Source organism: Brachionichthys hirsutus, chromosome 17, assembly GCF_040956055.1.
Source record: "Brachionichthys hirsutus isolate HB-005 chromosome 17, CSIRO-AGI_Bhir_v1, whole genome shotgun sequence".
In the NCBI taxonomy this organism is placed as follows: domain Eukaryota; kingdom Metazoa; phylum Chordata; class Actinopteri; order Lophiiformes; family Brachionichthyidae; genus Brachionichthys; species Brachionichthys hirsutus.
Window position 1 is genome coordinate 10,702,517 of NC_090913.1, and position 144,179 is coordinate 10,846,695.

The window sequence follows — 144,179 nt, forward strand, 5'->3', positions numbered from 1 at the left end:
AACTCATCTTTATAGCCAACATTCAGGTTTGAATTGTGGCTATGACCTTACCAAACTCATGTTAGATAGAAGGTAAAACTAAAAATGAATGATGCACATTTCTGATTAATAAATGCATGTGTCGGCGGTTTCATTTAGTCCGCTGGGTGATCTATTAGAATGCCGAGCTCACAATAGATTTTTTTTTTTTTTTTTGCGAAGGAGCTGTTCCAATTTTCCAACTTCCAAATCGGTCGTTGTCAGAAACGAGGGAGCAACAGGTGCAAATCTTGCTCAACAAGTGGATTGAGAGCTCAGTGCTGCGATCAGCCTTGATTACCTCCCATAAGCCCTGATCTTCATTAGCAAATCCCCAAACCAGGAGAAGCCAAGGGGATTTCTCGCCCTCCGGTTTGGGTTAAAGATAACCGCGATCATCGCTGGATGGGTTTCCTCGTGTGCGATCGTGTGTGATCGATTCTGCTCATTAGAGCGCAGCTGATCAATAGCAATATGCGATCGCTTTGCTGTGTCTTATTTATTTACTTATTTATTTGGAGCTTAAAGTTATGCACAAGCCTGGACAAGAGGAGACCAATCAATCAATCAATCAATCAATCAATCAATCTCAATCAATCCAATGTGTGACTGGTGCCAAACGGAACGGGCAGCGTGCACGTAGATCCATGTGGAGTCACACAACTGTACGGGGACAAATCTGTTGTGTTGCCTTCATCTAAAGTAATTTCTATTTCACTTTTTACATTTGTCAGCGGTTTTGCTGGAGCCAAGCTCGCAGGTGACTCCAGGTCGGGAAGAGTCTCGGTCGGAATGCGGGACGGATCAAGAGAACAATGGAACAGCGGGAACAAAGTAGCTAAAATTACAGGTTCCAGAATGTCGTATCTGATTGGCGCACGGCTGCGAACAAAAAGGCTCTGCGGCAGCAGCATCTGTGAAGGTTTAGAGATAGAAGGCATCGATTGATCCAGGCTTGTGCTTATAAAATTGTGAGAACGCGTGCTCGTGTGTGTTCTCACATAGTTTAGTTTCCATGCTATCTTGCATCCAAGGTTTCCGGGAGACACCCTGTCCTCAAGAAAGCCCCGCTCATTCCAATAACAAGCCTCAGATAAAAAAAAAGAAAAGCCAAGATTAAGGAAGGAGAGGCAACAGTGAACGCTCGCTCCTCTGATAATTGAGGTCTAATCTATACAATGCAGGTGTGCAGACCAGCCAAACACTTTCTCAAAGATTTATTCCCAGCACTCGTTCTCGTGTCAATAGAACCACGGACACGCACCGGAACACGGCAGCGCACGCGGTGATTAGGTCCAATCGCGGAATCAAGGCTCTAGATTTGGGTTCTCTGAATTTATGATTCTGAGAAAAGGCTCGAATGGCGCCACTGCAGAAGGAAAAAGGTGACGATTAAATCACGGTTGCCATGAACGCTCGATGAAAATGTGTCAGACAGAAATGAGTAAACTTCGGTGGTGTGTTTTAATGCACCTTTTTTAAGATGCACACTGCTGTCCATCAACTTTTGTTAACGGAATGTTTTATTGCATCAAACCTTTCACTGTTGTGATCACAGAGCCTCGTACATTCCGGAGCTGCCTTTGAAGTCCGTGGGGAGTTTTTCCATCCTCACAACTTGGTTTCTGGCTGGAATATGTCTTCTTCATGGACTCGCATTGACATTTAATTGAAAACAATTAAATGAAGTTAGCAGAGCCGCTCCAACCTTTAATATTTCTTTGTTTTCTTTGGTGTGTCTGCCACCGCTTCGACACAACCGTCGATTTAATTTCACGTTTTCGCTGCTGCGAGTAACTCCATCTCTCCCACTCATCACATTTCGGAACAATACTATATATTGCTTTTTTTTTCTATTTTATTTTTATTACTTTTGTTGACAGGGACAATTCAGTGATCAACAAAGGCCTGAATCAATAAAGCACTGTTTTTTTTAGGAGTGTGTGGGCCTGTGCTATCTCAGCGCAACGGTTCACCGCTTAATACATAACGGGGAGGGCCAAGAAAACTGAATGGAGTACAGTCTGTCAGCGAGTGGCAGCAAGCACCTTCTGCCAGACTGACCCAACGGGGGGGGGGGGGGGAATCATCCTATTGGTCGAAAGCCACGCTGCTACTTTTATTTTATCATTTGACTCATTTGCAACAGAAGAAAATATAAGCAAGCAGGATAAAAGGCATTATTATTTCTATGTCTAACATATCCATATGCTGCAACCCCGGTGGGGTGGGGTGGGGGGGGGGGTAGATCCGAGCTTTAGACAGATGCTTTTTTTTCCTTTACACCCCTACAAGTCAGCAGTTCCCTCTCCGTCCTTCTACACAAATGGTTCTCTGTAAAGCACATTCTTGTGTTCCGGCTCAGCAGGATAAGCTATAAAGCGGCAGTTCATTTGCCCCTTTGGCAGATGGAGTTGCTAGATGGCTGCTGCTCTTTCCGCGCTTTAGGGTTTTTGGCCGTGGCGCGGTGAACGCAGCATCCTGCTATTCAGCCTCCTCCTCCTTCTCCTCCTCCTCCTCAGCACCGGCAGCCGGCTCTCTGCTGGCAAAATCCCATCCAGCTTCTCTTTCTCCACACGGGAAGGAGGCATCTGCCAAATGGACCGTATAGAATGTGTTTGATAAATCACAAAACAGCTTCAACCCCTAGAAAGCTTGCCTGAAGCCGATTACATACGTGTGAACAAAATGGCATTATCCAAAGAAAAAACAGCATCAGTAGTCGATGCGTTTTCTCATGCTTGATCCGGATTAAAGCGGGATGATTCCTCATTAAATTACAGACATGTATAACGAACATAAAACCCGTAGGTAGCTTTAATAATAACACTTTGGGTAAGGTGAGGTTATGTTTTTGACAGCAGGATTATGGAAAAACTGCTGGATGGATCAACTCTGAGTCACTTTGACTTTCCATTGTTGGCGTATAAAGATACCAAAACAAGTTAGAACCGTTTGGTGATGATCCAAATCACAGTGTGGACGGTGTAAATCCAGTTAGGAAGGGAATGAGCTGCTTTGAGGAGGTCTGGGCTCTCTGAGTTCTTTTTTAGTTCAATATTTAAACTTTATATCGGAAGTATAGACAGAAGTTATATCTTAGATCTATCATTGACTAGAAAGGTAATAAAAATGACTAACAGGTCATTCCTTTATTCTCAGAGTAAAACTATAACCACATTCCAACTCTGTGTCACTTCAGGAAACTGAGTGTAACTTAAATTTAAAAAAAGGAAAACACTCGACACTGGTAAGGAGGAGTAGCCACTGAAAACACGGATGCACAGTTTACCTTGAATTGCCCCTGACTGGGAATTCAATTAAACAAAGAGCGTAAAAATGATTATTTGAGTGCCGGCCAGTAGAGAATGCATTCAGCGTCCGACACGTTTGTCTCTTCAGAACGTACCGGAGTCCGTTTCATGTCTAAGTTACAAGTCTCCTGGGCAAAGGGGAGACCGTTGGCAGCTATTCTCAGCGGCGCTACAAACGTCTTTTCCGAAGGACGGCTCGTAACTTCAGAGATTTCCTGTCCTTGACTGCGTGGACGTCTCAAGTATTCTTTCAATGAGGATGACTGTAGTTGCTGTCGCGTACAGGCAGAAAGACTGCCGGTATGAATAGAATCAACAGGGGAAGTCTGGGATGCTGAGAACTGAACGGTATTATTAATGGTTGCTCTGGCTCAAGCTGCAGAAGTAATAACCGACTACCTGGAAAGATGGAGAAAGACACAGATGCACAATTTTGTGCGCCTGCTTTTTATTTCCTTTGCTTTCAACACGGGATGCATCTCAGGGCGGCAGTAAAGACGACGTTCTCCTCTGATCGCCGTCCTGAGCCCGATCACACGGGAGCTAAAAATGTCTCGTGCATTTAAAATGGTCATAATCTTATCTTAATGTGCTAGCAATGCTAATGTAGGCATGACCAGAAAGCAGACTGTTTTAAAATGTTTAAACATCACGCTTCCCAACCTTCCTTTTTGGGGTTTGACCAAATGTCTGGTCGGTATCTTCCAGTGAACGTGCTGCTGTTTACCCACTATGGCTTCTTTTCTTTCCCAGTGGAATAATAATTATGTAAATCCACCAGCTAAAGACATTTTTTAAAAATGTAGAGATATTTGTGGTCGGATTTGAGCATTCTTCAATCCTGCTGTTTCTTGACACATTCTGTCCTGAAATGAAAATGTCAACCTGCCCGTGGCATTTGGTGAAAAAAGTCAAGTGTGGGCACAATGATTGGGGCACGCTGTGCGGGATTCTTGAAGGTCTAGGTGCCTGGTGAGGTGAGACCTGAAAAGGTGATTGCTGAGAGGAAGAATGAGGAGGAAGACATGCTATATAAAGCAGTGCCGGTCCCTGACTGCGCTTGGACGTCTTCGCCCGGCGAAGTGGAAGTTGTGGGAGGACGGGGAAAGGGTGAGTTGAGGCTCGCCGCTGCATTCGGTGCAGCCGGAGAACAAAGAGCCTAAACCTGACAGAATGAGGCACCATCAGAGTCTTCAAAATGCACGAGGATAAAAATAACTTCACAAAGTCCGCTGAGGAATGTAAAGTATAAAAAGACCGCTAACGGAGACGCCCTCCTGAGCTGCTGATCCGTCACAAGGCGGATCCGTCACTGATGTTTCTGTGCCCATTTACACATCTGTCTTCACATGAGCCAGGAGGCCTGAACACATTTGTCATAAATCTCAGTGCGTTTTCTAAACCTCATTATTCCCCGGATTGTGAATACACTTTTGCTTCAGTGCAGATTCCTGTTCTCAATCCTCCGTACAGGGATTATTTGAGAAAGCTGATTATTCACACATGGATTGAGGTGCAGTTACATAAATCCACAACACATTTATAAAATGTTTTAATAGTGGCCCAGTAGATATGAGCAGCTAATCGGCCCAGATTAAATGGCTGCAGAATTTAATCGGCCAGACATCGCAAACTTTCACAATTCTGAGATGATTCCAAAAGCTCCTGTAATATAGAGAGACGTGAATATTGTGGTTATGTTGTCCAGGGCAACCGAGGAAACTGGCTGTAGGAAGCTAGCGTCGAGTGACGTTTTCACTGATTGGTGTAAAAGTAAAAAGTTCTCAGCAAGCTAGCATAGCGACTGTTAGCTCAGCTGCAGCAGAATTTCATCAACTACAATTTGCAATCAGCTGCAGCGTAACCAATCTTCTGGCACCACATCCCCCCCAAAAAGTGTGTAAAATTCATCCCGGCCCTTTTTCCAGCGTGCAGAGAGACCTCATTAAATGAGTTCAGTCCATCAGAGAAATGCGCGTGGCTCCATCAAATCAATTCTGCATTCCAACGTTAAACGCGTTCTTCCAGATACGTTCACGATGAAGCAGCGCTGGTTGAAATACACAGACGGACGTGGAATAACGTGCAAGTTAACAAGCCATGCTTCAGGTCGGATGAGGTCGTTCCATCAGCGGGCCGTGGGCGGGGGGACAGGCGCTACAACCTCTAATGAGCCGATGTCATTTAGGTTCGTCACAAATCAAACTGTCATGCAAATCCACGCCCACAGAAATGTTTTTTTTTTTTTTGTCCAAATGTTCTGACATGCCTGCTTCTGTGATGAAAGCTTTATCAGGTCTTTATCCTGTCTTCATTTCAGTCCAAGTCATGGAGGCTTTTTGGAAGGAGTTTTCGAGCCTGGGTGGATTTGTTTACGTGGGCGCATACGGAGACACAGTGGAGAACAGCCAAGGATGCTGAATTATTAAAATATCCTGCATCTATTCACGACTTAACTCTGTTGCTTCTGTTGGAAAAAGCGCTTCTTGTTCGGTTGTTTTTACTCCTCATCTTGGCAGACGGTATTTTTGCTCATTGGATGCTCAGGACTGGATGAATGTCCAGATCAGAGGACAAGCCCGTGGAAGCTTTGTCCTCCGGTGTCCTCCAGGCTCTGGGTCATTTCCACGGATGGATGCTGCATTTTTCTCTTCACGCTCACAAAAACCACACAAAACAGTTTTTTGCAGGGGGTAAATCAGGAAAACCTTGGATTCTTTACGCTCGGCGCTCCGTTCAAGCGTTTGAAAGGGTTGTGTTAAAGCCAGATTACATCTCGAGCATTGACAGGAATGTAAATTGTGTTTAAAAGCTTTCAAATGTTGTATATTGACAACACACACTTAATTGCCAGTGCTTTCAACAACAACGACAACGCTGAAATTCATTAGCAATCTGTGTCTATTCACAATCTGATATGACTGGCACGGAGGAAATAAGACCAAGATGTTTTCATCCTCAGAATAGACTTGATTCCTGTTCATTCAAGCTCAGTTTGGTTGAAGAAGAAATCATATTTTAATCTACTCTCAATTTTGGGATGTTGGAATTCATATTTTCCACCACCTAAGAAAGTTTGACAAATTATATAGAGACACAAACACAGTAGATTATTATCAAAGCAAAGGCAAACATTTCTTTCCTTATAAATATTTGCATTGCATTTCATTTGTCTGCAGAACAGCGAACGCATCATCTCAGAACTTCAGGTTCCTGCTCTCATCTGGAATTTTTCCAGACAATGCGTAATTCCGATAATAACGCGAAACCTTTCGGAATGAATTTCACACAATGATAGATAAAAAGAACATGCCTGTACAGGAAAGTTGCCATTTGTGCTGACAGAAATGGGAAAATAAATTGTTTGGCGGTGAACGTTCCCCATAATGTGACCTTCTGTAAAATGTCACTTTTGTGTAAAACAAGTGCAAAAAGCAGTGCGGTAAATTCTCGCCACTTTAAAAGTGGATAATTAGCGAAGTGGAGTCATTTTCTAGTTTATTATTTTATTTTCCTTACCCGTCACCTCTGTTTTGTCACATCAGTTTTTAATTGACAATTACGCTTTAATTGTCAAAACAAAGGCAACGGTATGCAAAGTATAAATACTCTTGTAGTAGAGATCGAGCTAAGCTAACGACAAACTTCCCTGTTTCAAAATTATGCAAAATCACAAAGGTTAATTCAACGCTGAGGATTATTCTGGGCCAACTAAGCCTGAAAATTCATCTGTTCCCATAACAATGTCTCTCTCTTTTCTTTCTTTCTTAATTTGTCATAAAATTCTCTGGAAATAAACCACTGCACAATCTTGCGCCGCAAAGCCTGTTTGGATTCCGGTAACCGCTCCAGCCAGAAAAATCCTCCGGGTTAATTAACACACGAGCGGCAGCCATCTCCACCGACTGCCAGCCTCAGAACCGCCTCCTGCCAAATGCAGGAGCCGGTGGGCCAACCAATGAGCGAGGCAAATCCTGCCTTTGTAGGCACAAACAGAACACACCAACGCCAGGTGCTGAACCAGGACGGTGTGAATGCTGCGGAAAACAACAGGCCACTCTGTCATTAGTCTTCGGCGCTGTCTCTGGTTACGGTTCCAGCCCGACGGGGTGTCAGGAGAAGTTCTGAGACGAAAGCAGTCCGGCGCTGCAACGAGCAACGTCGGCTTTGTTTGGAGGATTTTTAGTTCTAAAGGAATCAAATGAAGGTTGGAATTGCTTTGCTGTTTGTGTATTGGCTCAGGGGTCCCCCAACCCACTGGGCTGCGGCCCGGTACCGGTCCATCAGGCATTTGTTACCGGGCCACACAGAGAGAAGAAGAAGATTTCATTCTTGTGTGGCGTTTTTGCATTATAATGAGAGAGGGAAAAAATAGACTGAGAATTTTTAGCATTTATATTTATACTAAAATACTTTTTTTTTTATATCTCAGCCCTCATGCACACTAAAAATAACATGATGCGTTACTCAAAACAACAACAACAACAACAACAACAACCCGTAAACAGGCGAAAATGAGTAAAAAAACAAACGTCTTTGGAGAGCTTCTTTACAAAGCGGACAAAGCCACCGAGGAGCCTGCTTTGCTGGCTGACCGTGTCCCGTGTGCTCGACCTGAAGGTCACGCCTCACTTTTAATGCGGCGGGATGAACGATGGCCCATCTCGCCGTTCTCCCATGATGACCGCCGCTGCAGTAAATCTCATGCTGGAGTTTCCACAAAAGAGCCGGCCAGTCTGCGTGCGGCGAGGGAATGGAGGGGTGGGGGGGGGGCATATGGAGTGCGGGCTCGCCATGGAAGGTTTCTGTCCTTACACAGTGAGTTCTTATCACCTTTCCCTTTGATGAGGGGAGAGTGGGGGGCGGGGGGGGGATAATGTCTGAAGGTCAACTCTCAGCACCGAGCAGGAGGCCGATAAGGACTTGGGCAAAGAAAGTGTCCGGCCGTGAACGACAGCAGGCGACCACAGCGCTCTGACGGAGATAGAGAAGCTTTTTGAACCCAGAGGGACACCGTAGCGGTGGTCGACAAATATCTGAGGCCTGACTGCGCTCAGGAGAACGCTGTCTTCTTCTATGGTGGGCTACCGAGGCCAAACCCTTCTAAAAGCTCTTTATCTCGCAATCAGTATTAATACTTTCCTGAATTTCCCGTGCAGACATTTTAGTACTTTATCATTGCCATTTCAGGCAGCAGTTACAGGTACAGCATATCGTCAAATACGTAATTACATTTCCTTTCTCTGTCAAACAGGCAGAGCCTGGACACAATGACAAACTCGCCACAACCAATCAGCTGTTATGAAAAGAATTAGGCTGTTATTTGGTACTTATTGTGCCCATATTCAAAGATGGGGGGCTGTTCTCTGGCGATAACAGATAGTCGTGCAATAATATTATCTCTCCTCCTTTGCATTTGAATTTAAATGCATTTGAATCACAATGAATGTACGATATTCCATTTCTAAAAGAAATAAAGAAACATTTCAAGGCATTCAGATTTGTGCGTGTGAGCTGCAACTAATTTATGCGCACATCTCGATGAACGACGCTTCAATCGGTCTGTCGCCAACTTTTTTCCAGCACCGCATTTCAATCAAGTATGTTTGTCTTCTTCTTCTTTATTTTTTTTTTAACAGTCCCTCAAGCGCTTTCAAGTCGAGCAAAATGTGGATTTAATTAATCATAAATTATCACATTTCTTTTTCATGTTGTTTGTCAGTGCAGCAGAAGCCTTTGCGTTCCCACAGCGAGAACGTTCCGGCTCAAGAGGTCAGTGTGAGCGTCGAACTTCCCGGGACAGTAAGAACAGGAAGCTGTTTTCCTTGCGATTCAGGTCCGGAGACGCCAACCGGATTTTTTTAGCTGAATGAGAAACAGCTCCTCAGTATTGATGTGCGATTTGAAGATTGTTATTCAGCCTGTCATATTTGCATGTTTTTGGAGGCGGGAGAAAAACTAACACTACTCAAACCACACACACAATGTCTGCCTTCTAATCAGGCAGCCATATTTTCTTTTTTTATGAGCTGGATTCTCGAGAGAAAAATAGAGCAGGAAGTGCAGCTCGAAAAGAAATCAATGAGAAGGAAGAGCAAGGCGGGGAGGAACAGCGAGCAGCGCGGCCTGATAATGCCTTATCGAGCCGCAGACGAGGGGAGTTGCTGCGCAAAGTCTGGAACCGCAAATAGTCACAGCTGGTAACTCTTTAAAGTCTCAACTTTTATTTCTGAAACTTCTGCGCCCTCCTTCGATCGTTTTTCTTCTATTTACATACACATTCTTCAAAATGACATGCCAGGGTTTTTCTTTTTCTTTGCCGCTCAGGGTGTGGTGAAATTGGAATTGATTTTATCGATCTGAGGTCCGCATGTATCTAAGTTTCGCTCGGCTGTAGTTATTATTGACTGAGCTGCAATTTTCTGATTTAAACTGCACAAGTTTTTGTGGGTCATGGCCATAATATAGATCTACTTGTGACTATATAAGGCGCCCAGTAATTTAAGACTATTTCTTTGCCATTGCACCGGCCGAACATGCAGGAATAAAAATCACACCGGCGTCGGTCTGAATGAGATGAGCCTCAGAGACGAGCGGTTTGTGCAGATCGTCTCCATGCAGGAAGTCTACCGTGTGATTTTGTTTCTATTGCTTGGTGAGACTGGACCGGATATTCTAACACGCTGCACACGTTCAAGGACAGAAAGCTGCAACGCATTTAAATACAAAGCCAGAAAAGGAAGTGTGATGAGGATGATTTCTCCATCTGTAATGAGGCTTAAATGCAGGAGGAATAATGACAATCACGGCTCAGCGGAAGGCTCATCCCTTCTCGGCTTTCAGATCATTCGGTCCTGTCGACGCCGACGCCGACAACCTGCCCGGCTCATCTGCATTCATATGTGAAACCTAAAAATAAACACCGGAGGAAGAACGACTAAGTTTCAGGCCTAATTAAACCGTCTTGTTCTGTGGCCACGGATCCGCTGCCGGCGTTCAGGAGGGCTGTCGGAACAACGCTTTGAGTTGTATTTTTAAATACCTCTTCTTCTATGGTTGCAAACATTAAATGTTAACCTCGTGAATCGGTTCAATCTGTCTGTTCCCTAGCCCCTCCCCGAAACATTTGCATGCACGAACACCCACTCGCACTTTTTGTCCCCATCAGCATTGTGATAGGAAGATCACACATGAGAGTGTATGTATGCATCCCCTCGTCCAGCGTATGAGGCTGCTCTGTCTCCACTTGATTTAAGTAGCCGGGGGGGGGGGGGGGGGGGCTGGCAGCAAGGAAATGTTCCCGTGGACTGGGCCGATGCCAGAGATGCTCCACGGCGGTTTGAAGTTTTACCACAGCAGCCCATTAGGTCACAATTTATTACGCCTGACAGTCCAAGGCGGAGAAGAGATATAGGAAAAGATGAGATATAAAATGGATAAATGTTACGGGGAGGATTAAAAAGGACTCTGGGATGCAGCGAGGAAAGAAAAAGACGAGCTTGCTTTCCGTCTTCCTGCTGGCGTGTGATTCTTGTGATTGCTTTAAACTCGTTAGCCACATGTTCCGACGTTAAATCATTAAGACGGGTCGCCTAAGCGCTGCTGGTTCAGTTAGAATATAGCAGCTGAAGCGCCGATCCATAATAGATAACAGGGAATAAATGCGTTCATTGCAGAGTCACCAGTATCCATATTTATTTAGGTTGCTTGAAGGCAGAGCTCTGGGATCTCTAAATAGGATGTGATGAATCTCTCTCGCCACGCTGTGAATGTTCACCCATCCTCCCTTTAGCGCTCCGTCTTATCCTCAAGCTGCAGAGCTGCGTCTCTGCAGCTGTGAAATTCGCTCTTTATTCCCGAGCTAGGTGTTGCCTTTGCCTCGCGGTTTTTGGTGCAGGAGTACTTCCTGCCTTTTAGACCTTTTGTAGCTTAAAACAGCGGCGTTTTTGGCCCTTAAACAATGAAACACAAACAATATAAGACAAATAATAGGAATGTGCAGATGCAGTGATAATTCTTTCTTACTTAATCTTTTCTCTCCTTTTGCCACGTTGGGGTTTAATTAAACCTTTGGGGTTGCCATGTTCCTTTGTCGCCACTGACTCCTTAATATAAAAAGACTCCTGAGAGCAGCTGTAAGGTATTATTAAGTGCACTATTAGTAGCCTGTGAGGCTGGACCCACTGCTCATTATTTTTAAGTAACTATCATTTACGATGCATTGAACTCATTCAGAGTTCAACTAGAGGTCTCTTAATCTAATGAAGCACATCGCTCTATTACCTGGGAGACACAGACGGAGAAGATAATGTACCTTTGTAGCACCACATGTATAAATAGGAGACCACGCAAGGCACCAAACTGCTCCTCGTGAGCCAATAGTGCAGTAACAAAACTTATTTGTCAACCAATCACATCGCTGCTTTCTTTAAAATACAATTATCTCATTCATCTTTCGTGCTGCTGTTATGTGCATCCTCCTCATTGCCACACAGTCATCATTGATTCACCCGCGCCATCTTTCCTTCAGCCTCCACAGTCCCAGCAGAGTCATCAGCCTCCACCACCACCACCACCACCAGCAGCAGCGTCTGGACTCCGTGGGGGGATTTATCTCGCTAGACAGAAGCTAATCGATCACGTTCTCCCCTGAAGGTTTGTGCCAGAGATCTTTTGACAGACTACCACATATCATCTGCTGCAACAAAAAAATATATAATGATCTATTCCTCATTCATTTATCTGGATTTAAATAATAGGTCATATTGATCAGAATGCAAAAGACTGCAAGGAAGGGTGAGCTGATTATTAAAATTGGATGAGTTTGTGCATCAGTTCATGCAGGAATAAAACCCCCAAAATGACTTTGCTCTATTTTCTAAGGCTCACTGCTTTCATATAAATGCTTTCTCTTGCCGAGTGACCTGCATCACACTTTGTCTTGGATCCCTGATCTCAAGGTGGATCATTCGCACGGGATGCTGGACACGGGCAACGCTATCCCATTAATGTCTGCCACGGGCGAGGGAGTCGGTTGAAAAGGAACTTTCTGCATAGAGTGTGTTCCAGTGTGTGCAAAACAGACTCATTTTCATTGATTTTTGCAACGAGCCATGGAAACACAATCTGTTCGTTTGATTTGATGGACATTTAGGCTGAGATATTTGCAGTTGAGATCAGGATTTGCATTCGTGTGGTCTGCCACCTTTCTATAAGGAAACAATATAGAATGTCCTTTTTTTTAAATGCAGGTCTGCAATTTCAAAAAACTTTGCGCAGTTCCTTTGAGAGTTGCATTTTCTCTGCAGAGCACATGGCGAATAATGGCTTTTTGATGAATGTTTTGCCTGTTTGAATTTGTCCCCCATCAGGACTTATGACAGCACGTTGTGGGGCTGACGGCTTCCAGTAGAGGTAATTCTTAAGTTGCTCATTTGATGTGCCAGTTAGAAGCTGCAAAAGTCCTGAACGTTATTGGAGGCAGAGGGGAAATGTAAAGTACTCATTACATTTCAATCCAGGGCAGGAAGCAAAGGGAGAAGAAGAAAACTGGAGTAGTAGACTTTACAGTTTGCCTCTGACAGGGGGGGCGAAATGATCCAAGAGAGAATCTGAGTCGAGAAGCAGGCAGGGCCAACTTCCTCGGGGAAGAGAGCAATGATTATCGTAAATGATAGACAGCTGCAGGGGTTGGATGAGCTGAGATGATAAACGATACATAATCCCAGGCACATGAAAATCATGGCTCAATTTGATTGACAGATGGGCCAATTGGTGGCCAACGAGTGGGAAAAGACAGACTACAAGTCATGACTAAGTCAGAGTCGAGCATTGCAGTTCCCGATTTATTTGTCAGAGATAAATCTGTGTGCTCAGTATGACAGATGGAGTGAGCTGTGCGCTGCTCTCGGGGTAGACGGAGATGGAGAGCAATAAGTCTGTAACGTCCGCATGGGAGTCGAGTTCACAGGTGTGATTGGGATGAATTCCTATGCAGTGAGTGATCTATGGAGGCCTTCCTACTGCTTTAAGACCCACGATGCATTTAAAATATGTCAGAATAACAAAGAACTCTTCCTCGTGTGAAACACCTTTTGTGTGCCAACTAATAGAGAGTGAATGCTTTGAAAGCAATGCTAAATGCTCCAAGAATCAGGGGATTAATGAAAACATGTCAGCGTTTACGTGCCAAATAAAACTTTTGTGAAGAGAGAGACTCCAAATGCTTTTCATCTTGAGACGATCCGCCTCACACAAAGGACTCCGTCTCGTATGAGGCGGATCTTGGCATCAGTTCCTGAGCTACACACTTTCCGTGTGCTTGAATTGTGTAGTAGTAAATTTACTTTTGTCCATCTGTGCACCAAAATCTTGCACCTGCACCTGCATTGGCATTGGCGCCATCTCTACTGATTATCAAGATTATTATGGGACAGCTACAATGGTGTGTGTTACAATTAGAGCCTATCTGGATCTCAGGACTTAATTAATAGTTAAACTGCAGCGCTTTGTGCGTAAAAGGCACAGATGGCAGAGCATAATATGTCTCTTCTGCTGAAAATTACGGCCTTTATTATATATGTGTATAATTTCACCCACTCTCGTACTATTTTCTATTCATTTTAATCATAAATCCTCAGAGAAGTTCCGCCTGATCTGACTTCACTAGGTTGTCAATCAATCCTCCATCTCATCAGGGAAATATCGGCCCATTTACTCGCAAGCTTGGGATGGAGGATTGGAAGTTGTTGGACAGAAAGAGTCCACCGGCCAAGGGCTAAAAAGATTTAGACGAGCTGCCGGCACACGTGGCTATTTGAAGGGAATGGAAGTGGGCACTGGTTTAATTTAGGCTACGCCCAGCCCCAGACTGTGTGCTATTTAATTAGCAAATGTTTGAGTGGGAGACATAATAAACCAAATTTCCAATTTCGATCATTTAAACAATCCTCAGGGTGTTGAGCAGAGAACCATGAAAAGACATGCATAAAAAACATGAAAAATAAAATGTAGAAAAGCTTACCTTAGTGTGGAAACAGCTGTGGTCGCCGCCGTGCAAACAAAACCCGCGCATTCAGAGTTCTTAATCAAGTGAAAGCTGCAGTAGCAGAATCATCCATCAACAAGGCCAGAGATTAGCGCTTGTACGAACATCATTTGACATGCAAATTAAAAGCTATTATTCATAATAATTCTCGTGACCCAAACATTTACCAGACACAGTGGAATTTATGGATGTTCTGAGTCACACAAACAGCAAAAGATGGATTGCATCGGTGAACAGACGTGTAGCCTCCGTGAGTAATTGCCTCACCTTCTCCAAACATTCCTGCCCAAAAGGTGAGGCTCCATTCTCACCAGATAAGAGAGGAACCTTTTCTTAATACCGCTGTTGGATTCTTGTGCAAGTGAGTAAATGACCTGCGGAAAAAAAAAGAGAGGGAGTGATACCTTTCCGAATACGGAAGCGTGTTAATACCAAACACGCTTGCATAACTATACACACTCATACTCATCGGCACAAACACACAAACGTTTCCAGAATCATTCCTGAAGGGGGAAAAATATGCATGTAATCAGAGCAACACTGAATTATTATTTCATAATGTAGTTTTTCCTTTTGAGCAAGAAAATACACTTTAAGGAGATGTATCCTCAGCTGTTATATACTGTTTATATATAATATACTGTGTATAATTTGAATATGGCTTTGCGAGCTTGTGCGTGTTTGTTTTCCGCCATAGCTACAGCTCTGAAATGTATGACTGACAGTCTTTTAACGGTTGGCGCGGCACGCTGCTTTGGGACTCTGCTCACATATGAACCATACAAATCCGTCCCTGCGAGCAGGAAGCTGCAAGGATTCCTCACTTATTAGGGGCAAGCTGGTGGCTGCAGCCCTCCCAACATAGAGGCCATATTTTACTGCAGCTGAACAGATTCTGTTGCTGTCTAAGTAGAGCCAAGGCATAAATACAAAGAGCCATGAATGCAGCCTGGACTTCTGTGTGCAGTCGCAGGAATAAACTAACCACTACTGGAATAATTTAGAGGTTTGCATCACACCGTCCTGCTAAGAGGTGTCATAAAAATGAATAAGATTGAATTAAGGTTAAGTTCAAAGCTTGTAATTAAGCACAGATGTCACACACATATGTTTGATGTCTTCTGTCGGTTTGAGTGTGAATCGCTGGGGGGAGGACCTCGCAGTTCTCGTCTTCTTTAATCTCTCTTAGATGAGTAATGAATGGATGCCGTCTGCAATGGAAGCGGCAACGATCACAAATAACATCTAGTAGTGCTAAAAGAGGAGGATGGATGGATGGATGGATGGCACTGAGATGCTTTGTAAACAATAACAAATGTGTATGTGCGTGCATGTTTGTGTGTGTGTGTATGCGTGCTAATTATGCAGCTACCTAAGCTTAAAGACAGGGTGAAGAGGAGTCTGAGAATGCGTCTCCCCACATAAAACAAAGCTGTGTGGTTTCAACACAAACACGCAGCACATAAATGCACCAGGGCTTCCCAAATAACCCCCCCCTCCCCTTTCTCCTGCTGAACGCCAGTATTTGCCTGAATGATTTTGACCAATGCTTCTCACTAACTAGTGCAATATGAATGTTGCATATTTAATGGTCCATTGGGTGTGCAGATGCAGTGAGATCACATTCACATGCAATTGTTTTCCTCCCTCTTTTGCATCCTCATGCTGACACGCAGAGCCAGCTGGCATTCGGCGCTGCCCCCACAGGGCTTTGTGTGTGTTTCAGTGTTTGCGTTAAAGAAGAACAGCTATATCAATTCCAACTAAATAATCTTACATTTACAGATTTAATATTTCCAGCAGAGATCTGGTTTAAAAAGCTTGGATCATAAATTTGTTAGGAAAGGAAATTTGCCACTGCTGACATTAGACACAAACTGGCTGTTTCTTCACATGCGAGTACAAAAATGCGTGTGGCCACCTTTTTTATGAAAGAATTTCAAGAATAAACCAATAGACTTCATCAGTGACACAAATCATCCCCCATCATCATATAAACTAACAACTTTCCACTTTCAGGCCTTTAATCTCAACACATTTATCTGTACTTTTCAAAGTATGCTCATTATTTTAGCAGATTATTATAATTCTTTTGCACGTTTCCTGATATCAACAACAATTTTCATCCAGATGAAACGGACAGCAACAGTTTGTATAGAAACAGCCAGTATAAAAGTCTGTTGTTGTTGTTTTTACAATACTTATTTTTTCCACTTTCCTTGTAGAAAGAATCAATAGTAGAAAATGAGTAACTGCACTTCTGCTTGAGTAAAGAATGTGTGCATGGACTTTTGCCACCTCAGCTGGAACTACTTATTTAAAGTATAGCAGACTCAGCCATGTGGTTCTTTAATTAATAATTATATTAACATAATTAATAATTCTAGCAGTGGTGTGGATTTTAATCTGATTGCCCAGCAGAGGAAAACCAGGATATTTTGTAGATTAAAACGGTTGATCGAAGAATCCAGAGATCACATTGGAATGAATTTGTAATTAATTAGGTCTATTTGTTACTGCCACGAACGCTCCGTGGGATTGCACAAATTCTCCACTTGTTGATTTTGGCGGCTGCAGCTGTGGGGGCGATCAGATTTCCCCAGAGTGTCCAGGAGGCGCAGGCGAGCTGAGAAGAGAGCGAGCGTCTGGCGGCGGCGGCACAGACAGACGCAGCCCGCTGACCTTTGGGTCAGTTGCTGATACTGCGGGTGGCGGCATGAGAGTAAATAATGGTGACGCGCCTGTCACCTCGGGGTACAGCTGCTCGGAAGTCCGGGGGAGGAAGCTGTCATAAATTCACCGGGGGGGGCAGATTGGGTGGTCCACCAGCTTTTCCATAAACAGGAGCAAGTTCAACATATCTTTCCTCTATAAGTGTGGAGGTGTAAAAGACCCCAAATGAACAAATTACAGATAATCTCTTCTAATTTGGTCATAATTCAAATATGAAAGTATTTTATAATCGCAAAGATCATGGATTTTATTCATACTGATGAACCAAATGAACAATAGCACCCACAAACATTTTATTTCCTAACTTGTCCAAATAAAATTCAGTTAAATTATACCTTATTGAACTGATAAATGCAGAATTGGTTCATTTAAGACCAACCACAGCTGATACGGCCTACGACAAAGGAAGGCATTGGAAAGTGGGTGCAGGTATTATGCTACAGCTTCAGGAGGTAAATGCCGAAATCTAATTCACAAATCTAATTCGGTTCATTTGTCTCCTTCCACTGCTGGGATAGTCGCTGCACCGGCGTGCTGCGCAACAGCTTCATTGATCAGTAGAAAATAACAGCCTGACAAGATTTATGGTGAGATCACCATCTTAAGAATAAATGAGTCGGGGTACAAAAAAAAAAGAAAAAGAATTGTGTACACAGGATGCGGTCAATAAATAGGAAACATAAGTTGTTAGTGACACTATAATTGTGTTGTGGCAATTTTCTCCCTCTAGGAAGTGCATTCAATTTTCATTGTCTCTGTGGAAATCGGTTTCAGATTCTTATCGGCGATGTGGCTGATCTGGGGACTCTAATTGTTACATTTTCTTTTTGGAACACTAGATAAAGCTCAGAAACCATTTAGCTGATGGAATCTAGATAGATAAATCCAGTTTTAGGGATGCATCATTTGTGCATAAAGACAATTAAATATTTCAAAGTTGTCCTGTTTTATTGGCCGGGGGGGCTGATCCAGCATGCAACTGTCCCTCTGCTGCACAAACTGAACAAGAAAAAATTCATTTTTACACAGAAATATTTTCCATTTGGTTAGATTGTTGTTAAATATATTGTTTGTTTGTTTTATTGCTGAGCATTTCTACGCCCCATCCACATAACGAATCAATACACATGGTATTCACACGTGGGTCACTATTAGCATTGGTTTCTAAAAGTATTAAAGGTATGTCCGATCTGTTTTCTGTCCAACCGTGAACCCACGAGGCTTCGTCATGTTGTCATGACCTTTGACAACATGCCTAGAGCAAGGCCGAGGACGCTCGCTGCCATGAAAGAGTTCATTTCTGATGTGCTTTTGGATTCTCTGGTATCGGCCACGTCCAAAAACCTCCCAAGTCACCGACTCTCCGTTCTGTGCTTGTCGTGAGTCTGTGATGAAATAAAAGAATGGAAGATAGCACTTTACCACCTGCTGAATAAATCTGGCGATTCATTGCTGCAGTGTAAAGACAACTTGTTCCATCGAGTTGCGGTTCCGGATCTTCTCCGTTTGTCCACGGTCCCCGGAGGTGTTGGAAGATAACTCAGTCAGGATCAAAGAATTTGAATGATTTTTTTTGTCAAGCTGTATCTCCCGGGGGGCTGGTGGGGGGGGGGGGGGGATTTTCCACTTTCAGGAGCGATCCTGGGTAATATCGCCAAAGCAACGCCATCATAGTTTGTTTTTGAGCAGACATCTCTACTGCCTTTTTTTTTTTACTACAAAATATAGATGGTGTAAAAATAGTTCAGTTCCCCCCACTTGAGTTTATTCACCTCAAATATGCGTCAACCTTAAAATGGAAAGCAGATGAAAGCTTTCCTGGAGATTAGTCACTGCAGTCTCTCAAATAATAAAACTGTATATGAATATGTAATCCTTTATAAGATATATTTATATAAATATTCAATATATTTAATATTTAATAAAGCTCCAAATTGAAATCTTATGCTGATATTCTCTTTTCTCGCTTTAGTTCTTTCCGGCATAGTTTTACTTGAGTGATGTGATTTTTATGAGGAACTCAAATGGAAGCCATTTTTAAAATGTCATGCTCATGAACCATTTGCGATAATCTAAAACACATGCTATTTGAAAAAAAAAAAAAACTTTAAAATTAGATTTAACATTTCTACAGTCTACTTCCTGGTCACTCATTCTTCTTTTGAAAATGGAACTCTTGGAGATTTTTTTTGGCATGTGCGGTCACTCGTGCTAAGCCGAACCAAAATGTGGCTGCTTTACCACGTGTCACTGCAAACAGAGAAGATGTGACGTGAGCATTACAAAGACTTCAGTAACTTCCTGAAAGAGAAATCGATGCCAGATTGAACCTAAAAGGAAAAGCTAGGAAGTAAGAACTGCAGAGGTGGAGGTGACAGATGACAGAGTTTCTTTTTGCGTGAAGCAAAACCTTATTTGCTCAAACTAACACTACAGGTGAAAATGTTTAATCTATTCAATGCTTCTCCGTATTTAAAAGGCTTTGCTAATTTCTACTAACTCTTCTGAGACTGTTTGAAGTGCGCCGCTGCTCTTTGACTCTGGGAAACGTCCCCGGTGCAGAACAGCCCGTCCCCAGGAGCCGTCATATCAAGGCTTGCACAGGACAGCGATGTTTGAACGCTCTAATCCTCAACCCTCATTCGTCCCAAACTTCAATCGCCACCGCTGTTGCCACTTCCCCCCGCAACAACTGCCTCTGTAGTGTTTTGCACACAAACCCAAAGTCTGTCCGGGCTGGAAGAGACATTCGTTAGAGACCTTCAAAGGGGGGGGGGGAACCTGTCTGATGGAAAAACACTGTTTTGAGCCATCTCTTTGAAGACTATTCCAATATATGAACTGTACCAAAAGCCCGCTGCACAAACCCACTCATCCACACACATTGGGATGCACACAGAGTGACACGCGGGAAGATGGATAGCCGGGGCGGGGGGGCGAGTGCAGTTGATTTTGGAGCAACCTTCAGATCAATCCAAAATGGAAAGGGCAGGGTTCTCTCAGCCCATCAGTATAGCAGAGTCTGTTGACCTTTTTAAATGGGCGAAAGATACGCTAAGGTAAAGTAAACAGTGGTTGCTTTGCCGCATCATGGCATGCCGTATTGATCCCCGCTCTCAGAAAAGATCATGCACTTGAGAGGTGATTGTTATTAGCTAAGCAAAAACAGCGACCGTGAACTTTTCGGGTTGCGCTAGTGCTAAAGCAGAAGACGTCATTTAATTGTAGCTCATTTCAGCTGGGGAAGGTTCGGTCATTAAAGGCACATTGTCGCGTGGTGGAGGCCTTCCTGAGGCGGGAATTGGCCGGTTATCTGTTTGTGGGAGGTTCGTTGTTTAACAAAGGTCAGCCTAACGTCTGAGACAAGGCGCTGAGTCCTTTCAGCGGTCCGAGACTCGAGGATGGAACGTCTGCGTGATAGAGTCGTCTGTGCCGCAAGTTTTAGTCGTTGGAAATTGAGTCCATCTATTTGTTCGCTTTGACTTCCTTTGTGTGTTTTTTTCTTTTCGCACCAGACCTTGGAAATATAGATAAATAATAACCGCTCAAATCTGTCTGACTGTATCTTCTCAGCAGGGGGGGCACACCCCCTCTGGTGCAGCAATATGTGAGTGAGCCAATCACGAATGAATAAATAGAACTAAGAAATGTTGGCGTGACCCTGACCACAAAAAAAAAAAAAACACTCGGAGAACACATTTGGGATTAATTAAATTTGGAACCAACTGATATGAATCCAAACTGAATTGCTCCCTTGTTTTTTCTTTCCGTTTGTTTAATATCCAGGCGTCCTCTGCCAAGATCACAGCAAGCAAATCAAACCAGGGTCCAAACTTCAAAAACATCTCTCCAAAAGAGTCCCATCTGACATCACAGACACGTCCTGTACGCCACCAGTGTCCTGCTAAGGATGATGTGATTAAACCTACAAAGACACAAGGTGGATTTCGGTTTAAAACGACTGTCGATAATCATCTGACTGATTTCCCAATCCCTGAGGGGCCATAGGGTGAAAACCGCTAGCAGAAATAATCTCTATATTCTATAGCATCTCTATATTCTAAACGCAGAGTCTGAAACTAGACTTTTCTCTCAGAACAGCTAAAACACATGCTCAAGCCGCCGGATTGTTGGATCCCAATCAATCACAACCGATGCTAATTCTTTAAGTCCATCCTACCTTGGCTGGAATTGAGCCGGCAGCCAGCTGCAGTAGAGCCAAACAAACAACAAACATCATTTGCAGTCATGCATTGAGGAAAACTGCCATCTACAGCACACGGATTCAATATGCGTGTTGCTCTTTCGCCGCCTATTGAAGAGTTTGAAATGCATTTTCGACGCGTGCGTCCCTCGATCATATCTCCGTGCTCTCCTGAGTTCACCGGCCTGTTGATTGGAGAGAATGAATGCCATCAAACATTGACGAACAGCATTCTCTCTGCCTGCAGCGCCACTGATTTGCATCTCTGTCCCCAGTACTGATTTCCAGCTCCGGGTCATGCAGGCGGAGGGAACTTCAACACTCAGATGCATGCCAATTAAAGCTGCTGTCTCAGAACTAGTTCACGCGTCTATAAAGCGTTGCACTCTTTGACACACAAAACACACATACGCAGAGGAACAAATGGCCTTATTACAATGACAAGGCTGTCGAGGCCACCAGTGTAGCCCTCGGTGAACACGTCCTCAGGGCTGAGTATTTGCCACCCAAGCGTTTTTGCAATTTTCCTGCACAGGGTTTTGCGAGAAGAGATAAAGCTGGTGTCCATCTCATAGTGTCGGTTTCTTGCACGTGATGCACTATAAGAACGCATCGTTCATGCACTGTGACTGCTGGGAACTCTGGGAGCAAGTGGAAAGTTTGAAGCAGTACTTCTGGCTGCTGCCCAACCGACCGTCCAGTTACCGTTGCTGCACCTGTGAAGGTTTCTGGTTCATGCACATGTGCTGTTAACAATGATAACAGGGGCAAAGTTTCACATAGACTTCACAACTTCTCAAACAGTCCAATTTGACGTTCCAAATGCAAGCTTGTCAGCTGCAATCGGTGGCCGATATACCCAGCAAGCTGCTTATCATGGTCATTATTATCATTTATTGGTTTAACATAATAAAAGTGAGAAACTAAAAGAACGAGGCCGAAGCTAAGATGTCCATTAGACATGAAAAGGTGCAGGCATCGGGTTTTGCTTAGGCCATCAGGGATCAGACAGACAATGATGAGAAAAGGCTCTTTTAGCATTGGTAATTAGCCAGACGTGCTAACCAAGGTGTTAACATTTGCTTTTTAAATTATGGTTGTACTTTTTGTTCTTTTTTTTGCTATTCTAAAAGCTAAAATGACGATACTTCTAATTGACCTAACTGCCCCAGCTTGCTCCGGTTGCTAAGCTACGATTGACTAGTTCATCCCTCTTGCTCGGGGGTTTAATGAACGGTTCGTTTAGCGTTAAAGTGAACGGTAGTTTTAGGTTACCCATAACAAAGAACTGGTGTTTCACAGATTTCAGCAACGCGACACCTGCAATTGCACAAGTCCAATTTGTACCTGCTCTGAAGACGCGAACGGTCTGAACACGATGTCCTGACTGTTTGATGCCGACGCGCGATTACACACGATATCGTCTGCAGGCAGGGACCAAGCATCTGTGCTCCATTGTGACTCTGCTCAGGACGTGTTCCAGCGCTTAGTCACACAAATGGCTTCTATTTGATGCTTTGTTTTTTAGTCTGCAGAAGAAAGACAAGAGAATTGTTCATGAGAGATCTTTTTAATTGTTCCCATGAGTAATACGACCCCCCCCCCCCGATCTGAGGAATAGAAAGCAGCGCGAGGGCATTGACTAAGGTGTCTAAATGTGAGACTCGATATGGCTCCTATTAGATGAGCAAATGTGTCTCTCTGAATGCATAATGCGTGGCTGCCAGATGAAAGGAATTGACTTGTTTTGGTACAAAGGAAGGGCATTGATGAACAAGGTGGCGTCCTGCGGAGACCTAAATGAATACACTGTGAAGTTTGGATTTATATGCAATTTGCTATTTTCTGAGCACCACTTCATTGAAAGCAAAATGCGAAATGGGCGAGACTGAAACGCTACATCGTCCTCAGGGGTTCAAAGCATTCCCAGTCTGCCATCCCTATCTTAAATGATCATACAAGCACTGGGCGTCTGTTTCTGTCTGCCCCCCCCCCCCCCCCCCCCGCATGTCTTGAAAACATGAAGGAGATCATGTGAAGCAGAATATTTATGACTTGGGCATCTGTTTCTTGCTGATATATATATGTACAAATTCACAATTTTCATGCCGACAAGAAATGATCCGTGCTCCCAGGGTGGGAGAAGGAGTAAAGTGTGTTAACAAGAAGATGGAGGTTTCTTTCTAAACATCAGCCTCCATTACAATGTTTTAATAATCCATCCATGCAAATCCATGTCCAAAATACGCCTTTTGTGTATAATCCAGACTCAACTTCTGTGGGATTAGGCTATAGAAAGGGGAAAAATAAATAAACAAGGATAATATACTGCATGAAATATATCAGTCAGTGTTTGTATTTAATCCCCCACTGCGTTTACATTACATCACAGCAAATAGCTGGCCTCTCAAGAGAGAGAGAGAGAGAGAGAGAGAGCTGAAGGAGGTGAAATATAACAGCTCACACTGTATGATGCTGCTGCGTGACAAGAACATATGCACAACAGAATGAATGGAGACCGAGTCTGCATGCTGGGGCAGATTAAATTACAGAATTGTCATGGAATATTCACCTTGACTCCAGCATTTGTCCTGCATATAACAGGTTGAGCAGATTTGATAGCAGTTTAGTAAAGCAATTAGCTTGTTAAATTATTTTAAGGAATAATCAAGCAATGCAATTGTACAAGCGCTGGTAGATTTATAGGATGTCACTTTGTTGGCTTTGGACAGTGCCTCCTGTTTCCAGTCTGTGTGCTAAGCTAACTAGCTGCTGACTGCAGTTAGAACAGTATTTATTATAAGCTACCTTTGTGGGAATATATATATATATATATATATATATATATATATTATACTTCAATAGTGCAACTACATTTTAGTAGCATCAGAAGTTTTGCATTCAGACAAAATTCCGTCAAACTTCTTTGTAATATCTGAAAACACTGCACAATAAGATATTTAAAATATGTATTTTAATCCTCATTATTGACCTCTCCATTCTTTATTTATTTTTATTTTTAACACCTATGGTGAGCAGTCTGTTTACAGCACATTTTGAATGTACTTTTGCGATCCACCCGGGGAGGGGGGGGGGGGGGTTGAACTTCGAACCTGTGAATAACAAAGAGCTTCAAAACACAACCGCGGTTAAGTCAATAGTTAAAAGGTGGAGAAAAAAGGGAAGCGATTGATTTTTGGCTTTGCATGCAGAGAGAAGTGCACTAATCTATTTCAAACATTTTATTTTTTCACTTGCATGCGTGCCCTTAAAGTAACAACACAGATAAATAATGCAGCAATGTTAGCTCTCCAAACAGGTCATTACAGATACAGCACAGTATATTCTTGTGTCATTTAAAAAAAAAGGTAATTACAGAAGCTTTTACAACCGGGGAGCTTTTGCTAAAATAATCTCCTGCCTCGCTGGAGGAAAGAAATTACTATTTTCAGAATACACCTGTTTGTTTTCAGCCTCAGGGGAAATGCCATTTGATTGTTATTTCCATAAATTGACTGTGTTATTTAAAAATGCATTTAAAATGTGTCATTGTATACAGTGTGTGAGAAAATAAAGCTTCATTCTGAAGCCTGGTAATATCAGTCACTTTGTTCTTTTTACACAGAGGGCCATCTTAAGAATGGAGGCATCCGCCCGGCCCCTGGGTGTGAGAAGGAAGGGGGTGGGCAGTGTCTTTACTTGAGGACAACACAGCAGGGTAGATATTGAATTATTCTAATCTCTCTCTGCCTCTGGATTCAGATTCTAGACAGGTTCGGTGGCGGGAGAAACAGATTACTCGGGTTCTCTATTGCTGCAGGCGCGCTACAAATCACCTGGATCTTTCCCTGATCTCCAGCCAGTTTCAGGTTGCAGGGGGAACCTTCATCTTTGGGCGACCGTCACAGGGAAAGGAGAAGCAACTCCCTCGGCGCACCAGTCCCATACCTTTTCCCCAACAACTCTCGACTCCACGTGGACGGGAGAGATCGTCGGCTGCATTTCAGCGTAAAGTGAGTTACGCGGAAACGGGATGAGGAATTTAATCTCAGCCGCTGCACCCTTTGACACCAATAATCCCGCCATCAAGCATTCATCTTCAAATCTGTTCCTACTTTAAAAATAAATTAAACCCAACAGGAAATAAAACTACAGTCAAGCTGCAACATTATGGACTTCTATTCTCCATCACTACAGCCTCCCAATGCAAACGCTGCACATCCACGAGGTCCATCGGGGACTTATACATGACCCACAGCGGCCGGGACTGCAGACGCACGGCGAGATCAAAGTAGAGGAAGCAGCCCTGGGCATCACCTGACCTGAATTCAATTAAAGCTTTACAGGCAGATCAGAGGGGTGAGACTTAACAGAGAGAGCGAAAGGGAAACGGCTGCTTCAGATACCCGACATTGTAGAACAAACCTGGGAGCCAGAAAGAGGGGAGACCAAATGAGGAGAGAGAGAGATGAAACATTACAGACTCACGCTCTGACACAAAGGCTCAATCTTACCCTCCTTCACACAACCACACACACACACACACACACCATACCCATGTCTCCTTCGTTTACTCAGCCTGTAGGCAAATGTGACTTTAATGAGCCCTTGCTGAATGGACATTAGGCAGGAATTGTCACGCCGGACCGCTGGCTCCACCAGACCCCGAGCTCTGGCATGTTTTTGGCAGCCACTTCACGGCACGGTGTCGGGTTAACCGTTAACCACATGTTAAAGCCGCTTAATGAAGGCTTCTCTGCTGCTCAAGTTGATCATATTAAGAATTACATGGCAGGTTTTCAACAGGGCACGGCAGCGATGAGTTGTGAAATGAGTTCACATTTGTTTAAGAAAAAGGAAAAGTGCTATGGGTTTGGTTGGCTGTTTCAAAATCCAAATTGCAGGCACCCCCCCCCCCCCCCCCCCACTGAGATGTGCATGCAGCAATGCGTGACGTCATAGCCGTGATTCGCGATGTCAGTATCATTTTGGGGAGATTTGATTGGCACGGCAGTTTTGAGTGTTTGAAATGCGTAAATGTAAAACATTTCTCTGCACTTTTAGTGTCGTGTTATTCTCAAACAGGTTACACCACATTTAGCATCTAAATACACGTGATTCTGTAAAGGCTGGGGGGGGGGGGGATTAAACAACAATAATCCACGTTGCTGTGCGTTCAGTATCCGAAATGGGATTATCTGCGTGACAACGAGATAAATGGAGCGTCACAACAAATCATTCAGTAAACAAACAACAACAAAGACATCACTTTCTCTTTTAAGTTCCACTCACTCCGCCCCTCTCCATTACTGTCACCCCCCCCCCCCCCCTCCACCCGTATCGGTCCTCCTATCGTGATTGCGATATTTACGACTTCACCTGAAGGCAGCAACAGCGTGCGCTCCACCTGATCCACAGTGGAGGAGAGGACGAAGGCAAACCTCAGCCTGCGGCTCCGTTAGAAGGCTGCAAAGTGGGGGGGCCGGAGCGCAACGGGGGGGTTGGGACACGACGAGGGGCGGTGGAGGATCCTAAAAGAACAGAAGGACTAAAAAGATGCTTGCAGACAATATGTTCCGACTAACCGGCAGGATTTCTGCGGAGTGACGCGACGGACGGCCGCCCAGCTGGCTCCGGTAAGTAGCTTTGAATCGAACTATACGAGGCTGAGATTCGAACAATGACTCATAAAACTTTGTTCGCGACTCGACTTTTACTCAGAAGAAAAACGACCCCCCCCTGTCTGACTTGTGCAAATGCATCCAAATACTGTGCACACAAATGCGCACGGTTTACGCACTCGCGCGCGCTGGCGCACACACACCGCAAGCGCACAGGAGCGGCGCCGTGGCTTTCTGTCTGCGCGCCAGATGCAAGCGCTGCAGTCCCGGACAAGAACAGTGAGACAGCGCCATCAGACGCGCAGCGGCCACGCTCCCGCGGCCATTTGTGAGAATAATGACACTATGAGCATATATTGCTGGTATACAAAAGTTACGCACGAGGAAGCTTTTATTGGAGATGTTATTCTCATATTTATCTCCTTCAAGGACGAACGGAGCTACGATTTCGCTCTCAAAAATAAAGCTGATCTACATTTTACGCATACATCAAAAGGATGTGAATTCACGGGTCAGGTTTCAGGAGAGTGAGCATTAATTGCAGTGTAAATGAAGCTGTTTTTATAGTGTTGGGTTGTTAACAACAGCTTCAGGGTTATTTCAAGGCTTTTTTTTCATATTTTTTTTTGCACAAAAACAAAATCACAAAGTGGTTTGAGCTGCATGTGATGAGGCGAGTATTGGATTGAGGTCGGTTCCTTATGAATGGAACAGTATTTTTCCCTTTCCCTCCCCTCAAATCAGTTTGTTTTACTATAACAATAATGAAGATGAAGGTAAAGTAGACAGAATTCAACTTTCAAACGCCACAGCGTTTAACTTACATTATACAAACAGTCAAAAATCATACGGAGACCGCAATAAACATGCCTCAACCAAGTTTAAATAAAGTATACATTTAGGAAAGGCTTTGCTGTAAGTGACCCGATGGATATAAAACAAATCTAGATTTAGTTGAGTGGATCCTCATGGTAGTTAAAAAAAAATACAAATGTATAAATACTCGGCGGAATTCTGGTTCCCAGCGGAAAGGTTTTTATCCTGTTCCCAACCGGTAAGTAGTTCCGGACGTGCGCGGCGCGGAGAGATACCGTTCAGCTCCAAGTGTGGGAGAGAAAGAAAGGGAAGCAGTGAGGGGGGAGGGAGGGAGAGAGAGAGAGAGAGAGAGAGAGAGACTGCCTGTCGGTGGTGGATGGAGGAGCGGAGAGGAGACTGCTCCACGTAGTACCATGCCGAGATTCGGACTCGTAAAACCGCACAGAAAACCTCCTAGTATGCGACATTAGGAAAAGAAAGAGGTACGTGAGTCGTCCTTTGTGCATTCCGTGGTCTATTTATTTATTTGTTTGAACTTGGCGGAGGTTTTGACTTCTACACCTTTGAATCTTTTACAAAGTTAGATCTGCTTTTGTGAAGCCGCCGCCGCTGCTCTCTGTCCGCCTCGAAGGAACTTTGAGCCGAGCAGAACTGTCGGAATGTCTATTTTATTTTGGTGACGCATTTGCCTGTGATGTTTAGAAACCATTCGGGCACGAGATTGTGGATTCTTTTGGGCTATCTTTGCAGAAATGCGGACTGTGTCCCCCCCCCCAAGCACACGGCTTCTATAGTTTCTTTAGTTGGGGGATGGGGTTTGAAATAAAACAGTCGCGAGGCTCCTAACTTTTTATTTTTCCTCCAATATATGTATATATATTTTATTGATTCTTAAGATGCTGATAAGGTTGCACACAAACTAAATGTAAATTCATGTAATTCGCTGCTTGTGAAAAAGATAAATTTAACTTTTACTCCCGAGATACTCGGATTCCCTTTTTTCCCCACAGTTGTCTCCAAAAAGCAGATGGTGCTTTTGTGAGCGACCTGCAAGGCGGACACTTCGGCTTTTACAGCGACTCTTGTCACTTATTAACCCCGCATTAATCATCAAGTAACCAAACCCAGCTCGGTCCGATACGCCAAAAGTAAATAACGTGGCTCTTTATGAGCAACACTCCTGCACAGATGGCAACATGCACGGACTCCCACGCAGCAGAGATGCTGTAAAGCTGCAGGGAATTGCATGAATCTGCACATTTTTAAAAATCTAACTCGAGGTCGTCGCTGCCGTTAACAGCGACCGCAGCTCGGTGGAACGGAGAAGGAGAATAGAATGATCAAGTCAGTGCATTACATAGTTGTAACTGCTGGTACACATTCTTAGGATGACTGGTGGAAGAGCAGATAAGTCGTCTTATTGCATGTTGCATGAATATATGTTTTGCTACCAGAAGGACATGTAAGAGTTTTATGTTTTCCCATTCTCCGTTATCTTCTCTGAGCTCATTAAGCTTGTGTCTTAAAAAAAGAAATTAGGCTCCTTTGTTATGAAGAAGCGAGTTTGCGTTTGGCTTTGTGCAGAGAGGGGGGGGGGGGGGGGCAGTGCAGACTTTTTCCTCATCACCCAACTGGCTGTTCTGATTTATCTTGCCTCCACATGGAACCTATTTAACCATTTATCAGCCAAGCTATCGGTTGAAACTTTATTTAAAGGAGCCTGAACAGAAACATGATGCAATTGTGCATCGTAGCACGGAGAGTCATGTTTTTCTTTCTGCTTGCAGGTGATTCTGTGGAGACCACGGTACGGAAATGGGGAGGCACTTGGTTCCACTGCTTCTGCTGCTCCTGCAGCTCCTCCCTGGCTGTGCCGGGAACCAACGGACCCCGAGGGCCACCTCCATGCAGTTTACCCACCCTGTTTACAACGCCACAATTTACGAGAACTCTGCTGCGAAGACTTACTTGGAGACTCACACCAAGATGGGGATCTATATCTCGGATCCAGCCTGGGAGATACGGTACAAAATCATCTCTGGGGACAACGAGAACTTATTCAAAGCAGAGGACTACCTGCTGGGAGATTTTAGTTTTTTGCGGATACGGACCAAAGGAGGCAGCACTGCCATTCTGAACCGGGAGGTGAAAGACCACTATGTGCTGACTGTGAAAGCTTCAGAGAGGAGCAGCGACGTGGAGTGTCGCGCAAGAGTTAAGGTGCAGGTACTGGACACAAACGATCTCAGGCCTCTGTTCTCACCAACCTCCTATAGCATCTCTCTGCCGGAGAACACGGCCATACGCACCAGCGTCGCCAAGGTCACGGCAACGGACGCCGATATCGGTACGAATGGAGAATACTACTACAGTTTCCGAGAGTGGACAGACATGTTTGCAGTCCATCCGACGAGTGGCGTGGTGACTCTGACCGGCAAACTCGACTTCTCCGAGACAAAGCTGTACGAGTTGGAGATCCTAGCGGTGGATAGAGGGATGAAGCTGTATGGCAGCAGCGGCTTCAGCAGCATGGCTAAACTCACGGTGAGGGTGGGGCAGGCCAATGAATACGCTCCTGTCGTCACCGCAGTGACTTTGGCCCCCTCCGATGCCGACCGCGACCCCACTTACGCTATTGTGACAGTTGAGGATAATGACCATGGACCAAATGGAGAAATAGCATCGTTGAGCATCGTGGCCGGTGACCCGCTTCAGCAGTTCAAGGCTGCGAGAACCAGCCCCGGGAGCAAGGAGTATAAAATAAAAGCTGTCAGAGACGTAGATTGGGAAAGCCAGCCTTTCGGATATAACCTGACTTTACAGGCGAAGGACAAAGGCAGCCCTCCTCAGTTCTCATCTGTCAAATTGGTACATGTCACGTCGGCGCAGTTCAAAGTGGGCCCTCCTGTGTTTGAAAAGGCCATCTACAAAGTCAACCTGAGCGAATTTGCTCCCTTTCATACACCTGTCACTATGGTAACAGCCATGCCAAAGTATCCAGAGACAAAATATACTTTTAGGCATCAAACCGACAGGAGCTGGTTTTCTATCAATCCAGATACTGGCTTAATCACCACTGCAGGACCGATCAACGCCGCGTCCTCCCCACGATTTGAGCTGGATGTGATCACTACTGACAAAAAAGCGGCAACGAAAGTGATCGTTGACGTGACTGATGTCAATAACAACGCGCCCGAGTTTCAGCAGACGTCTTACAAGGCCACCGTCGACGAGAATGTGCCCACAGGGACCAGCGTGGTAACGGTTAAAGCCACCGATCTCGACCGAGGTGAGAACGGCTACGTGACCTACAGCGTCACCAATCTGAGCCCTCAGCCGTTCGTCATAGACTACTTCTCCGGCGTCATCAGCACCTCAGAGGTCCTAGATTACGAGCTCATGCCGAGGATTTATAATCTCAGAGTGAGAGCGTCAGATTGGGGATCCCCCTTCCGGAGAGAGGTGGAGGCATCGGTCACCATAACATTGAATAACCTGAACGACAACAAGCCCCTGTTCGAGAACATAGATTGCGAAGCGACCGTGCCGAGAGATCACGACGTCGGAGAGCAGATAACGACGGTGTCCGCCATAGATGCCGACGAACTGCAGCTGGTTCGGTACAATATTAAAGCTGGCAATGATCTCGATCTGTTTGAAATGAACCCAAACTCCGGGGTGCTTTCACTGAAGCACACGCTGAGCGAGGGCGAGGCAGCTAAAGCGTCCCATCATAGCTTGCAGATCACTGCAACGGACGGGGAACACGAGACTCGGCCAATGATCATGAACATAACGGTCGTCACGGCTCGCAAGCCCGTCCAGTTGAAGTGCGTGGAGACTGGCGTCGCCACCATGTTGGCTGAAAAGCTGCTTCAAGGCAGCAAGATCCACACGCAAACCGAGCCAGACGACAACTTTATCGACATTCACTCGGTGAACCGGTACCCCCCCCAGTTTGAAGAGTCTTTCCCCAGCGTCATTGAAGTGAGAGAGGATCTCCCTCTCAGGGCCCGGATTGTCCATTTAGGCGCCACGGATGCAGACAGTGGCTTCAATGCGAAACTTGTGTACGTGATTTCAGGAGGCGATGCAGAAAGTCGCTTCGTAGTCGATATGGAAAGCGGCTGGCTCTTGGTTTATTCTCCTCTTGACAGGGAAATAAGAGACTATTACACCCTTAACATCACGGTTTATGACCTCGGGATACCCCAGAAGTCCTCGTCCCGCCTCTTGGGCGTTAAGATCCTCGACGCTAATGACAACAGGCCTCAATTTCTGCAAGATTCCTATTTGGTTCGAATAAGTGAGAATACTCCCGTCGGGACCGAAATTATACAAGTGGATTCCACGGACAAAGATCAAGGAGATAACGGAGTGGTGAAGTATTTGATCTTGGGAGGCACGGATCATTTCTCCATCCACGAGGAGACCGGCGTGGTGACCGTGACAAAGCCGTTGGACCGTGAGCTGCAGCCAGTTTACATCTTGAAGATTGCAGCGCACGACCAGGCAGTGAACGAGCCTCAGCTGGTGTCAACGGTGCCGCTCAAAATTACTTTGGAAGACGTGAACGATAACCCTCCTAAATTTGTCCCTCCTAATTACCGCCTGAAGGTGAGGGAAGATGTTCCGATCGGGACTGTAGTCATGTGGCTGGAGGCTCATGATCCCGACATGGGACCTTCCAGTCAGGTACGATACAGCCTTGTCGACAACGGCGATGGGAACTTCGAAGTGGACAAACTCAGCGGCGCCCTGCGGATTGTGCAAAGTTTAGATTACGAGACAAAACAGGTTTACAATCTGATGGCTAAAGCTAAAGACAAAGGGAAACCCACGTCCTTGTCGTCGACCTGTTTCGTCGAGGTGACTGTGGTAGATGTCAACGAGAATTTGTACAGGCCCTTGTTCAGGTCGTTTGTGGAAAAAGGATATATAAAAGAGGACGCACTAGCTGGGACTTCTGTGATGACTGTAAGAGCTGAAGACGAAGACAAAGGGCAAGATGGAGAGATCCGATACTCCATACGGGACGGATCCGGCCTGGGGATATTTACCATCAATGAGGAAACAGGTGAGTTTCTCCTTTCAGTGCCGCTTCAGTGCATTGTGCAGCTTGGAATAATTAAATGTCTTAATGTTTTAAGGCAATTGAAGTTTATTCAACCATTTAAGATTGTGAATTGAAGTAAATGGAGTCTCCTCGGAGAGGGGGAAGGCCCCTGATTCCAGACATTTTTCCATTTTGGGTGCCTTGAGGGCAGGAAAAGACGGACCGTCTACGTCGCAGACATGTGGGCATTCCTGACCGGTTACTGCAGTGAAAAGATTCACCTCCTTCAGCCACAGACGCCTTCTCACTCGACAAATAGTATTCTAAAAAAATTCCCAGTTTGGAAAAGGCTAACATATTTCACATAATAACATTTTACCCAAATGGTTTCGGTAACACATTTTTAATGCTTTTGGTTTCTAATTATTTTGAAGAAAATATGTTAATTTATGCTTTGCTGCCTGGAACGATTTTAACAGCTGACTCAAATTAGCTCAAAATAAGCGGTCTGGAAAAACCTAGCAAACGCCTGCTATGGCTGTTTCGGCCTTGGCTCACTGCCCTCCTTTTTTTTTTTTAACTTGGTAACCACATTCTCAAGCAGCTTAATGTGGCTTTTTTTGGTGAAATTCTTCTCTGCATTATGCAAGTTTAAAGTCTAAATGAGGCAGTGAAACTTAATGCATAATGCATTGATTTCACTCGGCGTATGGAACCTCGAAGGTTCATATCTACATAAGAAAGCTGGAATTACAGTTTATTACTCAGCTGCAGACTTTTGATTTTGTAAAAGTGATTAATATCTTTAATGTTTGGTGAATTATTCAGGATGTTAACAGGGAGTCTCCTTGTGGAAATAAGATTCTTTTGATTTGCATGTTTAGCATAATGAGGCGGAGCCTCGGTGTGTACGGTGTTTGTTTTTATAGGTATTTGTTTTGAAATGACATTTATTGTGATGTGATCTTTAAAGTTTGAACTGACAAGTGTTCAGTGTTATTGTAGCTCTCTTTTAATGTTAAAATGCCATTGTATACAGCGTGCCCTGTCCAGTTCTAACTCAAGATCCTCTTCGGGGAACAGAATTGGGAAGCGTCGTCTGATCTTCTACTTAATCCCAGAGGCCTATATTATGTGATTATCAGGAGGTGCAATGATAGGATTGCCCCGGGCTGGGTACCGTTATTATGGATTACATCTGAAATACAGCCGAGGAGGTAATGTTCCTATGATTTCACTAGTTGAAGGGTGCAGTATTTAAGGCTACCATATGCATTTAAAATATTCTGCCTCCAAAAGGAAAATGTAAGCATGGGCTATATACTCATTGCTGCAGCTGCATGTTGTGGACCTTAACCAGAATGTTTTTAATATGCTTTAAAATTAGAAAACAAATGAGAAAGCAGTGTGAGGAAAAAAGCCAGGAGCCACACACCTTCAGTTATGGAATTTGTGGGATGGAGCGAGGGAAGACTTTTCCTGTTTTACTTGATGCTTGTAATTCCAAACCCTCACAGTATTGGTGTTTAGGAGAGCATCATCCAGTTGTATGGTTTTTATCTATTTTACATACACATTATATTAATGTAAATCACAATTCTGTGGCTACTACCAAAAAAGTTTCTGTTTAAAGCATCTGATTTTCCAGTGGCTGATGTGCAAAAAGGAAAAGAAGCCATGTTGTTATTTGTAAGTTATTTGCTTGTGATATATATAATCTGGAGCTCTTATGAAAAGACACTTAATGTGGTTTTATATTCCTAGAAGCAGGATCATTTGGATGAAAACAGTATATAAATTAAAATAAATTTTTCGGTTCTATTTTCTTTCCATTGATTTTAGAGTAGGTGTAGTCTGCAACTTTCCTTTCACCAAATGTTGGAGGGTGGGACTTTAAAATCACTTCAGGCTACATATGTAGTATTTGTGCAAATAAAAAAAAATGAAGTTGACAGTAACTTGATTTTAAGCCAAACATTGTAATAGCCCACGGGTGTGTGTGTGTGTGTGTGTGTGGAGGGGGGGCAGTTAACTATATTTATATACTGTATCTTACATGTTTGGGCTCGATCTCGTAGCTACACCAATCCATCCACTGTCTCCCCAGTTTGGAGACGTTTTTAGGTTTTCCCCGTCCTTTTCTCCACCCCCACATCCCACGTCTGCCTTAGCAACAGAACTCTGATGTGCAATAAAAGCAGCGCAGACCTGCCTTAAACAAACTGTGACTTTCCACCACCTCCCTCGTGTCCTGTCCAACGCTAGCAGCAACAAATCTGCTAAAAGAAAAGTCAGGTGATTTTTTTGACTTGGGAGCATCAAAAGTGAACTTTGCAATTTGAACAGCTTTACGAGTTCTTGTGTAGAAAAGTTTTTAACATCGGTCTACTCGTGTATGCATCTAACAGTCAACAATTAAGGAATGAGTTGCTATAGGAACCTAAAGTAGTTTGTTTCTATACTGTTTTGTGCTGGGGGAATCATCCACTTAAACTTCTTTAAGGACTTGCATGCCGCAGGTTTACATTTCAGGATCCTATAGGTCAACTGATATGGATCTTTTTCAGGCCTCGAGCCATGTTTTGAAGAGGAAAAAAAAGATTTGCTCCTCCTCATAGAGGTGGTATTTTCTCAGATGAGTTATCATAGCGTGAAAATCGCTTCCTGTTGCAACCCTAGTTAGCAGCTGACTGTGTGGCTGTAATCCAAAGAGCACTGGAGCACATATATGGGTCAGGAGTGCGGAAAGGTTATGAGCATTATAACCTCATGGGCACAGCACACAAATTGCATATAGCCAAAGAAAGAATGCGTCATAAAGGGTCGACCAAACCAAACCCGTTTCAGGTGGACTTTTAGTGCCAGTCAGATGAGCAATAAAACAATTATTTCCAAGGCAAATCCAAGCATGTTTAGATTACTCAAAGTACACCAGACACACCTGAGAGGATAACATGAGCAACTCTTTCAGTTACGACTGTCTGGGATGACTAAACCGATTACAGGCTCTCAGAGACAGTTGCTGCAATATTGGACAATAAGACCTTTTTCAGCAGATTTAAAGAAGCAAACAGGTTGCAGTGTGTGGCTAAAGATGTATGGGATGATTTCTTTGGGGGATCAAGGATAATGATAGCCTGCGGCTCTGCAGGGGATCCAAAAGAATGTAGCAGTCAACCGGCATAGATTACAACACAGGTCGCACTAGCAAGTGAGGGCCGTGTTTCAGCGTACGCTCCAATAAGGAGCGAGACACAACTACCTGCAACTAAAATGTCATCATAGCAAAGCGTGTCTTAGTTTGAAGTGAAATCTTCCAGTCTTATAAGGTGAGACTGCTGGGTCTAGAAATGCAGATGCTCATTGTATAATGTATGCGTTGCCCTTTCTTGTTGGGTAATATATGCATTGCCCTTTCACTCGAAGCAGTTTGAATGCATCCTTTGTGGACACAAAGGAAGCAGTTTAAAAGACAATGGCACAGTCTTTTTTTTTTTTTTTTGGATGTTTTTCATTTCCAGCAAAAAATGCAAGGCTTTTAATTCTTTTTTTTTTCTCCGTCTTTAGGTTAAAGCAAAATGCAAACTTGCAATAATAAACAGGCACGTGCTGGCATCTGTCAGAGTGCGGTGTTCTGTCAGAAATGTGCTATTAACTACCTAAATATTTAAGATAAATTTAGGATTGCAAAGTGACACATGATGCCAAATAGCTTACCCTTGAACGCTGTTACCGTGGCGATTGATCTGGGAATGTGGGATTAAGCTGATTGAAGGTTACTAAATGAAAAATACACTTTTAACGCTCCAGTTAGAAGCATGTTATTCTCTCCATTAAATCTTTGCTTGGGAAGCTTGTTTCTTCATGACTTTGTCGCGTGTTCATTGCTGTCATACTCATATTTTTTGGCGGTAGGCATTCAGAAGCAAATGGTTGTCCCTTGCTGCCTCTCTTATCCCAGTAACTTGTGTGAAAGAGGCTCTTCTGAGATGCTGGGAGGTGAAGCAGGTGAAGGGCACAGCTTCCATTAATTTCCCTTAAGTTAAACTATCCTACCTGAGATAGAGCTTTCTGTAGTTTACAAAGGTAAACCCGTATGGGGTCGATTTCACAGTTGGTTTGTTCGCTCTTGCTTATTCTTACATCTCTAGAATTCTGGCAGTTTTCTCGCACTCATGTTGAAGCTGTTTTCTGATTTGTATTGACTTTTGTTGCGGAACCTTTAGCTGCACTTTGGCCAGTTGCATCCGGTGGAGCAGAGAATGTAGACGGTGTAGAAATGTGAATCAAGTATTCACAGGGCTAGAATGAAGACAGGGCCTGCGTTCCCCTCTCTGTTTGTCTGTGAGTTCAGCTTTAGGAGGAACAGTAACCGCTGCTCACTAACACCCTGATATTGAATCAAGAGTATTGCTCCGAGGCGCGTTCAAAGTGCCTTTGAAATAGCGGCGTTTCCTGTAACAATAGGAGCTTTGTATCTCAAGCCAAGTTGAGTAAAGTCCCAAAAGCTATCTTGACTGGAATTAATAGGCAATTTAAAAAAAAAAAGAGGGAAATAGATGCAACAACTACATGAAAAGATTATTGTCTGTTTCCAATGCTACCTCAACCGTTCATGCACAAATACATTGTTTTAGTCTTTTCTTTTGACTTGAGCTATTCTTACAGTGTGGCTTTCTATCCCACCAAATGGCAAGTGGAAACCCCCCCCAGCAGGGTTACAGCGGCATACAGATTAGGAGCAATCTCCGTCGTCAGCCTGGTGAAATGATTGATTTTGTGTCGATTACCTTCTTTTACTGCAGCTGTTTACAGCCATTCTCCTCTTCCTATTGACAGGATAGCGCAGGAAGCACACGGCGATGCATGCAAGTTAAAAAGCCTGAATGGCTCAGAAGGCCGGGACGTTGAAAGATATACACAGTATAAATACATGCATGCGTACAGCCTCATCTTAAATGACCTCGACACGTGTTTAAAGGTATATTCATCTAGTCCTTATTGATAGCCTTAATTCATAATGAATGCAATTAACGTACAAAGCGAACATTAACCTGCTGATATTTACCCTGCTTCGAATAAAAACTATTTGCCATAATAGTTCAGTGCATAACAGTAGAAATACAGCAACTACAAACATTTAGTAAAATACTCAAATACGAATATTGGAGCGGCTCAGCAAACCAGTAGGCTGAAACTGGTCTGTGCAAACCAATCATCTCTAATGGCGTGAATACATTTGCTTTTGACTTCCATGATAAAATAACCTTTAAGGACTGTAAATACTGTTTGGCTTGGACTAGAACACAACCAGTCACATGGCGCCGAAACGTTGAAATGAATGGCCGAGGCTATGCTTTCAACAACCGCACCCATTTCTGTCTTTGACCATACTTTGACTGTAAAGATTTAAGGCATTAACCTAATACCTTTGAAGCACATATCTTGGCTACAGATGTCTTGGGAGCTTTGAGACGATGTGATATTAAGTTGCTTGGGTAACAGGAAGGCTTAGTTTGGGACCCTTTCTATGACACGAGGTCCTACAATGTCCTTGTGGAATTTAAAACATGTTGCCAGGGCTGTGGAAAGAGAGATGGGGGAGAGAAAGCACTGAGAAAGTTTATGTGCGCCCAGAGGCCTGAGAAGGCTGAGGAATGCGGGGTAGGGGTGAGCGGAATTAGCGGCGCTAGTTCAAAGGAACTGCAGAACGAACGGAGAAATCCTCCTGTGCAATGAACTTCCTGCACACAGTCGCAGCATTTTGGCTTAATTGCTAATTCCCAAAGCAACAATTAGCAAAACAACACAAAGACAGTCTGGATTTTTGCGAGTCTTGACAATACACGCACTGTCCAGGGCTCTAATTTATACATTCAGCACCTTGTCACATTCAACAGTTTGAAGTCGAAAGCAAATCTCACCCTCGTCACGCTGCGCCTTCGCTTGTGATGGCGAGCGTGCGGAGAATCAATTCAATGTGTATCTTGTGCAAGACATTCCTTTCAAGTGCGCACATATGCAGAACACACGCCTGGCGGCGTCGATAATTAGTGATCCTTTGATTGTCTGAAGACGCCACCGCCATGCCTCTGCGCTCAAGTAACTTTGAAGAGAAACGCCAGAGGGAAAAGAAAACAGAAAGCAAATCTGGCCTTGCACGGCCTGATTGAAACTATTCAGCCAAAGGGAGCGCTAGCGTTTCCTATTGTGAGCTCTTTCACGCATTTTAGTCTATTTTTGAGGCTCATCAGAGACAAACATTGTGTCTCAGTTTCCTGGTCACCTCCTTGCGCATTCACGATCACCTCCTCTCCTGTCTTCACGGCAACCTCTTACAGCTTCACCTTTTCAATCACCAATCTGTTACTTCAAACCTCTTATCTTAAGAGGAGTTGCCCAGACGAAAACAGGCACCGAATATAAATGCCCCTAAAGATTTCAACCCGCAGCCTGATTGCTGCGACTGTGCGACACAACTTCACCCCGGGCTGTGGTGGTTTACGGTTACGGTATGAAATCTTATCATACCATAAATAATAATTATTGTAATAACAGTACAAGGCTGTGATATTTTCATGCACGATTATCTAGTCATCTTCTTTACCTCTAACTCCCTCTTTTGCGGGCGTCTTTAAACATTTATCTTCCTCTCCTTATGTGTCTCTCCTCAGGACAGTTCGCCCGAGCATCTTTGTTTCTTATTTATGCCCAACATTTTCAGTTTTCTCTGTTTTCCACTGCAAACTTTCAGCTTCAGCAATATCATAAATTAGTCAGTACTGTGATTTCATTTTGAAACAATTATGTGAACATTACCGTGTTAAATCTTTTGGCTCATAGTTTCTCTAAACGTTTAGCTGTGTCTCTTGGTTTATCGTCGACTCTAAGCTACAGTACAAGTTTGCTTAAGCAGTTCTAATTTGCATTCTTGGAAATACAGTTGCTATTTTTCTTTCTGGCTTTGGGAGAATTCGGGGAGCTACCTATTTTCCTTTGCCTGTCTAACTCTTCTTATTACATGCCTAGAGCTTAATTAAGAGCGCTATAATAATGACTAATGACAAGAGAAGATAACCGGCCCAAAACGCAGGAAACAAAAAAGTAAAGCAGGGACATAGAATAAAGAGCTTTATCCTCAAATGCCCCTTCTGTGTTAAATTGGAGGATTGGGGCATTATCTCTAGTCACTTTTTTAACCCAGGCAATTTGTTTGGCCGCTCTCAATGACACTCCTTTGCAATTCATCACGTTACAGCGTATGAACAAAGGCAGCAGCGACACCACAGATGGCTTACATAAACCATTGAAACCATTGAAATGGATTCTGATGTGGAGGCGCCACTGGCTGGAGCCCCAGCAACTCTGCGTCTGGAGTCGCATTACCCATATACAGCAACGATACGGGTGTGTCTGTACCGTGATTCGCATTTATTAGTTCCGGATATTAAGAAAATCATGTTGAAATAATGTTAGTGTAGGTAGGCGTTATCTTTAACACCTGTGGACTTTGCCTCTGGCTTTCCTTAATCAATGATGAGACTACAGCTGAACTGGTTCCGTCTCTGTCTTGCTGTCGTTGTCCGATCCTTCATTTTAAACCAATCCTACCCATCCTCCACTCTCCAATTAGCCCGTGTCAGCTTATACTACTCACAGCGCCCCAAAAAGCATTTTGTTTGCTCAGCTGAAGGCCACAGCCCCCCCCCCCCATGGCTGTAATAAAATACTTCCCTGCCAGAGCACTGACTGTTTGTTGTGAATATCCCACCTTGTTTCTGACGAGTCGCCTTTAACCAAACTTGCCTGTTTGGGGGCAGCTGGCTCTTCTGTTGCCTTCAGACTGCACATAGTGTACATAAAAATGTTCCCCCGTATGTGAAGGCTAAAGCGTTTCCTTATGTCTTTCTCATGTTTTTAGGTATCATTCGAACACAGGAGCTGCTGGATCACGAGACCACGCCTCACTACTGGCTCACGGTGTACGCCATGGACCGAGGCGTCGTGCCGCTCTCCGCCTTCGTCGAGGTCTACATCGAAGTGCAGGATGTGAATGACAACGCACCGCAAACCTCTGAACCAGTCTACTACCCCTCCGTCATGGAGAACTCCCCTAAAGACGTGTCAATCATCCAGATAAATGCTGTCGATCCAGATTCCAAGGCCAGCGATAGACTCATGTACAGGATCACCAGCGGGAATCCGCAAGGCTTCTTTGCCATCAATGCCAAGACAGGTAAGATTGTGGTTACTGTGAATTTAAATGACCCCCATAAAAGCAGGAAGTCCCCGTTAGTAACTTCAGGATAATCGAGCAATGCTGATAGAAAGACTGCTTTAACTACGCCAAAGAAATCGGCTGAAATGCTTCAAATGGAAGACAGGAAGCTGATCTGGTGAGCTTTCTGTTCCATCTCTTGTTAACAGAAAGAAGACCGAGATCACCATTTTGTATTTTTTACCTTGGACAGGAATGGATTTCCACTCTAACACTCCTGAATCTGTTCCCATATGGTACCTGGGAAATGGTGTGTGACGATTAATAATTCACTGAGTTCTTTTAAAGTTGCAAGAGGCTTGGCTATGTTTAGTTGTACGGCAGCAAAAATGCTACGTGTAGGTGCAAAGCGAAGCTCCGTGTATGAACAGATCCGCTCGGGAAATGAGCAGATTTATTCTCGTTACCCTTGGAGGAAAACAAGTGTGATTCCTACAGAAACGGCTCCACATGTGTACAAACCCGCTCAGGAAATAAATCAAGCGTGGTTGGTGTAAATTTAGATAAGTCTCATTTTGAGCATACATAAATCACAGTAGCAAAAGGAAGTGATTAAACTCTCTGGAAGTGCCAGGTGCTGAATTGCTTTTTATTTCTATTTTTTTTGTTCTAAAGCTTGCACACAAGTGTATTTTGGTTTGGAATGCTAGCGCTTATTAAATTGAGAATTGAGATGACGAGTATGTAGTAAAGCAGTTGCTGCAGTTTGTCCTTGTATGTGTGTGTGTGTGTGTGTGTGGTCCTGTATCCCGAGGTTGTCACATCAACAAACCGGAGTTATTTCTGGTGTTAGTGGCATTGCTGTGAATTTTCTGCCCAAATAAGGGTTGATCATGCAAGCATTGCTTCCCAGACGAGACTCGCAGTAACGCCGGGCACTCTCCAACGGACAGGGAAGGATTACACAAATAAATAAAGAAAAGGGGAAACCTTTGGTATGCAGACACAAAAGGTTGTTTTTTTTTCATCTCCATGCACGACAAGATAAGCTTCCTCATATTGATAAGAAGTCCAAGACTGGGAAAGAAGGTGCTGGGAAATCGAATATTCATCTCGAAACAAAACAGTCATGCATAATGCTATTTAAAAAAAAACACAAAAATGTTGAGCTGTGAAGAAAACACATTTGCAATCTTTTGAGATTATTCTGTTGTTGTTGTTTTCCGCCTGTCTATAGACAAGTTATCTGTGATAAAGTGTGTCGCAATGTTCTTATCTCACATTTCTCAAGTGATTAGTTCCTGCTTTTAGGATTACAGTTTTTAATGGTTTGAGTTTGTATGGCTTTACAGTCAGGTCTGTTGTGGTCGGACTCTCTTTATAGTAGAATCCATTATATCAGACAACACTACATGGAGGACTGTGAAGCAGAAGGATAAGAGCTATTCATGCATATCAAGGAATGTTGAAACTTCGCTTGGCGGGACACCAGAGCCTTTTGTGTCGGGTTTAACAAAGGGCGGAAGAGGAGTGCTTTGATTGTCCTCCTTTTGTTTCTGGAGAATGCACACAGAGCTGACAGAGAGAAATAGGTGGGGATTGAAGGAGTAATTGTGACTTGAGCAAGATGCAGTGTTTGAGTAAAACATTTTTTAGCTGACAATCAGACTGGGATGTCTTGAAATTATATAAAATTGTGGAATTAAATGGTTAAAAAAAAGGCCTGATATCTGTCCATATTATCATCTCAATATGACATTCTCACCGCATATTACAGGTTTTTGAAAATGTTTAAATTTACAACATATAACTTTCTGTAATTACACGTTCTAAACTTGCATTGGAAGCATAGGCCCCGTTTTGGCAGAGCTACAAAGCGCTGCAACGGGGTGGGAAAAAGGAAAAGACGTTAAAAGCCTATGTTTTGTTTGTGGCTTCTGGAACCTCATAGGCATGTGCTCCAAGCTAACTACCTAGCCTTCTCTCGTGGGCCACAGCCCTTTTGCAGCCTGTTGAGCCTCGGACACATATGAAAGCTTCATTTGACGCCTTGGATGGCGTTGGTCGCCCCTTTTTCCGTAGCCAGACCCCACATTTGCTCTGTAACGTCTAGCGATGAAAGGGTTAGGCCTCCTTTCTTTCTGCCCAGTAAACAAGCCCTGCTGTTTTGGCTGTTGTCTTTTCATTGAGCATGTCATCAAAGTGCAAGGTCAGCTCTTCTCTCCAGCAGATAGTATTGCAACGTTTGACAGCTTAGAACTTAAAGGTTTAATATAGCCTTCCTTTTGAAGGGATTGGAGCTGGGGGGGAGAGGGGAAAAATAAAACAGGAGGCATCAGATCAAAATTGGACTCATCAGCTGGATATGAATAATCTGTTCTAAATCAGAGAGAGATCAGTGAGTTTGAGTTACGCTGTTTGTGCGGAATTCAAACTGTGAACCAGTGTTCAATCGTCTGGTGGCAAAGATCCCATCCCACCCCCAGATTTAAAAACGTTTCTACAAGGTTCCCAAGCTCCGGTTTAATGGCTTAGGAGAATTCTATTTCCCGGATAAATACGACTGATAAGCATGCTTTTATCAGATTGCAAATGTGCTCTGTGTAAATGAAGAATAATCGAAGGCTGTTGTCACTCGGCTCGGGTTTACAATAATGATGGGTTGTCTGCACCTGCAGCTCTTGAGACAGCCACGACCTCGAGCTGCCAACTTCTATTTTCCCCATCACAAAAAGGAGTTGTCGGATGTCTGGGCTGGTTCATCAGATGCTGTTGACATAAGTTTCCCACCTCTTCTGTGGCAGAGTGGCACTGTTCCATTACCAGGTGAATCACACTCTGTGTTTCCTGGTATGCCGCTGCTGAGCTGTTCGGCTCTGGACTTTTGAGCCGGAGCTCTTGTGCAAGAATGTACATGCATTAGTAAAAAGGCAACCAAGCAGAATATGGAGGGGTGGGTCAGGACACACACAGGAAGTTTTATATATCTAAGCTCAGGAGAGAAGAACAGGAGCAAAGATCACCACAATAGCCGTCTTGTTTTATTGAACGTGCTTTACTTCCTTCCGTGCCTATCCTGCCTCGCTGCGCGGAGGATTAGCACCGCCCAAATGGTCTTTATCAACATATTATACTGTGGTGGGAGGACTTTTTTAGATGCATTATGATTTTGGCTTTCTGTATTTGTGGTTGAAAAGTGCAGCGTGCCTTTAATAGATTGTTTTACTGTGAGGACACAAACCAAGGATGTCTCCAGATGTTAAGGACAAACAGTGAGGACAGTGTACGAATGGAAGACAATGTTGAAGCACAAAAACAATCACATATACACATATAAATAACTTCCAGGAGTACACAATCAGGGACAGGTGGAAACAATCAGACAATCAACAGTCGCACACACACAGGGGGCAATAAACATGAACAGAAAACAGAAGACTTGAAAATGAGACAAGAAAGAAAAGGTCAAAACCGATCACTAGATACGACGAGTAAAGCAGAGAACACAACATGGAGAAAATAACACGAGCACAATGTGCTCAATAGTTTTAATTACTGACTCATCACAGCTTAATTCGCATGGCTTTTGAAGCCAGCGGTTTGAAGCCGCCGGCACTCTGTTACTGTTCGCTCACAGTAGCTGGGAATCACGGAAAACTTGACGTCTTTTACAAGAGTTTCTAGGATATGTGTTTCTGCGTGATTTTACTTGCCTGCTGTGAAAGAGGACATTTTGCCCCGGTGAATTCTTCAACTGTTATTAAAACAATTTGGGGCCCATCCTTTTTCTGCTTCCCGCAGCCAGAAGCCGGTAGCTCACTGGCATCAGTCGGAAAGGACTGCCCGTAGGTAATGGTTTGGCAGGCTTGGATACATTCAACAGGTTTTATGTGCATTTGTCATCCCCAGGGCTGAATGAAAAAGGTAAGGCAAAACAGCCGTTGGGATTGCAGCTGCAAATCATCTCCTTGACACGGTGCTCGTATCAACTTTCAGTGACACACTTTCTGTCTGACGGGAGTGGGGGGGGACACATACCCACACATTGTTGTTATCAGTGGTTTACCAAAGCCCCAACGACTAGCGGAAGTCAGACAGGAAATATATACTTCCAACAACTTCCTGTCATTTCCTGCGATTCAGTGGGACAGCAAATCGCCACGACTCTCAAATGACATAGTGAGAATAACATGTGGGAATAAAAAAAAAATTGGATGATATTTCATCACGTACCTTCAAAGAGTGGGTCGTGGTGGGTTAGTGGGCTAGGATCCAGTTTCACCACAGTGTCTCTCATCCAAACCGGGACCTTTATTGCTTTGCATTCATTCACTTCTGGTAGATTTGAGTTCTCGTTCTTCTGTTTCTGGTGCACAAAAGGCCTCACGCACTCACCCACTCACCCGTGCCATACAGGCGAGCACTACACGGGGAAGCACTGGAATATCTTGAAAATTTAGCATTACAAAAACGGCAAAGAGTAAACCGTTGCTTGGGTATTTGTCGGCAACCACACACTGGACTGTATTTCTAGTTTGTGGTTTTCTGACTTCATTCTTAACGTAATGCCTTTCAACTCCATTCTGGGGTTCCGACGGCACCACGTGAAGGCCCCGGGCCACGCCATAAGTACATACGCACAGGGAAATATAATCTTCTTGTCTTCCTGAAAGATTCTGGTCTCGATCAAAGTCGTGACCACTTGAAAGGCTAGTTTGCGGACTCTGCTGTAGCTGCCAAGCTAACTGCTAACTCACCAACCACCGCAGTGGCGTCGAGATGAGGACAATATACTCTCCACGCTTCTGCCTGTTCTCGCTACGTCTCTTTACTCGTTGTTTCTTAAGAAGTGCGTTAAACTTTGCGAGACTAACAAACGGTCAGCTCCGTCTGCAACAGAAAACTCTTGACTGTGTGCACCCCAGCAAATGTGCATGACAACTACACACGCTTCCTGTAACGGCACCGTGCTTAAACGTCTGACTTGCACAGACTGCAGTCTGTAATGCATTTCCTCCTCCGCTGCTTGACTGCTTCCAATCAACCCCGTCCATTTTCCCATCTCTCCATAACGTTCACTTTCACTAACACTTGGGAACCCGAATCCCCCCCCCACAGCCCCCACTCCTCCGTGGCATGGTTGTCTTTTCAGATTACTAATAAGCCTGGCAGCTGTGAGGCGCTGAGATATATCTCAATCCTAATGTAAACGGTGCTCCACTGATATATACCTTTTACTCTCATTCACAAAGATCATATGGACACATTTGTGTCACGCTTGCCTTTTCATTGGCACGTTGTCCCTTTAAAAAAGACTCTTGCTCAGCAGCGTTACGGACAAACAGCTTCTTCTACGATCCAACTGCTTCGTTCTACCGTTTTCATTTCAGATACTTCTCAACGTTTTGGTCTGAGGCTGAAACGGCAGATGACTCCCATCGTCGCTGGCATTATCCCCCAAAATCCTTTATTCGAGCAAGAGAGAAATCACACGTTGAAACGATGCATTCCTGTAGCTTAGATTCACTCATCGGCATTCAAAACCAACCAAACCGAGATGCAACGATGCGTGCAGACACATTCCCGATTGTCTATAGGAGTTGCAGCGAAATGTGTGTCACTTAAATGTGTGCCACTCACAAGACTGCTAATCACAGCAGCATTGCCCGGGTTAGAGCTGGCCTCGACAATGTCCCGGACTCCTTAACTCCCTCCAGGCCTCCATTTTGGAGCGGCGTGTGTAGCGCTCAAGGACATGGTTGAAAGCCACTGCTGCTTTGCTGTTTTTCTCTCCCTCTCAAAACAGCATGGCTATAATTACTGTCGGCCCAGCTCAGCCCACGCCTGAGGATGGCTTGTGTGTGTGTGTGTGTGTGTGTGTGTGTGTGTGAGTGTGTGTGTGTGTGTGTGTTGTGACAAAGACTGTGGGCTGCCTAGACTTCTCTGGCGAGCCCTGGTTTACCAACCAATCATTTTAAAGTTCCTTAAGGTTTAGGGACAGATGGAAAGGTATGCACCTTTTATTGGCTGGACTGTTGGTGCCAACAAAGTTCTTCATTAAAGGGGAAACTCCTGTGGCTTTTTTGCATTAGTCATCAAACTTGCAGAATGAATTTAAGAACGCCTCGATGTTGCGGATGTGCGGCCTGGAAACAAGTTGCTGTGGATTGTTTCATGAAAGTCGTATCAGTACTTGGACATTACGAGTGGGCGGCGAGTCTCTGTGGTCAGAGACTTTGGCAGCATGTCAGGCAAAAATGGAACTGAAGCGAAAAATAGTCACAACAGGAACATCGGTGCTCATCCGCAGCGGGTGGAACATACTCTTTTGCTCTTGACATCTGGATTTCTGCCCAGGCATCTCTATATTTTGAAGTGGATGCTCGTTTCATGCGCCACCAAAATTCCAAAATACTTCAAAAATGTCAGCAAAAAACTGCTTTTTAACCACAAGGCCGTGCCCCAAAACTCACCTCGCCAACAGAAACCAAAATCAGCAAGTGATTTGACGATTGATTTGTAATTCTAATCCTAATAACAATATAATGGCAGCATGTAGCTGTAAGGAGAAACAAGGCTTTGCTTATCGCACCTGTTTGCGCAGCTGAAAAGAGGAATCCTGGACAGAATATAGGCTTCTAACTAGAACAGGGTTGTCTGTTTATTTAGGAAACATTGCTGTCCCGCTGCGAGAAGGTTGGAACCCTCCTGCATGTTTATCAAGCACGCTTCATACTCATGACACCTTGCCAAGAGTATCCCCTCTCTAGACAATAGAATCTAGCACGGAAAAGTACATGACATCTCAGTGTGCTTATTTTTTCGAGGGTTGCTTTCACTGTTTTTGCTACAGCGATATTTTTCATGCACCTTTTTCCTGCTCCTTTTGGGAAGCAAAAATGCTATTAACTTGATTTTTGAGCAAGCAAGTGCACCTACGAGCAAATAACCAGTAACGTACGACGCTGCATCCTTCACTCGGCGCATGTTTCCTAATGTTGAAATGGGATTTCTCTGCCAGGCACATTTATTTTATTATATGCAGACGTTCTTTGTGATTTCTTTGGCTTTTGCTGATGCTACGTTCAGTGCTGTGAATCTGCAGGAGTGCATAATTTCCACATTACTGCCGCTACGTCTGTTATGATATCACGCTCTGGTTATGCAGCTGATTACAGAGGAATTATAAATGAGACACCTAGACTCACTGTGGTTAATGCAGTCATCTGTATTCTGCTCCAGTAACCCAGACGAGCTTTTAAAATATGATCATCCATCAACTTCCAGCCCTGCGAAACTGCAGTGTGGTCTGTTTTGATGTGGCACGGCCAGACTATTAGCTTTTATTGTAATGATCTGTAGCTTTCTAGCTGCTGCAACCCATGCAAGACTTCAATCAGACATCATACGGCACTGCAACGACTATTTCCTGCAGGGCATATGAATCTGCTAAACTTGATTTGTGTCAAGGTGTGAGTGTGTGCGTGAATGATTGTCTGCCTACCTGTGGCCCTGTGATGAGCTGGCGGCTTGTCTAGGGTGTGGCCCTGCCTCTCGCCCCGTAGACTGCTGGGATAGGCTCCAATCCAGGACCCGGATTTCAGATTAAGCAGTTGCGAAAACGAATGAATGAGTGATTTGCGTCAGTTATTAAACATTCCGTCACTGGATTTAGCCTCCGTCTTTAATGCACATTTAATGGACGCTACTTTATTTACAACATATTTATTTAATGGAACCGACATTTAAATCTGTCGCCTGTCGCTAAGCATGCATGATGGGTAAGGAAGGAAAGTTTTTCCACCTGACTATCAGTAGACTTATTTCTTCACCGCTCAAGGTACCGATTAAATAAAGCCGAAGAAGAGGAGGATAAAACCGGGGGAGGAAAAGCGCCTTGCTCTTGTGCCTCAATTGCGGTGCTGAGGGATGGCTATTTCAGGAGCCCCCGCTGTGCTCATCGTGCGCTTATCCCCCATTGATGGGTTTGGGGTTTCGGACTTCCTTTGCTTTATGCTAATCAGACACAGTGTGGCAGGCAGACGGCGCACGTTGAGGGAGCTGGCACATATACGCTTCACTCCACGTCTGCAAAGCTGCAATTACATCCTCAGTGAGAAAAGAGCTGCGTATATTGCAGCCATATAGCAATAACCCCCCCCCCCTTTCTCTTAGTTTATGGACTCTACTCAAGCTTGGATTAGAGGGAAGCTCAGGACTAGATCAAGTTTTATTTTTTACTTTTGTCAACGCACGATGCAGCAAAGTCCCCTCTGAGTGATTGATGCTTCGCGACACTTGAAACGAACGATTGAGCTCAAACAGACCCTTGAAACCTTTCAACTGGCGGCAGGAGCTTTTCTAAAGTTCCCTTTTCTCTGTGCTCAAGGCTGTGGGCGATGTCTGACTGGCTGTGTTTACTCAGCTTGTGGAAGAAATAAAAGCAGGGTGTCAGGCCTGTGCTGCTGTTTGGGCGCAATTCTGCACACACTTGTGATATTTCACATATGTAAGGCTTTCTGGCAACCGGTTTAACCTGGAACCGCAAAAAAAAAGGCCAGTGGGGAGAACACGCCTCCAGAAGTAAAGCCTCAACCCACGGCCGACTGACGACCAGATGATGTCAGCCAACAGCGAGCCTGCTCTAATCAGTTTTTATTTCCTAAACACTGTCCCGGTGATTCCTCTGAGTTTCTATTTGACATGCTACAAATTATTTCAGCATAACATTTAAGGTGAAAAACTTTATTGACCAACATATATTTGTCATTAGCTCATATTGCACATTTATGTTCCAGCCTGTAAGAATTTTTTTTTTTTTTATTGCTTTCTATAATGAATTGTGTTTCCGTGAAGCTAATATTCTTATCATTAATTGCCCCCCACAGGTCTGGTTACCACTACGTCAAGAAAGCTGGACAGGGAGCAACAGGATGAGCACATTCTGGAGGTAAGCAATTAGCTTCAAAGGGAAAGAGTCAGGTTGGCACCAGATATTCTTTTTAATGAGAACATTTATTAGAATCGCATAATCGGAAACCCTCGAGGTCAACATGTCCAGTTCACCAGCTGCAAGGAAAAAACTGAACTTTCTATCGCTAAGGTTCCAGTTTGTGCCACACTTTCCAACAATAAGTAAGCCTTAGAATAATTCCTCCTCGTGCTGATTTCCGGGGAGGGGGGGTGGTGATCTGGTGACTGTTCCTTTGTTCTTTCTCACTGTTCCATCTTAGAAATGGAACAAGCTGTGACAGGAAACTGTCAGCCCCAACAGGCCGATGTCTAAACTTGAGGGTATTAATTGAGCCGGGCTGTGTTCTCTCACGACGCCCCCCCCCCCCCCCCCCCTTGCTCTCGCCACAGAGCCGAGGTCGATAATAGCCATTTTAATTGTGTTTCCGCCGCTGACACGGAGCAGATTGTTCGCCTTTTAATTATTGTTAGACGTTACACATGTCAATGATCGCTGGATGCGGATGCATCTGGTCCCAGAGCAGTGTTGTGTTTCACACTGTTAGTGTCCATTACAGTCCAGTGATCCCATCACCGGGATGAGAGGAATGGAGGGGGAGGAAAGTGGGCGCCGACGGGACAGGGTAAATGAGTTAAACTGATTAAAAAGAGAAAATCTTTGTCAGAAATGTGATCCAAACTCATCAATCTTTACTTCCTGCAGCACCGGAGTGGAAGTTGAGAGTTCATGAATGTTCAGTTGTCCCATTTGACAAAAAAAGCCATGAGACAAATGTCCTTTGTCACATTAAATCCTAATATGTTCCATTCCATCCAGCAATGATATCAGAAACTGTCATTTCTGTCCACAAACGTTTCTCTTCAATCTGTTTATTTAGTTTCATAAACTTTAGTTTCATCATTTAAACTGAGCCACTCTAAACTGAAACTCAGCAGGAAGGAACGCCGCTTTTGAAAATCCATGGAACTGAGGCAAATGAAGGAGCTTGTTGGTCACTGCAAATCCGGCAGGAAGCTCTTTATTGGGTTAAGAATTCATGAGGCAGCCCAGACCCCTAAACACTTCTATTTACCCCCCAACACACACACACACACACCGTAGTATTTCCTCAGGGCAGCTAATCAAGGGTTATCATTACTCATAAGAACACGTGTGTGTGTGTGTGTGTGTGTGTGTGTGCGTGCCTGTAAATGTCGACTGGGCGATGGAAGAGCAGATCAAATTAAAGTTGGATGTATTTTTTGGTCTGAGCTTGTTGTAGAAGAAGCAACCAAACATGTGGGGCCATGTGGAACGTGGAGCAATTAGGGTGGGGGGCTGTGTCAGCATTGTTTGCGCCAAATGCCAAGAGGAGGTGGAGGGAGCACGGTGGGGGGGTCTTCAGCTTTTCATGCGAGGTGGATGGGGGGCTGGTCGGTGGTGATCGTGTGTGAGAGAGAAAGACAGTGGGGGAATTTGAGATGTGAGAGCGCCTCGTGGTCTGAGCGTGGGCTCCGGCGGTAGGATGGGGGGCGGCGGTGGGGGGCGGCGGTGGGGGGGGGGGGGGGGGGGTAAATTGCTAAAGCGGGACATGCCGGGACATGCTTGTGATTCAGATCTGGGACAGGAGAGACAACCTCTTAAGGGATGAGCATTGATATACAAATACAGAATACGTATGACGTATTGGATGCTGATGTAAACTCTTTTGTCTGATCAATCATTTAATCTATAAAGTTAAAAAAAACAACAACATTCATCTAAAATGATATAAACCTCTCGATCTTTTGGTTTATCCATGTGTCTTAAACCAACGATGTCATATTAACCAGGATACCGGGCTCTGTTCCTTCAGCAGCCCAGCAAAGCTAATACAAAACAGTTCATTACGCAGCACGGAATGGCCACTGACAGATCCCCCTCTGAAACCTACGTTTCTTGTCATCCCATTTAACTAATCCTGCTAATGTGCGTCGCACTGACAACTGCAGACACTGAGAAAAAGCAGAAACCTCCTCACTTCAGGAAATTAAACCGCAGTGCCAAAACAGCGTGGACCTTCCTCTGGGCTCCTGGCTGTTGGTGCGAACCTCTTTAACAGATGGCTCGAAACGACCGGGGCGTCCGTTCTGCCCTTCTGCAGTACTTTGCCGCTTGGATCTGAAGGGTTTATATCTGGCAGCACAAATCCTTGAGCACATCTTTTCTGGAATTAGATTGAAAATAAACAAAAAAATGTGTCGGCTTGTGGCTCCTTGCCTTTAACTCCTCAAACTCTGAAGACTCATAGCCGTGGTGTACGTAGCAAAGAGTTAGCATGCCACCGATAACAATCGTTGTCAATGACTCCAAATTTAGGCCACATTAATAATGCAGTTGTCTTTCACACAGAGGACTCTTCAGAAAGCCCCCAGCCCACAGTGGAAGACAGTAATTCTCAAGGATTATTAGCACTAGCAAAAGCCGTGTTTGTAAGTTTTGACACAAGGCAGCCGAGTCAGTGCAGCTGGTGCTGTTGGAAAGGTGCAGTTGCTAATTAAAAATAATAAGGTCGGGTGGTTTGTTCGAGCTCAGGCTGCAGAAACTGCTGTTATCGTGATCACAGGGAAACATCCTGAACAGATTCTGAAAGTTTTTCAGACACGCAGGCCTCCAAATAAAACACATTTACCACCACGTGTCTAAAACTGAAAAGGACGCTGGTGGCGAGTCGACCAGAGTCAGCCGAATGAAATGACATGTTTAAATAGGTATTCGGTTAAAGCAGGGTCCGTGTCACCGTGACGACGCGATGAGGGATGCTGAACGTGATTTGATATCAGATCATTTCTCCTTCCCTTTGGTTCCGACCTGAATTTGTCTTCCTACTTCTGACTCTGAAGCCTTCGCATTCTTTTTCCTCAGATCACGGTCACCGATCACGGCATCCCGGCCAAATCCACCACCGTCCGCGTAATCGTTCGAGTCCTGGATGAGAACGACAACAGGCCACTGTTCCTGGAGAAGATCTACAAGATCAAGCTGCCGGAGCGAGAGAGGCCGGAGAGAGAGAGGGCCGCAAAGAGGGAGCCGGTGTATCGAGTCATTGCATCGGATCGCGATGAGGGACCCAACGCTGAGATCTCGTACAGCATCGAGGCGGGAGACGAAAACGGGAAATTCTTTATTGAGCCTAAGACTGGATCGGTGTCTTCCAAGAAGTTCTCTTCGGCTGGAGAATATGACATCCTCACAGTGAGCGTCTTCATCCTGACCGCCGCCTACATTTAATGAATGTCAAAGTCTGAACTGTGAGATTGTTTGGGTTTGTTGTAGCGCTACGGTGTTCCCAGCAACGGGAGAAGAATGTTCTGTCCCTCATTTGTGCAGATTAAAAACAGCGCATTAAAAAAGATTCAACTAATTTGAGGTAGACGTTTGAAATAAATGACATTTAAGTCACCGCATTCTTGTAGATATTTTAAAAGAGAAGCCGTTCATCTTTATTTTTGCTGCCGTTTTCCCACCGGATTCTTTGGCCTTTAAAAGTTCAGTAAATAAAGAGAAAAATCCTGTTAAAAAGTCCAAAACTAACTAGATGACCTGTTTTCAATATATTAACAATGTTACTTGCAAAAAAAAACATCCGCTTCATATTTCAAGCAAGATGTTAAAAGCGTCAAAGTTCAATCAGGATGTACGTCGTACTTATTTTATTCCAGATTTGTCATTCGTGTTTAACAGGGATTGAGATTAGGGCCTTGAATTAAGGGCATACTGTTTGCTGTTGTGCATTATCTATAACTAAAGCCCCTGTGTATTTCCCTCTGAGGAGTTCCAAACAGGCAACCCTCCGGAGAGCAGTGCAGAAACTCATTTGGAGTAAAGTGTAGCAGAACTCCGTGTAACACAGATTCTCATTCTCCGCCTCCCTCCCCAGATTAAAGCTGTCGACAACGGACGCCCTCAGAAGTTCTCCACTTGTCGCCTGCATATCGAGTGGCTTCCCAAGCCAGAGCTGCCCGCAGACGCAGCTCCCCTGCTTTTTGAAGAGTCTCCGTTTTTCTTCTCGGTCATGGAAAACGACCCTGTGGCGCACATGGTCGGCGTTGTCGCCACCGAATCCTCCGATGTTTCCGTGTGGTTTGAAATTGCAGGTATTCCTTGATCTGGATCTGTTGTGTTCGTGTGCATGTATATTTGGTAGGACTAACATAGTTGCGCTACTTGCGACTGGGAACTGTGGAAATATACGCTGCTGTGAAAAGGATTTGCCCCTTTCCTTATTTCTTCTATTTTAGCGTGTATCTTAACCCTAAACTGTGTCCGATCTTTAACTACAAAGGACAAAACGATAAAGCAAAGGCAGCCCTGAGCAAAGACACATTTCATGTTATGAATATAAGTTTTATTTAATAAACTGAAAAAGGTTACCCAACACATAAACCGCTCAACACCAACAAATCTTTGTAACCCCAGAACTTAATAGCCCATCGTGCTGACTTTACTAGCAGCAGCCAAACGCTTCCCCCGACCGGAGATCGGTCCCCCGACATCGCTGTGGTGGGATTCTCACCCTCAATGCTCGGGACCGTCGTCTTGCTGCAAAGGTCCAGTTACATCTGAGCTTGAACTCATGGCATTCTACTTCAGAATTGAATGTCAGGGAGCTGATTACATATTTTTCTCCATTATGGTAAGTAGTCCCGGCCCTGAAGCAGCGAAGCCTCCACGATTCCCCTGCGACATTATGCTGTCGCCTCCATTTGTGGAACATGTAACAAGACCTATCTCAGACACTTCATTTTTCAGCCCATCAGACCGTGAATAGTATCCCAAAGGTTCTGAGGGTTATCAAAGTGTGAGCCTTAATGTTCTTCTGGGTTCCCCCCCACCCCAGTATCTTTTTGGTGCAGTTCCTTTGGGACTCTTTGTTTGACCCTTTTTTGACTCTGAATGAGCCTCCTTCTGTGCTCTTGGAGGATTTTGAACCAGGTTAAATACAGTTATCATTTCAAACTTCCGATCCCAGTTTAGCACGAGATGCACATAGAAGTAGAAGAAACCAAAAGGGACGTTCACACCTGATTCAAGCAGTTCCTTAACGGTGTCCAAAATATAAATGTACCATCTTTATAACTTTGTAGTTTATTTATGTTTCCCTATAAAATGTGTAATCATGACTTAACGCCCGATGGGACGTAAAAATTGCTTTCAAGAATGTCTCGCCTGCTCTTCCTCACTTCCCCCGCCTGTCCTCCCTCTAATCAATGTCCAACTGACACGTCTCTTTTGTCCTCTCTGCTTCTGCCTTCTGCTTTCCTCTGGAATACTCTGTTTGGTTGGATTTTTTTGCAAGATGGCGTAGCGGATTCTGAGATGTTTTACATCCTTCAGATGGCTTGTGACCACAACTGTACAGCGGAAGGTAGCTGCTGGGCTCTCCTGATAGGCCCGTTGTTCAGAGATCATCCTACACTGTGTGTTGGTGCTTGCCTGTTTGGCGCCATTGGATCGATGTTGTGTTGTTAATCATCCAGATTAAGAGGAAGTCCCTCTCTTACTGTTGAATGCTTGATTGCTGAGAAGCTTTTTTGCAGCACCTCCTTCATTTTTGCATTCATCTAACTCATCCTGTGTGTGTGTCAGGGCAAATTGCATGTGGTTGCTATTATATAGATGCTTCTTTAATAGACAGCACATCTATGACAACATTAGGCCATCGTTGGTTATCGTCTTTGACATCAGCGCAGCAGTAAATCAATGTTTTTTTGATTTTCTGTTTGTGTAACCTTGCTACACGGAGGGAAACTGAGCGGATTCGTCATTAATCCTTTGTCCTCGCTGTTTGCCCGAACATTCTCATTCCACAGGTGGTAATTACGACAGTCGCTTTGACGTGGGCAAGGCCAGCGGAACCTTGATTGTAGCGCGGCCGCTCGACGCAGAGCAGAAATCAAATTACAACCTGACGGTGGAAGCCACAGACGGGACGCGAACTGTCAGCACCCAGGTAATTGAAACGCTAATGAAACGGCTGCGAAGATGATGAGACAGTTGTCACGGTTCTGTTTTGTCTCGCGCGAGGAATAGCGAAACGGACCAGGGTAATGAAAGTGAAGCCGTAGCCACGCTTGTGTGTGTTGTGATGTTTATCATTAGGTTCAGCTGGCCTGGGATGCTCTGCTTTATATTTGTATTTGTTACATCCCAACAAGAAGTGAATATAAAACACACTGAATATGATGAGGCTGAAGACGACCACGCAGGCATGAGAGTGTTTTAGATCTTCCCGTATCGTTATTTAAGAACCAAAGGAAGCAGAAAGAAGTCAAAGAAAGGAAAGACTCCTCGGCAGACGGTGAAGAGCTGTTCGAGTGGGCGTCCCGATCCGCAGCACGGATCGCCATTGTTCCTGCTACTCGCTTCCCCTCCGTCTCACTTAATTGTTGAACTCCAGGAATCTTCCGTCGTTTCATTCCTGACGCGGCGCTGCTGTGATGATGGTGCCGTCTAGCCAGAGCTTTTATTCACATTCTTGAGCCCCCTCCTTTCTTCCCATCTGCTGTGCCTCTCTGAACCGCTTCCTTTCCTCTAAGAGGAGCAGGAACCCAATCAGGCTTCTCTTGGCTCTAAATAGTTAAACATATTGATGCATGACACGGCGTATTCTGAGAGGCTCCTTTTTTAAAAAGAAAAAAGACCGGACAACCCTTTGTGGGTAATTTCGGTAACAGATGATAGTAGAACACAAATTGAGAGCTTGTTTTTTCATACATTATGCTGATTTATTCCGGCCAGCGAATATTTTGCTCTCTATCTAACACCAAAGCTGAACCGCTATGATGAAAGCTTTTAAGCCTGCACGTTATCTTAGGTTTTTGTTTGGCTGGTCAAGCCACGTCCATGAGATTTAGAATGTTTTTACACCATAGTTTGGGTCAGATGGCCGTGTGGCATTCCAAATGGTTTGCCCTTTGTCCTTCAGAGAGCTGTAGCTGCAAAAGAATCTGCCGTCACTCTGTATGAATGAACGCTTTCATCCTCTGGCGGCTGTGCTCCAGTGAGCTTTGGAGGCAGTGTTGCCTTTCACGGGCCTTTCCGAGGAAGCAGCGTGTCCTTTTGGTTTCGGCAGCGGCTTGCTTGTTTCCCGGCCACGATGTTGTCTCGCTGTAAAGCGCTTTTTAAAAAGTAACGGCAAACAGACGCATATTTAAAAAGCCTCCCATGCGGCGACATTTTAAGTCAAATGAATCACATTCAAAGGTTAAATGATTCAAAAGGTCTGATTCTCACGGTGCTAGCAAAGCTTTCACCTTACAGGAAATGCATGTATTTAATGTACCGGTAATTATGTGCTTTAGTGATGGAAGGATCTTTGTGCGTTCCCGTCGTCTCTCTCCGATGCACCCGCCTTTAGGTGTCTTTTTTTTCTCGCACCAGGGTATGGATTGGTTTACAGTAAATGTTAGCGGGGTCTTCGTCCGGGCCGGCAGGCTGAAATGTGAGCGGCGTACTCCGGTTAGCCGCCTGTGTGTTTTGGCTCCTCGCTTGTTTATACGATGGCATTGTTTAGCTTCCCCAGTGTCTGCTCTGATAGCGGGGGTTTAAGCCAACTCTGAAAACGTTAACCTTTAAAACAAATAAAGGCCTCGCTGTCAGTTACATCTGGCCAATCACACGCAGGCGCTCTACTTAACGCAGGGTAAGACTTATCTTCTCCTGAAATCAGGCATGTGGAGACTGTGCTGCCAGACAGGTTGGCCTCATTCTCTCTCTCATTGGAATGTTTTTCTTTAATTCTCTCTTTCAACCCGCCTTTATCTTACTGCCAGTCTGTTTTCCGAAAAAACTCGGGATTTATTTGGACAGGTATGCAGAGATGATGATTGTCCCGTGCAGCACAAAACCGGAGCTCTGCTGTATTCATTCTACGTGGGAGCGCCCGTTTCCAGCGCCCGTTTCCAGCGCCCTGGCCTGTGCCCAGAACCTGCCACCAGGATGGGGTGGCTTCCGCTCCTATTTAGCGCGTGTGGGGGGACAATGAGCACCGTATAAGCTCCCGCGTGTTCTAGTCTGGACACAAGAGGTGTTTGATATATCGGTTGTATTTCACAAAAGACAGTGACAAACTATCAGCTGGAAATTGAGAGTGATTTTAAATACAGCCGTCATGAGGCTCCTCAGAATCAGGGTCCGTGGGAAGTTCATGGAAACAGTGTGTCCTTTGTGCTTGTTTTCCATTTACCTCTTGTAGTTTTATTAAAGCCTCCCTGAAGGATCAGCTGATGGAGACAAAGGGTTGATGTAGCTGAGCTCGGGCTTGTAGTCAGGAGCTGCGCCAACAAGGCCGCATAGGCACGAGGCCCAGCTTCCCTTCCCCACGTTTGCAGCTACATGGCGTCCTTCCTTGTCCTTGCCGAGAGAATCTCAAGCTGTTATTGCTCACAATCTGTTCCTGGTGTGCTGCTGCTCAAACGTACCGAGTCTCACCCTCACATTCTTTCCTTCAGTATCGCCACCTGTCAATGTCCGTGTCTCAGTCCCAATCTTATTCCTCACCAGCATTCCCAGAGGAAGTCAAAAACAGATATGTTTTTTCTCAGCAGCACCATTTCTGCTGCAGTCATGCGTTTTTCATGACATTTGAGGACAAAGTTCTTTTGAAGTTTTTGCCAAGCCATGAAAAAGGCAATTTAGTCTGCATATATCAGAGTTTCTTGTGTCCCATTTAAGCCACATGAAACAGTACTCTGCAGATAGGTGTGGGTTCTACTCCCTTCTGCTTCTTGGTAGCTCTATCAGCTTTCAGCACCTTACCATTCTCAGTACATGCTATCTGACAGTGCCCAGATTGAGCCATGTCGGACGGAATCTTTGCGTTGATGCGTGTGTGCGTTTGACCTAAGGGATCTGCTGCTATATTTATATCTGGCATGGCGCGATAGGACAGAGATTGTCAGCCCTCAGAGCGTTTGACATCCACCAGAGGCCAGAAGCCTTTTCTCGGTTAACGTCTGACTGGAAACGGTTTATGTTTTACAAATTTAGCTTCTTAATTAGCCGCGTTCCATGGGTTGTTCAGGACACATGACTTATGGAACCCAGCCAGTTTACAGCACTGACAGACAGCATGCAGCCCAGTGCCCCCCTGCAAGATGACATCTGTGAGTCCCAGCAGCTTTGCCAACATCGCAGCACACAGCAGATTGTAAATGTTATCGGGGCTGTCAGATTCGGTCTATATTTGTCTCTGATATAGGCTAACAGTGCTCAGCCAACAGAATTATGACAGGAAACAGCAGTAGGCGGTTGTATTGACTAGAGATCTGACAAATCCTAGTCAGCGCGTGAGCTGTCTACCGGGTAGAGCTGTGGTGCGTTCAGCTTCTTCCTGACCCAATGGCTGAGCCTCATCCGTTTCCTGTGGGACATCACCCCCTTGTGTTTGGTATGCAGGTGTCTAATCTGGGTTGATCCCTTTGTTCCCCTTGTTTGGCGTGAGTTAGAAGTCCCTCACTGATCTGGGAAGCAGAGATTCCAGCGAGCTCTCCATAATCCTCTGTCGGAAGTCCAGTAGACGAAGTGGTTGGCAGCGATAAATGAATGCTCCCGGTGGAATTTTACAGTTTGAGTATGACGTCTCTTCTGTGTGTGCAGAGCTAAAAGAAAAAAAGCAGTTTCAGTCGATTCAATTCTTCTGATTTTTTTGCACCGCCACCAAATCAATCAATGCTTTATATTAATGGCTTGCTGCCCCCCCCCCCCCCTCCACGAGTAAGCAATCGTTGACAATGGTGTGGAAAACAAATACCTTTTAGCAGGCAGAAACACTGGGGAAGACTCCAGCGCTCCAGGTGGGCGGCCATCTGCATCGATCGGTTGTCTTGACAACGAATACACGGAGAGATGCTGAAATATACAGCAACAATGAAATAGAAGTATGTATTATCATTACTACAATCGTGGCGTTTAGTGTAATTCAGCTGAATGAGATGCTGAATCGGGATGTTGCCTAAGAGACAGGTGCCAAGTTCTTCTTTTGAAGCGCACGCACGCATACGTTTGTCACGTCCTGACTTTGCACGTTCATATTTAATATGTGAGACTAGTTGAATCAGGTGCTTAAACATTCATATTCTCTGTCTGCAATGTGTTGCTCTTCTTTAGGTGCTTATCCGTGTCATTGATACCAACAACCATCGACCGCAGTTCTCCCAGAAGTGGTATGAGGTGAACGTGTCCGAGGACAAACCGGCAGGGACTGAGGTCTTGCAGATCAGTGCTGTGGACAGAGATGAAAAGAACAAACTCACTTTTACACTCCTGAGCAGCACTGATCCCTTCAGCCTGAGGAAGTTTCGACTAGACCCGGGAACAGGCATCCTCTACACCGCGGAGCGGCTCGATCATGAAGCCATGCATCGTCACACCCTTACTGTCATGGTGAGAACCGACGGACACGGACAGTTTGATTACTTATCACGAGTTCCTACATATGGTTTAATAAGTCTCAATTTTTGGAATAAAAAACATGGATTGTTTCTGTTTTATATATCAAGATTCCTACCTTTTCCGTCTGTGTCTTTTCTAGGCTCGCGACCAGGACATCCCTGTGAAGCGGAACCTTGTGCGTGTTATTGTCAATGTGGACGACACCAACGATAACGCGCCGTGGTTCACGGGCACGCCGTACTCCGGCCGTGCGTTTGAATCTGCAGCCGTGGGCTCGGCTGTGCTCCAGGTCACAGCCCTCGACAAAGACAGCGGCCACAACGCGGAGGTTGTCTACAGCATCGAATCAGGTAAGTGCTGAGCCACTCTGTCCCAGTGTCACTGCTGAAAGCGTTCATTGTTTAACTCGCATGAAATCAGCTCCTAACAATGTATGAGTCATCTTGACTCCTACTGCCCACTGAAGCTTCATCATGAATGGAAGACTTTACAAATAGTAGAAGTAGACTTTTCCTTGAGGTCCTCCAAGTATGTGGGTGATCAGAATTTCCCCCCCGATGGAATCCTCCTACAATAAGCTGCTTTATAAGAACAAGTAACATGCAGCTATGAGAGGCAAGACTTTTTGCTTGTACTTTAAACAGGCTAATATAATTTAATTGTAGAAATCTAAGGGCCTTACTAAGCTAAATGTTAGTGACTAACCAATGTTGAAGGGGTAAAACACTGAATCCGAGATTGTCAGAAGTTTAAGTAGAGCAGACTTTGATCACAGCGTTGCCTTCTCCTTACAGGAAACTTTGCGAACTCCTTCGCCATTGATCCGGTTCTTGGGACGATTAAAGTAGCCAAAGAGCTCGATCGCAGCAGCAAGACCCGGTTTGAGCTCATTATTAAGGCATCTGATAACGGAGTGTCTCCTCTCTCAACTACAACCACTGTACGCATTGCGGTAACGGTTTCAGACAATGCCGCCCCCAAATTCAACCAAAAATCCTTCTCTGCAGAAGTCAGCGAGTCCGCTCAACCGGGAACTTTTGTCAGCTTGGTCACGGCTGCCAGCAAGGCATCTGTTTTCTACCAAATAAAAGGAGGCAACAAGAACAACGCGTTTGCTATAAACCCAAACTCGGGAGTGGTCGTTACCCAGAGAAGTTTAGATTACGAAACCATTTCTGAATACGCGCTCATCATCCAGGCCACCAACATGGCTGGACTCGCCAGCAACGCGAGTCTTTCGATACACCTCAAGGATGAAAATGACAACGCTCCGGTGTTCCTCCAGAGGGAATTCAAAGGACTAATCAGCGAGTCGGCACCTCTCAACAGCATCGTGCTGACCCTTGAGAACGCTCCTTTAGTCATCCGTGCCTCCGACGCCGACTCTGACCAGAACGCCATGCTCATTTATCAAATCGTTGAACCTTTTGCTCATAACTATTTTGCCATCGACTCAAACACAGGAGCCATCAGAATCACAACGGCTTTAGATTACGAACAGAGGAGTGTTTTCCGCTTCACAGTTCAGGCCCATGATCTCGGAATGCCACGGCTTTTTGCAGAGACGGCAGCCAATGTGACCGTCGGCGTGATTGATATCAATGACTGCTCTCCAGTCTTTAGCCAGGAGCTGTACGAGGCAGCTGTCACGGTGCCAACGTACAAAGGGGTGGAGGTCGCTAGGATCAACGCTACAGATTCCGATGTTGGGCCCAACTCCAAGCTTTTCTTCTCTATCTCTGAGGGAAATATTGGAGATAAATTTAAAATGGACCCCACCACGGGTGTAATCTCCATTCAGAATGTCACGCAGCTCAGGAGCAGATATGAATTAAAGGTCAGGGTTTCTGACGGTAGATTTGCCAATGTTGCTACAGTAAAGATAAACGTAAAGGAAAATGGGGACAGTAAGCTGAAGTTTACCAGCGACTCCTACAAAGCCTACGTCCAAGAAAACTCCTCTGAGAAGAGGACGTTAGCAGTTATTGCCACCGTTGGGAGCCAGATCAACGAGCCTTTGTTTTACAACATTTTGAACCCTGACAACAAGTTTGCAATCAGTCGCACGTCCGGAGTCGTGTCGACCACTGGGATTCCATTCGATCGGGAGGCACAAGACACGTACGATATCGTTGTTCAGGTCACCAGAGAGGACAAATCTGAAGATGGAGCTCACGTTCTTGTGACTGTGACAGTGGAGGATGTGAATGACAACAAGCCCATGTTTGTGAATCTTCCATATCACGCCCTGGTGCAGATGGACACGGAGAACCAAGTCATCCGTCAGGTCACGGCAGTGGACAAAGACACCGGCTCGAACGCAGACGTCCGCTATGAGCTCAAGAACCACGGGGAGCACTTTCAAATCAGCCCCGCTGGGGAAATTTCCCTCAAGAAGAAACTTGAGAAGGAATCACTTAACACAGACTTCGTCATCGTCGTTGTTGCGAAGGATAACGGCGAGCCAGCACTCTCGGCGGAAGTAGAAGTGCCAATAACAGTAGTGAACAAAGCAATGCCTGTGTTTGAGAAGGCGTTCTACAGCATTGAAATCCCAGAGAACGTCCAGTTGCACACGCCCGTGCTTCACGTGCAGGCCACTGATTCTGAAGGGCCTCGCATTGTGTACACGATCTCCGAGGGCAATCCTTTCAAACAATTCTCCATTGATTTCAACACAGGTGTGATCCACGTGATCCAGCCTTTGGACTTTGAGACACACCCTGCCTACAAACTAAATGTCAGAGCTACGGACTCTCTGACTGGAGCCCACTCCGAAGTGTTTGTCGATATCATACTGGAAGACGTGAACGACAATGCCCCCGCGTTCCTGTCAAAGTCCTACCACGCCAACATCTCCGAGGCCTCTGTCATCGGCGCGTCTATTTTAGAAGTTGATGCAAAAGATTCCGATACCGGCAACAACCAGGAACTCTTCTTTCAGCTGGTTGAGGAACGGGGGAGGAGTTCGGATTTTTTCACTATTGATCGTGACACGGGCGCAATCTCTCTTGCTCGAGTTGTCGATCACGAGGAGACCCAACAGCACAAGTTGAAAGTGCGTGTTGTCGACGGAGGAGTGCCGGCCCTCTCGAGCGACGTCATCGTGACAATAGATGTTGGCGACCTGAACGACAACGCGCCGGTTTTTACAGAGCACACTTACCAAGCTACCGTCTGTGAATTAGCGCCACGCGGATACTTTGTCACCCAGGTCCAGGCGTCTGACGCCGACAGCTCAGACTCTGATAACTTGCAGTTCTCTATTATATCTGGCAACGAGGATCTCAACTTCTCCATTGACAAATACACAGGCGCCATCGTCATTTCCAACCACCGCAGGCCGCACATGCAGCCGCGATACAACCTCAACGTGTCGGTGTCGGATGGCGTGTTCAGAAACTCAGCCCTTGTCATAATAACCGTCACCGGCGGCAACTTCCACAGCCCCACCTTTTCCCAGGCGGACTTTGTCGTTGAACTCGTTGAAAACTCCCCTGTCGGCACTTTGGTAGCAGAGGCGAAGGCGACAGATGACGACGAAGGAATTTACGGGCAAGTTGCATACCAGATTGTTAATGACTTTGCGAAAGACAAGTTCTCGGTCAACAACAAGGGAGAGATATTCACTCTCGAGAGCCTTGATCGCGAGAACGCCATTGAGAAGGTGATCCCTATTTCTCTCACAGCCAATGACGGCGGTGGAAAAGTGGGCTTTTGTGTCGTCAATGTCATCCTCACGGACGTCAATGACAACGCGCCACAATTCAGGGCAGCTGTGTACAAAGCCACGATTGAGTCTGACGTTCCAAGAGGAACCTCTGTGGTTAAAATTGCTGCTTCAGACACGGATGAGGGAAGCAATGCGGACATTGAATACTCCATCGAAGCAGACGTTGAAAATGTGGAGGAGAACTTTGAGATCCACCCAACCTCTGGGGTCATTGTAACCAAAGAGAGTCTGATTGGACTTGAAAATGAGCTCTGCGCCTTCTTTGTCAGGGCCAAGGATACTGGGAATCCGGCAAAACATTCTGTCGTGCAGGTTTACATTAGGATTGTTGCACCGGAGACCCCGATCCCCAAATTTACTGAAGCAAATTACCGCTATACGATTCCCGAAGACCTTCCGATTGGCACGGAGATCGATGTGATTCAGGCTATTAGTGAGCAACCAGTCGTTTACAGTCTCGTGAAAGGAAGCAATCCCGAGAGCAATGAAGATGAGATGTTTGTTGTCGACCGAGACAGCGGAGCCTTGAAGCTTCAGAAAGGCCTCGACCACGAAACCACCAAATGGTATCAGCTCACTTTGGTTGCACAGACAAAGCAAGAGGCTTATGAGATAGTGGCGTCTGTGAATATCCACATCCAGCTGAAAGACTTCAACGACAACAAGCCTGTATTTGAGTCAGACCCTTACGAGGCTGTCGTCGTGGAAAACCTTCCGAGTGGGACTCAAGTGATCCAAGTCAGAGCCACCGACCAAGACTCTGGGACCAATGGCCATGTCGTTTACAGCCTCGACCCCAAGCAGAACGCGCCGGAGATCTCGGAGCTGTTCGCCGTTAATAGCGAAACTGGATGGGTGACCGCCTTAAAAGAGCTGGACCGTGAAAAGACAGAAAAGTACACGATTGCTGTCCTAGCCACAGACCAAGGCGACAGGATTCAGCACGTTACCGGTGCCAGAGTGGAGGTAACCGTCGCCGACGTGAACGACAACCCGCCCCGGTTCACTGCAGAGATCTACAAAGGCACAGTCAGCGAAGACGACCCCCCTCCCAGCGGGGTGATAGCTATACTTAGCACCACCGACGACGACTCCGAGGACGTCAATAAACAAGTCAACTACTTTATCACAGGTGGGCATTTATTGTTTTTACCTAATCTTTCAAACGTAGTTTGTGAGAGTTTAGTTCTTACTGCTTTGTGAAATAGTGACATTTCAAATCTTAGGAAGGATCATCCATTCATTTTTTTAGATGTGAAGTTGCGACGAATAACGCAAGTTGTTGTTATTTAGCAGGAAGTAGGCGTGGGGCAGTCCCATGTCCGTGTCTTTAGAATGACAATGCTTCCCTGCTTTGCTGCTATTTGAGTTGTTGACCATTCTAAAGGGTATAAAGGTATTTATGTTTAACACCAAACAGGAGGGGACCCGCTTGGCCAGTTTGCTATCGAACACATACAGAACGAATGGAAAGTCTCTGTCAGAAAGCCCCTGGACCGAGAAACGAAGGACAATTACCTCCTAAACATTACTGCCAGTGACGGCATCTTCACCGGCAAAGCTACTGTGGAGGTCAAGGTGCTGGATGCCAACGACAACAGTCCCGTGTGCGAAAAGGTCAAATATGTATATATTTTAATCATATGATTTTCGTTTGTTCTGTCCTTTTATTGTTCGATATTAACTTTGGTTTCTTCCTGTATTTCATTCTCATCTGACGTCGTAGTCTCTGTACAGCGAGCGCGTCCCAGAGGACTCGCCTGCCGGCAGGCTCCTCTTGCAGGTCTCTGCAACAGATGCTGACATCCGCTCAAATGCCCACATCTCTTATGAGCTCCAGGGCGTTGGATCTGACTTGTTCACCATCGACTCGGATACAGGTGTGTAGCTGTTGCAGCATCTGTGGAGGGTTACGTATTGCCTGCAGTCCCATCCATGCATTTTCTTTCGGCGAAGCAGACTGTTCCATACATCCTTTTCTCAGCGTCCACTTTCCTGCAGCAGGGTCACTGCTATGCCGAGAGTAGGCGTACTTTTAGTAGGATTATTGCAGACGAGGACTGCCAAGTTCCGCTGGAGTCTCCAAAGAGGTCGTGGCGGTGGCTGCCGCGTCCCTCGCGTCCCGGGACACTTCCATCTTCTCCCCCCTCTTGCACATCAATTACGTATTCATTCTCCTCTTCTCCCTTTTCAAAGCCATTAGTTGCTTGGATGCCTTTTTACTTGGTTAGGAGACAGTAGACAAGGGGGGGTCACACTGCTTTAGAATATACATGTCCCCCCCCCCCCACTTGTGCAGAAACTCAATCACTTGACTGACTTGTCAAACAAGATCTTCTGAAACTGGAGGGTTATCAATGGTTATCAAAGGTCGTCCTTCTCGTGTGTCCCTCCTGTGTGGTTCGGCTCAAATGTGCTCGGTCTCTCTTTCAGGGGAGCTGAAGACCTTGCAGCCGCTGGACCGAGAGGAACAAGACGAGCACAGGTTCAAAATGAGGGCGGTGGACGGAGGAGGCCAATACTGCGAGGCTGACATTCACATCGCAGTGAAAGATGTGAACGACAACCCCCCGCAGTTCTCGTCTGATCCCTACACCTTCTCGGTCTTCGAGAACACAGAGATGGGCACATACGTGGCAAAGCTGCTGGCAAACGATGTAGATACTGGTGAGTTCGTAGCGTACTCGAGAAAACACGACTGTGTTCTAAGTGTTACAGAAAACAAGGGGGCACCCCTTCATCCAGATCTACTCCAGAATACAGTAGTTTCTTCTTTAGACAATACGGACACTTGTGTGGATCCTGAATCCAAACCTTTATTTATATTCACAAGTAATTTTTATGTAATTGTGCTAAAAGGCAGGAAAACGAATCTGTTTTACAAACACAGGATATGGTGTTATTACCCATATTATTAAATATGCATAAATAAGGAAAACACTAGGGGGTCAGGTGATAGTCACACTTTTAAATCATTTTTCAACTGGCCTGTCAGAGATTTACAGATTGCATACATTCAGAATGGAATGTAGAATGTTGTGCTACCCTAGCAACACCGAATGGTGCTAAATATGAATCGTACTCAGCCCCTTAAAGTTTGGGCCCTTAGAAGTGAGACGAACGGAAGACGAGCTTCACACAGATGGAAATGGCAAATTTAAGTTGTTGTTGTTGGGTTTTTTTTTAAAGCATTTCCATGATTTCATTACTGCCGCAGTTGGGGCAAAAAGAATAATGACATATGAAAATGTGTCAGAGAAACAGATGAATAGAACGCCTGTAATCCGAGGGACCAAGCTTAGAGATGTTTTGTCGTGCTGTAATATAATCAAACGCATCTCGGCTAAATGATGGTTCAAGATAGTGGAGTTTATTATTATCTTTCTTTCACGCCACCACATTCCACTAAATGCCAAGAGGCACAGATAACAAATGTGGAATTTCATGAATGATCAACCCCCCTCAAATTAAAAGCTCCATTACACTCTAATGAAATTCTTCTCTCTTCAAGCCAAATTCTCAAAAGGGGGTTGATTGCGATTTTCCATTTGCCTGGTGCAAAGCCTCGGGGACACGTATTTATCCGTGGCGTCTTCGCCTTTCAGCGAGCGTCGCCTCCGCCCGAGAACGTCTCACGTGGATCAGGCTGAGAACTTAAACCCCGCAATTATACGGACTTTGAGACTCGATCCGGGAAGCCTTTGGACCCAATGTTCCAGAATTCACCTTTAGTTTGGTGGGGGGCGGGAATTGATTTCTCATTTTCAGTCCCTCTTTTTTAGCCAGACCAACGGAAAAGGAGGGCAGAACCGAGCCCATCGGAGGGTAACATTAAAAGAAGAGAGCTGGTATTAAGACGTGTCTCATGGCTTTCCTGCCACAACATTTGCGTCGCATCTTGAATATTGAGGATAAGACCTGCTTGAAGCAGAGCGTGAGATAGTCGCTCCAGTCGTTTAGCCGGTGGCAGTAATTATTTAGATTTACAGTGAGTGAACGCAGAGGAGGATCTGATTGGGATTTTCATCACACGTGTCGTATCGCACTCATCTAGAGGCCAGGTTTAATTGAGTCACATACCAGTCTGCAGGAACGTGTGGTGTACTCTCTGACCCCCTTCAGTAAACTTTGTAATCGACTCTAAAAAAATGCGAAGCCATCAAATGTCATCTTGAGAGTGAAAGACTTTCCTTGTCCTGCATCAATATTTGACCGTGCATCATTTCTGCGAGGAATCGGCCCGAGGCGCGTCACAGCCGCTGAGATCTGTCGGCCCATTTGGCTGCAAGATGTTTCATGCTCACCCAGCAGCCTGCTGTTACCGGGGTCCGGGGCGGCTTACCAGCACCGAGCGGTTACAAGCCAGACAGATAAACAGGCACAAAACGGGTAGCGTGTGCTGTGATAAATTATGTGCACAGGTCTGTGCTTTGTCCTTCATCACACCCGTCTGGTTCCGTTATCTTTGTGGCTTCGCCGTTGTATTTTTCCTCGCTGTTATTTTCTACATTTGATTTTTATTTTGCGTCGGAGGAATTCAATCGTTTTCTGCTCCGTCCATCTTAATGCTGACTAGATGATTTTACACTCTGACTTTGCTGCCGCAGACACTGCTGTTATCTTTAAGTACGGAACTGTCCTGGAAATGGAATCTGTCTGCGTTGCTTTAAAGGTCAGCTGGCTTTTAGCGGCGTTGAAAAGCCCTGAACTTGCAGCAATGACTCTCACGTTGGGTGGAGACTGAGCAATGTTTTCCTTAAGCTACACGTTCATTTCTCCATTAACCATTTAATTTGTTTCATTTAAGGCTGGGATTCTACAGATCATACTACCGTTAAACATATGTGAATGAGACAATCTAGGCAATTTACATTCAGCACAAATCAATTAACCACTGATAGGCAATCGTATCGCAGATGATTGGCCCGGGGACAAAAAAATGACGGGAAACCCTTTAAGCAGAGATCCTGAAGTTAAGTCTCTCCTGCACGATAATGAGATCCACAAAGGATGTGAACAGTTACCTGATAAATGGAAATATAATAGCGTGTTCCTAATGGGGGGGGGCCCACCCGCAGGAAGGCGTTATGATTATTATTGTGATCCGTCTCTGTCTTGTTGCTCAGAAGGTCTTGCTTGTGGGAGGACATGAGTTATGAGGATGGCGTGGGTTGGGCGTTTTACGGCTCCCTGTTTATCACAGGCCGTGTGAAAGGTTGATGCTGTTGGAATGAGGATTAAGGGCGATGGCTCGAATCATTCACGAATCGATGCATCAATGGAAGCATCGATGCACTTGAGCACGTCTCCAGATGAGACTTTGGATCTTATGGGTAAAGGCTAACATTTAAGGTGACACCTTAATTGTTGGGATGTGAGTAGAACCGATTTTCTGAAGGGTTTCACGGCAGTACAGGAAAAAAAAAGAATTAAGATGTATTTAAATCCGCCCTTTTTTTTGTCTTTCAGGCCTTAACAGTGATGTTCTTTACTCCCTGCTTGACTCTGCTGATGGGGTTTTCTCAATTGACGAGCTCACCGGGGTGATAAGTCTGGAGCGTCCGCTGGACCGCGAGGTGCAGTCGGCGTACGAGCTGAAGGCCAGCGCGACCGACCAGGGCTCCCCGCGGCTGTCGTCGCTGTGCCACGTCGTGATCTCCGTCCTGGACATCAACGACAATCCGCCGGTGTTTGAGCACCGCGAGTACACGGCTACCGTTTCCGAGGACGTGGCGGCGGGCACACAGCTGCTCAGGGTGCAGGCGGCCAGCCGGGACACGGAAGCCAATGGGGAGATCGCCTACAGCATCATCAGTGGGAACGAACACGGCATGTTCAGCGTGGAGCCGCGCACCGGTACGTGGTCGCACAAGAACGTGCAACATAAAGCTTTCAAAGGCGTTTAGGAGAATTCAGCTACATCGCAACCATCACTAACGTCAAGCTAAGACTTCCTGCTGGTTTTTTCCTTAGGTGACATTTTCGTGATCGAGTCACTGGATTATGAGGTCTACCACGAATACTACATCACCATCGAGGCTACTGACGGTGGCTCGCCACCGCTCAGCGACATGGCCACTGTGAACATCAACCTGACCGACGTCAATGACAACACGCCCGCCTTCAGCCAGGACGTCTACACGGCCGTCGTCAGCGAGGACACCGAGTTGGGGAAACCTGTGATAACGGTAAGAACACTTAGTCGCCTCATCGTTAACGGCCTCTGTCCTCTGCTCGCTGTGCACGCCATCAGATCGCTGGCCAAACGCCATCTGGCTAAATTAAGCCCGGTGCTCTTCATGCTTTCTGCACCTCTGGTTTTTGTTCATTGTCCGACACGCATGTTCAAAGAGTTTCATAGAAAGCATTTCACTCATTAAGCCCCCTTTTTCTCTATCAATATTTTATCAATAATATATTTTCATGCCATCTGTTTCTGTCTCCATCCCTCAAAAGGCCTGTTTACGGTCATTAATCTGTGTCTAATCCACCTGAATAGAATAGATCCGTCAGGAAATTAGATTTTAAAATCTGCCATTGTCTCATTATAAATCATCCCTGTCTCCTGATTTCCCCGGGGGGATCCCTTTCATTATATGACGGTTGGTGGGTTTTAGGACTGTGTCTGCGTGTGCGTGTGTGTGTGTGTGTGTGTGTGTGTAGAATGGTGCGCAGCAGAAGCAATAGGTGCTCTGTGTGACGTGATAGGAGACATGCAACTAAGGATCATTTGTATACTTTTTTTGACAGAAAAATGTCAGAATTTAATGAATCTGCTGTTTTTAAATGTGAAAACCCCAAAATATATCACTTTCACAAATTGTAAAAAGTGTAAGAAAGACATTATTCTCAAAATAGTTGCTGAGAGATTTTCAGTCGTGCGTCAAAAGCTCCTGAAAGATTGATAAAAATAAGTATTTTTTATTTACAATCAAAATAAATATCAGAAATGGATGAATAATTATGTCAGATTTTTTTTTAATCCTGGTTGGTGTACTTTCACCCGCCACTAATGCAGAGTAAATAAGATGCATTGCCATTTGAAGCCACCGATCGATGACTGATGGCCATTTTCATCGTCTGATTGATTCTAAGGTGATCGCCGAGGACTTGGACGGACCCTCCCACAACCACGTGCGCTACTCCATCGTGGACGGCAACCTGGGCAGCCCCTTCACCATCGATCCCGTCCGAGGGGAGCTGAGAGTTGCTCGCCAGCTGGACAGAGAGCGAGTAAGAGAAGCAGCAGATACTCTGCACAAACAGTCTGATCCATAGAATCCAATCTCAGCTGTGTCAGGCCTAATGGGGCCGCTTGTTTACTGATCTCCGCTGCATTATTGCTTACAGAAGCAGCTTTGCCGATATGGTAACCCCCCCCCCCCCTCCCCCCACCTTCTCAGACTTCAGGGTACACTCTGATGGTGGTAGCCTCAGACAACGGCGAGCCCCCTCTTTCCAGCAGCGCCATGATCAACATCGACATCTCCGACGTCAACGACAACCCGCCGCTGTTCTCCCAGGCCAACTACAGCCTCATCATTCAGGTTAGGTGGTGGGGGGGATGGGGGGGGCGACGTTGTCAATGTCGACTGGGTGAGGATGAGGTAGCAGGAAGGACAGGAGAAGGCGAGGTGAAGGTGTAAGAAGGATTGCAGTGGACACAGGGGGGGGGGGGGGGGGGGGGTAATGAAGGCTGTGTGACTAGAATGCCAAGAAGCTGGAAGGAGGATGAAGCAAGAAGAAGAAGAGGTAAGGACAAAGGAGGAGGAAGTTGGGGGGGGTGGGGGGGTCGTGAGACAAAGGCTGCATTTTAATCACAAGAATGTAGACAAAGGATGAAAGGAAACGACCGTAAGGCAGGACTGATGAAGAGTGGGAACGTGCAGGGCTGGATGCTGATAATGGATGCTTGAGTGAAGCGGGTAAGAATTAGAGAAAAGGGTGTTGCGTCTTTGTGTCAGGACATGAAAGGGCCAGTCGAAGGTGGGGGGGGGGGGGGGGCACATTGTTGGACTGACGGGACAAACGGACTCGGCTCTCGAGTCCATTCAATCGCCTGAAGTTCTCCCCTGTGACCTTCTGAAAATCATTCCATAACAGAACTTGAGCGCATCGGGGGGGGGAGCCGCCTCCTCACAAATATCAAACATGTCTGCATCGTGTCCCACAGGAGAATCGACCCAAAGGCACCAGTGTTCTTCAACTCACCGTAACGGACCGGGACGCCTCCCACAACGGCCCGCCTTTCACCTTTGTCATCGTGGATGGGAACGAAGGCGAAGCGTTCCAGATCAACCAGCAGGGCGCTCTGGTGGCCGCGGGGGTGCTGAATAGGAAAAGTAAAGAACACTACCTGCTCCAAGCACAGGTGGGTCACAGCGCCGGGGAGAACCCAGCGGCGGGAGAGGCCGCATCGATTTAACCGTCCAGCCGGCGCAGCCTGATCTTTGTCTTCCATCTCGGTGTCTTTCCTTCTCAGAGACATCAGCTCTCACTTTCCCCAGCTAGTCAGTACACATATCTGTACTACAAGTACACACATATGTACTACAAATACACGCATATGTACTACAAGTCATCTTTTCATCTGGCTAAGTGTAGAGCATGACTGCCCTCTGCTGGTGGAAGGACAGAACCTCACTCACTCATGTTCCGTCTCATGCTCAGGTGTCGGACAACGGCAAACCTCAGCTCTTTTCCACCGCCTTCGTGAGTGTCCGCGTCATTGACGAGAGCGTCTACCCGCCTGCGATCCTTCCTCTGGACGTCTTTGTGACCACCGCTGGGGAAGAATATCCCGGAGGCGTCCTGGGCAAGATCCACGCCACCGACCAAGACGTCTACGACACGCTCTCGTACAGCCTGGCCCCCTCTTCGTCTTCATCCTCAGGAGGGGAGAGCGGCGACGTGTTCTCGGTCTCCGCCTCGGACGGCAAAGTCATAGCCCTGCGGCCGCTGGACGTGGGCCACTACCCGCTCAACGTGACGGTGACCGACGGGCGCTTCACCACCGCCGCTGACGTCACCGTGCACGTCAGACAAGCCGCTCGCCAGGCTCTGGACAACTCTATCGCGGTGCGCTTCGCCAACATTGCGCCTGAGGAGTTTATAGGAGACTACTGGCGCAACTTCCAGCGGGCGCTCCGAAACATCGCCGGCGTTCGGAGGAGCGAGGTGCATTTGGTGAGCCTGCAGCCGGCGGAGCGCGGAGATCTGGACGTGCTGCTGACTCTGGAGAGATCCGGGAGCCCCTACCAGTCTCAGGAGGTAGGAGCAGCCACAGACATGTCTGTTTGAGGGGTCTGTATTTACAGCGGAATCCCTTTTCCAACATCTTTTAAATGTTGCCTTTTTGTCCCTGCAAAGCCAAAAAGCGCAACATCTGCAAAAAAAAACGTCAAACTGAGAAAAACAGGTATCTGTGTTTTTGTTTTCAGTAAGCATAACAAATGCATCAGTAGAACGGCGATGGCCAGAGACCGTGGAGAAGACGCTGCACTTACGCCTCCTGGTTTGGGCTGGTCCCACAAGGCCCGCCTGGCGATTAGAAAACAATCACCGTGATTAATAGCATTTGAGATTCAGCCGGGAAAATTAGGAGCTTATTAATAGGAGGCAAATATCAACGGCCCTTCCTGCAGGGATCCCCCCCCCCCACCAGGAGAAACCAAGAGTGTGTCTCACAGCCGCTGTGATTCAATAAGCATTTATGTCTCAAAGGCTGCGCACGCACACACACACACACACACACGCATCACTTACATACATGTTCCCGTTTCACTCGTCTCAGGTCGTCTTCCGCAAGCTGAACTCCTCGGCGGCGGTGATCGAGGAGATGACGGGGGTCCGGATCGTGCAGGTGGTCCAGAAGCTGTGTGCGGGTCTGGATTGCCCGTTGCACTTCTGCGACGAGGTCATCTCCCTGGATAAGAGCGTTATGACCACCCACAGCACGGCTCGCCTCAGCTTCGTTACCCCGCGACACCTGAGGACCGCCACCTGCCAGTGCGAAGGTAGCACGACGAGCACACCGCATAAACACGCAGCCAGCGTCGTCATCTGTTAGACGCTCCCTAAGTGTCAGTGTGTTGGCGTTCAGGCGGCAGATGCCCCCTGTTGAACAACCAGTGTGGGGACCACCCCTGTCCTGAGGGTATGGACTGCGTGGAGGACCCGAGAGACGCCACCTACAGCTGCGTGTGTCCAGAGGGCAAAACCGGCAAATGCTCCGGTGAGATGCTCCCGTCCCTTTGGCGTGTCTTCATCTACCTGTCAAACGTGGAAGCTACATGTTTCACATTTTCTAGTCCCGCCTCTTAACGTCTGCTGCTTCCTGCCAGACGGCCACTCGCTGACGTTCGGCGGCAGCGGCTACGTGAAATACCACCTGATGGAGAACGAGAACGAGGAGTTGATGAAGCTGTCTCTGAGACTCCGGACCTTCTCCAGCCACGCCACCGTCATGTACGCCAAAGGGAAGGACTACAGCATCCTCGAGGTGACTTTGTTTCGATGTATTTGTCCACACTGACATAGCACCTCCCTTCCACACACACCCCCGCCCCGCCCCACGGGCTTAATAAAGACATGACCGGCCCGTGAGACCGTCCAACTCTGCTGAGGGGTTCAGAAATCCATTTTTAAATTCACATAATTTACTGTTTGAATGTGGTTGTGGCTGCCTACAAGCCGTTTTAGTCCTGGGAGGGAAACGGAAAGCAAGTTTTCCACGCATTCCTTTGAGAGTCTCTCTGCAGTCGGACACGAGCGTGGCTGACGTGCACCAAGCGCTGATTTGCGGTTGTGGAACGACGTTTGTCTTTTCTCACCCTGGACTAGATCGTGAACGGCCGCCTGCAGTACAAGTTCGACTGCGGCAGCGGCCCGGGCCTCGTGTCCGTCCACAGCGCTCAGGTCAACGACGGCGAGTGGCACACCGTTTCCTTGGAGGTGGACGGTAACTACGCCAAGCTCGTGCTGGACCGGGTGCACGCCGCCTCGGGCACGGCGCCGGGCATCCTGCGAACCCTCAACCTGGACAACAGTATTTACTTCGGCGGTCACGTACGCCAGCACGCCCCGGCTCGCCACGGACGCAGCCTGCCCGTCACCAACGGGCTCCGTGGCTGCATGGAGGCCATGTCCCTGAATGGACAGGAGCTCCCTCTGAACACCAGAGCGCACCGCGCCCACGCCGTGCTGGAGGACGTCCTGGACGTGGCGCCGGGCTGTGCGGTCGCTCCCGTTGAGAGTTGTTCGAGCAACCCGTGCACCAACGGCGGGAGCTGCACGCCGCGGCCTAGCGGGGGTGCGTAATGTCTCCTTCAGCTCGTTACACACACTCAGACGTTCACGCTTAAACTTTTTAAACGCACATTTTCTAAATTCCTTTAACTGCAAACGAAACCGATTCCTCTGCTCACAAGTGGGTGCAGCGAACCCGGCCTTCGTGCGGTTAGCGATAAGCATCTTCAGCCACTGTTTGGCTCGAAGCGCGTCCTTGTGCCGAGGTCATTTGTGGTAAATGCATTCCTTGCAAACTCCACCCTTCTGCACCTGGTTCACATTAAAAACCTGCGTTAGGTTCAGGGACATTAAGCTTCACCGTCTGAAGGATGTTGTGCAGAACATCTGCAGGATGTCTGGAGTTTCAGTAACGTCAGTGAAGCGTCTTTAACTTCTTATATCTCTGCGTTTGAATTCCACAGGCTACTTCTGTAAGTGTCCCGCCTCTTTCATGGGCGCCCACTGTGAGATGGGCATAAGCCCCTGTGCCTCCAACCCCTGCCTGTACGGGGGCACCTGCGTGCCCCGGGCAGACGACTTCTACTGCCAGTGCAGAGGGCAGTACTCTGGACAAAGGTACTACAACTTCTTCTCCTCCTCAAATATGGAGCATGTTAATAATACAATACATCAAAAATACTGTTGTCAAATCTGTGGAGCCATTCTTCTACAGCCGAAGACGTCCTGCAGCAACATAAAACACGCTTTGTTCACACATTTCTGACACTTTTGAGTATCTGAAGTAAGTCTGTTTGGCGTTCAGGTGCCAGCTGGGGCCGTACTGCCGAGACAACCCGTGTAAGAACAGCGGAAAGTGCATCGACAGCCTGGATGGTCCGGTGTGCGAGTGCGAATCCGGCTTCCAGGGAGACCGGTAAGTCAAGTTAGATTTAAAGTCCTTAAAGCCGACTTGGATAAATGATTAAATATCCCCCACCTAGACGAGTCCGATCAGCAGCTTGTAGCGCACCGCCGTTAGCCGCCCAAACGCACCTCGCTGAACGCCATTGCCTTTGTCCAGGTGCCTCAGCGACGTGGACGAGTGCGTGAAGAGCCCGTGCGTCAACGCAGGCCGGTGCCAGAACACCTACGGCTCCTACGAGTGCAACTGCTCGGCGGGCTTCAGCGGGCACACGTGTGAACTCCGAGCCGAGGTCCGCAATGACTTCATCTCCACTTCCTGGAACATCGGCCTGGAGGAGGTCATTGGCATCGTGGTCTTCGTGTCCAGCATCTTCATCCTCGTTCTGCTCTTCATCATCATCCGCAAGAAGGCCTGTTGCGCCAAGTCGAAGGCGCACGCCGACAAGCACGCCGGGGGCTCCGGGGCGCACCACTCCTTCCTCCAGAGGCCGTACTTCGACGTGAAATTCCACAAGAGCATCTACTCCGACATCCCGCCTCAGGTCCCCGTCAGGCCCATCTCCTACACTCCCAGCATTCCGAGCGACTCGAGGAACAACCTGGACAGGAACTCGTTCGAGGGCTCGGCTATCCCGGAGCATCCAGAGTTCACCACCTTCAACCCGGACTCTGGGCACGGGCACCGCAAGACCGTGGCCGTGTGCAGCGTGGCGCCCAATCTCCCACCGCCACCTCCCTCCAACTCCGTCTCAGACAGCGACTCCATCCAGAAGCCCACCTGGGACTACGACTACGACGGTAAGTTTAGCTCGGACTCAACGCCGGAGCGAAGTTCCTTCTGCTGTCGGTGCATGTTTTCCTGCAGCCTATAAATAATTCTAAGTACCGAGGGATGATCCGTGCGAGTCATTTCTGTCACAGCTAAAGTGGTGGACTTGGATCCGTGCCTTACCAAGAAGCCCGTGGAGGACAGTGCGTGTCACCCCTACAGCACCAGAGGCAGCATGTCTGAGGTCCAGTCCCTCAGCTCATTCCAGTCCGAGTCCTGCGATGATAACGGTACGCCACGTTTCAGGATGCGGATCCGATCCGAAGAGAAAGAGACCAGGGAGAGTCGTTATTGCTTTCTGCAGAATCTAGCGACAGTTAGCTTGATCTTGTGGTGTTCTATGCTAACGCTGTCTCTTTGCCCGACGGTGTCTGTGGAGTCACGTGTTCTTTTCTCTTTCTTTCTTTCTTTCTTTGCTGCGGGGCCTCAGCTCCCATATGGATCAAATCAGTCCACAGATCCAGAACAAGGTTTTAAATAAGGGGGGGTCCAGCCTGTAAGTCCTCAATCAGTGCCGGTACAGACGGAAGCAATCACCAACAACTCGCGCTGTAAATTCTTCGATATTAAAAAAAGCACGAGCCTCTGCTGTAAAGGAATTTGATGACTTTGACAGATTTGTCTTTTTCATTTACCGGCATGCTTCCTTGTTTTTTTCTTCTTCTTCTCTTCTGTTTGTCTATTTTTTCCATTTCATTTCATCAAGGAACAAATCCGCAGGGTATAAACACGTATGTTAAGCTCCACCCTTCTCTTCATGACACTTACTCCCCCCCCCCCCCCCCCCCCCCCATGAATCTCGAAGGGGATTGCGCTCCTCATAAGTCATCAAAACCTTCCTGCCGTACTTTTTCCAGTGACAACAACTCCTAAATTTGAATCACAAATCGAGGTGATTTCTACTGGCTCCTCCCACTTTGTTGTGTGAACACACGCAGACTTCCTGTGACTCTTCCATCTGTGCTGCCGGCGGCACCCCGTAGTATCTCAGTATGTTGTTGTTGTTGTTGTGCGTGTTATCACGCACCCTCCCCGCACTCTGTGGCCTTCCACCATCGTCTTCAACCCTCCTACACACACGCACACACACACTCATTGTTGATGGTGAAAAAAGCAGCTGCGTTTGTGGGAAGTGTCGCTTGTGTTGGCATCGCTTGCACCACCATGAGCTTTTTATCTTTGATTTTTTTATTATCATCTTTTCATTATAAAAGCATTTGCACTAATGCTGGATCCCCCCCCCCCCCCCGCCTCTCACAAGCCTTCATAGTGACAGTAATCCACCTTGTCAGCTCTGTTTCGTCGCGTCGATTCCAGAGCTGCCATTTTCTTACACTTGACAAACGTCGTCCGAACGCGACGTCGCCTCAGCTGCTAATTAAAATGAGTTTGTGCAAACGCTAAATTAAACAATGACACGCCAAGAGGTCTGTGTGAGAAGATGGCAAAAGCCCGTCGTCCTTCAACCCGCCGCCGGCGTCCTCTGGCGTCTCGTTGTCTTCATTTCATTCCTGTCCTGCTGGATCGCTCTTTGCTTTCAGGTTTTTAAAATGACTTGTTCTCTCTCTTTCTCTTTCTTCCCCTCGCCTCATGTAAAGAGTCTTTTTTGGCTCATGATCCCAAGAACCCAAGAGGTGACCTTTTTTTTTACATACTTGTTTGCCTGCTGTTCACTGGTGTTGCCCCCCCCCCCCCCCCTCCCAACTCTTAACCACTAACACCAGACTTTAATGGGGAGAGGATTAAACCCCGGCCTCGGTGACACTTAGCTCTTAGCACCTCACCGGCCTCGTAAACACGGTGTTAAATCTGTGAGATTATTCATAATCCCAAAGCGGCTTCCTTCCGTGCACGACTTTGATGCTGAGACGGTAATAAAGAAAGTTAGACATTTAAATTCTACCCCGTAACTAACTGCAAATCTTCCTGACTGGATAGAAGTTTGTGCCTGTTTGTTTGTGGTGCAGCTGTTTGTGCTTTTAAGGTGTAAATTTAAAAAAAAAAGTATAAAAGGGTCAATCACAGATGGATGAACGGGCATGGCGGTGAGCACCAGCCCCTCCCCTTCACCCATCCAGCTATAACTGTTGCATTTTGGCCTTTTATCAGCAATAAATCAAATAAAACGTCAGAGAAGTAGATGAGAAGCCTGTTTTACGTGTGCCTGTGTCTTTAAGTGTGTCAGCTGGTTAAATCGTTGCTGTCAGCTTTGTTGTGGTGAATCCTTGCATGGCGTGAGTTTTAACATTAACCTGAATTGCCGAGCCGTGTTCCGGAGCGCTAACGATCCCGTCTGGGCTTTTCCGTTTCAAACAGGATACCACTGGGACACGTCTGATTGGATGCCGAGTGTTCAACTTCCTGGAATCCAGGAGTTTCCACAGTATGAGGTCGTGGAGCCCCCCGCCCCTCTGTACAGCGACCCGAGCGCCATCGACACTGACTACTACCCCGGCGGCTTCGACATTGAGAGCGACTTTCCTCCTCCGCCGGAGGACTTCCCTGCAAGCGACGACCTCCCACCGCCTCCCTTTCCAGAGTTTGGCGACCGCTGCGACACGCTGCGCCCCCTGGGCAGAGGTCTGGCCCCGCCTACGACCAGTCCTGGTGGCTCGCCGGCTGCCCGCCAGCGCCCCGCGCCGCCCCAGCTCTACAGCCTCAACAAGTACCTGCCCCAGCACTCCTACGCAGGCGAGGGCCAGGGAGCGGCGTCCGCCTCCGCCGCCACCACCCCGGCCTCCACCTTGGGCTACAGAAAGGGCTACCCTCTGGGCTGCAGCCGGGACTTTGACTCCTCAACCCTGGACAACATCTCCATGACTCTGTACACGTCCACGGCCTCTTGCTCGGACATGTCGGCGTGCTGCGAGGAGTCCGAGGCGATGATAAGCGACTTCGAGAGCGGCGACGAAGGCCACTTTGAGCGTCTGGTCATCCCTGGGCTGGACTCCCAACAGCACACTGAAGTCTGACACTGGATCCAAACAAAAGTGCCTGAAGCCACAGCTGTACCTTCTGTTAGCCCTTCACACACACCGCCCGCTCTAGACATGTACAGTATGCGCACGCACACACACACACACACAAACACATGCAGTGTTGTCAGATCGGTTTCGAGTTGTACAACATAAACAGGCTTTCAGCTGGTTATCATGAGTAGAGCTAATTTAAAACTAAATGTTACGCCTCCACAGCTTTGAGCAACTTATGACATCATTGTAATTCCTTCTGTGGGGGGGGCAAGAGTTCCCTTCATCACCGCCCGTCCACGGCCCCCCAGCTCAGTTTACAAACACACACACAAGCTGGAGTTGTTTCTGACATTACAGCGTAATTCTGTGGCTTTTTCGTCCAATAGGATTGTGTTTCTGTCCTGCTCACACTCCCTTCCATCTCGTGTGTGTGTGTGTGAGCGAGGCTGTCATTGCCTGATGCAGATATCAGATAAAGCCCCCCCCCCCCATTTTAAATGCAACTACTTTTGCGGTTGCCTCCGCTCCGCTCTGCGTTTTAGCACACGTGCTAACACTTTTGTTGCTATTGTTGGATTTTAGATAATATTTATCTAAATTTGGGTGGATGTTTTCTTTTAGCTCGAAAAATCAAACTGATCTGGCAACAATACACACACACACACACAGAGGATGAATTGATTCGGAGCAGCGGGTTGCTGGGACGGTTGTGAGGGCCAATCCGCTGATATCTCACGGAGCTGCAGGTGAGACTGTAACACGTCGATGACAGTCTGACTCCGCCCCCCGTTGTGACCATCGTCACGCTGTGTGAAACGGATCAATGACAAACATTTCAGCCGCACAACCAGAAAGGAATCATGACAAAAAAATAAATCAAAAATCACCACATTATCTTTGTTTCTCTAAATAAAACCGAGTGAAATGTTTTTATACAAGTCCTCGTTTTCATTGTAAATGTAACTGTACAGTTTTGATTTCAACGTTGACTAGGTTCTGTAGATATTTGATGCTTTTATGTTCCACGGAGTTAAAATGGTGTGACATCGTCAGCCTCAATGTGCTTAACATTCACAAGACAAGCAGAAAAAAAAGAGGAGAAGAAGAAGAGCGCGCTTCTCTGAACTGTGTACTTGTAGAAGTTTAATCGTCTCCTGCTCATTTCAAAAAGGGTCTTCAATGAACGACTGCATATTATTGTGTTGTTGTTGTTGTTTTTAAATTCTGACTTTGGAACCTCTTTATTTTTCCACCAAGAAAATGGGACCCGTTATATTTATAGTGCAGAGTTATCCGCGGACGGCTGACTTTTTTCCGCCGTCTGCGTGTGTGTGAGCAACGCTACGGTCTTGTTAAGGTTTTTATTGAATACTGCCACGAGCTCACGCTTTCCTACTGGCAATAAATTATTCCTAAGAAAAATGCCTCTGCCGTCTGTGTGCACTTGTTTCTAACTAGATTTCAAATTAGTGCAAGAACTGATCACTGAAGAGGATAACCTGTGAGTGTAGTGCTGTCTCACAACCACTAGAGGGCGTCAAGCGGCTTCATAATGGATTGTCTTTTTTTTCGCGGCGTCCACTGAAGCATCAACTACTTCAGTAAACAATAATACATATAAATAGGGTACTAGCAATAAATATTACCTTGATCCAAATGTTAAGCCACTTCTTCCTTGTCATTCCCACCTGCTCCACATTTTCCCGATTCCTCTGATGGTTCGCCTCAGAGCAAATTCAACTTTGGCGCCGGACAAGAAAACAAAAATCACTTTACATATTTTTCTTTTAAGTTCTTTTTTTATGATGCTCTCTCTCTTTCTTCTGCGTATAATATTGTTCTCTGAGAAAGTGTGTGTGTGTGCGTGTATTTGCGTGCACGTGAGCGACAGCAAAGACCACTGACCCCAATAATCCTCTTTCTACCAGCATACACATATCTGTCCTGGGTGGAGCTCTGTTGTTGTCATGGCAACGGGCCAAGTGGAGGAGGAGGGGGTTGTGTGTAAGATGGGGGGGGGGGGGCAGCGAGAGCAGATAAAAGCAAACACTCTTGTTTCTCTGTGGGGTGTCGTGATGACCAGTGAAGCAGCAGAGACTGTTCTCATTACTTCTGTCTCCTCTCCTTCGATTTGCTGACAACTCTCTCAAATGAGTGTGTGTGTGTGTGTGTGTGTGTGTGCGGTGTGACGAAACCGTACAGAAAACTGAACACCTCCCCCCTCCGGCTTGCTCCTCGTTTTTTTTCCCCCGCTGAGGAAGAGTACGAGAGAAGGAGGAGGAGGGAGAGTTCTCGAGAAGGCGGCGTGCCTCCATTGATCTTTGTTTTTTGCAGCTTTGGGTCAGTTGGGCTCACGTTCTCTTCCAAAGGTGTTTAACTGAATGCATGGTTTGGGTTTGGGACGGTAGCCCAAGCTGATAAAAGCTGGACTTCACCACGGAGCTAAACTGAGCATCAGCGTTTAACACTGTAGCTTTTAAGTTCTGTCCTAAAAGACCCCAAATGCAACCTTTGACTGAAACACGATTGATAAATTCAGTACAGAAGTTGCTTCGGGGGCCGTGACGACGTCTCTCTGCCATAAATCGCGCCCGGCTCAGGCGGTATTTAAATATTTACATGTTACTACTGTTGTTCCCTGTCAAGGCGTAAATATTATAACAGTGTTAAAAATGTCAATAGGACATGACTGGAGGACGGGCGTCTTCAAAATTATCTGGTGCCACGGTTTGCACGCGAACGGGCTATTTGAGCGCCCAATAACTGCTGAATCAACACCAATGAGAAGGATCTCCGGTTAGCTTGTTGACCAAATCCAAAGCCGCTCACGAGGTGTCAGACATGTCACCTGTCCAGAATCTACTGCCCCCCCCCCCCCCCCCCCGTGGCACCCGGGGGTGGAAAGGGGATCTTTAGCATACATTGAATCATTGATCCATATCCACATTACATCCTGACTGGTGACTCATACCGATGTGGGCTGGATTTAGGCCGACACATCTTGTTTTAATATCTGTGGCTTCACTTACAATGAAAGTAAAGCCAGAGTAAATAGTGAACACACCTTCTCTCTCTCACACACTCACACAAACATCTCTGAACTGTATTTGTTGAACACACAAACTAAAGTTAATCCTTATTGTCTTTCCTCGTCTACATTCGTCCCTCCTGTTCCTGCCCCAACACGTCCAGCTGCTCTTTTAGTGCCGAGGATGTCCGGACACGGACGACACGCGATCATAACACGGTTTATTCCACATACTCGGTTTGTGGAATAAACTTCCCTGATCCATTTTATCGGGCAGACTCTGAATGAAGCCGACTCTTAAGAGTTATAGAAAGAATTCAAATCAACAGCGCTGTGCGTGGATTTTACAGTTCATACATTTATAATCTATGTTTATATACTTGATATGTTTTCCAACATTATTTCTCGAAACTCGAATTCCTGACCGGCTACTAAAGTGGAATAAGGAGGCGGCGCAGCAGCGAGTTAGTTTATCCACCAGGCCTTAACCTGGCGGTTAGCCGAGCTTGGACCGGGCTAGTCTCCATAGCAACTGATTTTAAAAGCCCAACTTCCTCTAAGTGAGGACAAGCCTGACTGATGAGAATAATTATCCTTAAATACCTATTTGGTGAGCTTGCTTTATGAAACAGACCTCACAGGGACATTAAACCGTTAAGTTCACACATTCCCTCTGGATGCTTCCTTTCTTCCGGGCCCTCAATCTGTCCAGAACCGCTGCTGCCGGTTCTTCTCTGGTTCCGTCTCCTGCTGAAGACATCAACGCTTCACAGAAAGGACTTTTCTATTTGTTTTGCGTTGTTGTCGTGAATAAAGAGACTAAAGTTGCTTTTGCGATTGACTTGCAAATAAACTAGAACTCGGCAAGATGCTTTGCAAGTGTTCCAGTTTGAGCGGCTGGCCGGCAGAACAGGTTTGTAACAGTCGAAAAGGTGACAAGAACGCGGCACAGGGAGACGGATCGGGCGGTAAGTCTTTGTCAAGATTTATATTTTGACAATATTGTCAAATTTACAGACCATAATATACCGTATGTGCCAGATTCCTCTACTATAACGTAATTTGCTTTATTGTGTGTGTGTGTGCGTGTGTGTGTGTGCGACCCATTTCTTGCGAGCATCGGTAACTGACAATAACATAATGATCACATGGACTCTTTTTTTTTTATGAGTATTTATTCCATATCATGACATTATTTATTCCAGAAGGGTGTGCCGTTAAATAGATTATAATCTACAAAATAAACGAATGGGAAAAACCTTCAAAGGGAAACGACTCGACAAAAGTTTATTCATCCTTCTAAAGTTGTCAGTCAGTGAGATGTGCTAAATAATTTAAAGTTTTAATCACCTTCCGTCTGAAACGGATCAGACGGCAAAAGTACGAGCACGAGAAAACATGAATGGTTCCTCGAAATGCCAGTGAATGGGCCGCGGTAAAGCCGTGAATGAACGGATCCGGTAAATTGAGAGAAGCTGGACGCTTACCGAGGCGCAGTTCCGCCCGGCGGCCACTAGAGGTCGGCATTTCTCCCCGAAAATAAAAACCACTCCTCTCCCGGACCGTCTGATCACGTGCTCGGGAGGCTTGAAGTTGCGGCTTCATGTCACACACACGCGTACCGATAAAGTGAATGCATCACGCTGAATGGCAAACGGCAGCAGAACGGACACCGGAGAGGACTAGGAGAGCCGCCATAGCGTAGCGAGGGGGGGGAGGAGGAGGAGGAGGAGATGAAGATGAGCGCCTGCAGCATCCCATCACCGGCGTCCCGACAGCCGGGACTGTAAAGGACGCACCGGGAGTCGCGGCGCGTCGCCTCTGCGTCCTGAGAAAGTTCGGCGACTTTGGACCATGGTGATAAATGGGTCCCACTTGAACAGCTCCGCGCCAGACCCCACCGACACCAGCGTGACGCGCGCGCCGTGGGTCAGCACCGCTCTGGGCTGCTTCCTCATCTTCACCATCGTCGTGGACATCCTGGGCAACCTCTTGGTCATCATCTCCGTGTTCCGGAACAAGAAGCTCCGGAACGCAGGTGAGTTGATTGACGACTGGCAGACGGAGCGCGCGCGCGCGGGATTAAAGTCAGGGTGCGCGGACCAACAAAAGCAACAACAACACTCAAAAGTGTCAGCGGAGTCCTCCGCGTCGCGAGAAGTGTGGTTTTGTGAATGAATAAATGCGCGTTTAGGAGGAGCCGTGGGCGGATTGAATTGTCCTGCTTTTACGCACACTTCACGCCACGAGATATCCGCGCGGCCCGCTGAAATGCCCGAGCGCGTCGCTATTCGGGTTGTTTAACTTCGCTGACCTCTCTCTCTCTCTCTCTCTCTCTATCTCTCTCTCCACACGCAGCCTGCTGTTGTCTCCCCCTTTTTATTTTTATTCTATTATTATCACGCATGTAAAAGGCGCTCGGACGTGAACGCGCCCTGCTGAGCGGAATGGACAGAGCCGTAGCCTACTTCTGAAGCAGACAGAATTCCACTGACCTACAACGGCGAAGGGGGGGGGGGCATTGTAGACCGAACCCGACACGCAGGGAAACGCACTTATTTACGGTTCGGAGGCCACCGGGAAAGCCCGGCGCGCGTCCGACCACGACTCACAAAAAAAAAAAAGCGTTTCCCGGCCACGCAACTTAATGTAATCTGAAGCTGCAATCAGCCTTGCTCCCGCAGGTCGATAAAGAAACTTGTTTTAAACACGTGTAACCGGATTGGACGTAATTAGGTAGGCAGGTGTGGGAGGGAGCACCTGTGGCCCCATTTACCATGATGGGGGGGGCGTATATAGGTGCTTCCCCTCCCTCGTTCCGGCGTCCTCATTTGTGTTTTCCCCGTCTCGAAGGCAGGTTGGCCGTAGACTGTCACTGCCGCGTTCTCTCCTTTTCATTTGCGTGTTTATAGTGTTTTAACGCAAAGCATGTTTTAGAGTGTTAATAAATGTTTTGGCCACACACGCACATCAATTCCGTTCATTTCATTCGGGCACGCGGATTAAATTGCGCGCCCCTTGGATTTTTCCCGACGCGGCGGTGAAGGTGGTAAAACGCTCATAACGCAACAGCCCGATGGACCTCAGAGGCTTCCGTCACGCTGATGTCAACACGCACACGCTGCCAGCTGCGCGTAATCTCGCTGTCATCGGTGGGAGGCTGCAGGAGGGTCATTTGCTAAGTACATTCCTGGCATGGCCATTTCACTGACCGCAGAGATATGTGCAGAGTCCAGTGAGAAGAACCCCCCCCCCCCCCCCCCCCCCCCCCCGCGAGGTATATGAAGCGTGATTACCTCTGGCTAAGTATTTCTATACGTTTGATAAAGTGTTTCTCAGGAGGCTGCAGCTGTTTGCTGATCTTGAGGGATGTAAAATGTAGAGCAGCAAAAGGGACAAGAGGAGCGATGCATTTAGGGAACAATCTTTGAAGTTGTTCCCTTACTTCTGGCTAATCGCATGTAAGGAGGTCACAATGAAACAGCAGCAGGAGGAATCTAATCAGGCATGCACTGTAAAAACGAAAAAGTGGGGGGGGGGCGAATGCAGAGGATTTTTGAGTTTTGACTCAAATGATTTTTGCTTTTGATAAACTCCGTAACCCTTTAATTTGTCAAAAAACAAATAGAGATGAGGAGGGTGAGACAGGATGGTCCTGCCTGGCTTTAGAGGTGAGGAGGGTGAGACAGGTTGGTCCTGCCTGGCTCTAGAGACGAGGAGGGTGAGACAGGATGGTCCTGCCTGGCTTTAGAGGTGAGGAGGGTGAGACAGGATGGTCCTGCCTGGCTTTAGAGACGAGCAGGGTGAGACAGGATGGTCCTGCCTGGCTTTAGAGACGAGCAGGGTGAGACAGGATGGTCCTGCCCGGCTTTAGGGACGAGCAGGGTGAGACAGGATGGTCCTGCCTGGCTTTAGAGACGAGCAGGGTGAGACAGGATGGTCCTGCCCGGCTCTAGAGACGAGCAGGGTGAGACAGGATGGTCCTGCCCGGCTCTAGAGACGAGGAGGGGAAACATTCCATTTACTGGTGCAGTGAATACCGTTTCCATTGCACAAAAACTGCCCAAGCCTGGGGGGCTTGACTAATACCTGGCGTGTTGGCAAAAAAACGATCGCGGGGAGAAAAGAGCAATACAATAATAAAACCAAAATTGTAAACAGTTTTTTTTTTTAAACTGTAAAAATGTAACTCTGCTTTTGTGTGGCAGCGATAGATAATAGACTTCATTCTATTATCTGCACACGAAACCATTTTTTTTTTACTTCCTAAATACGGTTTATTCTCATTCAGAGCTTTTGAGCGAGAACCTTTTCTTCTGTGTCAGAGGTGAAGTTCGAAACGCTCCGTCATCAGCCTCTGAATCCTCCGACTGATGACGTGTTTCCGCCTGTCCGTGCCTCCGGACTGCGTTTGCCACTTTCCGTTTTCCGCCCCGGAGACGTGCGTGCCTAACTTAAAGGCTTTCACAAAGCCGCTGGCGAATGATATGCAAATTGACCAAATGTATTGATCGATTTGGAAACTTTTTCAATCTCTCTTTCACCACTGTTGGAATGTTCTGATGAACCACAACTACTTTTTTATTTTTTACCGGCTGTTTTCTGAGGAAACTTTCTGCAGATGATGCGGCCACGCATTTTATTGACTTGAGCCTAAACTTTCAGGACGCCACACTCTGTTCCCTTCCACGCCTCCTGAAAGTGTCAGATTGTGCAGCAGTCAGTCAGCAAGTTATATAAATTCAGTAATGAGTAAAGTGAAATGCGCTCAGTGGACATTCTGGCAGGGACGTCCCGCAGGCCGGACCGGCCCCTGCTGTCTCTTGCATGGCCAAAACGTCCGTCTTTGCCCCTCTTATATTAGAGACTGTTACTGTGTAGTTTGATGCAGCTCTCTCTGCAGATGCGTCCTTCGCATCAAAGAAGGTGTGGCAGGTGAACCGATTTAACTTTTAAGCCTGAGGTGTAGCTGGAAACTGAGCGGTCCCCGTCAGGCGCTCCGTTCCCCTCCACGCCTGCCAGCTTGTGTCGGTGAATGGAAACAGAGGAGGGATGTCACGTTCGCAAGAGGCGTGCAGAAAATCACTTATTTGTGTCACACCTTGCGTCTCCGTCACGCCGATTGTCCTCACGGCAGCCGGCGTGACGGAGGCGCCAGCAGGAGGTTTAAACTGCGATTCGCTCCGGCGTGTTCTCCGGCCTCGAGGGTCAGGCTGATCACTCGGGGAGCTGATTTGTTATTTTGTTTGTGCCGTTATGCGGAATGAACCGAGAAGCGAAGAGTTCATCCCGTTCATCCGTCTGCGTGCCGACTGAACGGTTCGTTTTCGTGTCTGCAACAGAATTATTGCTCGTCGTGAATCGTTTAGCCGGTAACGCAGATTGATGCGGCATTTGCAATTAAAATGAACGTTTTAGGTTTCCTAAATATCCATTGGCTTTGTTTGGAGATTCCAAAACGGAAATTGATTCAGCAGCGCTGAGCTTAATAAAGAGACGAGGGTGAACCCCCCCCCCCTCTCTCACACACACACACACACACACACACATCCCCGTCTGGATGCTGCGCAGTGTATGTTGATTTCACAGCATCCGGTTTCATTTTCATCACGAGGGAAGCCGTTTGAAAGGCTGGTTCTGGAAGGATCCGGACCAGCGCTGGATGGATCTGTGCCGAGAGTGCACGAGAGTGATTAAACCGGGTTTCCGGTTGCATCTGCTCAGGATGGAGCGAATGCATCAAAGTCTCTATAAACTAAACTCACGAAGTTTGCTGATAAAAACCCAAATCCTGCCCAATATAAGTTCATTTCATGGCGTACTTTGTGACCATCTGCGCCAGCCCATGCTTGTGTTTAACACTCGCTGCTCTTCCTGACATTGTGCGCTGAAAAAAAAAAAATCATTTTTGTTGTAAAGTCTCGAAAAAGAATTCCGTCACACGGAGATGCAGGAAAGCCACGCCGGGCGCCGGAGCCTCATGCGTCCTTGACACCGGTGTCAATATCAAGTATCTGGATCATGTGTTCCAACCTCTGTTGTCAAAGCAACCTCTCTGTAAACCCTGCTGTGCCCCCCCACCCGTAACCACTACAGAGGGCGCCGAGCGCGTGCCAGCGGTGGCTGGGAAGCTCAGCTTGTTTAGTGACAGCCAATCATATCCTTCGGTTGCCAGAGCGTTGCTGGAAGTGGTAGCGTGTGTCCGTAGCGTTTCTTCAGTCCGGCCCATCGTGCTGCTGCGTTCATTCAAATAGTCCTGGCTTTGCCCCCCCCCACCCCAGGGAGGCGGGGCTCTGGGGTGGGGGGTGGAGACAAAGAGGGAGACGGACCTGCTTTACAGAACAGCGCAGATGCTTGTTTTGACTGTTTCTTTTGTTGTGTAAAGATTTTTTTTTCTTGGCCTGTTGTTGGCCTGGTGGGGGGGGGGGGTCCCGTTTTAAATGAGGGTTATTAATATACACCACAGTCCACGTGGGGATAAAGTGAGGCGGCTGTGACGCACTAGCATGTTTCAACATGGATAACTGGGATGCTTCGAATGATTTCAGAATGTCCGCTGTCATCCAAGCTTCGGCTTCTTCACAAATAGCCGTGATATTTCCTTCTTGTTTTCCCCGATGCTTGATGGGATGCATCTCATCCGCTACAGGATGCAGGTTTCCAGCGTTCTCATCTCGATGGCGCTGCGCTTCTGGGTCGGCAGTGGTGAAAGATGAACATCTTGGAGTTCAGGCTGAGCCCTGATGTGGATTTAGGCCTTCACGGCGGCTGTGAAGGACGGCACAGTGCTACTCGTCGTAAAGGTCACAGAGCAGAGAGCCACACTGAAGTTGATACAGGATGGGCTTTACGGCGTTTCCAAGTCGCACATAATATTCTCCACAAAATCAACACAATCTCGGAGGAGTCGCACACTTTTCATCACGATCCAGATATTACTTCTGGATTTGAGGCCGTCCTCGGTGTACGACCTCGAGTTCCTCATTCCAAGACAAACACAAGGCAGCGCAAGCTTCGCTAGAATGAGGCGGCTTTAATTAAGGCTCGCGTCCTTCTCTAAAGGGGATGCAGAGGCATGGAAGCCCGAGCTGCTCGCCGGGTTTGCCGGCTTCTGCGGCGATGGCGGCGCAGATTAACCGTATCAGGAGGGGAAGGAAGGCTTGATGGGTAAAACACGGGCTAATTGGGAACAGCCAGAAGGTCTTGACTTTGCAATTAATTTATAGTTTGCCCCAGCGGAGTAAATGAACATCGAGTGGGAGAGGATAAGGATTTTCTTATTTTACTGATGAGGCACTTAAGTCGCTTGTAGATGAGTTAATTCCCCTGCTGTCAGCAAGGACACGGTAAAAAGGAGCGCCTATTAGTGCCCCCCCCCCCCCCCCCCCAAGGCTGCGTTGCACCTGATAGCTTGAAGTCAGCATTGATCCTGTATTTCCTGCGCTGCCTTTTATTGTTTTAGACTCAGCAAGGAAGAGAGGGAGATGGAGAAAAGTGTGCCTTACAGTGTCACGCAAACGGGAGGAGACGGAGGCTGAACAAAGTGGGGGGGGGGGGCGGCGACTGCAACTTGACTTCAGTGGGAAACCTGTGCTGTCGATGACTGGAAAAAAGGAAAGCAACAGCAACGGTTACTGCACGAATGCATCAGGTATCGGTCAATGAACAAGACGGGGGGGGGTCATTCCCCTTGTTATCGTTAGTCGGCAAAGAATATCGACTGAGGTTTGTTTTTTTTCTCACCAAATCCCAAGAAACTCTGAGATATTCTTGCTAGTGATTCACAGCTCTGCTAATAACTGCTCTGCAAAATCAATAAAATAAAAAAAATACAGGTAGCTGTCTGACGGCGCCATTTCATCCTCCAGGGTCGTCTGGGGGGTGGGGGGGGGGGGCAACTCATCCTTTGACTTAATCTACTCAGCAGGTAGCTCCCTTCCAGATGATTTCAAGATTTCTGTTTCTTTATCTGGTTCACATTAAACCCACTGTCCAAGTTTGCTCTCTCATCTCAGGCTTCCACTGTGTATGTACTCCTCTTCCTCCTCCTCCTCACCCACACACACTCAATTTCTTTTTTATTTTCACTTAAATTTGACCTTCCAGGCGTCATATTCCATGGCGCCCTGTCTGCTTGCATCACGCTGATCCAGCGCCCCCACCTTCCTCTCTGGACGTTGCGTTGTCAGACCACATACCTGTGCAGGAATGCTGCCAATAGCGCTTTGGATGCAGGAACGCTGCCAATAGCGCTTCGGATCGACTTCGGGAATATCGCTCAAGACTGGCGGATTCTGGATGAACGAATGATCAGGAGGTGAAAAATGAAGGATTTCAGCAGTTTGTCTGAGATTTAAGCAACGACCCGCCTGACATGGCCGAATTTAACAAGAGCAGGCGCCTGGCATCCGGTCTTGTCCTTCGCGACCCCCCCCCCACCCCCGTGAACATTTCCTCTCTCTTGCTCTCATTCTGTCGGTCTGTCGCTTCCCCTCCTTTGCAGAGGAGAATGTGTTTTCACTTCAAGATAAAAGATATAACCAGCGTATAAATACTTCTACCTCCACGCTCCGTTTCTCCCCCCCCCCCCCCCCTCCCCGGCTGCCATCCTTCCCTCTTCCCATGCTTCCTAGTACTATTTTTAATCATTTACAATATTGTACAGTGAAAACTTTGTTCTGCTTGATCGGAGCTCGGGATGACACGCATGGGAAGCTCAAGGCAGCGAGATGCTCATCCGAGGGGGGGGGTTGGGTGATTACATGCATGTAGGAGAGGCTCCTGGGTTGGAGGGGTTGCTCAGCGATGAGCGTGGTGCCACATCGAATCCCAGTGAAGAAGATCGGACGAGGGCAGCGAGAGAAGGCTCTCCTCTGCGTTCAAGGTGACCTTGGATGAAGCACGCCGTCCACCATGGCTTCTCGGGGGTCAGACTCAGCAGCTTCCAGCTGTGACTGCGTCAGATTGCATGAACGTTAAAGAAAAAGAAACAGAAAGCCCCCCCCCCCCTCCCTCCGGGTCGGCCGGCCCTCCTCAGACAAACACGCTAACTGAGCTCTGCTTCTTTCCCTTATCTTGATCGTTTTTTTATCTCATCATTAATGGGTGGAAAAACAAGATGCCGCTCAAGCAGCGCGCTAACAAGCAAACAACTCAATTAGGAAGCTTGGTCGCACACGCTAGGAGCCGAGGGGGGGGGGGTTCAGTGGAATGGCGTGCAATGACGATTATTACGGCAGACACATGAATGCCATTTGATGCAAGCCGAGGAATACTGCGGCGTTCAGCCTCAGCACGCCATCGTTCTGCTTAAACACTCCAAAGGACTGCGCCCTGACAAAAATAGCTATTCACCTCAAAGCAGGGATGAGAAGACGCGGAGTTCTAATTTTACTTCCCAGCTTAGAGGGATGTATGTTGTCTTAAAATTAGCAACAAGAATCAAACAAAGCCGGAAATAACCGGGAAGTCTTTATATTTAATTTTATTGTCTCCTAATTTTGGAGCTGAGTTGTCAGAATTTGGGCAAGTGCAGGTTCTGTGAGAATTTTAAAACAGGATGAGAATAAGAGAAGAAGTGACCGGACACTTAAATCCATATTTTATGAGACATTCATAGCGACACGTCGGCTCCTCCGGGAGGCGCAGGAGGAGATTTCTCCCCATTTCCTCTGAAACACCTGAGAATTTCCTTTTTGAAGATCAGGAAACATCAGGAAAACTATTGTGTTTGATCTGTTCTGGAATGGAGCTTACCACAAACCGACTCTTTAATCAGTCTCCCCCCCCCAAACACACACACACACACACACGTAATGTGTGTAATTCTCGATGTAATGTCTGCAGGATATTAAGCAATATTTGGCAAATCATAATGATATAATTTGCCATTTCCAAACTAACCGTGTCTTTTTAAACCCCAGAAAACTATTAAGTCATAATTTCCTTTATCATCTTCACATTTCCTTTTTTTTTATTGCAGAAGATTTCCTGTTGAAAATCAACTGGGCCCTGTAATGTCCTGAAACATGAAATAGGATATTGACAAGGTTTATTGCAGCTGCGGTCCTAAATATGGCTAATTATGGCCGCGTAATGTGGTGTCTATCCGAGTCTTCAGGTCCCTTCTGGCCTTCGTATCGGGAGGCTTTGCAGTAGAGTCTTTGGGATCGCGGGTTTCCAGCTGTGTAGAACAAATCAGCCGTTCGGAAACAGGGAATCCACAGCTTCATAGCCGTGAATGCGTTTCCTCCTAAGACTAAATGAACCTGGAAAGCAATCCAGGCGAGACGGGAGGGAGCGCTTTGCATTCATCTCACTCCTCCAGACCCGAACAGTTGCTCACTCCTGTCTATGAAACAATCCGCCCAAAAAATCTAACTAAGCAAATAATAATCAACAAAATAATCTGGCTAGATCAACAGGATGACTCACGGCCTCGCCGTTTCCCAGGAGGAATGTTTGGGTGGAACTATCGGGTAGTCACGAGCACACTTCTTGAACCGCCTTAATCGATGCTGGGGTGGTGGAGGTGGAGGTAGAAGCGCTAGCAGCACGATGTGACAGCGGACGCGTCGATGGGCAGAGAGACGGGACATTTCTGCAGTTGAAATCGGATTAAATCGACCGCCGAACTGGGAAAGCGTGTCCGGTGACGAGGACGAGGGATCATGTGTGAGCGGCAGTCTGCTTGAAGGAGCTCACAGGGTTCCGGCCCTTTTTTAAAGTGGATTTGGTCGACTTAATACACAGGAAAAAAAAAAAAGTGTTCCCGGTAACAAATGCAAAGTGTCACCATTAATAAGATATTCTAAAACACTTTCAACGCAGAGATAAGATTTAAAAGGTGTCATAATAAATCAGACACGCTTGTCACCCTCTGCCGAACGCTAGCCATCACAGACTCCTTTCAAACCGCCTCGGGGGGGGGGGGGGGGGTAACAGAATTATCCGATGTCATTGAAAGTCACGCAAAGTGAAATCCTGGCCCCACGCCTGGCTGAGAGACTGGGATAAGCCCGGACGTCTCAGCGTTCAGGACACACGTGGTTGTGTCTTTGTTGAAATCAGTCACTTCATCTGGAGTCCCTCAGGAACCGGGCGCTCGCTGCAGACGCTCCCTCACCTGCAGAGTTTCAGACAGCAGCTTCCTAATAACGCGCCTCACGGTTCAGAGGTGTGCTGCCATTCCTCGGCACGCATTCTTGTCATGCCGGTAAAGTAATTAGCGAGTCCTCCTAATGAGCTGGAGCTTAGTGTGCGACTGTTCCATTCACAGCGTGCTTTCTTTTAATGACTCAGAAGCACGCTCCTTATGATTATTGTCTAAATGAGTGTGTTTTGTCACACTTTCACACACACACATACACACACACACACACACACTCGCTCGGGTTCACTCCTGCAGACTTTGGGTGGCGTCCAAACGGAGCGGGAAGTGATGCAGTTGGAATCGGATGCTCATGCAGCTCGATGCCCGCCGAGCTCGCGTGAACCTCCGCTTGCCTGAGAGCGGAGGAACGAAGCCGTTCGGTGTTCCGAAGCAATAATGTGATGTGATCTGATGTGTTTTTCGGAGAATATTGCGCCGTGATAAAATTGTGTGTGATACCGCGGCTGCTCTGGGACATTTATTAAAACGCGCCGCGCTGACGCCGCAGCCTCACTCGACCTAATATCTTACAAAATCCAATTTTAAGCAGAAGCATCGCGCGCGATTCAATGTCAGATTAGACTTTCTTATTTTGCTACCGTTGCAAGTTTCCTGATTTAGGCGGAAGTACTTGCGTTCCAGCTCCGGCGCGCCGAGTCCGGGTCAAGTCACGTTTTTTAATCTCGCTCTCTACTACGTTCTTCTTCATGTGTGTTATTCAACAATGAACCCACCGCCACCGCGTGTTCTCCATGATCTGAACCAGAGGACGGTTTTTCGTGTTGATGCCAGTGGCAATGAGAGCACGTTAAGAACGAGGTCATTAAAAGGTGGGCTGTGAAATATTTCTTTTCATTTGGAGCCGGTCTGCTTCCCCAGGATCGTTCAGCTCTGATACTTTGGGCTCATATATCAACGCATAATTTGATCGCAGAAAAACAAGGTGCACGGAATAATCACGGCGACTCCTGCAACATCCAGGAGACGTAGAGCTGCACTATTAACAACATTCACACGTCTGAGATGAATGGTGACAAAACCTCATTAAAGCCAGTTCATTATATATGGGGCGGGGGGGTCGGACAGCATGAACTGCTTTCACATCACAGTCGTCGTGAATAAGCTTTAATATCCAGAGTCGGAGAAATGCAACGCTCTTAAGATTCCAGTAATTTTGAGCTTTAAATGTGACGTCAGGGACGCCGAGCTTGTTGTTCAGATCTGAAAGGAATAAGAAACCGGGTTTTCCTGTTTGACAGGGAAGACTAGAGAGGAAAAGACAAATAATACCAGCTGTCTTGTCCTTAGCATAAACTTATCTGCTGTTTTTGCAGTCAAGGTTAAATTAAAATAAACCCCCTGAACCATGTTTGATAGAACTAGACTGGATCCTTCGGTTCCGTCAGATTGGCTTTTGGGCTCGCTGTCTGTGTTCTTGTTGCCATGGCGAAGTTTCATCATCTGCCGTGGAGAGAGTTTCATAGCCGGCCAGACATCTTTGAGGAGAGGGTGATGATATCTCCAAAATCCTTCCAGCTAATGGGCAAAAAATATATATATTTGGGGGCTGGACGTCCAATAACGGGAGCGTAAATGCCAAAAACCAAAATCAAAACCCACAGTCACAGCAAAAATCCACAAATATAAGGTCAACCTTGGCAGAGGACAGACGGGCATCACGGAGCGTACAGCAATCCTAGCACGGGAGACGAGAGCAATAATCCAGTGCACAGGTGAGCAGCCAGATGATGAGACGATGGATCGCAGGTGTGTCTGCTCCGCTCTGCCACGCCCACTGGCGAGAGAGAAAGAACAGAGTGCATGAAAGGAAATAACCGGAACCAATGATCAACATAACCTAACCCCCAACAAACAAACCCTGACAATCGCTGCATAATATTAGCATGCATGAGTTATCACGCTGTAAGGGGAGGGGCTCTGTCTGGATCACGGCTGTTTGGTTGGTGTGTTTACATATTTGTTCTTTTGTACACAAATGAAACTTGTTCCCACATCAGGATTCGGCTTCTGTGTGTTCGTGATGAGTTTTAATACGGGGATTAGTAATGATGACGCTCCGGCTGCTCTATATATAACTTGGAAGCAGAGCCGTTCCATGTAGTAAATGGAAAATTAGAGACGGTGTCCAAAGCTTGTGTTCAGTGTCACTGTCGGCTGGAAAAAAGACCAGATAAGCTGTTAACCACGGCAAAAATATGACTCATCTGTATAAAGCTCTCAAATTTATGATATGCAAGTCTGAAAAACAGTTAAAAGATGACGTTGGAAAAATGCAGAAAGAATCCCAAGTATGGGATAAAGAGATTACATTGAGCTGGGGTCAGATAGGTTGGTGGAAATAGCTGCTACACAAATTAATCATATCTAATAAAGCTCAACAGATGCTAAAAGCTCCGGTCTGACCTCAATTTTCTATGGGAAAATAGCGTTTCAAATATGCAAAGGGCTGGTGGCTTGATTGAGTTTTAAACTGACGAGCTCAAAGAGCCATCACCTCAGACCGTTCTACATCCCTGTCTCGCAGTAGAGGTCTGCAGCGTGGAGGTCAAAGGTCACTGGGTTGCATCGGTCACTTAAAGAAAGAAGAAACTTCCCAGTAAAGGAAAGGAAACGAGGCAAAAGATTAATGTTTTTTTTATAAATACATGGATTTATTAATGTGTGGATTCCGAGCCACAAGTCGGAGACGACAGTCCATGCAGGGTGCAGCAATTTATTTAATCTCTCCCATAGGGGTGCACACGACGAATGCGTGAGATGGACCTCCGACTCGGCGGCTCCGGCGTTCGCCCGTGTTATCTTCCTGATCACCAGGGGGCAGCGAAACAAGCCGACACCACGAAATTGACATATCGCCACGATTGTTAGCAAGCAGTCGTCTATTTCCAGATCCGGTCAGATGCTCACTCTCTTCTATGCTGGAAAGAGAGACTCTTAGAAATGTGTCAGATTTATTTTTTTTAAACCTCAAGCAGCTTTAATCACTTTTAACATGCGGATCAGATGAAAGATACGAGGAGCCCGAGCGGCAGGCCGTCAAACGCGCCTGCTGCAGAAGCACGGCAGGCCGTCCAAGCTGTGGCGGCAGATGGTTCCATGAACTGGTGGAAACACTGCCTTCATGGTTCCTAATACAGAGCTGCAAATATTTCACCCAAAACACGATCCTGAAATTGCAAAACATCTGTCGTGAGAGAGTGGAGCAAACGACACACACACACACACACACACACACACACTCGGCCTCAGCTGTGCAGCCCGATAAGCTTCTGAACTTCCTCGCATGAGACCGGATTCCCGCCCTCGCTATTAAAACAGTTTCACACCGTCACATTTTAATGAAAGCTCCAGGAAAACTGTTTAGAAACAAGCCGATTATTAATTATAAGTCATCCAACATTCCAGATGAGCAGCGCTCTCCTGTTCTGCAGCCGCCCTACCTGAGTGCTTTCTGTTATGCAGCCGAGTTCACCTTCAGTTCAGGAAGGAAGAGTTGTTGGAGAACAATAATGTTAGCGTTTGGGGAGTTTTATGGGTACAGCATTTGCAAACGGCCTCTGACCTTCCTTCCTGTCTCTTATTAAGTGTTGCTTTAACCCCTTTGTCGTTTTCCCAATTCATCCCTTTCTTTTCATAGATTTGTGTTCCTTTTATTTCCGTTCAGCCAATCATGTTTGGTTTTGCTGCAACGAGGGCCGTCGGATAAAAAGAGGCAGCTGGTGGTTTAAATAGAAGCAGGGTTTGTTTTTGAGGCCTGTGCGTTGCAGCTCGCTGCATTTACTTCGTCTCTCCTCCACTGTCTTCTGCTCCTAATCGTTTGCCTGTATAGAATAAAATAAAACAATCTCACGGATGGAATAAATCTCCAGCTCAGCTTCATCTGCAATCAAATTCATTCGTGTAAATTTGCAACTAAAAGTTTCCAGTGCGCCTCGACGGGATTTCTGCAGCGTTTGCTGGTCCTCTAATGTTTTGCAAGTGGCGGAATCAGAAATGAAGAGAGAGCGAGTGGAGCTTTTTGACCGATGCAAAAACTCTATTGTGATATTCCAAATCAGCAGCGCGGAACAAGAATCAGGCATTTCTAATTAATGCTCCCAAAATGAACCTTTTTAACAGTTTGCATTTGATTGTTGCATAACTTGGGGATTTTTTTTTTTTGCTAAATAACTTTCCTAACCTTGAAGCCGGATGAATGTGCTCATTTGATAATGAGTGGCAATGACTCCTCATTAAATACTTGCTTTCTAGGGACCTAAATGACATAAATGGGATCAATCCAATCTTCTGACTGGATCGAGCTGCCTGGTAATTGCAAATGGGAATCTAAGCCACGCTGTAATTGGTTTCCAACTGTGTGTATGTGTGTGTTTGTGTGTGTGCCAATGTTAACTGTGACGCTGTAATTAGTCTTTTGACAGAAATACTCATCTTACACTTTTTTTCAATAGAATATTGTTGAGTTGTGTTTTCCGTTGTTATTTTAGCTTCGATGATGTCACTGCTGCTTTAAGTTCAAACTGCCCTTTCAACCTTTGAATCTTCACCTGATCCCATTTAAGTGGGTTGCATTTAAACCATGCATGTGTGGTTTAAATGATATTAGATCATGTTAAATAATTTAAAGATGGACCCATCAAATTAGCCGGAATCTTCCTGTCTGGAAGTTTCAAGTTCAACCAAAAAGTCTCTCTGAAGGTTCAATAATCAGTATTTGAGAATCATGATCGGTGATTTCTCGATAAAATGATCAACTTGTTTAAAATTGGAGTCGGGTGGAATGGAGGAAGTGGTCTGAGCCTCCTGCTTTTGGCCTTGTGGGTAAATTTGCAGAGACATCCAGTTCTGGGTCCCTGATTGCCGCCAAAATGCAATGTCCTCTTGGGTATTTTAGGGTCCATCTGTGATGAAAATGTCATGCAAATCCATCAATTAGATTTGGTGTAATCTCGCACAGCACAAAGGTGAGATTGAAGGTAATTACAACTATTTCTACTAGGACTTTTGACTCTTGAATTGGGAAAATGTAAAACCGGGTGCAGGGCGAAAGGGAGCTGCAGCATGTCAATGACGCATGAACGATTCCATGATTGGCACAGCTGGAGAGCTGCGATGACTGAAGGCTCCCTCACCGGCGCGCTAGCGGATAGCTCACCTGCAGGTTACTAAGCAGCTCTGAGAACAGCGCCTGACCGCCATGACTCCAGTGCAGCCTGTTTGCTGGAGAACAGTATAGACATTTTGCTGCATCACTTGATCCTGGATTACTCCTGTTTACGGCTGCTCTCATGCTGCACTCGTGCTTTTGTGGCACCATGCATGACATAAATATTAAATGCTTCCCTTTGAACCGGGTCTGTTTCTGTTCATGTGACGGCAGCAAACAGTGGCTCTGTTCATGCCGACAGCAGCACTCTGTAATAGAACACAATTTAGCTTCACTAGTTGTGTTAATTAATCATTATCTGGAAGTGAATACACAGAGATGAGTATTTCCCCCCCTCCCATTCGGCATTGCAGTTCAAATTCATTGAAGCAGACGATAGGAAAACAACTTCCAAAGCTGAGCAGGCAGATAATCGCATATGAAGTGTTGATAGATCGAACCGATGGGTGTTTTTAAGGGCAGTCCCTGCTTGCGCGTTGGAGTGCAAGAGACGTACAAAGAAGTAACGCTCCAGCTTGTACCATTTACCTTGGTTTAACTTTCAATCTGCCCCCTGCCACGCTCGGCACCGCTCTGCCAGGCCGGAATCACCTGTTGAGCACAAAGGGAAAATGATGACAGTTCAAAAGGTGCAGACGGAAGGGATAAATTGCAGGAGATTTGTCCATTGTCTCCTCGCGTGCAGCTTTTCCACATTTTGCTCTTTGTAAAGACAATCTATTCTACCAGAACTGCTCGGGTTTATTGTGTGGTCGTACAGTTGCATGCACATGTCTGTGATTGTGCTTCAAGGTGGCCTCTACTTAACCAGCCAACTCCGGGGATGTGAAGCAGGTCATCCAGACCTCAACTTCATCATGGATTTAAAAAAAAGGCAGCAGCAGTATTCGTATTGTGTAATTGTGTAAAGATTCATAGTCCCAGATTTTCCTGCACTCGGTAAAAACTCTGCTTTGTTTTTTCTCACACCCCCTAAAAAAAGTTACAATCCACAATCAAAAGAAATCCCCACTGAGCTACGGCGTCACACTGGCAGTTCTGGGAACGCTCCAAAGGATCCTGACCAGATTATCCCTCCTGACATAGACGCCACACAAGATGCTTCACAAACTCCATGCAGCTAAGAATCCCTTAAATTCCCTTAAACAAGGCTCACCCCTGGTGGATTAGTCATGGAAATACGAGCAGCTAAAAAGTGCCCGAGTCAAATTAATCATAGAAGAAACCGATGCTGAATCGATGCATTGTGCAGCCTTATTACATTTTCAAACAGATATTGAAATGAGGCAAATTATAGCTTTAAATAGTAGATAAGCAGCTGCGAGTTTTAGTTGCGTAACTAATACACATAATCACCGTCTCACCAGTGGCGACGAGAGATTAACGCGCAGCAGCAGGGGGATGGACGAGCTGCCTGCCGTTCACATGTCGTTGATGCGGCTGTAAAGTCGCCTGCGTGGGCGCGTTTGGCGACGGCTCAAAGCGGCTGCAGCGCGGCAGATGTGTATTTCTGTAATAGGGAGTGAAGTCACGCAGCATCGCCTTGTTGGGCTTCGCTATACGCTAACGAGGGCCGGAGCGACTCTCGGGGAGCGGCCGGACTACTGTAAGTCTGCAGCCACATGGCTCAGCCAACCCACAGCTCCTCAGGGGATCCCAGAGTGCAGTGTTCCCAACACGCTGACCCGATGTGCATCAAGACCGGGGTTACGCAACTGCACACACATTTGAGCCGCACATTTAAAGTTTGCATTTAACGAGATTGTGAAAATTCAGACAAGTGGAGTTTATTTTTTGGGATCCGTTTGGACACGAGTTCGCGACATGTGGAGACTCTAATCAGATTGACAATTTGACATTGGACAACTAGTCTCGAGGGCTTTATCTGGAAGACACGAATGGACCTGTCAGGCTGTGTCAGGCCGCCAGCTGTGGGGGCCCGGCTGAAATCCGGCGTGACACCACCCGTGGTGTTTTGTCATCCCTGCTCCCTGACCAGAGAGCGTAAATGTGGCAGACAGGTATTTTCACAATGCATGATCCTCAAATCTGTAGTGGTGGCCATTAGGAAGAGCTTCAGCAAATTGAGATGACTGGTTTCTGGTTTTTGAGGTTCGACAAGCCCGTTCGGTCGGGGCGGCACACCTTCCCACCGGGACGCGGTGCCTCCATCGGATCCTGGAGTTCAAGATCTTTTCTCAAATAAAGTGAGACAATTTAGATCGAAAACAAAAATGCACCACGGTTCTCAAAAGCACGGCGGGTAAAGGACATTGTGTGCCGGATTGAGAAGGCACTACTTCCATGTATCTCTTACCCAAAGAGGAGAACATTCTCCATCTGTTCGGAGAATCGCTCACAGCCGTAAACATTCTTGGATGTCACGAGTCTGCAAATGACTTTAAATCAGGCCCAGAACGCCTGGATAAGGGTCATCCAGGCGTTTTAAGCGACACTGCTGCTTGTGTGTTTGTGTTAACTGTTGCGATTAGAATCTGGCATTTAAATAGTCTTCCGGCTTTATGAAAGCAGCCGCGTGCTAACCAGAATCGGGTTGACGCGGCAGAACACTGCAGTCGGCTGTTTTTGCAGAGGGCGCCTGTGGTCACTTTGAACCCGCCCCTTCCCTTTGCCACGCTGGGGCAGGAATAAACAACTTCTGCCTAAATCCACATCAAAAGCGCTTTTTCTTTTCCTCTTTCTTCCTCTCGACAGCCACAAACAAACCCGTATTGACAGATACTTTTTTTTCCTTCCTTGCAGCATCCGTGATTCATTATTAATGCGCTTCTTATGTTCTCACCCCAGACTCTTGGAAAAGCCTGTCAGAGAAGAAGCGAGGAGATTAAACCTGCCAACAGTCTCATCGTCCACAGTACTGATATCATGACAGCTCTAATTCATAGACTCCATCTCTTCCTTTCTGCTCCCCACCCAGTCATTGCGGTAGGGAGGAGGTCATTTTTGTCAATTCCCCAAGGTCTCGCTAAATGCTCAGTCCCCACCTTACACACACACACACACACACACTCCATCATGTTTGAAGTCTTTATTAATGAACGAAAGCTGAGGAGGATTGACATCTCTGTTTTACCATCACAATGGAAAAGGCCCACACACAGCAGGGGTTCTCGGGGGCGGAGTCAATGTGCATCCAGCTATTTTTATTCAAAAAGGTGCAGCACATTCCAGCCTACTGGATTATAAATCGGATCGGTGCGACATTTCATTATGATGTCTTCGTCACATTCTTTTTACCGTCTTTTAAACTGCCAATCACAAAGGCGCCAAACAAACGGGACCGAGGTGGGAAGTAGGGAAATAGTTTGTGCTTTGAGGTTTGTGGAAGCACAATTATTATTATTATTTCTTAAATCACGCTGGTTTTATAGAAGCATTTGAATTTGAATAAGTAATGGCATTATTATCAGAATTTTCATGTATTCAAGGCTCTGAAACATTTGTATTCCAGAGGTGCTGTTTTACACTCATTTACATTCAGATGAACCTCTTGGATCAAGCCCCTGCCAAGGGAGATGGGCTAACAGGTCTTCATATCCTTCTCCGGCCCATTCATGTTCTGACCTCAGTGATCCTGCCTGACATGGCGTGCAGTTAGTCTTGACTTCTGATTGTGAATAATGCATTGTCTACAGCAGTTCATGGTTTGGCAGAGACATGAGGGCACAGACTGGCTGATCAAAATCGGGAATGAAACAGGAGCTGCAAAAATATACATATATCAGGGGACATTGAGTTAAAAATGTAAGGTTGTCCGTGAACACAAACTTCATTCCTTCCTTTGCTTTTACACCCATTAAGACACCGTCCTCGGAGGAGAAGACACAAATCGCAGACGTGTGTTCATTCAGAGGCTCTGGTTGCACAATTCAGGAGGACAAATAGGACTTTCCTGGTGCCGGTGCTGATGAGAGGAGGAACCTGCATTCATAACCTCTGCATGGTCCTCTGCACAAATGGGGCACTGATAGAAAATACTGTGACAAGGGGTCGGCGGTCCTGTCGACTTTTGCGCATGTTATTTCCCTGAACTTTGCATATAGCACACATAGCAGCATATGTTAGCAATGATTTGCTGCAGCAGTAACACCCTGTAGCCAAGTAGCTCCACCCCGTTAGATGTCAAGCGTTAAAAATAGGCTGTCTTTGTTTGTCTTCCCGATTCGTGATCTGAATAAAACCCTCTCACAGTCCCTGTTTGGTTTGTTGCCTCGCTGATAGGGGACGCCAGGTCTATACCAGTTCAAATATGATCTGAACTGGTTTCTATTTATGGCCTGCAACAGTTGGTAGACACAGAGGAGGATGCGTCACTGGTATGCCAACAGTATCACATCGATTGTCTGTGTAGCTCGGATCTTAGCGGTGTCATAGATGACAGGATTGAAGGTTGCATAGATCAAATCAAATCATTTCAGGAAATGATCATCTAATTTTGTTCTGTACATCTCAAGAAGCTTTATTAAACTAAACCCGGGCAATGAGGCCACGGTCAGAGGGGAGACGATGAATTCAAGCAACACTGACAGAACTCCAGTTTGCTGAGTCGGCACATTTTGAATGACATCAGTCAGAGCAGTGCGGCTGCCTGACGTGTCAAGAGTAAACACTGCTGAAGTAGTAATATGGAGGGAGCAGCTAACAAGCAGGCTAACGGCAATTAGCCTGTCCGTTTGCGCATGACCCCAAAATCTCACGGCGAGGTAATTCCCCCCTTATGGCATCCAGACACTGTCGTTGGTGGCGACGGCCGATGGCTCTGCTGAAACTGATGAGGCTTATGAAATTAAAGTGATAAAAATGTCTGGATGGTGATGGGGAGACGGAGGGAGTACGAAAGCACCATGAGAACTAGAGGCGCAGACAGGATTGTATGATAACAATGAACGAGAACAGCTGATGTGTCATTTGACCCCCCCGACAATCCTGACAATGGAGGCTGAGAGGTGCAAATAAGAGGATGATATAAGAAATCAACTTTGGCCTAAGCGTGCTCAGGAACTTTCAGTAGAGCTGTAGAGCTTTCAGTTTTAGTACGTCCATGCGAGCGCCTTTACAGATGACATTTGCACATTTCTCAACCGCTTTGCCCGAACCCAGACAACATGTTCTCATTTGTCAGGAGGCACTGAGCCTCTCAAACTGTTGCCGGTTCGGGCCCGTGCACGCACACACATCCCCTCGATACCATCTCTCTGGAAGACCTTGAACTGTCATGCATTAATTGCTTGGAGACCTTTAATCTGCACTGTGCACGTTTCATCCTCAACCCCCAAGCTTCACCAATAACTCTACCCTTAAATGTAGAATTCATCGTGGGGATCGGTTGTGCTTCTGAGAATGAGCGTTCCCACGGTTCGTGGAACTTTGTCCTCTCCGTGTTATTAATGCAAACCCAAGGACGCAGGCTTACTTTCTAACTCATGCATTTTGCATACCGCATTCACTCACCGTGATCTTAAAGCTACGCTAACCTCTACTTAACGGTTATCTGTACAACCGATCAAATAATCTGCATCCCTATTTGAAGGACAAACCACTCCTGACACCTTTGTGCAACCTCAGTGTTGGCATCGTTGGTTAGCGGCGGGTAGTGGCTAACCCATACGGCGATCGTGATAGGCCAGTGCTATTTTTTACTTATTTTCTTCCAGTAGCCAACGTATGTCAGTCATGCCTGCTTCAACCATCACAAAGGTGTTCCAAATAAACATGATCTGGTTGTATCCTCTCTCAAGGTCCCCACAAAGATGGATATAGAAAAGTGCACGCATGCATTATGCGCAGTAAAGCTCTCGAGCCGCGCCAGGAGATCTTGTGACAACAGCAGGTGGATCTAATTCCCCGCAGAGGGCGGCTGAATGACGGATATAAAAGGACACGCTAACGGCTAGATGTGATCTTTGACACGAGAATGTTTGGAATGTATTGTGGGCGGTAACAGGTGAGCGGTCTGATTAGTCTCATGCGTCTAATGCTCAGGTGACACTGACAGGTCTGCCTGTAGTTCTGGTGGGAGTGTGTCTGATATTGACAGAGCGGCATCAGCGCAGAAATGAAATTGCCTCTCGCACCGCAGCGATTGCAGTGATATATCATGTGCTCAGTTCCCACCTGACACAAATGCTTTATCATGCGTGATGGAGTGTTTTCACAGGCAGAAATGGATGTGGATGTAGAAACGCATGACAATGAGGTTCCTCAACACAATCAACACGGCGCTGAGAAGCGATGCGTGGCGGGACGCTCGGGTCCGCCGGCATCCTCGCGACGGGCTGCTTAGTACTAATCTGAGATGTGAGTAATTAAGAAGTGTTCAAGAAAGGCCGTTAAAACAGAGTGCAGACCTCCGCCAAGCACCTCAGTCATATTGTGATTTACAACAAAAATGATTGCCCTACATTTATTTGAGCTATATTCTTATTTTATTAGTTTAGAAGTTTAGAAGACGCATGTTAGAAATCTCTATCTCTAATATTAAATGTCAATAATCACCCGCTATATTGAGGAAAGAATTCTGATGCTTGGACATGCGAACATATCACAATACAGAAACTTGGTCTTTTCCCTGTCTCTCCCGGTGCCCCTCCTCCTTCCTGTGTTTGTGGGCGTGGCATCACACACCTGGTCTAAATCAGCTCACCATCAGTGGTATTTAACCCCAGCTCTTCCTCCACTCTGCTTGTCTAGCATCATGAGCTACATGAGCTAATCTGCCTGTTCTCCAGCTGTGAGTACTTTTACTTTCTTCCTGGTGGCTTCAACGCAAACAAGTTCAAACTTCTCGGGTCCAGCAATCGACCGACCGCTCACACCTCTCAAGTTTCAGCCCATGTAGAAATCAGCCCAGGCCGAACTCCCCTCCACCTGGAAACATTCTCGACACTCAAACGTCACCTCCTTGATGGAGCTAATAAGGATACTTGCTGCCTTTTCTCTTTCAACTCATGCATGCATGCATTTCACAAGGAGAGCTTGCAGCTCACAGTCTCTGCCTGTCGCCTCTATGCATGCCAAAAAAAAAGAAGTGTTCAACAAACTAATTTTCCCATCGGTTAGCAGACTCCTGTGTGCCCTTGATTACTGCTAGGGTTGCATATCACGTTTGCTTCCAATGAACAATGTGCTGTTCATGCTGGCAATCAGAACATGTGGGCTCCCCCTCTTTCATTACCAACACAGTCCAACGGTGACGGCTGGCTGAATTTAAGAGGGTTCATACGCGCCAAATCATGGGGGAGAATGTTGAAGCTCTCAGATGCACAAGCACGCAAACAAACAATGTAAGTGCAGCAGATGCATTACTTCCTTTCAGCATTCCAGCCTGCAGCCCCCCCCCCCCCCCCCCCCCACAGCTTAGATAACAAGACAACAAAACCAAGTAGAAATCTCCAAAGGTTGCTGCTTTGACATGCTTTAGCATATTTACAAATTGTGTACATACAAATTGTGTACACACAAATTAGTGACGTCGTTTTTCCAAAGTGAAGCTTTCTTTGGCGGTTGGGATTTTCCTGGAAGGTTGAAGGCCGCTTTGGTTTTTCTTTTTTAAATGTCAGCATGAAAATTGATATTCTCGAAGCTCAATTTCAATCTGCACGCGGAAAATTTCCAGGAGGATAGTTTTCCATCTGAGAGTCCTTTTTATGTATATACATATTTTGACTCTGGAGTGATGTAAACATTTAGACTCCTCTGTCCTCCCTCCAGGGAACATCTTCGTGGTGAGCCTGGCGGTCGCGGACCTCGTGGTGGCCATCTACCCGTACCCTCTGGTCCTCACCTCCATCTTCAACAATGGCTGGAACTTGGGCTACGCCCACTGCCAGATCAGCGGCTTCCTCATGGGCGTCAGCGTCATCGGCTCCATCTTCAACATCACCGGCATTGCCATCAACAGATACTGTTACATCTGCCACAGCCTCAAGTATGATAAACTGTACAGCGACAAAAACTCCGTCTGCTATGTGATGCTCATCTGGGTGCTGACGGTGGTCGCCATCGTGCCCAACCTGTTCGTGGGCTCGCTACAGTACGACCCCCGGATTTACTCGTGCACCTTCGAGCAGTCGGCCAGCTCGGCGTACACCATCGCCGTGGTTTTCTTTCACTTTATTTTGCCCATCATGATTGTCACCTATTGCTACCTGCGCATTTGGATACTGGTCATACAGGTGAGGAGGCGGGTGAAGCCGGACAACCGGCCCAAGGTAACGCCGCACGATGTCCGGAACTTTGTCACCATGTTCGTGGTGTTCGTACTGTTTGCCGTTTGCTGGGCGCCGCTCAACTTCATCGGCCTGGCCGTGGCCATCAAGCCGGAAGTCGTGATTCCCCTCATTCCCGAGTGGCTATTTGTGGCCAGCTATTTCATGGCCTACTTCAACAGCTGCCTTAACGCCATCGTGTACGGCATGCTGAACCAGAACTTCCGCCGCGAGTACAAGCGTATTGTAGTATCACTGTGTACGGCACGCATGTTCTTCCAGGACAGCTCCAACGACGCTGGGGAGAGGCTGAAGAGCAAACCGTCGCCGCTCATGACCAACAATAACCAGGTCCAAGTTGAGTCTGTCTGAAGCAGAAGCAGAACCTGCACAGGAACGACAAGAAACGCAAATGGATATGCTGCGAACTTCGTGTAAAAAAGAAAAGAAAAAAGAAGCAGAAAGCGGCTGCAAGAGAAAAATACCAAATATAAAAGTAAAAGAGCTTCTGCCCTCCGAACTGCCCAGAGACGCTCTTATGGTGCTTTCTGAACACTCAGTACAGGAGTGCATACTATCACTGTACTTTTGGTTTGACTCTGCAGTACCCTGTCGTACAGTACATATGACCGGTTTTGTTTTCATGTTTACAGTGATTATATAAATGTATGCTGTCCTCGCGCTGAAGAGGCGCTCTAAGTCTGCGCAGTTGCTGAACTTGCAAAGGCAGAACAAAATGTATTACAAAAGTATTTATTTTGATTGAAGCGTCTTGTAGTTATATAGTACGATATATCAGGTTCGAGTAAGTTTGTTTGTCAGGCCAATAAAAAAAAAGACAAAACTATTTCTAAAATACTTGGCTTGAAAATATAAACAGAAGTTTATAAAAGTTGACTCATTTTAATAACCTTATTTGTGACACCCACATTGCATTGTGGGTTGCTGCTCTTTTACTGTACCTAGCAATGCATTCGGTGGAAACATGCTTTCTCTCGCGCTCTCTCGCTCTCTCACCTTATTGATCTTATTATAATGTATGCATGATATCAGGAAATTGTTCATATGCAAAATAAAATCTGATACTGATGGATCTGTGTCAGCGCCATGTCTAATTCTATGCAAGTTAGTCGTGACTCTGAATGCGTCCAGCGGTTCTTCCTGAAGAGACTCCATTGTGCATCCCGTGCAGCAGCGTTGATTTGCTGTCCCACAGGTTAGTTGAAATAAAAGCCTTTTCGCCTTCCATCTGTGTGTCCCCCCCCCCCCCCCCCACCCCTAGTGACATCTCACTGAACATATGTTGCAGGGCTGCTGAAATAAGCTAGTTTTGGTCAGGTGTAGTAAATAAACCGGCAACAGATTAGATTTGAATCGATCTTAATTGCTTCAATCATTTCAGGGCAAGAGCGTCAAGATTTCTGAATTGCGTTATTTGGCTTATTCTCCAGTCTATAGGTTTATGTTATTTATTTAATTTTTTTCTTGCCAACGATCAGATGGACTTGGCAGCAAAGCCTCACTATAAATCTGTCTCTCAAGTGGGATTCTAACCTAAATGGAACACAACCAGTGTCAGACATTTCTTCTCCCATGCGTCTGCATGAAGCCAGGAGGTTCTCCCTGGAAACGGATCTCGAGCTGTGCGTGTAAAAAGTATTGCCTAGCATTCTCCTCCTTCAGGGAGGTGCAGGGACTGTACAGCCGACTGTACATCAGCGTCCGCCTCGGCAGCCCGGGTAGTGGAACGCATCAAAGACGGGGCGGCTCAACTCGGCATGTGAAATCCTCTTGGCTTACATAACAGATACTGACCATCATCCTGGAAGAGTGTCCCCCCCCCTCTCTATCTGTTTAATCCCGAGAGCTGCTCATGGTCGGAAAAGACTGAATGGGATGGGGGGTTAGCAAATGTAAAAATCCCTGGGATTTACGCTGCCCACAAACAGATATCATATAATCCAAAGTATTTTTATAGCCGAGGATGTCCAATGAAACGAAAGGGGGAAAGTCATGTACCACACGGCCAACGGGTCTGCCTTCCACAACGAATTAAACAGCAGGAAAGGAATGGAGAATGCTCTAGGCTGGGGGAATAGGGCATTGATAACATTTAGGAGAGTTCATTCTCTGAAAGGCGACGCAAGAAAACCCACAAGTTCTAGTTCCAGACTTCAATGTAAAAGTTTGACTGGGAATGTTGGAAACTCTTAAAAAGGTGCTTCTGGCCGACGTCTGCCCGGCCTGGCTTTACTCTACGGGGCTTTTTGCTGCTTGTTAATTATGAGGACTATTTCTGGTCACATTCCTCTGGCAGCTTCGACAGCACGGACGTTTCAGTGAAGAACATAATCACACTCTTGCCATGTCGCTGCAGCTCAGCGCGCCACATTTCTCTGGGAGGTCGTGGCATATTCCAGCTAGAACAGCAGCACATGACGTTCATTTGTCTCCTTGACAAAACACATCATCATTTTCATTTCAGGACATTCAGCAGGAAGACAATGAGCCCTTCATCACACGCCTCCTTCCGGGAGGTGTCGGCCTTGAAGAATAGAGCAAAAAGAACGCAAGCTTCTCTTTTCTGTTTTATATTTATTTCACTCCGAAGCTGCACATTCTCTTAATTCCACTTCATTCAGCCCCCCAGTTTTTTTCTTTATCTTGCCGGATTTCTCTTGCTTTTTCCAGCTTTCATCCGATAACAGAAGTTGTTTTCACACACCTCTTACCACATTTCGCACCGGAGTGTGTCACCTCTGTTTTCTGCTTGACCCCGCAAGACTGATATGGACTTCTGCAGCGCTAAGAAGGGGGAGAAGGGGGGAGGGTACCGACAGGGGAGGAATGGAAATATGGGTGCTATTCTAGTTTTCTTCATCACTGATTGATTCATGCTTTAACCTTGTCGTATATATTTGTCATCAATTTGTCTCGATTGGTTTTTGTGCTAATCTGAGACAAAAATCGTATCAATTAGTGATTTATGGTCTCAGTTTGTCAGTTTTGGCTCATTTGGCGTGAAAGGTTTGGAAACCGTTGGTTTAGAGTATTCATCTCTCATTCCATTGATTATGGAATAATCATTAAAAAGAATAATCTGGATTCACTGGTTTTATTATTTCATATTTTAAGAATTTTACTTCCATTTAATATTGGAATTTTAACTATCATTCAGAATATTTTAAATATTAAAAAAATGTTTGCTTGAAAAAAGAATATTCTTGTGTCCACAGAAACAATTCCATCTCGACTTAGTTTGAAGCCCAAAGGTGTAATTAGGCTCTAAATATTTTGGGAACATATTTTCATCGGGCCGCTGGCCTTTGTTGTTCTGAGAATAGCGTTGCTAAGACAACATGTGTATTTCCAACTTGTTTTAGGTACCAACAGAACATTTTGTTCTGCGGTTCTGGCTTCGTTAGTGGCAGAGGGAACTCATGGGAAAGTTCCGGCCCGCTCCCACCCGAAATTTATCTTCATGAGTCGCAAACTGAACTGTAGGAACAACAGGACTGTGGAAGCGCTTGCATTGTTTGTTTCTGAAGCATATTTATCGGGTGTGTTTGATCAAACTGCATCTGCAGCACATTTACTAAATGCTGCCAGTCTCAAATCGATAAAGAGGTACTTCAGTCTACTTGCTTGTGTTTTCTCAGCCAAAGCTCGTCTCGAACTTTGCAATTGACAGGAAGAGATTTGCAGCGTGGTGGCGCAGTGTTTAGCGCTGTTGCCTCGCAGCAAGAAGGTCGCTGGTTCAAGTCCTTCATGGAGGAGATTGCATGTTCTCCCCAGGTCTGTGTGGGTTCTCTCCAGGTTTTCCGACTTCCTCCCAGATAGGTCCAGGTTGGGAATTAGTTGTCAGTTGTCTTACCTGGTTAAATAAATGTAAAAAAGATAAATTTACCTGAATGACATTTAAAGTGTTTTATTCATCTTCAGGCCTGTTTGGTTGATAAATGTGAACAAGGCCAGTATTGTTCGATTCCATCACAAACTCTTAATAAAATATTGACTTTAACAAACAACTTTTAAAATACTCTTCGTAAGACAGGCAGTCTTGCAGTCAGCAGGCAATTTGTGGATTTTTATCGCATTTTTATGGTCACGTGAATCTTATCTCCGTCTGATGTCTGCGCATCTCAGACGTTTTGCAAACAGCAACCGGGTCGTACGGATCCTGAGTGACACGTTCTACCTCCAGCACGGATTCAGCGTAACTTGGAAAGTGTTGAGGCCGCAGCAGATTAAGGGATTAGGAGAAATGAAAAGGTTTCAAACTGGAAGGTAGAGATTGGCAAGCATTGTTTTTGTTTTTTCTTTGTTTTTTTTGTCAGGAGTGTTTTCCAGACTGCGTGTGAGTGGGGATATTGCTAGGAAAGGCGCAGGCGATGACTCACATTTGAGGATCCGGGTCTCAGGTGGCGCTCAGCCACCTCTGAATTCCTTTGGTCCTTACTTACTGTCAGATTTCTAAATATTCCATGTAGGACTTGTGCACACTTGTGCAACACAGGACAGGGACTTGGTGATGCCATCATGTGCTGCAAGAGAGGCTTTCAATGGCTTCTCCGTTGACATCCAAATGGAATAACCGGCGCTCTAATTAGCTTGATGCTATATTCATTTTGTGAGATAATTAGATTTTATTTGAAAGTCACTTCAAGGTTATTATCAGCCATGAAACTCTGACCTCGGAGTGTAATCCCTTTAGATTTAATCCTGCTCTGATGCAACATCATCATATTAATCTATTTAGGCTGCACTCACTCTCTATTAAGGGTTATATTTATTTACCTATGTATGCATTTATTTAATTTCAACCATGGGGAAAAAAAACTATCTTGGAAAAAGAGTAACAATAATGATTTACTTGATTTACTACTTTTCTCTCATTGAGTAGTATTTTAAATATCCTTTATAGCAGCTGAAACATGTTTGTTTTTTTTCCAAAATTGAAATTAGCGTTTAAAAACCACATGCTCATTACAGAATATAAGGAGTGTGTTCTGTGAAGGAACAAAGTTCCCCGAGGGGGCAGAAAACCGTGTTTAACCACTCCTTGCATTATTTACATCGAAGTTAAGTCATATTTCATTTACTGTTAGCAGCTATTTTTAGACCTCTGAGGGAAATGAAAATGTTACATGGCTCACGTGTTATTCAAAGTGTGTGTGTGTGCGGGGGTAGAACACGCTTAACAGACCATTTTTTATTTAATGCTCTCTGAATGGTTTTGCTGAGATGAATTATCACGTGAATAAAATCCTAAATCGAGCAGCACCAGTTCGTCCCTTTGAAATTGCAAAATCAGGCTCTTCCCTCCCTTCCAGGTTTACATAGACCATGTCCCAAACTCAGAAGTTCCTATTCCTGCAACAAACGCACTAAATCCCAACGTAGACTGCCCCCGTTTCAGCTGCAGAAAGATGTCTTTTATCCAGAGGATAGGACGTTGCACCAACGTGCATTCACATTTTCACGCTTTCCTCACCTTTCCTGAGGGCTGAGTTCAGCCGCGTGCACGCAGGCTTGGCTTCCCGGGGATGTTGTTGTTGGTTGGTTGCATCCGGGAGTAAGTGTGTGTGACGGTCGGTTGGAGCCGACGCAAACTCAGCACAACCTCAAGTCACCGAATGAGATGAAGGCAGCAGCAGCTCTCAGGTCAGTGGTAATCGGATGAGAAGCTCATGGTCCTGATGGTGGTTATGCTTTCGTCTGCGTTGGTGCGTCGGTATGTCTGTCGTCTGTCTGTTTGTTTGTCTTTTAGCCAGATAACTCAAAAGCTTCTGGACGGATTTTGATGACATTTTCAGGAAATGTTGGGAACAGTTCATTACATGTTGGTGATGATTTTGGTTGACTACTGACCAATGATTATGGGATTTGACACGGTCATGTCGGGTGCATGACTGCTATCATACAACCGAATTTCATTCGGATAGGATCTGGAATGCTGTCGCGATTTGGACTTACCTATTTACTTATAAAGGAGGCGATTTAAAAAAATCCAAAATAAAATAATATCTTGTAAAATATGCATTCAATTCACTCACCAAAAATCACAATCATAAAGGGGTCCAATATACACTATCGTGCAAAATGTCTTCTGGAACTGATCCAGAATGAGGTCAGGAAACAAGCTGACATTTTAACATTGAAAACCTCATTTGTGAGGGTTGTTATTTTGCTGAACTGAACGAGATGCACCTGTTGATCAGCTGATCAGGTGCATCTCGTTCAGTTAAACAAGACGTTACCAGAGTAAATATCCAGCTAAACGGTTTGCATGTACCATGTATGAAAATTCAAATGTCTAAAATAAATAAAAATGAATAAACTTTGCTTTTTAATTCATTTCGACATGCCAACATATAAAAATACAGAAACTTGGTCTTTCCCTGTCTCTCCCTGTGCCCCTCCTCCCCCCTGTGTTTGTGGGCGTGGCATCACACCCCTGGTCTAAATCAGATCATCATCAGTGGTATTTAACCCCAGCTCTTCTTCTGCTCTGTTTGTTTAGCATCACACCTGAGCTAATCTGCCTGTTCTCCAGCTGTCAGTACTTTTTTTCTTTCTGGTGGCTTCAATGCAAACGAGTTCAAACTTCTCGGGTCAGGACCTCGGGTCCAGCAATCGACCGACCGCTCACACCTCTCAAGTTTCAGCCCACGTAGAAATCAGCCCAGTCCACCGAGGAGCCTCTTTTGACCCAGTCACTGTTCTCTGACTCGGCTTCCGAGTCACCACACAAAACAGAGGGCATCAGATGCACATAAATGAAGCGCTCCTTTGAACAAACTTTTCTGATCGTCACGTTTTCTTTTTCTTTTATTATTTTGTAACTGGTTTACGAGCAATGTCCATAAGTTTACCACGCTGAATGAAACGGGAGCAAACGGAATGGCTGTGCAGCATCTCCATTAGGTTTTTTTACTTTTAATGGCCGCACTAATTAGGAAATCCTCCTCGGGTTCTGGATAGAATGGGAAAAGGGTTGATGAATCGGTTCAGAGAGAGAGAAAGAGAGAGAGTCCAGCCCCGGGAGATGGAGGCCTGCTCGCTGTTTCGGTTCACAGCAGGGGGTCCCTTTACGCAAAGGTCCAGGTAGTGACCCCCCCCTAATGAGGGAGCAAGACCGCTTATGGGCATGCTGTGACTGGGCTGGCTGGATGAGAATGTGTCCTCCACGACGTCGCACACGCGTGTTCATACCGTGTAAACCTCAAATCACACACATACGGTACTGGAAGGATGAACAGATGCGTCACCGTTTCGTCACCTTCAGATCACATTGTCAAACAATCCCTTTGCAGATGTGGAATTACAATCGGTTTAAATACGTCCTGTGAGTATAATTAGGTTTGATACCTCAGGTCATCATAGCCTCATTGTCAGTCATTCCGTCGTCCAGGGCTGTAATGTAATGTTAATTCACGATAAGGCGAGATGTGATTTAAGTTTAAATAATATCCTCGATGCTTATCTGTAAAGAGCTTTAAAAGTGAGTCTTAATTCTCAATAAAAAGCAGACACATTTAAACACTGAGTCACTTTTTAGTTTGATCCTATTATGCACAAGTTTCATTTATTTAAACGACTTTGTTTTAATTCAACTTCTAAAGGGGGTGGGGCCTCTGATCTTGTGTGCTACCATTCCTTTTTGTGAACACAGAGCCGCCAGGAGAAAAGTCTGTCAGGAGTTCTTTCCTTTTCCGCTTCTGTTCTTCTTCTAATGAAAGAGTCACTGGAGGTGAACCCCGGTATTTAGCAATAAAAAAAAAAAACCCTCTGAAAACACATTTCTACCCTCCAGCCTATCAGCGCCGATGGCTTAAAACGACCCGCATCCGTCCACGGGACGGTTTAAGGAACGCAAACGAGATGAGTGGCTGGACATCATTTCAAAACGGCATCAAATAAACAAATGCAAACCGTGTCCTCCAGCCGGGATGAGACACTCTGAGAGCGTCTCTCGGGATTACAGAGTGGGATTACATCATGACCTTCCGTCCGTGCCACGCCGTCGTGCCATCCTGCCCGAATCTTCCGAGACATCATTTTAAAGCACAGACGGAAGCACAATAGATTGTTTTGGGATGAAATTGATAGTATATGTCTCAGATTCAGCGGATTGGTGCACTGCAGCAGAAAATAGTAAAGAAAAGGTCAATGTGCGTTATGAGAATGCTAACAGTCTATGCAAATGCTAAGTAATTATTGCATTCCCGCTTGGGTGCAAGATGAAGCGGTTTTCTCATGCATGCACATTTCTCTGGAACTTCTCACGTATCTCTCCTTAAAGCTTGTATGAAACTTTCCGAGGCTGTGAATCGGTTTGCAAAATGTTGACCTTGCATTATAAATCCTGCACAATTCTGCAGAGAGCGAAGCGTTACGGTGTTCATATACCCCAGGCGCGCTTGTTTTCGACGCTGCTGTACATCCAGCGAAAAAGGAAACATCTTCAAAACGTTTTTATTTGCTGGGATGTCCCTGAAGAATATACAAAGATTTGTTTTCGACGAGAGAAGAAATACTGATTTGTCAATACAAGATCCCTCAAACTAATTTTAGCAGAACGCTGCCGTCCCGCAGGAACACACTCGCCTATTATTCCCACACACAAAACTTGACATCACTCCTTTTGGTCTGTGTGGGGGTCTCGGTTCCGTTGGAGCCGTGTGGACCCAAACCAGACGGGCGGGGAAGGCTGCACCCTGGTTTACAGATGAAACACGGAGCTCTAAGGGAGCCTGAAGAATGGAACACGCATGGCATTAATCTAAGCTGCAGCTTTGTCTTACATCCGCGGAATCTCCGCAGAATTGGCTTTCCGGGGTTCTCATGCCAATCCCAAGACACTATCCACTATGATGAAATCAACCCCATAGTAGGCCCCGACTTACTATGGAAGTCAACACGTTTTCTCTTTACTCTTTCAGAGGAGAGGGGAAATGTTTTCATGCAGCGAATAGCATCAATTGAAAAATAATTTTTGCTTGCTCAGCATCTCCTGATTTTCTTTCACGTATGCATTTTATTTACTGGCTTGCACTCTTTAGCAAATACATTTTATTTTAAAATAGCACAATGATTATTTCATTATACATAGTAAAATTGCTGCGTCTTTCCTTCCATGTTTTTTTTAAATTTTACTTCTTAAATTATCATTGCCTCCATACGTCGGCCTCAAGCACAGACAACAAGCGGGTGCAGAGATGAAGCTCGACGCTCAATAAAATAAAATAAAACGTTTTATATGAGGTCACAAGATATTACATTAATGTGATTCTTGGATAGAAATCAATAAATATCTGTTTGCTGTGTGCTCTGATACAAGCCTGCAGCTGATCCAATAGAGAAGAAACCTCCACAGGGCCAACGTCACTCCAAGGCAACAGCCTGCAGTGATAAACAGAGAAGAGATACGAGAAGCGCTTATTTAATGCTCCGGCGGCAGAAAATCAATTCTGCTTTGGAGACGTAAAAATGCAACAAATGCGAATCACTGAATGAATGGAATGAGAGCGCTTCTCGGAGGAACAGCTGTTGACCTTGCTTGCGTTGCAGTTGTCGGGGACATGTCCTCCGTCCCACACACACACACACACAACACAAAGCATCAGCGCTCTATTGAGCCTCTTTCGCTATACATTGATTTATACAATTGTCCTTACTTTGATCTGCTTTGGTAAAAAACTATACAAAAAGACAATGTCCGTCCTCAGACTATATGAAAATGAAGTCTAGATAGTGGAGACGATTGCTTGCATGCTCATTGGATGTCTCAACAATTCGTGCATTGAGACCGCCCTGGGACGGACTATGTGGATTGGACTGTTGGGGTACTCTGGTGTGCTCTTCCTCATATGAAGTGAGGAAGAGCACCTCAACACCGCTGTTGTTTAATTATTCCCACCACCTTCCAGAACCGCTGGTAGAGCACCTTGCTTTCTCCGGATCGTCACGGCGATGAGCCTGTCCACCCACTCTTCTTATCTCCCCGGCTCAAACCAAAGGCGCTGATGGGTGCGCTAACCCTCTGGGGTTTTGACGGCCGACTCCTGGCTCCCACGTTGTGAACGTTCCCGTTTTTCCGACTGCTGCCTTGTGGGCTGAGATGCTAATTTGAAGTGTTCCTGCATGAGACAGCTCGGTCTGAATGTAAGCCATGCACAGAGAAGGATTTATAATGCCTCCATGCTCTAACGCTCTTCTATCAGAGGCGCGAACGTGAGCGCCGGTTTTAGAAAGCTAAATTGGCAGTATGTGTGCCGTCCAGGGAAACGGTAGCTTTTTGGGTTGTGGATCCCAATAATAGTCTCACGAGGCATTGACTTTGTAAATGTTTAATGCTAGCTCAGCCAGGAACAAGAAGCCGAGTAAACAAGACCAGCAATAGAAATGAGGCCGATTTTTTTACTTCCTGGTTTACCTGAGGGATCAGCTAAGAGTTTAGCAGTTTTCTGCAGCCAATGATAATCCTGATTGTCAAGCAATACTGATTATAATTGTAAGAGAACGCTCCTGTAGTGCTTTTTATTTTACATTTTAATTGCATTAATTTATTTAACTCATTTGTAAGTCAATATTTCAGGAGGAAACAGCAGGGGGGAGGGGGGGGGGCGAGCGCCACTGTGTAATTAGTGTAATAAGTTAGCAGTGGAGCGTAGCCTCTCTGCTTGCAGCGTTAGCTCTGAGGAAAGCCCCCTGGTGTCTTTCAGCCGAATGCCCCCCCCCCACAGCATCTTCCGCTGCAGAGCTGCAGAGATCACATCCATAGTTCTCGCTGCCTCTGTGCATGCTCGGAAAGGTCGAACGCCGTCCCTGCTTAGACCAACATATTGAGGCAGAGCTGCTACGAGTTGAAAACCTGCCAGTTTGGACCGACGCCACTAAAAGAACCGTGGATCGCTTCATCCCAAGCCCTCCGTGCTTCAGTTCCGACTGCCAACATTTCAAACCTCTTGTAGATGAAATCCCAATAAGAGGGATGGAGCTGGACTATTGGGATTGCTCCATGAAAGGAATGTTGTCCAGGTGTCTAACGTAGAGGTGGTGAAGAGGTGGACATCATTCCGTCTCTTTCACCCCGGTGCTATCAGCTTTTTATTTTCTGCATTACAATGTCAAACCTGTTACCTGGGAAACCACGCAACGGAGGAGGAGAGGTTGTTTCTTCGCTTCACGTGTTGCATTGGAAATGATGGCACAGGCATTGCTATGGCGACCAGCTACACTGCGAGGGTACAGTCGATGTGAGGGAGAAAATGCAGAGCGGGAATTAAAGTTTGACAGCCTGCAAAGGATCGGCGGCAGGAGAAGTTGAGCGGCTGGTGGTTGGGCGAACAGGAAAAGGAGTAGGCTGCGTGCGCTTTCGAGAGCGTGAACAAAGACAAGGTCTGGTTGTTTGAGCTTCCTCTATCTTCATCTCTCGCGTCTCACTTCAGGACTGAGTGGAGAGGCAACGCTGCAGCTGCATTTCCAGACATTATTCTCCACACCACTTTTGTTTTCGTGGCTGGCAGCTGGCCATCAAACAAACTTCCACTTCGTAATTCCATTGCATTTTCTCCCGTTTAAATTAATGAGACCTCATCTGCAAATTAAATTAGTTGACGCATCCTTTATTGTCTAAGTGGAGGCGAAACGGCTTGTAGCACCGCAGCACGCTCACATCTCCCATCCCTCATTCTTGTTGTTGCTGCTCCGGTGAATGAAGTCGACACCAAACAAACGCTTCCCTTTTTTCAACTAAAGATAGTCTTTTCTTCTCCCTGTGTGGAGATAAATGCTCTGTCCTGCAGACAGATGCTGAGCTGTTAAACGGCAGAGTCTGCAGATGTTGCAGACCCGTCAAACCTCAGGCTGCAGTCCCACGCTCCCTAGAAGTTGGACTTAATTGCAATGTTTTGTTTTTCGTAGGTGTGGATCTATGCAAAAATATGATTCTGCAAACTAAATGTGAGAGTAGAGATTTGGAGACTTACAGTTAAGCCCTATGTGCATAATTAGCACATCATTTTACCCTCGGTGTGACTAATTGATGTGAATAAACGTTTTTGACCTTAATGCACAAGCTGCCGCCGTCCAGACGACCCCCTGCGGTTTGGTTTTGATCTTCTGCCAGTAGAGATAATGGTGAGACCATGAATGCTCTCTCGTCCCACAGCTCCTGCACCGACTCATGTCCTTTTAGACTCAAGGTCATTTTAATGCCCACGCTGTGGTCCCCGCCTCACGTCTCCGGCCCTCGTTCCAGCCGCTGGGTCGGCGCTCGGATGCGTCCTTCACTTCCAAAGCAGCAGAGGATTCAGAATGCCGTGTGTGTTCTTTAAGCACTTATTTGGAACAGACTTAGCTTTCTCTCTCTCTCTCTCTCTCTCTCATGTAATCATGTTTTTGCAAGCTTTGCCAGCTCAGCTCAGGGGAAGCTGTTGTCATAGCAACACCTGTCCCTTCAGATTATAGAGGCTGTCACTGGAGCCAATTCAGAAAAAGGGATTTCTAACATCCTGGTAACATTTGCGCCCGTTTCGCCCCATACTGGCGCCTCCGGGGCATCTCGCTTTGAGGGAATCGAACCGAGACGCTCGGCAGACAATAAGGGATGCAGGGAGTCGGGTTGGATTCGTCAGCGCCTTCCGTGGCATATGCGGCGGCAATCTGTGGGGTTATGAAAAGTGACCCGCGTGTGAAGTGGCGACACCTGCACAGATCATTAGCGGTACATGAACATGTTTGATGAGGAAAAACCAGCAGAGCAGCAGCTTCTTCAGCGAGAGACAAGGATGCAGACGCTCAAACGTGATGGGTTTCCTGTCAATTCATTCATTTGAGTGTGTAACCAGCAGTAAGCACCTTTAATGGACAGAACCTCGATGGGCCAAGCTTGATTTTATGAAAGAAATGTCATGAATATTTCATTACGTAGACATTTTTCAATCATCCTGGCAGGCTTTGTGTTTCCGAGCATTTTTCATCCATATCCAGCCGGAAAAAGAACAGATGTGTGTGTGTGTATGTGTACGGGGGCGGGGGGGCACGTGGAGTTGATGAATTGAAAAACAATGCCCGTGACTTGATCAACAACAGCGGAGTCTGGAGTACTTAAGCTCATGCATATTCAATGAGGAGATATTAAAAACACACTCACTCATATTGGGCACGCTAAGCTGCACGCTGCTGCTATTTTTAGATCCTCCTTCGACTGTTTCTGGCTCGGCACGTGAGGCTTGAGGAATGTCACCAGATAACAAGACGGGGAAATGTCAGCAATGACAGAGCCGCGCCACGTGGCCTTGTGTTTTTATTTACGTGTTGTCAGCATGATTAGCATCAGGCTCAGAGGTGAAACGTTGGCCTTTTGCCTGTCAAAAGCATAGGTCCCCCCCCCCCCCCCAGACAGAAGAACATTTTAGGGCTTTGCTGCTGCTATTTATAGTGTTGCATAGTCATGTGTGGACGGATGGAGAGAGACAAAAGGACAGAAGAGAGCGGGATACATGGTGATGGAGGCTCTCCGTCTGGAGCGAGTTCATTAGACTTTCTGCATTGCGGCTCCCCTTTTAAAGTAGAAGACTGGAACTCACTTTTGATGGAATGCTAATAGCCCCACGTCTTTGAAGTCCAATAGAATTTCCCAGAATGCACAAATGGAATCTATAAATGAAACGAGATTGTTACCTCCCTACGGTGTCTCAGTGCTGGAAGTTGCATGGCGGGGGATCTACCGAATCTTCTGGAACTGCTCTGATCGATTCAGGTTTAACATTTCTGAGAAAATAATCTCCAATAATCCTGCTGCCCAGCATGGGGGGGCAATGGAGAATTCAGCAGGTGCACATATTCCACACATCTTTAAGCTAATCATGTAAATAGCACCTATTTGAAGATAATGTGTACAACTAAGGAAAGTGGAACTGATCCGGACACTGGGAATCGACTTCCCAGTGAGCTGAAGGAACATCTATTTTGGTTTTTTCACTTTCCAATCCGCCTGCGTTGATGGGATGGGTTGCGAAATGAAATGGGCTGAGCGGTGATGTCATCATTAGTGTGTGGAGGAGATCGGCTGGGCCTGCCAGTCATCTTACATCACAGCGTCGATCAAAGACCCGGAGAGATGACAGCCACGGGGGATAAGCCTTACAGGGGGGGGGGGGGGGGGAAGGGGCGCATCAGAGCGGAGAAATGGAAACCTTTAGGAGCTGGAGGAATTCACACAAAGAAAGTGAAAATATGGATTTAAATTTAAATTTAAATTATCCACGTGGTATATAAAGGAAGATAATTTCACTGGCACGTTTAAAAGATATGATTGCTTCTAATTTGATCCCAAATGGAAGCTAGATTCCCACTTCCTCCCTGCGTTCCTGCTCATGTAGGCCACTTCTAACAGCCGGGCTTCTGATGCCTGACAGCTGAAACAGAGCTCTGCAGCACGTGATGGAATAAAGGCTCTGATTCTTCATGTAACTCATGCACGCAGCGTGTTTGTGCCCCCGAGCGGCGCGTACTTCGCTGGGCGCATGCTGCTTCTTACATGCAGCTCCGGTTGGGAGTGTTGTGCGTGAGATTAGGCAAAATGACAGGCGTCTAAATGGGTTGTTTTTGTGTTGCATCGTTACAAAGGCCTCATGCACTTTTTTGTCTTTGATCGAAGCGGCATTGGGAAGCAGAAATGGGGACATCTTAAGAATTTTAGGCGCAGGACGATGATTTCCCTGGAAGTTTTCTCTGGTTCGGTTCTAATTTCATTGTGGCTGCACCATATAAATGCAATTACCTTGGCAGCACGCTCACAATTTGTATTTATTTTGCTCGGCCAATCACAAAGAGCGTGGCTTCTTCCCACAGATGAAGACCAAATATAAGAGGCACTTTAAGTCCTGGCATTCATCTCTCTCCCTCTCACTCTCTCTCACACAACTCAAGGAGCTAGTGTGGGACGCCCAGATGCCTGTTCTAACCCACATATATGTGACTTCAGTTTCTACTCCAGGTATCTAGTCTACTGGTTTTTCGACACGCCGAGTGCGATGGGGTCCGAGTATAGAAGACTTTAGGAGAACCAGGCAGAGAATTTATACTGCATTTTGGGAAAAGACTTTGATGCTCCTATTTTTTTGCTCTAGTGTCGCCTCAAACATCTCAACAGTGGATTCTTTCTATAAAACAACAAAAAACAACACGGAGAAATGGCGTCTGATGGCAAAACTATTCATTCATGTGAAAATGTTCAACCTTTGCATTTACACTGTCCCTGCAGTTTTCTATCTTTTTTTTCTCCCCCACAAAAATGCTCATCTTTTACTTTCCGAGACAATTTCGCCAATTTCTTCCATCACAAGCACATAAAACTCTCAGTGTAGCAGAATGTTTAAACCCAATGCCTGAGGCGACTTGGTCATGCCAGCGCGCACACACACACACACACACACACACACACACACACACACACACAAGTGTTTAGAGCCGGTCCTGCACATCAGCGGCAATTGGTTATCACTCGCACTGCCAGAAGGGGTAGACAGAAGTTCAGGATTTCTACTCATTTGTCAAGGACAAATCCTGTGCATTTTCCAGAAGCTTGTGCTCTTAGATTTAAAATGACTGCCGGATAATTTGCAATCTACTCCAACAGCAACATATAGATCAGTTTAGTTGAATTTATCTTCTGATCACAAATTCTTTGTATTGTATTATTTCACTGGCATTCGTAGGATGTTATGTAGGTACCTCTTCCCTGGTACTGCTGTGTCAAAATGAATTTCCTTCACGGGGATCAATAACAGGATATCTCTCTTCTCATTTATGATGATGGAAGCAAAATTAGAATTTGGAGGAAAAATACGAGATCAAGATCGGGATGATGAGTGTGTTGGAAATGAAAAACCCATTTGGAATAACAAAAAAAAATAGTAGGGAAAAAGGTCCTGATTCCGCTCCTCCCTCCATCTGAGAGTTTCGTTGATGGAGATGTTGAAAAAGCGCTATCCAATAGAAAAGAAAGACCTTGCTCAATCTCCATATCTGGATCCCCTCCAAAACCTAATGTACTCATGAACTTGAAGGAGTAAAGTATTTTCTATGTAATCAAGCTGACAGGCAAACAAACAAACAAACAAACATCCTTCGCCAAGGTGAAAACGTAGACGTAAGGACTCGACTCCAGACATGGAAACAGAAACATTCGATTCTCAGTCGATGCAAGACAATTCATGAGATGTGAAAACTGAACGCCAAATTAAAACAAAATGTAAACATGCATTTAATGAGTGATGCTGCACGGCAGAAGAGCAGGAGGAGATGGATGGACGAATGGATGGATGGATGGATGGATGGATGGATGCTGAACCGGCGAAGCTAACCGAACGTTAAGCACAACCACAAGCTGCAATATACTCAACCCACATTAAACGGCACTGCAACCCTTCCAGGCATATTCACGCTGTCACGTTTCATCAGTTTAGAATATAACATCGTAATGTTGTTCCATTTTAATCGTGGCAGCGCCAGGAATAATTCTATAATGTGTAAATTGGATCGGCTCGTCTTTGATAAGTGGAACGATTCGCACCCTTCTTGGGAGCAGGCTCATCCGGGAGATGTGGGGAATTCATCCTCGATTCATCGTCCTTGTTAATGGACAGAACGGCTACCGCTCATTGATCCAGCTCGGAACATTTGGAACCCCAGACGCAGTCTCCCGTTTGGGAAAACGTCTGTCCGATGTTCGAGTTAAAACCAACGCCTGCCCTGCAACCGCATTCGTCTAAAGGCTCGAGGTCTAAATGACTCCAAGCGGCCACAGCGGCTCCTAAAAGGAATGCCTAATGCGTAAAGTATTCCCATGCACCAGGCTGCCGGTCCCTGAAAGCTGAAATATCAAATGAAAGTGTTTTTTGTCACTGCAGGATGAAAACGTCTCTACGGATTATTATGTAATGACGCCAGCACCGGCACGCTAAACCCACACGCCAGGACGGCGTCTCGCCGGGATGCGTTTGTTTTGTTCCGTTTGCCGCTTGAGATTTTCCGTGAATTCTGTGCAGACGGAGCTGGAATTGAGATTTGATGTCAGCATTTTTCCTTGTCTGAATTCCAGCCCCGTCTACACTGAGCGAGCGCCGTCTCATTCAAACCAGCAGGGAGCGTTTCCTATTGGCTGCTTATCATCTCAGATGGCACAAGGAACAAAACGTGGAGAATATAATTGGTTGTTTTTATTTATATTTAAAATCTTCTTCAACCACGCTCTTATTATAATGAGCATATTTTGCTGATTCTACTGCTGCCCCCCCCGCCACCCCCCCAAAAAAAACAACGTTTTCATAAAGTATTTATCCAACTTTCCTACCTCGTTTCCTGTCATCTTTCTGCCGCCGCTCTAGTAACTAAATTATTTAGTGTGGCTGGGTACACCCCGGATAAGTCGCCAGTTTATCGCAGGACCGGTCTGAATTGTACAAAAGCAATTAAGTCCCATAAGGTTTTTTTTTTTTTTATGTGCAAAAAGTTAATTTGCCTTGGGAACAAGCTAATTGTGTATAATTGTCTCGTCTGTGCAATAAATCCCGTTTGACCTGGGATGCAGGCAAAGCCGATGTGCTAAAAGCCACTGTGGGGGTCATTTTTAAAACTTGGAGCTATGAAGTGGGTTATCTCATCCAAGGACTTAATGCTTTTCATTGTTTTACTAGTTTCACTTTTGGGATTACCAAACATTTTTGGAAGGCATTTTAATGAAATAAAAATTTCATGTTGGGATTTTTATTTATTTTTCGCTTCTAACTTTGTGAAAAAAACAAAAAGTCATGTCACAAAGACAACAAAGTACTGACAGAGTCGTGAGAACAACTTCCAGACTAATCATTCATTGCAGCTCCAGATTCTAGGGGAAGGTTTATTGCCAAGAAGTCACACTGAGGGAGTCGGGATATAACGGCTCTTTCGCTTCCAGGCAGGATGACCTAATGGAGAATGTGAGCAGCACTGCTGGAGGTTCTACTCTGAATCCGTCATCCCTGCTGTGAATGTCGGATGAAGGCATTTTCCTTTTCTTTTCTTCTAATGACCAGCTTTGTGCCGTTCACTGAAAACTTCTCCTGCTTGTCCATGAAATGCTTCTCCGTGCCGCTCCGCCTATGCCACAAATAAATCACAGCATTTATCAAGCGTTAAATGTGCTGCACATCACCCCGCGGTGGTTAAATCGGCCAGCCATTACCTTCAGATAGACACACCTTGTTGCTGCTCGTTTCATTTGCTGATACAGAACAGACAGTTTTTGTGGCTGGTCCGTTAACATGCATCCATCAATTCATTTTCTTGCAGGGCACACCCCGAATATGTCGCCAGTTGTATTTTTGAGAGGTGGGATCAAACCGGAGAACCCAGAGAAAACCCACGCGGACACGGGGAGAACATACAAACGCCACAAAGATAGGACTCGAACCCGGAACTCGGTGTGAGGCGACGTGAAAACACGTCTCCCTTTATTTGTCCCACTGGATCATGACACTGATCCAGCTTGTAGATCCGGGCTGCAACTGGGACGACTGATGAGAAGACAGACGTTGCTATTGATTCAAATTCCAGGGATTATTTCAAACTGAAGATCAATGCAGCAATTTTCTTCGTTTTTTTGGCACCAAAGTGCCCTTTAAGTGGCGTGCGGTTCCACGGCGCTTTGTTCTTACCTGTTTGTCCACAACATCCTTCTGTGCTGCGTAGCATTAATGAGCAGCGACATATTCAGTCCATGCAGTCATGAGCGTAGTGTTCATTTGCACTCTTACTTTTAGTGATCTTGACGTTGCTCTAAGCAGCACCCCCCCCCCCCCCCCCTCTCTCTCTCTCTCTGTGGATTGTTGCCTGAATTAAACTACACATCTGTCGCTCTTTCTGCAGTTCTATTTACAGTTGCCCGTCTCTTTGCAATCAGAGCCTGCGACGAAAGACGCAGATGGCCGTGCAGAGACGGTGCTGTCCATTCGGGGGGACACGCACGCACCCGGGTGTCCCTGTCAGGTTCGCCGTCTTTTCGATTGTCACTGCGATGCCTCAGAGATGTCAGTCAGGAAGACGCGGGGGGGAACATGGACCACAGCGTCGCCTCAGACCCTGGAAATGTCAAAGGCTCCTAGCAAAAAGATTGTTATTTTGTGCCGTCTTGTTGTACGTCACATCTAGGATTGAATGGGAAGGTCATTTGGTGTCTTGTCCTTTGTGCTGCAAATCGCGTGCAAAGAAACTGGGGTAGAATATGCCCGACAGCAGGACCGCTGTCCTTCATATTTGTTTATCTGTTTATCACTGGGAAAATAAAGAAGGCAAAGGATGATCAGAATTCAGCAGAGCAAACTGAGATCATTTATGTGGCATCTTACCTTTTGCACAAACAACGTCTGCCTGTGGATAGAGGATGGAATATACTTGGCATAAACAGTAAATATTTAAAGCGTCGCGAGTTAACTTTGGCACACTTTTTAAAAATAGCACCAGATCTGCAAACGCTGAATAATTTATTAACATATAAAAGCATGCATGCGTGTTTTAGAAGTCCAGGTCGCATACTGCATTCTTGTTTAGTGTGTTAGTCATTCTGAAAGTGAAATTACTCTGAGAATGCTGGTTTTAGTCTTTGGAATTTTCTTATCCAGATGTGAGATTAGGATTAACTTGATGATTTTCTGCTCAAGCAGATGGTATCACCATCATCACTCTTATTCTTCTGTGCCGGTGAAAGTTAAAGAGCCGTGACGGCTTTGGGTTTGCCGACGCAACCAGAAGCGCATCCATTCCAGCCAACTCGGAGTCTCAGGAAAGGAGAAGGTATTTGGAGTTCTGTGTCGTAACATTGTTCTGCTGCTCCTTCTACAGATCGCGGCGACCTCATGGTCAACGGTCATCATCGCGTACAGCAAATCAGCAACCAGAGGATGAAAGCGGCAGCACTTCCTGTTTCTAGTGACAGTTGCCTCGGGTGCAGCCCGTGGTCACACGGCAACAGTCGATGCTCTTCGGCCTGGAGTGAATACGCAGTGAAATTTATTTTTCCTTGCCCCTGGCCTTTTTTTTTATAATGACAACTGTCATTATCTGCTTGAAGGGGGGGAAATGCAGGACATGCTGAGCAAGTAGAAATTATTCCAAAGCATGAGCAGTCGCTCGAATGATGGCGCCCGTATCTGACATTTCCTGCAGTGCTTGCCCGCCCGGCCTGTTTGAGGTTTCCTGCATCTTTTTCCACATTTGGCAGAAATAAATGTTCACTCCATAAAGTTCTTTCACAAAGAGCTTGTCCTCCGAGGTGTGGGCACTGGAGTAGACGTCGCATGGTCGGCGAGATTGTCTAAAGGCACAGCAGCACAAACTGAAACCTCTCTGAATTCATTTTTAAAATCTTTCTCTGGCAACGGCCTTTGACCAAAGCTAGCCATGATTCCTTGCTTCCTTCAAGGTTTTTTTTACTTTTGGTCTTCAGGTGGCCAGAAAGAAATCAATCAAGGTGCGCCATCTTGAAGAATACGGCCAGTCCGCTAAAAGGGACGGACAGAAGACGAGCTGCACGGCGCCGGAGGGTCTCCTCGGGGAGCCGATACACACGGCCATCTGCTGCAGAAGTCTTTTACTGAAACGATCCGTCCCGTTGTCGTCCATCTGAAGGACATATCTGTGATCTGAGACATGGACAGAAGACGAGCGACTTCTGTCAGCAATCAGGAAATGGCAGGATCTGCTTTTAAACTTTCTTTCACGCAGAAAATGATCCTCTAACGAGAAAAAATAAATAAATTCTTTATGAAGGTTAAGGTGCAACATTCATTATGGAACTTCACAATTAATAATTGAAAAGGTTTGGAACCTAGGCCACATAATAAGAGCTTATATACTCGTCTCCTCCCGCGTCGCTTAATGAATGGTGATTGATCCGATCGACCAGCATCACCCCGTCTTCCTGCGAATAATGATTCGGAAAGAGCAGGTGCTATTATGCTCTTTACAGACTGCTGTATAAATATTACAGGGTCAATCAGGGCAGATGGACTCTCTGCTTAAAAAATAAATAGAGAGACCAGCTGTTTCCTAGCGGGTCGAATATGGTCGCCTAATACTCTAATCTACTGGCTAATTCTGAAGACAGGGTCTTAAAATGGTAAAAATGTCTGAGTGAATCATATTTATGAGCTATAGATGCCTGATTTAAGAAATAGCGTGGCTCCTGAATACCTATAAAACTTCTAAAATCATTCTTAGACCAAGCAGGTGATCATATAATATTTTGCATGATTCATATCTCATCTAAAATTACTTATTTGGATATTATAAAACTATATAGTTCAGTACAAAGGTTACGTTTCTTTTGTATAGTTTTATGGGGGGGGGTTCTCCAGAATCACCTTTAGATAAAGACGTCAGGGTCAGACAGACCCCTGGAGAGAGTCGATTAAGTGAGAACGTTAGCTGATCATAAAAGCGATTAAAGGTAAAGATGTTCTGCTGCTGTTTTATGCTCTAATCACCATCTGGCTCCGTGTCACTCATTCTTAATTAAAACGTGTTTTAGATCCCATCCTCACCGGCATCGTCAGTAAACTTACAAGGTTATTCAAGGTCAAAGTAAATTATGCATAATGGAATTAGTTAGAGTAGATGAAAATGAATGTCAATACCAAAAACAAAATATTATTGATAACATCCTCTGCTTTGCCGTCCTGATTCCCAGTTAAGCTGTTTTCTTTTCCTGCAGCTGGACATTAGCCAGGGACATCTTGCACATGTTGCTGGTGCAACATGTGCAGATATCATCATCATCATTAAAACAATACAATTGCTCTTAATCCTAACCCCGCGCCTCCTTCTCAAGTTACAAAGTGTCACGGCGGCGCCCTCGTTTAGCTGATTATCCTCTACGCCTCGGTAAAACATCTCATGTCTTCTCAGATCCTCCCTCTGCAATCAGCTCATTTCGGTCACCTGTGCTCCTTTGCTCACCTGCAGCTAATCTCTCATCAGCCCGGACACTATTTAGGCTCTGCTCCTGCCACGCCCGTCTGCCTGATTGTTTGGTGGTAATTCCTACTTTCCAGCTTTCCAAATTGCCCTCCCGGGTTTCGACCCTGCCTGATCCTTGGATTCTGTCTCTTTTGCCTGCCCCTGCCTTGATTTGTCTGCTGACCTGGACTGACTTTCTGCTATTGAAGAATAAAGCTCTGCTTCTGGATTTCCATACTGCTGTCGTGCATTTGGGCTCTCACCTGCCTCGGCCCCTGACACAATGAGTGTTTTTTCCCTATGCACTTCCTGATGCCACAGGCAAGAAATCTGTAGCACTTTGAGGGACAAGCTTATCTTCGCGTGTCTAGTCTCGACATGACACATTTAGACATCGGGATGCTGCTGTGGAGGAGACCAATATCCCAGCAGCGTCCAGACAAGCTGAGGCAAACTGCACCAGGTGTGAGAAAAGAGTTTCAACATGACGCCGGTGAGTTCCCCAAGTGATTTGGTCATTTTGAAATGCTCGTCACGTTACATTTGTTCCATCAGCAGTTCGATAAAAAACTGAAATTCATCTGCAGAGCAGTGCGGTGACATTTGCAGGAGCCGTCAAGGATCACGGCTGCAGCTCCGTCTGTGACATCACAAAGTGGCCACATGGACCTCTACCTGCACCCACAGTCGCTATGTGTGCAACTTCAATCTCCAGGGTAGACGGTCGCACAATCTATCGCAGATGGCTTTTTGCCTCGTTCGCCGCCAGCGGCCGTGCTGCCAAGCTTCAAACCAACGAGAATGTGTGTGTCGAGGTGCAAACACCCACAAACACACACCAAACACAAGGAACCTCTGTAGCCTTTCAAATGGAGCAGACATTCAGGGAGATTCAACAGACCGGCACTGAACAACCGACCTGGTCTTATCACCGAGGGGGGGGGGGGGGCAGTCAGAGTGAAAGGTGGCGCAAACTCATTTACAACATTGAATTCCTGAGAAGAATACACATTTGGGAAAGGCAGATTGACCGGGATTCACATTTCACTCACATGGCGGGGATCGCCGTCTCATTCCAAGGCTGGATTGCATTTAGATGGAACTCGTATTTTTATGCAGAACCCGTTGTGCATTCTTTAATAAGGTCATGTAGGTGGTTTCCTTTGCATGAATGGCAATTCAAGTAAATTGGCTTACGTTTAGAATTTCTTTTCTTTTTTTATTAGGTGTCAGAGCACAAGGTGAGGCGTAGAAAGCATTAATTCAACACCATGAGAAATCTGGTTATTCATTTGAGCACTAGATGAAAAGACTGGATCTCCCGCCTGACGGAGAGGTTGGGTCACCGATGTGCTGCAGCTCAGCTGGCATTGTGTCAAGATCAACTGAGGTTCATCATCAGGTCTGTCTCTGCCACGCTTTCACACCCATTAGTTTGTCTTTTACCTCAAGTTGCCTCTCCAATCCGACTCGTGGGTCCTGCATATTTACAGATGGAGCTTGCAGTTTCTTATTTTCATCTGAGCATAGGTCTGAAACTGGGGTGAAACTCTGCCCAGAGGTAGAAAAGCACGAAGCTCTTAAAAATCTGTATTTGCCCCTCAAATTAAAGAGTGGGTGAAAGAAGCTGCCCTGGCAGGCATAGAAAAAAAACAACCCTGCACGTTTTCCTGCGTCCCAATCTGCATGCGACCACGGCCTTATCTTAAATGAGCTCTTAACCCTTGAAGTGAATGTTAACTGCTTGATCTGGGAGCACGCGTGTGTGTTAAAAATCAGCATTTTAAGCAATTCTGTTTGCTCTTAAATCTTCTGAGGTCTTTAATCCTCTCAAATATTCACTGATGTTTTTAAGTACCTCTTTCCTCTGTTTTCCTACCCTGTGATTTGCTCAGTTGTTTTTGTGATCTGTGCTCCCCAAACATAAATCAGGTCCAAACCTTTCAAGCGTTTCCCTTTTTGAAAATGAATATTGTCTGGATGATGCCAAGTGAAAGCAGAAGTGCACTAAAGGCTTGTTCACCATGTATAAAAAGAATGATTCTGTTTGAAATCTGTCACACAACTCGTCTGGTATAAAACATCTTTTAATGACTGAAGGCTTTTAGCTGTCTGTTTCAGTTTCCTGAAATAGAATCCCACAAACCTTTTACCTTTTTGCCAGTTTACTGTTTGCAAAATTTAAAGAACGTTGTGTTAATAGCATTTATTAGAAGTGACAGCTAATAATTATGCCATTTTACCTGCAAGCAATAATGTGTGTGTTTAGGTATAGTCTTCACCAAGCGCTGAAGGTTCTTGACATTGAATGCTGTCCCGAGCCCACAACGATAAAGACTTCTGGATTAAGATGTGTCTCTGGAATATTTAATACCTTTTAGGATAAGAGTCAAGCATCACCTCCTTGGGAGAGGTCGTCATCTTTAAACACAAGTTTTCACTTTAACCTGCTACTTACCAAAACGTTTGAATATTAATTTCTCAAAAAAATATTATTTTCTTTACAAACTTTGTTTTATTTTTAAGGGTTGTTTACAAAAAAAATGTGGAAAAACCTCTAACTCAAATTTCAAATCGAATTCATGTCTGGGGGGGGAAAAAATAAAAGCAGAATAGACCTCAGACAAGCTTCTTTTTTTTTGTCCTTCCTTTCAGTCATATTGTCTCTGATATTTGACTTGCTGGATGTGCTGCTGCTCTCTGCTGAGAAGCTCAAACAAAGGTTCCTCTTTACACTATAATTATCAGCGTACCCAAACGTTGACGTTTTAACCTTCTTTAGTGATAGCATAAATGTAATTCGGTATAAGCGATGACTCCTGCCGCTCCTCTCATACATCATTTAGCCCATTCTGGTCAATTATTCCTAAATACAATAGAATCTTCTCCCTCCTTTGATATTTCCCCAACTGAGAAGACTTTTCAGATTCGTGTCGTCTTTTCTCTGGTCTTTCTGTTATATATATTTTAAGACTACTGCGCTCACAGTCAGAAAGTCATCCAAGGACTCATCTGATCACACCAACTATAATCCATTTTCAAACTGCAATGTAGTTCCAAAATATTTGAGGAGTTGTCTCAGTTAAATGCGAAGCAAATCGGACAAATAGGCGTTTGTCGTGGTTGCCAGTGACGTCCTGTTGACGCTGACTCAAAGTACCATGTGTTGTCCCTGATATCTGTACAGCTTTTCTGCTGGGTCGTCACGTGACGGACGAAGAATCGAGCAAAACCTTCATTATCCTGGCGTGGAAATTTGCCAGGATTATCCACGTGAACAGTAAAGAATGACAAATAAGAAATAAAGATGCCATGAATATAGAATAAACATCTCTAGAGTAAATAAAATGGCAGACAACAATGACGTTCACATAAAAAAATACAAATAACCACATGATGTTATTTAAAAGGCCGATGACAGCTTGGCGAAATCAATGCTTGTATCTGTTTGTCCTGTTTCAGAACCAGAGATGGAGGGGCTGCAGGACAGTAAGTGAGTTTGGGAGATGATGCAATATATCAAAACACAGGGAAGAATATGGAGGTGGAGCAACAGCTGGAAAATGAAACAGAATATATCTGATTAGTGTTTGGGGCACTTTGATCCAGGATCTGGATTTTTGCTTCCCTTCACATCTGCGAAGGTTCCAGGACTTTGTCCCTGTCCACACGACGTCCGGACACATTATGAAGCTAAGAATACTCAGTTCATTCATAAAAATTGAGATGATAATTTGCCATTTAAGGACTGCATCCCGTAGGTCTCACAAGAAAATTTTAATAAAGGCCCAAAATTAAAAATGTCAAAATCAAATTCACGTAAGAGACGAGGAAGGAGGAGGTTCCTACCTGGTTCCTACTTGGTTCCTACCTGGTTCCTACCTGGTACCCGTTGTATCCTCTTCCTCGTGTCATCTGTGTCTCTGTCTCGTCACTCTGTCTGTGATTCCAGTCGCCTGTTGCCGCCCGCTTCTCCACGTGTTTTTCCTCCACCACCAGTCTGCGTGGGAACTGAAGATTGCTCGCAGGGCTTCTATTGCTACCCAGTGAGGATGAGTTTCAACCATCTAATATCCTCGCTTTGTTTGTACCATTTCATTTATTAGAAATAGAGCGTCCCTTCAGCTAAATGGTGTCGTGGGGCAAAACGGTCCAAATTAAGAATCGACTTCAAAGTCAGAAATGTCATTTTCTGAATCACTCGGATGAAGGCGGATTACAGGAAACGGATAGGATGGAGATTTCATCCCTGCTGGTCACTCGGGCAGCACAAATCAGAGCGTTCTATTTATATCCCGTCTATTTATAGCCGCCACGCTGCACAGAAATCGACACATTGAGAAGCTCTGTCTGCACGTGAGGCGCTCCACGCGTGAGGCGCTCCACGCGTGCCGCCGGCTGCCCCCGCCTCCCCGCGCACTGAACGTCTCTCTCTCTCTCGTTCTCTCTCTCTCCCTCCATTCTGTCTCTACCTGCTCGCTCATTCAAGTTCAACCCCTTTCCCATCTCCCCCCTCTCTCCACTCATTTGTGAATCACACTGGCTCCACGGTCACGTTTGGCGTCACGCTTCCACAAACCCCTGAAGGCGAGCCAGTTCAGGGTATTTCACAGCGGAGCGACACGCACGCTCTTGTTGTCACTCTGGCGGATGCGAGGACACGAAACCAGCTCGTGGACGCACAGCACGCACCGGCACGCGCGCGTAATTCCTTCTTTGGGCGTCGCACGTGTGTGTGTGTGTGTGTGTGTCTCTGTGTGTGTGTCCGTGCTCGTGTGTGTATTCCTGCCATAACCGATCGGGTTCCACCACGCCGAGATGCGTGTGTCGTTCACAAATAAGTCAGGCGGCAATAAAAGCAAGAATGGGATTCGCTGAAGGCAAGAAACAAACGCGATTCATAAATGTATGAATGCAGCAATGTTAAAAATAAAAGCCGGTTTTTATTTACCCCCGACACACGCACACGCACACTCACACGCACACACCCTCGGCGGCCAAAATCGTTCAGATCATGCTTCTGTTTATCTCCCAGAGGAGATGCGCTATAAATAGAGGTGTTTCCCGTGCACGTTTCAGAGTTATTTCGCTCTAACCCCCCCCCCCCCCCCCCCCCCACACACACACACACACGCACACACGCACACACACACATACACACACATACACACACACACACACACGCACACACACTCATTCTCTGTTCTCTTGCAGCTTTGTGTCAGAAACACAACGCAATTAAATTTTGACAATGAATTCATTCTACTGCATGAGCCAGGGGGCGCGCACACGTGCATGGGCGCAAATAACATGAATGAAAGCTCCACGTGATAATTGTTTGTGTTCTAATAGGTTCATTTGTGAGGAGAATAAGCAGCACGACTTCTTGAATTCGCTATGGACTTGTTTTAGGGCATGCACGTTGAGGTTAAAGTGCATTTTGTTGCAATCAGGCGGGTTCCATGTGGAGCCGGTCAGGCTGCAGGCTCTTTGTTCTGCACAGACTCCGTGAGGCGGAAAGGAAAAACTGCATTTAGCAGGCAGAAACCTCAAGCAGATCCAAGACTCGAGGAAGTGACGAACGCTGGCTCCCCTTCCACTTTTAGACCACAATCATCAGGAATGATGAGGAAGCTGTTCATGTATCTAAAAACAACTAATAATAGTCATTAAACACATAAGAAGTTTAAAAAAAAGAGTTGCACAAAGATAAATAAAGACACGGCCGAGCGATGGTCATAGTTCATTATAAACTGCCCGGTAAGAGTCTCACAATTAACGACCTAAAAGCCACAACTTCACTTCTGGGTTTGCGATATAAAACTGTCACTTCCTGCCTGGACTAATTGCCGCTTTGCTCTCCTTCCTCAGGAGCTGTTATTTATTTTATTTTTTTATCTCAGATTCAGCTCGCTCCTTCACGCTACCTCTGTGGCGCGCTCACCCTTTCCTGCCGGTGTCAAGTTGATTTCTTTTCTCCACGTTAATTACATTTCCTCTTTCGCTCCGCCACCTGTCTTGATATTTGTAAATATTGCAGCTGCTTATTTGACCCGACGCATTTTGCCATTCAAAACTGACCCTGGTAAATTGCATTTATTAACAAATCCAGCAGAGCAGCAGAACACACACACACACACTCCAGCTTATGCTGTCTTCTTGCTATTTGATTGCTTAATGCATAAGCAATAAAGCCGGTGGCACTCTCTTGATAACTCGCAGCTCGGTGCACGAGTCTGCAAGTGCTACTAAAGTTCAAATCTGGAATTGTGACTGACGGCATGGGATACCTGCGCCGACCTGCGTCATCACAGCCCAATCCATGATGGCTTCCACCCAAAGCCGAGCCCAAGTCAAGATATACGATACCAGATCAACAAATATTTGTTTTTTCATTCATTTCTATGTGCTAAGTGCATTTTCTGCTTCCTGCTCTTTAAGCTGGGCGGTAGCTGTTTGCTACCGATAGCGACGTAGCAACACGGTGACTTGATAACATCATGAGATTGGGCCGAAGAGGACGGACGGGATCTGCCACCCGGGAATGTTGTGCAGAAGCTCAAAGATCAGCAAACACCTGGTGCCGGAGCACTTTCTGGAACCCTGGAGAATCTTTTCCGCATACCGAGCCAAGGTTCCAATCTCGGCGAGGAGCGGGCGGTGGAGATGAGCGCCACAGATGCCTTTGTCTGGCTGGTTGGCAAATTAAATCAGCCAAAAGTTAGTCACAGATGGCGTCATGACTTTATTTTGACAGGCGATATTTTCTTAGAGAGTCCCGGCTAGGAAAGCTCCGGCTCTTTGCCAGTTTCCGAGAACAACATCCAGAGTCTTTCATCCAATGTTCAAGCCGAGGTTAAAACCAGAAAGAGACGCAAGAGCGAAACGTGTCCATCACTTTTGTTGAAATCTTGGAGACATTCTTATTTTTGAGAGGCTCTCGCTTAAACGCTAATGTGCTAATTGGTCTGTGATCCAGCTGGAGCCACACAAGCGCCACGCTAACTTCCTCTCCGGTGAAAGCAAAACCACAAACTTGGCGTTCAGATGTTTTCTTTGTTGCACAACTAATTCTCCTCTTCGCTGGTCCATCTTTTTCCTCCGGCTCATTAGTGTGGGGCAGTGAGATAAAGGAGGGATATACTGTAGAGGACACTCATAATTCTAAGATGCACTAGCTGATCCCTTTATATTGGATGGAAAATGAGCTTTTACGCCTGTGGCCTGCTTGTTTGACGTTGCGTGTCTGTTGAAGTATGAGAGGTTTAGTTGGATGAATAGCAGCGACACGAAAACACATCAAGCAAAAATTGATGGAAATGTTCCCTTGTGTAGGAGGCAACCTCAGCTGATTTGATAGAAAAGATGCACCACTGGAAACAGAGATTATTGGTGGAAAAGCATTATTGATTTGTTGGTTTTGTATCTGGGGAAATGTTCTTTACATTGAGTTTTGCTAATTGCTGTAAGAAAGCTGAGACCCTGGAACTCCAACTCTGTGCACACGATAACCTTCACATTCAAAGAGAAGTTTAAGAATGAGAATATTATGCCTCGCTCCACAATGTTCCCAGAGCAACAATGGAATTGCCAGGCTTCTGTCGGATTAGGGAAGCCACATGCTTCAATTTTTTCTTTTTCTGTGAACCTGTCAAGTTGAGCTTGCCCGTCTGTTGGACTAATCCGCTCACAATCATTCCATTGATCCGCCGATCCCTGTGAAACCATCAGAAGCATGTAAACAAAAACATGCTTTGACTGAACAGATTTAAGGTGAGTTCAGAATAAGTAAATATTATTTTTTTAAAAATTCAGTCCTATATGAAAGTCCAAATGTGACTTGGTCTGCAGGAAGTGCGATCGCTCAGTTTGAGCCGCTCATGTTTTCCGATGCTGTCGTATCGCAGAGGACGTAAGGAGAGAAAACCCTCGTCTTCATTAGGAAAGTACGACTCACATCCGTGAGATAACAAAGACTGGTGCACAAAGCAAACTGAAATCAAAGTCATTCCATTCACAGCTAATTTATCGCAGGGGATTAAGGAGGATTCTGAGAAAGCCCCGTTTGCTGGCGTGATAACATTAGTTCCATTGAATACAGCAGAGTATTTCTTTGGCATCATGTGGCTTCACTTTTCTTGGCAGTTATATGATAATCATTTTACTGTCTTAGGTCCCACAAAAAGCCATTTCTTGGAAAAAATACCAAATTAGCATAAGTCCCCAGAAATCAATGCAAAAATGTCTTCTTCCTTCTTTCTGCCATGGCTTGGTTTTATTTTTCCTCGGGCGTTTCCACAAAACGTACAAACTTCGAATCTACACATATTTACTTTCACTTATAAAACGCAGTGGTCAAATAAATCGATAAAAATGAATAGATTTATTTAAATCTCTTAACTATATTTTTTATTGGCTGAAACTGTGAAGAATCACCGCCAACTGCAATTCCCATGAATAATATGTCAAATGTGACTAGAATGTGCGCGACAATAGTTCATGTGGCGGCCTTTGTGTGTGTGTGCGTGTGTGTGTGTGTGTGTGTGTGTGGCCACTGTGACTGACGTTAAATGACCCTGAGGCCAACCCAGACCACTCTATTAAAATAAGAATGCCCCCCCAATCCCACAGGGCTTCCAGTCCTCTAATCATAAATCCACACATCACTGAAGTGTAGAATATCATTTGCGGCATGCCTCTGCAGATTATTCAGCTCAGTTAACCCTGGAAATTCAAATTCCCCGTAGATTGCGCAGCTCCGGCTCACCCGGAGAGTCTGGATTAAGACCGCGTCTGGGAACGCTACGGATTGGCTGCAACCCTGCTGAAAGATGAAGCTTTTCCTGCACCGGGCAGACACCAAGAATGAAAACCAAGCCAAGCTTTCGGCTATCAGAATCAGAAACAATCTGAATCAGAATACTTTATTGATCCCAGTGGGACATTCAGGCACATAGGATAGGCTAGGGTAGCATAGCATAGCAGGTCTTAACAACAGTGGACTTTTTGCAGCCTGCTGCAGCAGATTATGTCCACTGCAACATGGAGATGACGATTACAACATGAAAAGTCTGTGACTTAATCCCAGAGGAAACGCCGGCATTTTTTTTTTTTTTTTTTGCCTATTTCCATCTGTTCGGTTTCGTTAAATAGGATAAAGAAAAGTAGTGTTGCGGAAATATAGAAAATCGATAATAACTTGTTATCCCGGCAAAACGGGGGCGTCTTTCATTCATAGCCTTTCTTTAGTCTCGGATTATATTAGGTGTATCCATCAAATAACGGGATTTATGGTATTAAAATCCATCTCCACAGTGACCCACCGGGGGGGTCGTGTGAAATACACACACACACACACACAATGACACGCACAAGCTTTTAATATCAATTCCATCTCTGCCTCACCCCCGGCCTGCCTTTCCACGGAAGGGCAGTTCCCGTGAGGAATCCTGCAAGACGTCAAGGATATCAGCGCCTGTAATCTCCCAGGACAGAGCTGATACCATTCTAGTTAACTGTCTCCGGCAATAATGACAGTGCAATGCCTTTAAAATTCCGAGTTGTGTGCACCTGTTGAAATACTCTTCTTCTTTCTGACACTGGGGGGGGGGGCGTGAGGCAATAGGACGACCTCATAAAACCCGACTGTCGGGTCCACCCAGGCGATTATAGTGGGCTATATATCGACAGAGGTCACGCAGTAAATGGTGGAGTGGTGCGGTCTACTCAGAGCCTGCAGGAAGGAAGACACGCTAAGAGGAAGTGAGTCTTCAACCTGCTCACTGGCTCATTGGCAGGCTCTAAATCAGACAAGAGGGAGTCGGCATCAGGACAACAGAGATAAGCAGAGGTAGTGGTGCGCGTTTAAAGGCCTCCATTAATCACCGTGTGGTCGATGGAAGCGCCGCTGCAGAGTGATTCATGTCGTATCGGTGGTAAAGAGGCATTTTTATAAAAGATTATTTAATAGCCATCGGTTGAAAAAAAGTACACATTTTGGGATAATGTGCTGGGAACTACCTGGAAATATATTTTCTTACAATTTATGTCACTTCAAATAAAGATGTTTTTACATTGCAAAGAGGAATATGTTATTATTGTTATAATAAATAATGGTGGTGAAATCGTCTGTCGCACAGCAGCTGATGAAATTGACAACACACGTTTTGCTTTTGCTGCATCTGTCCCTTCCTTTTTTTGTCTTATCTGGAACTGGGTCACATTAACGGAAGGCTTAGACTCAGAGATTCAGGCCACGCGTTCCTCTATCCCCAGCAATGTTTTCCCATCCCTCCCCGGGTATCCCATAACATTCCCACGCCAGATAAGATAATCCGTCCAGTAACTTCTTCTGGCTCCGCCTCAGGGTTTGGCGCCGGTCGGGTGTATCCAGAAACCTTTTGTGTATCTGATCGGGAGGGATCCTGGTGTTTACTCGGCTGCACGACGGACAGGAAGCGAATGTGGCACAGCAGAGATGATATATTAGACTCACCTGCGAGCTCAAATGGATACAAACATGCTCAGTTATGTAGACACACACACACACACACACACACACTGTCAGGAATAACTGAAGAACTTTAATGCGGCATTGTAGGCAGGACTCTATTATTATCCTCGTTTTAATTATATCTGCCTGATCATCAATCTCCAGTTCTAAGTGGTAAATTGCACATAATAGCAAAAGCAAAGTGAAACTCGTAATCATATATGAGCTAATTATAAAGCGAGGAGCTAATCAAAATGTGAATGCCTTAAAGATTAAGTGCACACTTGTGGATGGTTGTGACGCTCACTTTCGCTCTTACAGTCGTTTTCTATGAAAGGAGGAGGCCGAGCTCCTGGGGTTTGAGGCGCGTAAGCACTTTTCCTTTCATCTCTCGGCAGCCGTTGAGCACAGACAGAAGAGCGACGAGCTAAACAAGGTTGGCTCTCCTCTCGCTCCATGCAAGTGTGCAAGCTTTAATGCTGAACCGACGGAGCGAGGAAGAGAAGCTAGGAGAGAAGGGAAGGACGTGAGGAAGAGGATGAGAAGGGCATGTTTTTAATCACCGTCCGGATCCAATGAGGGTCAGTTTCAGAAAAGCAACACGCAAAGCTGCTGCCTGACCCACATGTCCAACTATTAGGCATCATTTGATGAAAAATAACTCCTAGACATTTTTAATATTGTTGTTTTGGCTGAAAACCAGACGGACACCAAAGCAGGAGATGCAAAATGACCAATCTGCTCTTTTATCGAGGCAGACATTATTGTAATAAAATGGTCAAATTAGTCAGAATCCCGCATGTGTTGTGTGTGTAATATATATACTTGCACACACACTTTCATCTTAAGCTATCCGGCTGCTTGCCGGCAGGTTTATTTTATTGAAAGGTAGAATGATTCAAATGAAAGCTGCTACTGTGGGAGCGCGAGACACTGTAAGTTATTGCAATTTAATTGAAGAAGTAGCAGAACTCAATTTTCTCCTGACTGGGCTGCCGTGCAACTGAAAGCCATCCGTGCATATCTGTTGTTAGAGGGGAAGATGAAGACACGGCAGGCAAAAAAGATGCAGCAGGAAACCCACGGAGATGTTTCTCCCGAATGGGGAAAAAAAGAATAAAGAATGGATTCTGCTGCTGACTTCTACAAATATGTTCATTTATATTAGTCTGCAAGATGCTGGAACACGCATGAAATCAATCTGCAGTTGTCACGTCATCGGTTTTCAAGGAGGAGCGCGATTACTTAAATGGATCAAATGCATTTCAGCAAAATGAGGAAACAAAGAAGACATAAAAGTATTTGTCCCCATCATCTTTTGCAAGACAGAAAAGCCATAAAACTGCAGACAGGAACTCTCCCGAGGAAACAGTTTAATGCCTATAATTATGCTGATTAGTGCTGATGACAATATGACAAATGCTAATTACCGCGATGCTACTTTACAAAATGTTCGTTAAATAATTAGGCGCTGAGTCATCGCTGCATGTAATGCGTGAAGCGCTGACAATGCAAATGCATGGTCGTCAGAGATTTAAGAGGAGAACAAAGTCAAAGAAAACTTCGGAATCATTCCTCAGGGGCTCAAAGAGGCGGATGCTCCCTCGTGTTTCACCATCCAGACCATCCGAAGGAAAACGTCTCACTCAAGGACATTTCCCGGGTTCCTCTCTGGATTTTATTCCAGCAGGTGAATGAGGGAACTTCAAACACCTTGAAGATGGAAGGGTTTATTTCTAATGACTAAAATGACCTTTATTCCAGAACATATTTGTTTGAATGCTGCTGCACATGCTGTTCCCTCATCGACAAGTCAAATAGTCATTGGATGATTTAAATCACTGTGCTTTGAAATCCCGCTAAGCTGAATAAACAGTAAGGGGATGGATTCCGGGGTAGAAGAAAGTAGAAAAGACTGGCTCAGATCAGTAGCTGACTCCAACACCACGGGCAAACATGGAGGAAACACTACCAAGCTATTAAGATGCAGGAAGACAACAAACTCCTTTGCCATGCAGGGCAGCCAAAGGCACCGCGTCGTGTTTTGCCGACTGAAACGGCACCTTAGAGGGAACACTATCCGGTTGTCTTACATACTGGGGCTCCCTAGAGGGCAATGTGTCGCGTTGAATCTACACCAGAGGCACCCAAGAGGGCACTTTCTTGTGTTTTGTCCAAACATGAGGTCATTAGAGGGGATGATTTGCTCCCTCCGTGGGTCCATCGGTGCCACAAAGTGTGTGGCTTTCATTCTGAGGAGCACTGAGCACCGATGGGTCTAACAGTCCCAGTTAAAAGGAGCTCCCAGTGGGTCTAACGGGCCCAGTTAAAAGGAGCCAGTGGCACATTGGAAATGTGCGTTTTCTATCGGCTCGAGCGGCCACAAAGTCAATCCAAGGCAGCGGGAGATTGTCATCCAACATTACCGAGGCATCATTTGCATCTGCCAGGAGGGTTAGGCTGTTTGTAAAAAAAAAAAAAAGGGATCGGAAATGTGAAATATCCCTTTCATCAGCATTTTGCACGGCCCTTTGTTGTCTAGCACTCGTTCATTGTTGCTGAGATTTGCGTTCCAGCTCTTACCGGCAATCTCCAGCTCTGATCTGAATGGAAATCCGAGTCATACAATACGTCAGAAATGAGCTTCTGGCAGGATTCGCTCATTAATAGGCATTGATTGAACATCTCGCACGTGCAGAGTGCAACTGCTGATGCAGTTCCCATTGAGGAAGGGCCCCTGGGGTCTCCCTATGGAGGTCTGCTGAGTGCATCCAGCCGTTCCTACCATTAGCTTCAGACAAAAGCCTCAGGCTCACGCACGCACTTTGAGTTTGTGTTCTAATTGAACGGAGGCCAAACACTAGAGCGACCAGCCAACAGCTTTCAGCCATTTGCGAGGGCCATGCTTGAAGATAGAGCCCAACGTGGATGAAAAATGTGCTGCTATGACGACGACGGGCTCAATGTTTGTTTGCCCGATGGGACCGGACTGGCGCCGACTGCCAGACTTGGAGAGAAGTGAGCAATCATTAATTAAACTACAGGATTTTGAGAAACACGCTGCTAATTCTTATCAGTTCATATTGAATTAATGCTTAAATGTTTGTTTTTTTCAAATAAAAAGCTTTGTCATTAACTTTGGTGTCTGTCAGCATCTGCCACCACAGATAGAATATATGTTCCTTGTCATTCCTCAATGTCTTGCTCCAGAAGAAGAGTCCAGGCAGCAAATGCAAATCATTTCCCAAGTCGCAGAAAAAGTCCCCCCCTCCCCTTTAATTTCTCCAAAAACCATGCATATCAAATGAGAGAACGTTTTGCTGACGCTCTCATCAGCAGAAAGCCAGATCATTCAGCAACGCTTTGAATCCGCATGAATAACAGTACGGGGGGGGGGAAAAAATCAATAATAATAAGAGCACCCCCCCTCCCCTTCCTCTCTGCCTATGGGCTTTGCTTTTGATGCACAACTGACATGTTCATTAATTAGATGCTTCGCCGGCCTCGGTAACAGAAGCCCGTCTCTTCTCCAGACTTACACATTCAAATGTGAAGGAAAAAACTTATTTCCAAATGTACAACAGGAAGTTGTTAACGAATCTTGTACTTGTACACAGTCATGCACCGTGACGCACTTCCTCAGGCAGCACGTCGTTTCATAGACGACCAGCTTTGAGTGAGTCTGGCAACAAGGCAGGCTTTGCTGCTGAATGGCGGAACAATTTGAAACACAATCTTGTAGCTCCCCTGCGATGGCATCGGCCTGTTACTAACACGCCGTATAATCGCATCCTATGTTTCTGTGGTGTAATAACTTTGGACAAGGGCAACGCTGCTGCTGTTGAATGACCCCTGCGTCCGGTTCAGATGTGTGTGCGTGGTGTTTTACGTGCCCTCCAGCATGGCAAGTCGTAGTGACCACTTATCCTTCTCAAAGTCATTGATGTTTCGAGTCAGCGAATCCGTGTCACCATGCGGGACCATG

The 144,179-nt window shown here is 46.0% G+C and overlaps 2 protein-coding genes across 2 annotated transcripts; both read left to right on the top strand.

Annotated features, from left to right (window-relative positions):
• Window positions 1-28,170: 28,170 nt before the first annotated feature.
• Window positions 28,171-80,101, top strand: fat1a (FAT atypical cadherin 1a). The gene is made up of 30 exons (XM_068751329.1): window positions 28,171-28,235; window positions 29,541-32,830; window positions 40,731-41,045; window positions 49,916-49,977; window positions 52,885-53,214; window positions 53,900-54,116; window positions 55,319-55,387; window positions 55,833-55,972; window positions 60,130-60,405; window positions 60,554-60,764; window positions 61,209-65,279; window positions 65,568-65,764; window positions 65,874-66,027; window positions 66,581-66,814; window positions 69,617-70,003; window positions 70,121-70,335; window positions 71,243-71,380; window positions 71,551-71,694; window positions 72,321-72,518; window positions 72,818-73,417; window positions 73,941-74,163; window positions 74,250-74,381; window positions 74,491-74,648; window positions 74,990-75,458; window positions 75,859-76,012; window positions 76,200-76,310; window positions 76,458-77,098; window positions 77,222-77,359; window positions 78,728-78,763; window positions 79,446-80,101. The coding sequence occupies exons 2-30, from the start codon at window positions 29,569-29,571 to the stop codon at window positions 80,099-80,101; spliced, it is 13,938 nt and encodes a 4,645-aa protein (XP_068607430.1). The 5' UTR covers window positions 28,171-28,235; window positions 29,541-29,568.
• A 4,882-nt stretch (window positions 80,102-84,983) lies between these two features.
• On the top strand, window positions 84,984-108,099 carry mtnr1aa (melatonin receptor 1A a). Its single transcript, XM_068751330.1, has 2 exons — window positions 84,984-85,167; window positions 107,201-108,099. Exons 1-2 carry the CDS (start codon window positions 84,984-84,986, stop codon window positions 108,067-108,069), a joined length of 1,053 nt encoding a protein of 350 aa, XP_068607431.1. The 3' UTR covers window positions 108,070-108,099.
• The last annotated feature ends 36,080 nt before the right edge of the window (window positions 108,100-144,179 follow it).

Coding starts and splice junctions, on each gene's coding strand:
- fat1a (XM_068751329.1), top strand. CDS start 29,569: ATGGGGAGGCACTTGGTTCCACTGCTTCTGCTGCTCCTGCAGCTCCTC. Junction 71,381..71,550: donor GCCAGCTGGACAGAGAGCGA/GTAAGAGAAGCA, acceptor CCACCTTCTCAG/ACTTCAGGGTACACTCTGAT. Junction 75,459..75,858: donor CACGCCGCGGCCTAGCGGGG/GTGCGTAATGTC, acceptor TGAATTCCACAG/GCTACTTCTGTAAGTGTCCC.
- mtnr1aa (XM_068751330.1), top strand. CDS start 84,984: ATGGTGATAAATGGGTCCCACTTGAACAGCTCCGCGCCAGACCCCACC. Junction 85,168..107,200: donor CAAGAAGCTCCGGAACGCAG/GTGAGTTGATTG, acceptor TCCTCCCTCCAG/GGAACATCTTCGTGGTGAGC.